Source organism: Lepisma saccharinum, chromosome 1 (genome assembly GCF_977018435.1).
Source record: "Lepisma saccharinum chromosome 1, izLepSacc3.1, whole genome shotgun sequence".
NCBI lineage: Eukaryota > Metazoa > Arthropoda > Insecta > Zygentoma > Lepismatidae > Lepisma > Lepisma saccharinum.
Genome location: NC_139229.1, coordinates 117,280,942 through 117,425,120, shown reverse-complemented (window position 1 = coordinate 117,425,120; position 144,179 = coordinate 117,280,942). Strand labels below are relative to the sequence as shown.

Below are 144,179 nucleotides of genomic sequence, written 5' to 3'. Positions count from 1 at the left end.
TTGTTTGCCGTAGCCTAAATGAAAAAAAAAAATTTTATTCCCTAAACTCTAAAATGAATAATACCCTTAATACTAACAAATTCGTATGTTTATACGATGTAAAAAACAATAATATATACTATTATAGGACTAGAAATCACAAAAGTTCATGTCGTTAAACGATAAAACTCTTAATGTAGCACATGTGCGTGTACGTAATGTATATTATGTATAATTGCTCATCAACCTGCTCCTAGTCAAGAGTCTGTGATGTCTCGCCACGCGGTAACGACTCTGTGTGTTCCGCGAGGCAAGCGGTTGGAGCGTCGTGCTAGATGGAACAGAATTCACAATGTTTATGTATATTTCCACTTGATATAGACTCTTCAAACAAATAGAAAAACCTTAAAAAGGTGCACAAGTAAGTACACGTAAGTAAGCATGTAAAACATTGTCACATCTCACTGTTTTGTCCGTGTGAAAACCTGATCATATCAAAGTGCGTATGTATTACGAACTACGTAGCTACTGCAAACATCGTTGAATATATGAACTTGCATGGCTGTGTTGCACATTCCAATGTATTATTATACAATATTCAATGCGTATAGTGAGTTACACTGAAAACTGTCGCTGGTAAAACTTAATTATAGCGTTCCATTTTCTTTTCTACGTTAATCTGTACACTGTATACATATATATGGCTTGGTGAATACCTTTGTATGTCTGCACACAAAAAAAAAATAATCTTGCAGTATTTTACCAACTGTCTACTCTGATTGAAAATATCAGAAAATGTGCAATATTGGTGAAACACAATTAACTGTTTGGAAAAAACATTTGCATAAAACTAAAGCATACTGTCTGCAATGTTTGAAAATACTGTAGCTATGCTTGTTATAGCTTGCATGTGCAATTGGATATCCATTGTAAAAACTTCTTCTTAAAACAAAAATATGCACTAATTGATGCACTGATCCTTGTCGCTTCCTTGCAGTATAATGTAAACTTAAATGCATATAAAACTGGTTCTCATGCATGACACAAAACTGAAAATGTATATAAGGACTATGGAAAAGTACTGTTTCCCATAATGCATGTCAAATGACCAAATAGATACACATGATAAAAGCTCACATGTGTATGTGTAGAAACACTGTAGCACAATTCTGTAATTATTGTTTGTGACCAGAACTGCTGGTTGTAGAATGTATGTTTTCTCTGCTTCCTCTTCTTTCTGGATTGCTTGTCGTCTTGACTGCATTGGGGCAATGTAAAAAATGTGGTAAATTACCCGTAGAACTTGGGAGATGGGGAAAAGTTGTTGTTTTAACTGCAAACAGTGTGGAGGGGAATTTTATTTAGCTCCATCACTAGGTGTTGTTGATAATGTATAGTCCGCTATACTGGGAAATGTATGGTTGTACATCCTTCCTGTAAAAGGTAGTCTCCGTGTAGTAGTTAGAAATGTCTGCATGTCTCCCTCAAATTGGTGGTGACGAGTCTCTTCTTGAAATAGTACTTAAAATATCTGCATGTCTCCCTCGTAGAATGATACTCAGTCTTTCTGCCTGGTAATAGTAGATTGCCTGCGGATGTCCGTCATGAAAAATGCCCATGGATGGTGTAGGCATTGCTTGTCCATGGCGTTCCGTATAGACAGGTTAGGTTGAATAAAGGGAAAATTATGACAAAGAAAGGAAATTGCAATAGGATGGGTATATATAATTCAAGTATGCATGTACACAAAACCAACTAATTTCCACTGCCTTTTCTTTTAAAATTACATTAAATTGTCTCATCAAAAATAAAACAAATTAAATAAATATATAAAGTAATTGCCATAACTCTTTGAAAATAAATAAGGAAAATTTAAATAAAATATCCAACCGTAATTAAAATATTAATGTCCATGATTAATGTGTTGCCTTAACCTATTAATTATTACTGCGCTGCTCTGAATTAATCTGATTCGCAAGCTGATAATGCTTATAAAAATAATATCCTAGGGTTGCGGTTAATAACACATTCCAAATAATAAAAACTAATATAGACATAGGCAAAGGGTTTAGAACTAATTCTTGAAATGAAATGTTCTTACTAATTGATTGATTAAGTTGTTTTAAAGCAAGTTCAAGTGGAGTCCATTGGGGAATAGTGAAATCAGATAAATTCTTGGGAATATTAGGTAGTAACTCAATTTCCTGCATTTTGACTTGTTCGAAAGCTAAAATTCTTGTGTGTAAAATTTGTTGATCCACAATAATTTGCGAAAAATCCTGATAATTAAAAAATAAAGATTCCCCTTCGTTAAGCTGAATTGATCTGTGCGTGTTCAAATTATTATTCAAATTCTGAATGACAATAAACTGACCTGAACCTGATATTAAAATACCATTGCATGTTCTAATAAACTGAAATAATTTATTGTCAGTAATAGATTTCACTTCAAAATTACAAATTGTAGAATTAATAAACAAAGATAAGTGTTGCAAGCATGTTCTAAATGCTACTTCTGAGTTTCGTTGAAACTCCAGGTGGTAACAAAATATAGCATTAGGGAATTAAAAAGGTGAAATTCAAATTTGAAACACAATAAAAATAATGAAAAACTTTCTCAATTTCAAATTTCCTTTAAACAAAAGAAATGTATCCACTCAAAACTTCTTGAGTCCGCCGTATACCTCAAATCACTTGGTCGTGGAAACAGACCCGCCGCGGAAAGGTATACTTGACCCATATAAGAATGGTGTGTCAATCCCTTAGGTATGTTTAAACAAAATAGATAGAGAATAGTTGTGCAATATATTAAAATATAAATAGAAATTAATAATTATTACCTACTGTACTAACATTAACATGAAGTTAATCAGTAAGAAGTAATGAATTTATTGCTGCATTGTCGAATAAGGTGCAAATTGGGTAAGTGAGCTAAATTTCCTAATAATAAATATTAATAATAATAATAAATTCTCAAGTTATAACATTTGTGGTAAACCACTCTGTTTAAATTTGGACAGGCTAACGATGCCGTGGCGACTTTTGCTGCACATGCCTGTGCTAATCACCGAGGCTTAGCCTGGGCATGTTGCTGACTATATCGATTACTCTAAGTGCATAAAATATTAAAATTGCCCTTTTGTAAAATCTCCCTGATTTTTTTAATCAAAATTTCGTTTGACTTTATCCTGATTTAAACCAAATGTACGTCGATTTCCCAAAAAACTTACTTACTATAAATATCTCTTATGAAAAACGGGAAAATTTTGCGAGAAAAACGCAAAAAAAAATTCGTCTTGTTGTTCCTTTGTAAAATTATTGGTCGTGATTAGTCTGAAGTGCATAAATGCGACGTTTTATGGCAAAAGTTATTTATGTAACAAAAATTATCCCTAACATAGTTTACATGAAGTTCTATCGTGAAAATCAAATTCTAATGGCTATATGTGTAACTAAACTGATCCCATAAAATTTTTAATGGACGACCGCCCCTGGCTGATGTAATCTCAATGCTAAGTGTTTTCTAAGCTTCTAGCGTGTTCAAAGTACTCGGAAGAGCGCTTGAGTGCAGAAAAGGAATTCGCTGATACCAGACATTCTAAATTGTGCAAGGTTGCATTTGTGGTCGCTGGACGTAACTGAAAATTTCTCTATGGCGACAACGAGAGCTCTGCAAGTTCGCTGCCGTGATCGGCGACTTCGGGGAAGTTCGGGTTCCGTTCGGGAGGTGGAAGGGAAAAGGTCGCTGCTTCGAGCAGCAAGCAAAGGAACGGAGAGAGAAAATGCAAGGCGATGGTTCGCTGATACATTGAATGACGCGTAACTGTTTACAAAACTTTAACTTACTACGAACAAAGTGTAGTAAGCGCTGCGGGAGTACGAAATAAAGTCAAGGTCTTTGAAATGACGTAATAAATGGGATGGAAAGAGAGAAAACTTCGTTGTGCTTGCGACAGCGTGTTTCTTGAACACTTCCGTGCTCGTAATAACAACAGTTGGGAAGCTGTTAGCAAACTAAATGACTAATAAACCTTGCATAAGGTACAATCAAACGTAAAAAATGAATTATACTTAAAATTTAAATCGTAATTAATATAAAAATTCTAGGCGAACGTGAAGTCGTAAAAAATAAGGTCTGTAAACAATACAACAGGTTCGGGAACCTGAAAATTTGGCTTACTTTCTGCTTTTAAAGTAACACTTGAACCTTTCTCGACTTTTACTGGTGACTGATTCACAAATAACTCTTTAACTTTTACAACTGGCTGAACACAGGGTGAAATAGGCAATTCACTTTCCATTTTGCGACTGTTTTGAACAAAATTAGGATCCTTGCTTACGGCAAATTTCTGAACTCTATCTTTAATGGATAAAATATTCTTCGGCAAATCTATACTGTCGTCTTTAGTGACTAAACTATTTCTGGATGCATCCTGAACTTCTTCTTGTACCCTAGGTTGAATAATAATGGACTGAGGCAATGGAGGTGGCAGTGGCGGATGACTCGTTTTTAATGGTACCACTTCAACAATCGGTGCAATATCGTCGTAAATCTGCTCAATGGGCGGTGAATCATGAAGTTTGCTTAACGGTAATTCGTTGGTACACTCATGGTCATAAATAATAGATTTCTTGCGTTGACATTGAAAATAACAGATTATGAAAATTATAAAAATACTAATAATAAATGTTATTAATAATAAAATTGTAATTATATTATAAGGATAGTCAAAGGACTTGTTCAACAGATAAATAAAATTAAAAGCTTTTACGTGTGGAAGTACTCCGTTTAAAATAACTAAAATCGCAATGATTTTCATGTTGCTTAGGCAATCAAAACAAACAGTTCTTCAAAACTAACACGTACTTTAAGCCTGCCTAGTCTAATTAGTAGATAGTTTAACTCAACTTTTAATTATTCCTGACTCTAGGCTCAAATTATCTGCGTAATTTATTTATTTAATATAATTTATTTATTCTCTAAAGTTATTAGCACTGTTTAACTTATCTTATTTTAAATTTTACTGCGAACTTATGTAATTTTCAGGTGTTAACTTTACGTTTAAATTCTTTGAAATCAATCGAACCATAAAAAATTGAGACTGATTTACTCCTGACTACCTGAAATAAAATAATAATTATTATTTATGCGATCTTTAAATGCATTAAAATACTAACATCACTAAAACTTGAAGAATCTTTAATTCTCTCTACTCATTCTAAAATATGCTTAGCATATTATTGTGGCAAAGCTTTAAACTAAAACCGTTGTGGTTTAATCATAATCATTCTGCGATGGCAGAATGGATTTCCAGGATTATCGGTTGCAATCCAATATCCGAAGGAAAATACTTGTTATAGGAGCGCAAAAAATCTTGACGTCGACGTCTACATATTCATATAATATAAATATTCTCATAACTGGCGCTAAAAATAAACTTTGCTTAATATAATCATATACCTTCTTCTGAAGAGTAACTATAAAATTCTAGTGATGTATTCGCTGAGCTAGTATTATTACATACTGCAAAAAAACTTTTGTGCCTAAAGCACATTATTAAATAATAAGTCTGCTTTTAATCTTTAATATTATTAGTGCTATTTTATTATAACTTATTATTATGTCACGCGAGTGGATTTAAAATATTAGACCTGTTTCACTTTAATAAATGCCGTAACTTGGAGCAAACTTGCAATATTTATATTTAAGATTTTAAAACAATCTGCATTTTAAAGTTTTTAACGTTCGAAGCTACAACGTGCTAAGGATAAATATTCAACTGTCAAACGAAACAATGTTTCGGACAGGAAAAAAAATATATAAATATATACTAACAAAAAAAAATCTCGTTAATATGTGAGAAACGTCCACGCCCTGTGATGCTCTCATAATTCTCTTCTAGTTATTCAAAATAAGTTGGCTGTGCCTAACTTTGCTTAAAGCATATAAGTATATGTATATCTGTGTACGGACTCATTCTCGTCACTACTGCTTACCTGTGTACGGACATCTCTCGTCACTGCAGCCTAATTATACATCTATTACTTCTCAACTAGAACTTTTAATTAATCGGGCGGTTTATACCCTAAATCACGGTACGAACATTGTACAGCGTGTCGAGGAATATAATTAGCGTTTCATTTCTTTACCTATTAACATGAATTAAAATTTTCAGGCAATGTATGCGTAAGTTAAGGTAACGTAAGGCAAGTGACTATCTCGTATAAACTTGACTATCTCCTTAATCTAAGCTCCCTTCATGAGGTGCTAGGAGACTTCAGTCATTAAGAATATAAATGAGTGGTCCTCGGGGCCTTATTCGTTCCCAAAACTATATATGTATAAAAATGTAATATCCTCGTTGCAAAAGTCTTAGCAGTCATAGTTCAAGCATTCTAAATCCTTTACAAGTTACGGTCAGTTTTAAACCAAATTTAAATTAAACTTTTAAGAAATTTCAATTAATAATAATAATAATAACAATATATTGACTGAAACAAGCATACTCTGTGCCATAACTCGTTAAAATGCACCATAGTGCCGATAGACTCTGACTCGGTGGCACTAATTTATTTTCCTCATTCATAAATAACTTTAAAATCCACTTTTAATCCACGTTGTTAATTAATTAAAATGTTAAAGATAAAATCGTTTACTGTTCACTGTAGCTTACTGCATCCTCATAACCAACGTTGTAATAATTTTCGTATTCAAGATTATGTAAAAAAATTCTAAAATCACTGTCAATGCAAGAAATCATCAAATCTAAATGCCTTATTCTTATTCCTTATTTAAAATTCTGGATGGTAAAAATTTCTCAGGTGGGAATTTGTCGTAACCATGGTACCGGGTTCGTGAGTGAACCACAGAGCTACCAGGAGCAGATTGATAGGGAATCGTCCACGGACGTCCCTGGGCCGGCCGCATTTTTGGCAAAATGTGGCTGCCTGAAATCCGACATGGAACCTTCCGCCACGCGGAATGCCGGACGCTCCTGATACCACAGCGCCAGTCCGACGCGGGTAACCGCGACGGAGCTAGGGCGCAGTTCCTCCGCATTCTACATTTCGCTGATTACCGACCCAAACTTGAAGTCGATAAATTTAATCAAATTCATCCTCATGTTAGACTAAACATCTATCATAGCATATATAAATTCTTCTCCCCCCATAAATGCAAAAGCTTTAAGCCCTATGTATTTTCAAAATGAAATATGGCAAGGACATACTAACAAAACTAAATAAATGAGCAAAATTTTGGGGTGGGATTGAATTTAAACTGGTTAAAAATTTCTTTTCATTTCTGAAAAAATGAAAAGACCCGCTAATCTCCACCACGTAACGAAAGTTGGGGTGGGGTTGAATTTTTAAACTGGCTAACAAACTCTTTTCTCATCGCATTTCCGAAAAAATGCATGAGAAGCCCCAGCAAATCCACCACGTAACGAACCTTAAAGTTCGTGGGATCTTAAAAGTATCTAGCAGGTTAACCAGTTAGCTGATGGGGTGATGTAAACTACTCATCATTCATCCTCTTGATGAGAGCACTCGTCATTGACATGACGAGTTATTGCTTGGCATGCGAAAGGTACAAATAACACAAAGGAATTAGACTACTGAAAAGACAATGGCAACTCGTTGGATTTTGTGAACCGTTGAACCTGTATCATGGCTGGGTGTAGGATAATTACCTGTCTAACTGAAGTCTCTGAGCTGAATCGAAAATAGCGAAGTCCTCTGTGAGCTTCTCTCTAAGTGTTGACCAAAGCGAGCTTCCACTATCGACCTCCTGTCTTGCTGACCTCCTCTCTCTACCAACTCAATTCCCAAAGTCCAGTCACTTCCCAGCTTGTCTCACCTCTATATTCCCTGGCCATCGAGCTCTTCCTCGATGCCGAATCGCCGAATCGTGTTTATTATAATTGCTACCATGCAAACCGCTGACACCAAACCCAGAAGTGTTACCTGTTTCCTGAATGCTCAGGAGGTTTGCATGGCACAACACAACGCATTGTAAACATGCCTAAGAGGCTTGAGACAGCTGAGAAAAACAAGTGAATGCCCTGGTCAACATGAAGCGTTCAGAGAGACTTAATAAAATAAACATACAATCCTATGGATTGATACGATTTGCAGTTAGAATTCTAATAATGCATACGCTCCCGGCACACACTGAATATTCCATGGAAAGTTAGAAACTACAGCGCCTTGAATAACGTAGTGTGGAAAACGACCCAAGAAACTGGTTCCCGAGACCGATGACAACATAGATGGCAGTACGATCAGCACAGCTGCTAATTTTCTTATGAAAGTAATGCGGATTAGTTAGTTTTTGGAATATATTGTGTAGATTTGTTTGTCTTGAAAGGCGCCACGTGAATTGATGGAAACCGTTATATTTGTGGAGTGATTTGCAGTCACGAAATGGCATAAATTTCGAAAGAAACGTAAAATAAAATTAATAAATAAATAGCATGCGTAACACAAGAAGAAACATCGCAATGTGATTCCGGACGTCAAGTGTTGGATTGTGTACTAGAGTTTGTTTCTATGTTATTAGAATATAAATAGTATCCTGAGAGATATTTCATACCGAGGCGACAAACCACAAGTGTCGCTTGGAAGCGAGCAGTTGGTAATCAATGCAGCCTTTCGAAACGTAGGGACACAAGCTCTGACTGCACCGTTTCCTCAAGGAGATTTTAGACCAAAGCGACATGCAAGAAGCTATACGGGGATTTCACACCAAAGCGACACAAGTCCTTCGGTCCAAGGCAACTTTCATACCGAAGCGACACGCGACACATGTCGCTTGGAAACGAGCCAATCAAGAGCAACATTTCACATCGTAGCAGCATGACGGGCAGCGTTCGGTTGGTGAAATCCTCAAGCGATAAGTGTCGCGTGCCGCTTGTCGATTTGGTGCGCAATCTCCCTAAAGCAAGACACGCATTGCATCGCGCATGCGCAAACAACAAACCACGGCAACTCGTTGCAAGCTATTGAGGAAAAGGGCCCAGTACGAGCGACAAGCAAACGACACGTGTGGCTTATCGTGTCGCCTAGATCTGCTGTTCGCATAATTAGCAGTAAACGCTTGCTAATAGGCTGAAGGCACCATGTCGCTTGTCACTTACGTTAGTTGGGAACTCCCCCTGTAGCGCGTCGCTTCGGTCTGAACACCCTTCCTTTAAGGAGCTTTCAGACCTAAGTAACAAGTAGCACGCGAATACGGCATATGAACGTGTCGTTTACTGTTTGAACTCTCATTCGCAATGAATGCTATTTTAGTCTGGAAGTGTCTGTGCCACTAGTCACATCAGCGTGAACATCCCGTGTCGCTTGTTCTATTGGTCTGAAAGTGTCCTTACACTCATGTCGATGAATACAAATGCTTCAGTGTGTATATCTTGAAAACAAATTATGATGATAATAATAATGAACCTAATTCATACACAAGAAATTAGTTACCAAAAGCATTTCACGCGTATATTTTGTCCCGTATATTAATGAAAGTAACGATAACAGGACGTGGTCGACTGTCTAGAATGTTCGTTAATATATTCGCAACCACTGTACCAAATATCATAGCAATTTTCACATTCGTGGAAATGCTTCACGTAAAAGAACCTGACGTTGCAGCAAAAACTGCATTTACGTCTCATTATAAGCAGACGAATACCATGCAGCTGTAACGACACCAGCGCCTCTAGCGGTATCATATTCGTGTGGAAGCAGCCAGAGCGCCCAGAACAGTGCCGTTTTCCACACTACGTTATTCAATGCGCTGTATTAGCAACGCTGCTTCAAGGTGCGTCCACTGCCTTCTTCGTCACGCGCTCGTATACATCGGCACTCTTCGCCGGACTCACCGTGTACGTTACAGGCGTATGCGCCCCTGAAATTATGTTTTCTCGCACGAATCACGTAGGTTGTTATGAGACCAGTTGAGGCACTCTCAGGCTGGCCTCGCTAAATGCGCAGATCGAGTTCCAAGCAGGGTTGGAAACTTGCAGTAATTATCGGAAGACCTAGGATTTAAGTTTTCTTTTATTAAGCGTCGTTTAATGAAATTATAAGTAATAAAATAATACGTAATAGACAAATTACGCGTATTAGGGTAGGCCCGACCTCCGGCCCTCATAGGACGCTTCGCCACTGATTGAATGTAGCTTATTTGCAACTCTTGAACTGGGTATTTTGGTTAGTAAACTAACTGCTGAAGATTATAATTTTATTTCAGAATAATTATGCATAAATACTGATCAGAATTGGACCAATAGTTTTAGATGTGATTCTCCGGCACAGAATCAAGGTTGGCCAATATGACGGCACTGCAGAAATTATTTTCTAACCTTACAAATTATAATTAATTAACGTGTAGGACTAGGACTGCGAGCAATAACATTGCCCAAGCGTACACCGTATTGCAACGATTAGTTCATTGGATTTGTATTAAAGTACACTATATACACAGAGGCTAATCGGAGTTTCTATCGGAATCTGAACCACTTAATGGAATATTGCCTCCACCGGGGATCGAACCCGCGAACCCTTGATATGAAAGCAGCAGTTTTATTGCTAGACATCGGTGCTGGGAGCCCTATTTTAATCTTTCCAATTCCTAGCATTTAAGAATTAGGTAGTTTGTGTACTCTTTGATTCTTGAACATCGTATTTCTCTCTCCACAATATTTGCAACGATAATGATAGATATAATTATGAAACCAATGAGAGAACATCATGTCATTGTCGGTACTCAATTGAGGAACAAACATACAGAAAAAATAAACATAACGCTTCTTTAGATTTTGAACGTCGTCCTACTTAGCTTATACCAATTCATTTACGACACCTGTTAGACCTATTCCGAAGTATAGTGATATAGAAGCTAATAATTGTACACATTTAACTCTAATGCCAACAATCAAAGAACAATGACAGTCATTGAATATATCCACCTACAAGACAGGCAGCAGATTTCGTAGAAAGATTGGCGACTCATGCTGATCAATTACAATTTGTACTTAGTATCAAATGATCAGTGACCACTGTTATCCAGGTATATATGCAGCTGCACCCCCCCCTTTCATTTTAGAAAACATCGTAATAAAATTGCCTTGCGATCTAACCGAATTAGAAAATGCAGTTAATGGAAGTTTTAGAATGGAAAACGTAAATTTCTAGTTTTCGGTCGAAATGCGTCTACCATCCTACAAAAATCTAGGCTACAGGGGGGGGGGGGGCTTCGTTAGTTGTATTTTTCCCCCGTATGTTGCACAAAGTATACATTTCAATGTAGCCAACTTCTCTTATTACTCGATTTGAGTGAGCATATAAGTGTCATACATTTAGTGGATACACAGCTTCCTGGAGGTGTTGGGAAGGAGGAGGGGAGGGCATTGTGTTGTGGCGGGTTGCTGCATGTACGATGTTAGCATATTCTTGGTGAAAAAAATCCCAAGAACTGTTTTTCCTAAACCGAAGAACTTGAGCGTGGTTCCCTTACTCTAGGCCATTTATATTTCGGTGTTTTACATGGCTTTTCCAGCTCTTGTATTAATCACGGCAGTAAGAATTAACTGGGTCGTGAGACAAAACGCAGTGATCCACCTTAGTATCACATTACGCCAAACGCTCCCTCACACTCCTAACTTTTTCAATACTAATAAAATCTCACGTGTATTGGACATAAGATTACTATCGATTCTATCCTTACCTATTTTTACAACGCCGAAAAAGGCTGCCAAGGAATTCCTTAGAGAGGGGTTTTTCGACAATCTCTGCATGTTACTATTGTGAATTTCGATATTACATTATTTTTTGCAGACGAATAAGGAAGGCGGTAGAGCCAAGGGGACCGCCGCGACGTGAAAAAAGTGAAAACCTCTGTTACTATTGTAGCGCTTCCGCTCCTTAATTCCTAAATAGCTTCTTAAATCATACACGCTGCACTAGTCATGTTTCATGTAATGAGCAAGATTTACAATAACAGCAATCATCATGTAATGACATCGACACATTTTATTAAAGTAGTCAATATTTTCAAGGCCAAGGGCGTATGTACATAAACCCAACGTTGTTTCCATGCAAGGAGCGCTTGTGCCTCGGATTTCAGTGGGGTGATATGATAACAGGGTAAGGTTCATTGCTTGCAATGAAGATAAGAAGGCATCCCATTTGGCAGTTGTGTCACGTATACACTCTTCAGAATAACACCAACGTTAGTGATATCATTAGGCCAGTACAGGGGCGGCGCCATCAAATTTTGACTGGGTGGGCAGGAGCCAAATATTGATATAAATTAGGATGGGCAAATATAAAATTGATAATTTTCACAAAAACTTATTCCCTCGCCCTAGTTTACTTTCTCTTGATAGGCAAGGCATATAGCATTAAGAGGCCACAGTGGGGGGTGGATGGGTGTTAGTAGATACACAGGTATTAATTGGATATATTATCTAACTTGATATCGTTGTCAAGTAAGAATACTGAGGGCGAGAACTGCTTAGGGCTTTCAAGTTATCGACGATCAATTTTGGAATGCATTACTTTTGTCACTGTAATTCTACGAAGAATGTGAATTCTCGGACGTTATGTTTTAATCCTGTCGACTCAAGTTGAATACTAATTCCGATTGTAGTTTTCTGGAGCAAGGAGATAATCAATCCTGCATTCAGTTGCTATTATAGCTCTTTTACTTCAGTGTTGCCAACCATTTTTAAGCGTGCTTAGAACATGTATAGAATTACAGTACACAAGACTTCATCCACCAAACACATTTTTAAACGTATATTCTACATGCAAGATTCAACATAAAACACACGCACACTCGCTCTCCCCAGTTGATGCCTCACTAGTTCTCTGTACAAATTGGATTTTTATCTTACAGGCTTTCGCAGGATCATTGTTGGGTGAATCTCGTTCCATGAATCACTTTCTAAAGCGATTGTTGGCATGGTAACTTGTGCTCGAATTGAAGGAATTGGCAGGGAAGTTGCTTGTATTTCAACCTGGGGACGGGATTCCTATGAAAACGTGTACTGTTAATTATTATTCATCAATAATTTTCAGTATTACAGTATAATTTTGGAAAGGCATGTCAGATTTTTGCAGGAAAAAATTGAAATCCTGGAACTGTAAGTTATATATAAAATAAATAAATAAATGGAATGCTGTTTTTAAATGTAATGGGCAATGACATTTGAATTCAAGGGGGGGGGGTTATAATACCCCAGAAATATCCAAATCTGCAAAGGCACTTCAAAAGTCCATTGGTAACACTGTTAAGCCTTGCTTCCATGTTAATAAAACATTAAGGCACTGACCAATTCTGCCTTGGTCAGTATTTTAATGTTTATCAAAAGTCCATCTGTTTGTTTTATGTAATCAAATTCGAATACTGCTGATAAGTCGAAACTCGCCTTACCAAAACTTTTCCGTCCTCTTGTTGACAAAATACGAACGGCAAGTAATTTATGTGTAGTAACATTTGCCATTGGTTTGGAACACTGTCTTGTAAAGCTTGGCGTCCTTCAACGATCTGTAATTGAGGCTGCTGTTATAAGGAAAAATTGGTGCGCGCTGCTCCACCGCCGTGTGCGCCCTTGGGTGATCTGGAATCTCCACGTGTGCTGCTGTCTCAGTCACGTATAATCAGGGACTGTTGATTGGTGTTGGAAGTGGAGTGAGTGGGTGATGTCATTTTTTCCTGCAGACAGATTGAGGGCTGGGTAGAAAAAAAGCAAGTGCGTTTATCAGCGTCGCTCTCCAGTGTTATCGTGTAGATTGTTTTTGAAATTAAAATTTAAGTCTACTTGGAGAAGCATTTTTTGTACATACATAATCACATACCATACGATACTTTATTATTTGTACACTCCTGTTCACATAAACTGGCACAATTTATAGGGTTTAACCGTTGAAATATGTAGTCACGGACATTTCTGGGTTGTAACAACTCCATTTACTTTACATAGGATCGTTACAACCCAGAAGTATCCGTGACTGTACCACTTTATCTGAACATGAGTGAACAATCAAACGCAATGAATGAATTGCTTGTAATCAAGCAGTGATGTGCACTGAGGAGTAGCTAGTCTACCAGAGATAGATAAATCAATCTTACATCTCTAATTATTTTCAAATCACAATATTTATTGTCTTGTTGAAGCCACAGTTCATATGCAACACTTTGTTTTCACGCGCTTCTCGTCCCTAGGTGCCAGATTGGAAGGAGCTACTCTAGCTGAGTTTTCCTCCGCCTCACTAGTTTCAGGTAGAAACGGCCGCCGGAAGAGAAAGGGAAGATATGTGCCTCTACCTCCCTTACCCCTCCCCCCGCGCCCCCTGCTGCAATGGTTGAAAGGTCCTGGTTTATGGTACCTCAGTCTATCTCCTATAGGAACAGATAGGGGATTGGTTTCCCTTCGATTCCTTTATAAATCTTCTGAAGAAGCACTCGGGGAAGAAATTTCTGCAGTATTTATGTTCTCTCTATTTACACCATAAATTTATACACGTTGTATGTATAATATGTATGTATAATGTGGGATGTAAAAATATAGTTTTATTGTTTATCAAATGAGAACTTATTATGTGCAGACAAAAATGATCGGAAATGTTATGCTTTATTTTTTTTTTTCAAATACGGAAGATATAACAAATATTTGCTCTCTCTCGCTCTCGTCTTACATTAGTAGTATTCATTTAAATTCTAATCTTTTTTCCTCCAATAAATAATAAAAACTGATTAGCTAAACTCATAAATACGGATGTACCTTGTATTTATTTGGGCAAGAGAACGCGCGTTCTTCTGCTTGTTATTTAATCAAATGTGGCAAAAAGCGACGCTAAGTAACAAAAATCAAATCATTGATTGTTTGGTTTGGTTTATTTTACTTCGCTTTTCTGTCACTTTTGGCTAATTGCGAACATGATACGATAAAATTGATGAAGGGACACAACGAACACCCGTGGACAGGCCGTGATTCGAACGCGGGATTTCTGGCTTAGTCAAATCAAATCATTTTTTATTTTCTTAGGAGGAATTACGTGTACCTCTTTTAGTAGCCATTCCTCAATTTGCAATGTTTTCCCGCTTTTGATGTGCCTTTTTTTTTTAGGAATACTGGACCTTAAAGGGAGGGGGTTGTTGACTCCCATCAACACCCCTACCCCTTGGTCACGTCACTGTAATCAAGGGATCCCGTGTTCGATACTAGGTGGAGGCACATGGCACAGTGGTTCGAATCCCACTTTAAATTGTAGGTCCAGTCCTAATTAGCCTATCTTTGCATAAAGTGGTCTTCAAATAACAATTCAATCAATGAATCTGGGAATTTCAATTGAATATTTAATGTTTCATTGTAGAGGTGCAAATATGGGATTGGTTTGAAAAAATGCCATTCAAGACACTTTTATGACGTTGAGGATTAATCATTAGGTAAATCGAATGGAAGAACTCAGACCTAGAACCTTCGGGATCGAGAAACGAACCCTCCGGCGCACTTAAGTATCGTTGCTATCGCATTGAAGAACGCATGCCTGAAAGATGGAATGTTAACAATAAATTCACTAAGGATTCACTAAGTACGTATGCTAGGCAGGCATTTCAAGACACGGAACTTTATACAACAGTGCTAAGGTGTTAGCCGCAGCACTGTCGACCATTCCACATGCCCATTTGAAGTTGAGGAAGAGAGGGGTGAGGCCAAGGGGCCAGTGAGCAAATGGTAACTATGATTTTGCTGTAGATATGAAAATGCAAACTTTTTTCAAGACAAGGTTGTCACTTACCTGTCAAAGTTTTCTGCACATTGGTGAAACAAATGGGAAAACATTTATTAGGTGCTATTGTACTTTGTAGCTCAGGGGTCCCGGATTCGAATCCCGGCCCGGGCATGGATGTTTGTGAGTGTCCATTCATCCATGTCATCACTCATCCCCATCTTCGCAAATTAGCCAAAAGTGGCACAAAAAGCGAATTAAAAGAAAGCAAATCAATCAATGTACTTTGTAGCTACCTTAACGTTTTAAATTGTTTCCTGTGTCATTTGCGCAGGGAAAAGAGAAGAAGAAATGGACGATACGACCGTGAAACGTAAAAATGAAGTTATGAAACTTCATAAAAAAATTAGTTTATAGCTTCAGTTAAAGCACTGGTAATTGCCACTCGGAGTTTGTATGCAACATACAAATTGTCGCGAAAATATTGGAGATATTTCACGGGTCATGTTGGTATGGATTTTCCTGGGTATTTCCACATTATGTGCGAGGGTTGTTTGACAAAGTAGATGACAGGCACTACAAAGTAAAGCATTCCACCGGCATTTTGTTCCATGCTTCATACAAGCTTTTGCCGGGTTTCAGTTCTATGTGCTCCATAAGTTTTGTTTGGCTGTTCAAAATAGATGATTTTCCAGAGGAAACTGCTCCAGATGAGAACTAGATACTGTTCTTGGCGAATATTCTTATTGAAACTGTTCAACTACGAAATTGTAACTAAGTCGAGCGAGTATTGAAGATGAACACCTCAGTGCATGGCAAAATGAGGTAACGGTGACAACTTCAGACATGATTGAAAAGACCGAAGATAGTTTTGAATGTTGAAATGTAAAGAAATTTCAGATATTGTGGAAGATATCTGCTGAACATTCACAACGCAGAACTATTATTTTGACAAAATCCTGTTTCCCTGCTGGCCGCTTCGAGGAGGAGGGGCAATGCCACTGCGGGAAGTGGGCCACTACCATAAAGGCGGGTCCCTGCCGGGAGTTCGCTTCGTTCGGCTCTAACGAACATTTGGCATGAGGAAACTTTGTTCTCAGTAGCACCATTTTCTCATTCATAAGGACAACGCAGACGTCGGCAGTATCCGTGGCTAAAATTCATGAGCTGAAGTTTAAATTGTTCAAGCATACTGCCTACTCGCTAGATTTAGCACACCGACTACGTCTATTCCCAATCTCAAGAATTGACTCTCGGGACAACATTTTCTTGTAACACTGACGTAGTATATATGCTGTGAAGGATTGTTTTGTAGATCTCTTCAAATTGTTTAATAGGTATAATAACATTAGAACATCGTCGGGCAAAATGTGCCGAGTTGAAAGATCATGTTGAAGAAATGCGAGTGAATCATTAATTTTCATTTCAGTTTACCTTTTCAAACCACCTTCGTATGTTCTGTCTTCTGGGTGCAAGTGGGAAATCCTATGAAGTCGCAAACAATATAATGAGTACAGTGCTGCATTTTGTGCTTGACTACATTGTGTTTTTCAAGTTGCATGTTAACTTCCAGATCTTTGTATCTGACAGGATTTGTTCTTGAAGGACAACAGGAACTGGTGCAGTTGTTTTCTTCGTTTAGGCAGAAAGCGAGACGGCTGTCTTTTCTGTTCTTTTGTCACGGACTTCCTTTCGCCTGCAAACACTTGCACTGCCAGCAGTTCCTGTTCACCCCTCCCCCTCTCCTTCTTCCCAGTCTTTCTATACCTATAGTTGGGGCAGGGATTGAAAGTCGTAGGATGTAGGTAATTTTTAAGAAAGAGAAAAATAAAACACCAAATCTAGAGTAGAGCTTTCATCTGTACAGAGGGCTTAACATGAAGTCTTTGGTTACTTGTTTAATGTTTAATTTTTATAGCTGTTTCTTTGCTTGTACTTGTGCAATCCAGTCCTGCAGTGACGAAACGTCATTGTCAATTTACATTGCTTCATATCTTGAAATGCTTACCTTTTTTACTGCATTCTTTATGTCATCACTTGTACACAGATCATGGTAACACGTCATGACAGGTCAGGCGAAGGTAGTTTCTTAGAAATCTTTCTTCATGGATATACTTCTGGGATGAAGTACTTTTTATATTTTACCTTTCTTTCAGGCCCCTTACCCAGGGGAGGGGCCATGGTCCCTCCCTCGAACCGTGAAATATTTAAATGTGAACCTATAATAAACTACGAAAATAACATCGTCGATTTTTCAAATTTGTAAAAATTTCAATTTTCTTCTTGCATAAATGAATAGAATAGAAGTCTCCAGTCTGCAATATTGGGTAGTTTTAGCTTTTGATGCAAGGCAACCAGACATCCGATTCACACATTTAGTCAGGACAGTGCGTTACTTTTAATCCCTGTCCCGACGTTTCCGAACTGCAGAGGGGATGCGAAAATGTATATTTTTTTTGTTAACTCACATTTAGACATGTTCTTTATTGTAATAATTGCTAATACGCAACATTTTATTTATAAATATATTATTTTCTAAACAGAATTATCATGACTTTTCAATGGCGCTCGCATAAGAAAATTGTAGGAAATGTGAAAAATGGTTAATTTGCGGAACAGAAATATTTGAACTATTTTGTAATATATGTATATATCTTTCTCTACAACCCCATATATATATAATATATATATATACACACACACATATACAATTTCGGGTCTGCCCTCTCCCTAAAAAGAATCCTGAACACGGGCCTGCATTCATTACAGAACATATTGATGGAATCCTAAGTTTAAAACAAAGATTGACGGTCGAAAATCGAATATCCTATCCAGAAAGGAACTTAATGCTCGCACTTTCAGACTGAAAGTTACAGATATGGACAAAATGTACAAAACGTTGTTTATTTAGGAACAGTTTGAATAAGTTAATACCTCCAGTTACTGTTTGAATCACGATTGTTCTTGAGACAATACAAAGACGGCAATAGAAATTCTAATGTTAACAAGTAACATATTTTAAAATTATTTTTTAAAAAATATATATATATATATACGAGGGTCACTATTTATATTTTGAGCCTAACAATGAAAAAACAGGAATTTGGCATTGAAAACTGCTATATTGTTTTTCGAAGTATTCTCCTTTATGGTCAATACACTTTTGCATTCGTTCGAACCATTTGTCATAGCAGTTTTTCCAATCTTCTTGAGACACCTCCATAATATGGTTTTTGAACGCATCAACGGCGTCTTCCACCGACGAAAGTCGTTGTCCACGCAATTTATTCTTGACATTCGGGAACAAGAAGAAGTCATTGGGTGCCAAATCAGGACTGTACGGCGGATGACCCATCAATTCGATTTTTTGACTGTTCATAAAGTCGGTTGTTAGACGAGATGTGTGACAGCTGGCATTGTCTTGATGAAGAATGATCCGACGCCGTTTGTTTGTTTTCCGTATTTGACCGAAGACCTCTGGCAAACAAATTGTTGTGTACCATTCAGAGTTGACTGTTCTACGTTCCTCTAAAGGCACAGTTGCCACATGATCAGTTTTTCCGAAAAAACAGGCGACCATTTGTTTCGATGTGCTTCGAGCGCGAACAACTTTTGTTGGATTGGGTTAATCTTGAAACACCCATACAGTCGACTGCTGTTTACGTTCCGGCTCATATGCATATATCCATGATTCGTCACCTGTTACAATCTTTTGAAGCACCATGATAGTATTTATTGAGCATTTGTTTGCACCAATTGACGCGAGCGTCTTTTTGTCAAATTGTGTGGGATCCAACGAGAACATACCTTTATCACAGCTAAATGATCATGTAATATTTTATATATGCTGGTGGAACTAATGCCTATGGTTGCCTCAATCTCACAGTATGTCACATGACGATCTTGCAGTATTAGGTTTTGCACAGCATCAATGTTTTCTTGAACAACAACTGATTTTGGACGACCTTCGCGAATCTCGTCGGTGAGCGAATGGCGGCCACGATTAAATTCGTTATACCAGTGTTTCACAGTGGCAAAGGATGGGACTTCATCGCCAAATGTGGAAGTAAGTTGATCGATGCACTCTTGTCTTGATAATCCACGTCGAAAATCATAACAAATCATCACACGAAAATGTTCATGAGTTAATTCCATTTTATTGTTGTCGCGCAATCTCCAAGGCAACATAAACAACACAAATCAAGCTATTGACAAAACATTTAAAACATTTGAAGTACGTTATGGTCAATAATGCCAGACGATTCCGTGCAAACGTCAAATCGCGCCTAACTTCAATCAGTGTTGCCAAGGCTCAAAATACAAATAGTGGCCCTCGTATATATAATGTAGTTACAGCAAGTATCCTTATCCTGCCCAAAATTCGGAATCAATGCTTGTATTTATTACATTCATTTGCATGCAAACTGTTTCTGCTGGATTATTTTATATTATGTTTATGTTGTGGCATTACTGGTAAATAACGTGGAACGTTAAATAAACAATGTCGAACTCATCCCTCCCTCTTTATTCCTAACGCACGTCCGTCCACATACAGTATGTAACATTGTTATTCGTACACATAGAATTTCCGAGGAAAAAATGTCATATACTAGTAAATATAATTATTTTCATATGTACCTGGAAATTAATGTTAATGAAGGTTTCACCAACAAATGTCAATAAAAATGTATGTTCAAAGTGTATAAACAGAGCATATAATTTGTGTGAAAAGAGAAAAACACGCTGTTTCATGCAATATTGTTATTCGTACAGGCAAGAGTTTCAATCTTCCTCGCATACAGCGCCACCGCTATTCGGGGGATTTCGTGCAGTTGTCAACTTCGTAACAAGTTTGAACATGCAGGTGCGCTCCCCGTCAAGCGGAATGCTGGCGTAGGTATTGTAAGCTTATCGTCTATCTATCAGTGTGTTCAAAATGAGCAATTTGAAGGAACTTAGTTCCGATCTGAATGATGTTACTATAAATTTGACCCTTGGAGGTTATTCGTTAAGAAAAATTGGACAAAGTCAATAAATCACACTCCACAGTTCAATACATAGTAAACAAATTTAGAGAGGAAGGTTCAACACAGAATGTGCAGAGAAAACCTAAAGAGAGACGGTTGAATAAACGTGATGAACGCTTTATTTTAAAAAGAGTGCGAGAAAACCCCCGACTAAGTGTTCCTCAGTTACGACCGTTAGTAGAAAATGTTGCTGGCAAGATAATGTCGATCAAACTGTCCGACGTGCCTGGTGGAAACATGGATATCATGGCAGAATACCACGAAAGAGGCCGTATGTAAATAAGGTGAATCGCAGGAATAGACTTTCATTCGCGAAAGAGCACATCCACAAGGACCAGGAATTTTACGACAGTGTCATATGGTCAGACGAGTCCAAGATTAATATATATACGGGTCAGATGGGATAAATAGGGTCTGGAGAAAATCAAATTAAGACAATGATCATATTAACACAGTTCCAACAGTTAAACATGGTGGTTGGTCATTAATGATTTGGGGCTGTATGTCGTCCAAAAGTGTTGGTACCATCCAGTTTATTGATGATAGCATGGATGGATATGTCTATTTGGACATATTGAAGAACAACGTAAAGCAGAGTGCCCAAAAAATGGACATACCGCCTATCTAAAGATTCTAACAAGACAATGACAATAAGCATAAGGCGCGAGTTAACATGAATTGGCTAATATGGAAAGTGCCCAAAGTGCTACAAACACCAGCTCAAGTCCAGACTTAAATCCCGTTAAGCATTTATGGTCAATTTTGAAGAGGCGAGTCCATAAAGCAGGCGTCAAGTCCAAACAAGAGTTGAAAACTGCTGTTCAAGCCGAGTGGAATAAAATAAGCTCTGAAACATGTCGGAAACTGGTTAATTCTATGAAGAACATGTGTCAAGCAGTAATTAAAGCCAAAGGATACGCATCAAAGTATTAGAACTGTCAGTCAATTTGCTCTGAATATACATTTTTCTTTTATATTATTAAGTGTATGAATAGAAAAGTTGTACAAAAAATGGCATGTTTCTCTTTCAGTTTCATTTAATTTATTATTGTCATTGGTTATACAGAATTTGGGTAAGATTTTATGTTCCTAATGATATTAGTTATTGAATTGTAAAGAAACAATTTCAAAAGAGTGCATTTCCTTTAAGATATTAAAGCATTTTCTTTGAAAATTCGTGTATACGAATAAGAATGTTACATACTGTACATCCATCTGGTAAGAGTAAGGTGAGTGATGCGTCCACTGTAAATGCCGTACAATCAGTAAAATATCTACAAATCTTACGGAAGTGGGGCATTTTTTAATTTTTTTATATAGATTATCTTACACCTGTTGGCGTATGGATCTTTTTTGTGAGAGACCTACCGGCAGGTGTAAAATAACCAACCTCTCCCACTGCGTGCAGCGATACCCAATTCAAATGTTACGCAGCAACAAGCTAAGATAAAGTGCAAGTGAATACAAAGTTAAACGTTTGTTTACAGTTACACCACGGAGTCTGTATTTTTACTCGTTTGTTTTGCTTGGGTGGCGCTAAACATTGCCAGGCTGGGTTCCCAATGGTATTTGCGATGTCGTCGTTGGAGCGGCTCGTGTGGAACAGTCCAATCTCTTCTCTTCCGTCCAATTATTTTAAGCTGTAAGACAGAATGGTGGACTTTAATTATTGCTAAACAAAATTAAATATTTCATATAAGTTATTAAAATATAAGAATCGGGCACACACAAGGTGGTATAATGCGCAACGCATGTTATCAATACGTGCTTGCTTGGCAGAAAGACGACACATTGTTGGCGTTGGCAATTTGTGTTACGTAACACCTGTCCAGGGGACAGCACGTGTAATGTTTGAGGAGACATGTACAGCATATTTATGGTCTATAAAAGGAGTTTTATTTGTATATAACAAATCGTAAATAGACGAAACTTGTTGAGTTTCCCGGTAGCTTAGTGGTTATCGCTGTCGCCTTGTAATGGTAGTGGGCGCCGGCGAGGAAACGACCCTACTTTAAACTGTGGGTACAGTCTCGAAGATGGTGGAAGACACTCAAATGTCATTCTCCCTTGTAGTAAGTACACCCTGGGCTGCATCCATAGCGAACACTTGCTTGTTTGAATCACGTCACTTGGAGAACTGCAATTCCTATTTATCTCTGCAGTGCACCCCTCCCCCTTTTCAGAACGTGCAGTGGTACAAAACTAACTCGTTGACCCTGGAAATTAGTGTAGCTGCGAACCTGCATTGTGAAATATATTTCCTATTAAATCCCGACACAATCTCCCCGCCACAACAAAGTAAAATGGTGGTGTGATCAGCACCATAAGCTTATTGGCCCGCTTTCTTTATCCCCACGATTTTCCAGCATGTTCAGTGGTATGCATAAATATTACTCGGCAAATTGGTCCTCTGCTATTTCATTGATTTTTCTCTTGTACATCGTATGTGTTTTATGGAGATGTTGTCAGCAGCTTGTTTTGTGTTTTGGTTCAATTCTTGAAGCTCTCATTGCGCAAAACAAACAAAATATACATGATGGCGGATAATTTGCTTGGGAAAACTTACGCATCCCACTGTACCTGTGAAAGACAGGTTGAGCCCTAGAGTAGTTAATTATGCAGGTATCCATGAAAATTCCGATCAGACATCACTCTTTCACAGACTTGGATTATCGTGACTGAAAAAAAAAGTTGTTGACATTTTTTTTGTGAAAAGTCAAAAAAGATACTTTTTGTCATTGACAGTTGTAAATGAAAGACAGCTTGAACTTCAGCAGGAGGAAAGGATCTGCTTTTTGCGCAGTTAAGTTGTGAAGGAATGCAGCGGGAAGTATGCCAGAGTAGTTACAGAAAGCGAAGGGGAGGAGGGGATCAGAGTTGGCCAGATTTCCAGCTGTCCCCTCGCAATGATGCTAGCTGGTGCTATTGATAGTCGCGAAGAAAGCGTATCTGGGACTACGTGTTGTATGATAACTGCAGAACGAGTTGTCTGCTAAGCAGTATAAGCCCGTTGTCTTTCTTGAGCGGGAGTGCTGGTCGCTTCTCTCTGAGACACAATAGCAGCAGATCACTATTTGAAGAAATTAATGACTTTTATTTTTTATGCTATAGGAAACATCGCATTGTGGTGGTTTTGGTGTGGAACTCAAGCTCCTAAGTTGTCAAGACTTAAAACTAGTTGAAAGATATCGCGGTGTGTTGTGTGTTTTGATTACGTCAGCTAATCTGAGGCGAGTGAATTGCGCTTCGTTGATCGAAGGGACCAAGAAGAAGCATTAAGTGATATTTACTGCGTCATATTTGACAACAATAGTGAAGTTGGTGTGTGGCTTGTAGAGTTCATGGCATTGAATGAGTTGTAGGTGGAAAGCTATTTTTATTAATTCTTTTAATATTGTTTTCTCCACTGTTCAACGCTTTGCATCTGGCGGCACTTTACAATCCAACAAAGCCAAACAGATTTCCAACGTGTTTTCAATTGTTTCTCATGTGAATTTAAGAGCATAGAATATTTTGCCTTCTGTGAATTCCGCTTTTCTTCGTAGTCAGTACCTGTTTGTTAATTCTGCGAAATATTGTGTACTGTTTACTTCGTTTCTGTCGTATTTATGCCATGTTTGGCTAATCGCGGCGATAGGAGTGATTAGATAAAATTGATGTATTAACCTCTAGGAAGTACAGTAATCCATGGTTTCCTCAATGTTGACATGTTTGTGATACAGTATCATTTCCTAATCATTTAAATTGTATAAATACTAACATATGAAACATTCTTGCAAGATAATTACATTTTTTAACAATACATGGTAACATTTCTTATCTTTTTTTTAACAATGACTTTTTGAGGCTATGTTGCCTGGATTTATGCACACACACAGACACTTATCCATATCTATAGATTGAAACAAACAGACCCTCGCATAACACCATGTCCAGGCTGGGACTTGAAGCTGGGAACTTTGGTGGTGAGTGGGAAAGTTGAAGTTGACTACTTAATGTCAAACTTAGAGGGTGACCTGGTAGTGGTAATGTCCTCGCCTTGTAATCAAGGTGTCCCAGGTTTGATACCCGGGGGAGGTATTGTTTTTATGAGAGAAGTGGGTGGATTTTCTTGAGCAACTGTACAAAAACACACATGCAATGGTTTCAAGAAACTATGTACATTTTATGAAGTATTCATATTAATCCCATTCATCATCTTCATTAAAAAGCATTTAACCAGGTTAATTTATTAGCAGATTCTTAAAGCTTCTAGCTCCCAATTTTGCTCAGCAATGGTCATTGTCAAAATCACGATGTCAGGTAAAAGCAAAATTTATTTCTTCATTATTATAATTATTATATATGCAAAATTTATTACTTTAATATTAAACTTATACTTCATGACACAAGAGCCCTTTGAGGGCCATTTGGTACATCCAAGCTAACCATGACTTGCACAGTAAAATGATTGTATCACTGCAATAGAATAATATATAGCTGATATTATTAATGATGATGTGACATGATATAATAAAAAAATATGAATGTAACAAAAATGTTCAATGTTGAAATGCTTCAAAAGTCTATATTAAGATAATTATGTTGGATTTGAAACTAATATCAAGGCAGGTCTGGACTGGCCCGCAGAGCACCTTCTTAGTAACCCTCTGATAACCCATGTTCAATGCCTTTTTTGCTTTTCCTGTCTCATATAGAACTGCTACATTGGGATGGGAGTTCACCCTGGTTGATAAAAAAAATGTCTTTATCACTTTGTTTGTAATCCAACCATTCTTATACATCACATCAAGTTTATAAGTACTTAATAATTAAAAACAGTTGTTACATGTATGATGTGATAAATAATTTATTAAGAAGTTGCTGTCTGTGGGGGTTTGTATGCAGGAGAGTTTTGAAAATTGGAAACACCTGTTTGGTGTTAATACTCTCTCTCACAATTATATTTTATTTTATTTTTGTTGTTTAGTGTTCTTTTTCTGCCACTCTTGGGTAACCGTAACAATGAGGATGAGCGATGATACGATCAAATTGATGAAGGGACACTCACATAGAACACGATGCCCAGGATTCAAACCTGGAACTATCCCAATTATAAAATAATTCTTTGTCATATTCTATTAAAGTCGCATGATTCATTATTACAATGTTGTTCTTAACTATATGGTCATGATTATAAATTACCCAGTAGAACAACAGAAGTAAGTAATGCCAATATTGCCATATTTATGCATTTTCAACTTTTTTATCACAGGATAATTTTACTTGCCTTTCTCAAGGTGGCACCTTATTTGTGAAAACTGCCACAACCCTCTTGGCAGTCCCAGTCTTGCCCTTAATGAAGGGGTGTATAAAGGAAAGTACAAGTTTTTGAGCTGATTAATGATGATGATATTGCCAGCTGATAAACTGAAATTCAACTCAATCCAAGTACAATGAACAAATACATTTGATGCCATATAATGTAATATGGTGTTCAAGTCGTGTTCTTTATCCTCAAGCTCACTGCCAAAGATTCTGGTTCCATGTTGTGACGAGGACAACGGTTCTTATCTGTTCTTTATTTAATTAATCATCAATCATCCTTATCATTGCGATGTATCTAAAGAAGTGATAAACTAACAAAGTGCACATAAACATTTTGCCAATTTAATTTTCAACTTTACAGTGGAACATGTCATACAGTATTTAGCTTTTTCAGTACTTGACATTCACTTACAGAAATAGGAAATTAAATTAATTTACATCAGATATTTGTCATATTACAAGGGATCTGATACATGCCACACGTACTTTTGTATTCCTATGACACACTGTAATAAATTATGCAAACCTCCATAGAATTGAAATTACTTTTCCATTTTAGGTAGATCGGAGTTGATTCCCAGTGTTGAAAGTGTGAAGTAAGTGAAGTGTGTGTGTGATACATAGACAGTTGCCTAAGGGTATTTTGCACAGTGGCAGTTTCACATTTTAAGGAGTTGACGTAATTTGTTGTGAACCATAATGCCTGTACTGGAGACACTAAGCAATCGTGGCAAGTACGTATTATGGAGTTGTTTTATTTTCAGTGCAGGTTTATTTTATGGTGCTTTGTTGTAGACATTTGTATAAAAGCAAAATCATTGAATGAAAAGTTAAGGAGAAGAAAATTGCATGTCAGATAACTAATATTTTTAAGAAACATATTATGGACAAAGCATAGAGAATTAGAAAAGGAGAGGAAGCATGCCAAATTTGATTTCAACAGAAGATATTTAATTTTCTCTTTTTGCAACTACATTTCTGGGAAAATCCAAACCATTGTGTATATTTATCCTTCAAGTGGAAAGTTAATTTGCTTTCGTTGGTGTTAATAGACTGCTTAAAAAACTGCAAATGTATGCACGTTTACTTCATGCTTGCCCTCAATACTTCATAGTTGAGATTTTCTTTATACAAATTTAGAAATAAAGTTTGCAATAAGTTGAAACAGTGTCCAGCATGGTTAAAGTCAACCCTTATCGTTTGGCTTTCTATCAGTATAATCTGATGTCCCATTGTTGCTGCAGGGAAAGTAAGCTATGTGGAAACATTAGACGCATTTGCTTATGTCTGGTATTCTTCTGTATATGTGCTTTGAGATTGGTAAACTTTGTATATAAGCACACTGGACAAAAACTTAACATCACCCTGGGCAAACTCATAATGGTTGAGTGTGCTCTACCAGAGGCTACTATGCATGGCACTCCCATCAAGCTGAAAATTGATTGTGGGGTGGGTGGTGCATTGTATCTGTGGCAGTCGTGTTTCCTGTTAAAGATGTTACAGACTGGCAAAAAAAGAAGTCCTTGCATTTGGATGATCAAAAAACACTTTGCATGCAAAGTATCAGAATTTGTTGGTGTGCAACACAGTACAGTGAAATGTTTTTAATCCGTAAGGGCAAATGCAGGCCACATCCAATTAGCAGTGGTAAAAAAAGTGTTCACAACACAAACTGGGACCACCAGCGAATGCCACGTCTCATGTCAACCAACCATTTCACAAGGCAAAAATTGCTCCAAACCATCAGTGACTGGTCACACACCTCCATTTCAGAATGTATGCTATCGATGTAACTCCATGCCATGAGCACCTGGAGTAGAATATCCCAAAAGAGGCCAATGATCACACATGTCCAAAAAAAAGTACAACTTCAGTGAGCTAAACTCTCAAGATCTGGAAACTGGTTGTAGAGACCCCCATTTCAGACTTTACAGTAATAGTGTACTGCCAGCTGCATGAGGATTGTGTACAAGCAGGAGATGGGTCTTCAATGTTCATTTGGCTTCTGGACAAACAGGTGTTACCCTTTGTCCAACATCTTGCTCATAATAAAACTGTGAACACCCAAGTTTCCAGGATAATAACAGTTGAATGCATCAGGTCAAAACTATCAGTGACTGGGAGGAAACTTTTCCATATTTCCTGACCAGCAAAGTCCCCAAATATGAATCCCATTGAAAATCTGTTTGGACCACATGGAACAACGGATCAAGTAGAGACTTGTAGCATAAATTTCCATGACTATCACCTTCCATGCTTGAGTTAATATTCTCCTTTTGCGAGATGCTCACCTCTTATTACTGGCATCTGACACAGACATTGATATCACTATGGCTTTTAAAGTACGATAGTATATACAACTGTGACCTCGCTTGTATGATGTTTTCATATAATGTGTCCAGTGAACAAGTGAGCTGTGAAATGTCCATACCTCATCCGTGTGGAGTACATTCATCAACAAAATACAATGGTGTTACCGCACTACTGAGAGGTTCAGATCAAAGGTCACAGTCTGGAGTTCCTAGAGAAAGGGAACCTGACGGGTAGTGAGGTGCTCTCACCTAGTGGAAATTAGTCAACCTTCTGTATGGGCTTCCTGCCTTTCCTACTATTGCTCTCAAACTTTTCCATTGTATGGATTAGTGCTTTAGTTGCTTCCACTGAACCAATTTAGGACATGTGGTACATAATCTAGTTAGTTGTTTTTTGTAACATTATGATTATCTTAGTGTAATTCAAAATTTACATAGGAAGTGAACTTGAAATTTTGATTCAGTTGCAAGGTTTGTTCCATGTTTGCACGTTGCAACTCTGTAATATGGATTACAAGTTATGAATTCTTGTAGTGCATTTTTGTGTATTAACAGTTCGTTGTTTGTTTGTACAAATTGTCACTGAAATAGACTAAGGTCAGGATGCTGTGAAAACGGTTCCGAGACAGGATGTCTAAAAGCAATCTTGTGTTTAATTTTTTTTAAATGTTCTGGCTAGTTGGCGGTTTGCTGTAAAATTTGTAGTCGATAGTATGTCTTTAAGTGCAGTCTGTGGTATATCAACATTGTCAGTATCATCATTGTCACAAGGTGCCAACTTGGGGAGGTGGGGGTGTTCATTCGTCATCATGTACTATGTCTAGTCAGATAAGGGGAAATACAAGCATTGTCTTCTAATCCATTCATGGCTGGATCCACTGGAAAAGGTGTTATATCAGCCCTGTTGAACGTAAGAAATTGATGTCATGTTTGTGTACAAATAAGTTTGAGACTGTGTAGATATTACCAAACTCTATGGCAAAGTCGTTAGTATAATATGCTATGAAGCCAGAGGTTCTAAGTGTGAAACGAGGTTGTCATGAATGTATTGTACCATTCATCTTCATTGTCTCAATTAACGCAAGAGGTAGAAAAGCAATATGAAATAACTGAAATGGAGAGACAGGGTAGATGTCAACAGAGAAGCTGGATGGTGCTTCCAAGGTTTAGCAATTCCCACCTGTTTTTAGGGAAATCATAGGTGGGGAAAGTTGATTATGCTCAAATATGTAGTTAAAGGAAATATTTATGTACAATTGTTTCTTGTAAGTAATCAGTGCATGTCAATTCATATTGAGAGAGATTCATTTTAACCACTTCAAGTTTTTATTCTTCGGAGACATAATCAGTCTTCAGGTGCTTGATCACTTTGTTACCCCATCGCGCTGTGATGCCAAGGGTCCCGGGTTCGAATCCCGGTCGGGCTTGGTTGTTTGTGAATGTCCATTCATCAATTTCATCATTTCATCACTCATCCCCATCTTCGCAAATTAGCCAAGAGGCACAAAACGCGAAGTAAAATAAACTAAATCAATCAATCAATCAACTTTGTTACCCATTTTGAACCATTCTCAATCTGGAGAAGTTCAGTATGCGCAGTTCAAAAATCGTGACCTGCTTGCCTCAATTTTTGCTTAATTATTTTCTTAGATATGTAGAATGTACTGAAACTTGTGTTGCTTCTAACATTAACTGATGATGACCTTTCTCTACTTGCAGTATTCCCCAGCCCACCCAGTACTCCATAACGCTGGGTGTGGGGCCTCGGTGGTGGTCCTGATGCCCCCCATGCCGCCTACGTGTCGTCCTGCAACACAGAGGGCAGCGGTGTGGGGATTACAAAAGAGCTCTCTGTGAGCCAAAAAAGCATCCCAGTAAGTATTATCTTTACTTTCATATTAAGGCTTCTATTTTATCAGCAGCTCTTAGCCCTCTTTCCCACATGGTGCCTTAATTATTATGTGTTGTTGCAACTTCGTGGCTTTCGCACTAATCAACTAATTTTCTGAGTTGGTGTTCATGAGAGCAACTTATTTAACTTATTTCTGCAACTCAAGGTGGAACATTGTTTGAAATAGAACTTGTGTAAGTAATACTTCTAGGTGTCACATCAGTCACCTCACTTGAGAGAGAGGATGTAGATGTTTGAAAGATATACTACACCAGGTTTCTCAACCTTTGCGAGACCATGCTTGCCAATAATTTTTTTTTAAATGCCCTAATCACAATAACTTTACTCGTAAATACCTGTGTTTTAAAATGTTGTGCTTTATTAATTTGTATCTTCAAATTAAATTATAAGAAAATTATGGCATAATCCTAATGGCTAATACTTCGTGTAGGTTTTTTGACAAACATAAAGTTAGGTTGAAATTAGTTGTCAACCGCAAAATATAATGAACATTTCACGGTTCAGTATAATTGATGCTAGGTCCTGGTGGTACACCCAACTGCAAAAGAACCAGTAGGAAATTGTCCATCACCATTTTCATTCAATCATTTACAACATGGTGATAACGACTTGAAATAAAAACTTCAACAAGCAGAGGACAATGTCTGCTTTGAATCAACAGAATTCCATTCTTTAAAACAATATTGGATGTAGAATAAAAAATTATGAAAATAGAATGGGCAATTTTCCTACTATTATCTTTGCCATTACCTGTACCAGACCATGGCCTGCCGGTTGAGAAGTAATACACTGTCCTATAGCTAATTTCCATTAATTTTCCTTTGAAAAGACATGTTAGATGCCAGTAATGGACATTAGTTTCATACAAACTGATTTTCAAAGGACAGTTAGTTTCCTGGAATTATATATGTACATATTGCTGCCTAAATGCTGTTTTGTTGTATTTCCACTTTTCAGCGGAAATGAGTTCATGACATTATTCTGAGACGTATCTGGATGTCAAACTAGTGTGAATTATTAACAGTAATAAAATGTTTAGTACAAATCTTGTGGTGTAGTGAATTCAAAATCCGCATATGTCAAACTTCAATCAGCTATTCAAAAAATTGTGCAGATGGACTATCGACAACATAGTATTCAGCTGGCAATATGCTAATCATTTGAATCATTTTTAAGTACAAGAGAAATACAAGTGCTATGAGTTTAAAATAGATTCAAGGAAGTGCTTATAAGTGTTACAATAACATGCTTGTGATTTTAACCCTACAGGAGAATGAGTTGTTGAAAGCTTGCCAAGAACAAAGCCTTCGACTTACATTTATCTTGCACCTGACCGAGAACACAGAGGTCTGCTGGGAGACGGTGCTCTGGCAGGGGCGCCTTTACATCCAGGTTCCATCATGCCTGCCTCCCGAAGGATCCAAGGAAGGGTGAGTACATTCACTGATCAAGTAAACAGCAGGGCATATGTTGGAAAGTGGGGGATTTGTATTTAAAATGAAATGACTCTTGAGAATGGAATAAAATGTGTTTTGGAGCTTATCAATTTCATATAATCATCACTTATCCCCATTGTAAAGATTAGTCAAAAGGAAGAAAAGTGACAGAAAATTAACAAATATACAAATCAGGCATAACTTACATGCCCTCATTTCAATAAGTAACTGAAGTCAATTTTTGGCATGTACTTACTTATTTTACTCAAGCTTTCGCCACATTATGTGGCTTCTTTAGGACTTACGACAAGAATAGTTAAAGTTTAAAGCATTGGAAGGAAGGTAAGTTGAGTTAAAAAGGTTAAAATTGAAGCTAAAAGACACTGACATACTGATTGGGATCCCTGCTACATCTATGGCTGTCTTAACTTTGAGTCACATGATGTGGAGAAAGCTTGAGTGAAATAAGTACATTCCAAAACTGGACTTCAGTTACTCAGAAAAATACAAATACTTGAACACCTTACTTGAAAGCAGTAAGGGCAGTGTGCTAGTTTGAGAAAATTACACATGTTGGACAGAGGAAGAAGACAATTGGTTTTGGCTGCACCTCTAGCGACTCAAAAACAATGGTATCAGCTAGTATCAACCGATACTGATACTCCTGGTATCGGCTCAGCCCTAATAATCATATTAATATATATATGGCAAAAAATCTGTTGTGCCCGTACATTCAACCACAAGGCTGCTTTGATAATGCTATTATTCTAAACACTAAGTATGACATTAACTTTTTTCTTCTCACATTCAGTGTTCTACTTTTTATTCCTTATGTCTTAGAAGGGAGGGTATCTAAGTGTCCCCCTCAGATTTCCGTGAAACTTGGCAGGTGTGCAGAGGAACCCAAAGGAAGAAATGTTTCTTTTTTGTTTCAGCTAAAAAACTGTTTTAGATGTTAAGATGAGAAATTGAAGTGGGGATCTGACCCCCTGTGTCCCCCTCAGATTTCCATGGAACTTGGCAGGTGTATAGAGGGCCCCAAAGGAAGAAGTACATGTTTTTTTTTTGTTTCAGCTAATAAACTGTTTTAGGGGGCAACCCCCCCCCCCTCAAGTGTCAAGGTGAGAAGAAATTGAAGTGGGTATCTTCCTGAAAGGCCACCTCCATTTGAGAATCCAGTGGCATTCTGTTTTGGTGGTGACAGTAATCCAATATGTGATGTTTGTGGTGCAGTGGCAGTAATCAGATGTGCATGGTGGTGAGGAGTACCATTACTGTGACGAGTATGTACGAGCGTGGTTTGAAAAGTTCTCAGAATGGAATAGAAAGAAACGACTTACAACAGTGATTTTTATTTTATTTTTCAATGTAGTCTCCCTGTACACTAATGCACTTGGTCCAGCGATGTTCCAATGCCTTGATCCCATCTCGAAAATTAGATTCCTCCAGGCCTGTTAAAAAAAAAAATACATGTCAACTTCAGCTATTAGTTCTTCCTTTGAAGAGAATCTCCGTCCACCGAGGAAACTTTTGAGTTTGGGGAAAAGATGGAAGTCTGAGGGAGCCAAATCAGGCGAATAAGGTGGATGTGGCAACAATTCGTAACCAAGTTCATGAATTTTTGCCATGGCAACGACACTTGTGTGAGGGTGCACATTGTCCTGATGCAAGATGATTTTCTTTCTTGCCAAACCTGGCCTCTTTTCCCGTATCTTATGCTTTAGTTGGTTGAGGAGATTAGCGTAGTATTGTCCCGTAATTGTTTGACCAGTGGGAAGATAATCGATCAACAGAATCCCTTTCGCATCCCAAAACACTGACGCCATTACCTTTCCGGCCGACTGTATTGCCTTTGCTTTCTTTGGTGGTGGTGAAGCAACATGTTTCCACTGCTTTGACTGTTGTTTTGTCTCTTAGGTATAGTAGTGGACCCACGTTTCATCTGTCGTCACAAACCGGCGCAAAAAATCTGTTTGGTTTCTCTTAAAACGAGTCAAACATTGTTCGGAAATGTCCACTCTGATGCGTTCATGGTCCTGTGTTAAAAGTCACGGCACCCATCTTGCAGATAATTTTCTCATATCCAATTCAACTGTTAAAATGTGATACGCCCGTTCGGATGACATTCCTATAGCTTCAGCAATTTCACTCACTTTCAGTCTGCGATCCTCCATGACCAATTTATGCACTTTTTCAATAATTTCTGGGGTAGTAGCACATTTTGGGAGACCACTACGTGGATCATCTTCTAAGCTGTCCCGACCAAATTTAAACTCGTTTGTCCACTTTGCAACAGTTGAATATGAAGGAGCAGAGTCCCCCAGTGTGTTCCGAAAATCGTCATGAATTTCCTTTGCTTTCATACCTTTCTTTACGAAGTACTTAATCACCGCTCGAATCTCGATTTTTTCCATCTTCACAAAGCACTGCACAGGAACAACTACAAAGTGATGTCCGCACCACAGATCTCTACCCAGAACACTGACGCGCCACGTGTTTATTAATAAAGGATGGCCTATTACTATGTGGGAACCTCGTTGTCCTAGCACTGACATCTGGTGGTGATTCCGAGAACTTTTCAAACCACCCTCGTACATTGACACTGTGGAAGCAACAATGGGGCGGTTTGAAATGTGATGCATGGGTGCTTGTCTTAACTTTGTGTTGGCAGATCTATTGCTATAACGTTTCGTGTTACTTTCTGGTGGTAATAAATGTTTTATACATGCTGTGTATTCATCTATGGAACTATCCTCTTGTGCCCTTGGCTATATATATCACCTATATGATATGAAGGTCATGCTTGATAGGGTTATGGTTCCCGTGTGCTGCTCTTTTGACGCTCATTTACCCTGCTCTGGTCAGTCTATTGTTATGCCCATGCCTATTCGGGAACAAAAGTGTCTAGGAATTCGGCATCTCTTTACAATTGCAATGCGTTTGGTACTGACAATCCTACAGTTCTGTGCTGTGCGTGTTCTTCCTATGCCATATTTATGTGGTTTCGGGGTCAGATCCCCACTTCAATTTCTCCTCATCTTGACATTTGGGGGGGGGGGGGTGGTTGCCCCCTAAAAGAGTTTTTTAGTTGAAACACAAACATATATTTCTTCCTTTTGGCCCCTCTATACACCTGCCAAGTTTCATGGAAATCGGAGGGGGACACTTAGATAACCTCCCTTGTTAGTTAAACTAGTGGTAGAAATAAAGATCATCTTATGATGAAATGGTATGTTCATTATTGACCTAATATTGTGCTGCATATTTTTTAATACTTAAAAGACTAATTTTGTTTTTTTTACATACAACAGGTTTGTGTCACTATTGGAATATGCTGAAGAGGTCCTGAAGTGCACTCATATCATTGTTTGCCTGAAGAAGGATCGTAATGACAGGGGTGAGTTAATTGTTTTTACAGTCTATAAGTAGGATGGAGTAGCATGATGTTTAATACGTACAAAGTGCCTGTCAATGTAGATTATTGCTATAGTTAGGGTTGAAAAATCTGGATATCAGTACCAAAAAGAGTAACTCTAAATCATTATATTCAATTTGACATAAGGAGAATAATATTTTGTATGAATGGTTAGATAATTGCCTGCAAACAGTTTTTTTATAATAATAGTGATGATATTAATTTTTCTACTCCAGCATTTTCCACTATGCAGGGGTTTTCAATGTTTATGCTGTCATGGCTCCCCTCAGCTGCCAAAATCTGCACTCAATAAGAATAAATTCATGTGACCATGAAAGCACTACACAGAATCTCTTACTGTTGGTACACATGCAAGTAATGAATATATGTGTGATTAATACAGGTGATTTACAATACTTTGATGTTGGTAAGCTGATGTCAATTTGCTCAGCGATACGATATTCATGAGAGAAGAAAGGATAAATACAGGCAGTAAGAAAACCTGGATAATAAGATTTGAATAATGGGCATATTTCAATGTTCAGCAAAGTCAATGGGATGTATGAGCTTGCTTGGCATCACACCGTTGATTGGTGGATCTGGGTACATATTTGGAGGAAAATGTAAGGTGCATCTCATTCCAGAGATTTACTCTTGATATCTACTTGGACTTGATCACCACCATCGTTGAAGATCCAGTCTCACTTAGTGCTTAACTCTGGTTACTTTCCCCGTACTAGATTAATAATATTTTTTCTTGAATGTACACATTGCTTGCATTGTAGAATTATTTCTCTTTGTTATTACAAGCATAAAAACACAGTTTTTTGTTGTGATGTTTAGAAGAACACACACTCCCTTCATCAGACATTTATTTTTAGTTTGATGCAGTTATAACTGGTTAAAAATTGTTTGACAAAAAGGAATCTGTTATAAAATGTATGTTGTCAATACATTGTTGTAATATGGCAACCTATCTGTCAAACAGTCTGTTTTATTTTTATTTCAGTTTTAAAGATGGTGGCATACTCCAGTTGTGACCCAGTATGCAATTCAATATATTTGATAGGGGTTCAATTACTGTTTAGTTTTATTTTAAATTAGAATTGTGTATGAAAAGGAATTTTATATTTTTTGGTTGTATATTTTATTCAAGATAAATTTGTTTGTGATAGATTATTAGTACAGTATTGGAGTGGAGTAAGCCACCATTTTTAAAATTTAATGTAACTGAAAACATCAAGAAATGATGATTTTGAATTGCCTGATGAAATTTGGGATTCATAATTTAAAAAAAAAAAATGTGATCAAAATTTTTTATCTGGAATGAAAATAAGACTGCTTGTTTCACAGTATTAGTACAATGTAACATTGACAACATCCATTGTATAACTGTTGTTGTTTTTTTTGGTCAACTCATTGTTATAACTAACTATCTTTAATCAAACTAAAAATAAACGTCTGATGAAGGGAGCGTGTGTTCTCCTGTTCTGCTTATAATAACTAGACTACAAGAAAAATAATTCCGGTTACTCATTTTCATGGTGCTCCAAAGGTCAAAGAAGCCTGGTCTTCACTGTGCTGATCAATGTGCTGCTGCTTTTCTGCTGTGGTAAAATTTGTTGGAGGGGGTCTGTTGAATGGATTCCCGATCCAGTTGTGCTGTGTGTCTTCCACAAACACAGATTTGATTTCTTCATTTAATTGTAATCCTTTTTCTTCAAACAACATGCTCAATGTGAGAAAGCAATCACTATTGCTTTCATCTTCAATTTCTCTCTTCCAAAGCAGTAACTTCTTTTCAAAAGCTAACAACTTTATCTGATAGGTGCAGAATGCAAGTATTGTTCCCTGGTAGAGATACATTCAAAACATTTTAGTTTATTTAAGCTACCAGAAAGGTACCAACTTGAATACAAAAGCACTATCAATGGAGTTATCAGCATTTGCATGGTTTCTTCTACAATGTGCAACTACAGTTCCCATCTCACTTCAAGAAATATGGGAAATGATATTGACAAAGGATACCCAACATGAGTTGTGATAATACAGAAGAAGGTATTGATATGTGTTGTACTAGTACATTTTAAACTTTGTCTACAAACTAAAGATTTTCATGTGTGTAAACTGGTACAAACCCACTGTAATAATTTAATGAAAATTATTTATCCCTAATAGAATTTTTGGATAGAATACTTCTATCACAAAGTAGGTAGATACAGGTTATTGTGATGAGAAACTGCCCTCATACAGTTCATATTCAAATGCTTGCTTTATTTTCCTGAAATACGAAAACACTTTTAAGTCAATGTACACGTTGCATTAATCGAAAAAAACATTGAACAATTATGTTATGCATGTTGCCTTAATAGCAGAACTTGCCAATAGTGTTTATCATAATTATTATTCTTTGTTGAATCCAACTGGAATTAATTTCTGGTTAACTTCATTTTTAAAATGACTAGAAATGCCAGTTCAATGTAAATTCAGGTGTCTGATACTCACAACTTGATCCAAAAGAAGCAGACTTGCCACATTTACACAATGTTTAGTTCAAACTTAATAACGATGACCTGGAAGTTGTAGAACCACTAGTCTAGCCACTTAAGATACTGACAAAATACCTTACCCACTTCTTTTATATAAAATTAACACTATATAATATGAATTGTTATTTTACAGCCCTTCTTGTGCGCACCTTCATGTTTCTGGGTTTCCAGACACTCCCGCCAGGGCACAATCTAGTTCCTGGAAATGTGGACAGCAACCTCTATATGGTGTATATGATTGAGTAAAAACTTAAGAACTCCTGCCACCAATAAATGCAAATTTTCAAATTCAATTTTTTTATGGGTTTTTGGAAGAAAGATAAAAACATAGTTTCATAACATGTAGTATCATATTTGGAGAATTATTAAAATTAGTTATTCAACAAAAGTATATATATATATATACATATTTTCGAATTTGTAAGTGGCAGATCTTATATAATGAGTGGTGAAGGCTTTTCGGCATCTCATTCTCATGAGTGTGTTTTCCCTACATTGAGAGTTCCAAGGAGTGATGATGAGATAGTTTCGTGGCAGTTGAAGGACAAATCTAGCAAGTACCATCCAATAATATGCATTATTCATATTTAACTGTTTTCGTTATTTGATTTGTGCAGGTATATTCCAAAGTTTGAAATCACAGTAGTGTGTTGTGAAAATTGGATGGTGTTGCTAACCTGATCTTCATCAAATAATCTTTTCGCCACTCACTGAGAACCTCTGCCCTTCGTTTTGAAGGATTTGACACTTAATATAATGTTCATATAAAATACAAAAAAAATGTAAAATGGTGAAAAAGTACAAAAAAATACACATATAGCTTGTGACATTGTGAAAATAATATCCTTATTTCCATTCCATATTTGGTGATTAAAATAGCACAGAAAGTTTGAATTGGGTATAGGTTATATATTTTATGTCTGATCTTGGTAGCCTTTGTAGGTAAAAAAGACACTGGATGATTCAGATTGTGAACATACTAATTTTATTATATTCCAGGAAAGAAGTGGTTCAGTTTTCTTAGATTACAAAATAGGTCTGGTGATTGAATATAATGTGTGTTACTGATTTAAAAGGAAAAAAGGATTTCATGTGTATGCACTTACATATATATAATCTAATTTTAGCTGTAAGGTACATTTTATGATCGTTACTATATTTTCTGTCAATTTGTAATGATTTGAAATTCATAATAAAACATATTTACATAATGTGCAATGTTCTTTGTTTCTAATAACCCTGTTTAACAATAATTTTGTTTCCTGTCAAAGTAGGTGTTTCTTCCAAAGGGTTGTTTCCTGTCAAAGTAAGTGTTTCTTCCAGAGTTTTGCATCCTGAATCTGGATTGCAGTCCACTTTGTCCTATCACTTGAGTAACAGTGAATACTGCATTTTTGCTATTTGTGCAATTGTTTTTGAATGCTCACAAAGGAGGAGCAGTCTTCATGCTGTATATGCTCACTGTTATCGTCACAGCATACCATGAGTCATTGTGTTTTTTTTCTTTTGGGCATCATATGCCATTTATCATAACTGATGGGTGGAGAGAACAGAAAGATCACAACAGATTGTTCTTTTTGTTTAACAGAAGTAGGTAGGTTTTCTTTGAAAAATGAATGTTGAATTGTTTCTCATAGTGTTCCTCATATGATCACACAAGGAGAATTTAATGATCTGGCAAGATATCTTAGGACCCTGTCCAAATGTTAGACTACAAAGATTCTCCATGAATGAAGGTGAGGAGCTATGTTACTGTGACAACATCCAAGGTTGGTTTGACGATCTTGGTTTTGTGGAAAATTTTGAACAGGCTAGTAGCCAAGGTTGGGGGGGGGGGCATTCTTAAATTTCCAAGGCTAATTTAATTTCTAGGACCAACAGAATTGAATTTAGTAGAAAATTATACAGGCTGTCCCCAACCTGGAAAGTCAGGGGAAAGCCTAAAGAAGAGATAAAATATCGTGGAAAATTAGTGGTCTCATTAAAAACTCAAGGAAATTTAAATCAAACTTAAGTAAGAGTGGCACACTCATTGCCCAGTGCACTTGATGTTGCAATAACCTCCTCCCCCTAATGAAACTTGACTTATAGCACATTAACCTGTATAGTTGTATTTTGCAAGAGGAAAGCCAAAATGGAAGCAGCAGTGGTGAGAGCAGGCAGATTGACAGCTACTTTTTCCCTTCAGTAGTAGGGACCTAAGAATAAACTTAATTTTCGCATTCTGTTTATAATTACTTATTCATAATTCTTAATTGGAGTTAAATATCTTCACAGATGCTCATATGTACACTCCTGTTTTATCTGAACAGGAGTATACACACGTGTGCACACACATTTTTTCGAAGCTTGTTCATGCATCATATAAATAACACTGCAACTTCTAGCCACAGAAATGCAGTATTAAGTAGCACCCACATGTTTACAGGTCATTGCCTTACGGGGTTCCAGGGCTGATACCTGGTGGAGTGTGTTTTTTTTGGATTCCTGCTTTTAAAGTGAGTTGAATTGTTTGTTTGATTGGATTAAAATTGCACCCAACAATTTTAATTGAAACAATGCAACCCACTTTAAACTGTAGATCCAGTCCTGATTAGCCTTTCTGTCCATAAAGTGCACTTAACAAAACTCAAACATTTTTATGATTAAATAAAAGTGGCATATTTCAAAACGGTATATTTGCAACTTCTACTTACTCTTCTGAAGGTAATGGTTCTTTTATCATGAATTCTTTCATGATATCTCTAGTGTCAGTATTATCCAGTTTTTACTTTATGCACTTGACAGTGCTACAGGGTTAAGATACTTTTCTGGTTGTCATACTTCATAAATAGTTCTTGGTGTACAGAATGCGTTCATCCTCAAGAAGCACCAGGCAGCATCAAAAACAAGTGCACTAGCAGGGGTGGCCGCTCATAAGGACGATATGGACGCCGCACTGCTGTGTGTAACCACAAGTGAACAAACATTACATTAACATTTATATATTAGCTTTTACATTGTCTGAATTGCAAATATTCCGTTGCTTATAGATCGTTGGTTAGTCAGTTATGTATTCATTCTTCCATGACAATTGCGAAGTTTGCACGCCACTGTGCGGGGGAATACGGAACTTAGAGAGAAATCTGGTGGGGCGGCGTCCTCCCACTTTACGAGACGTAGAGCATTCTCAGGTGCGGTCATGAGGGGTAAGAGGTGAGGGAACTGGGGTAATAGCATGCGTGGGATCTATTCATGGGATGACAGAGGTTTTGTCGTCCGAAACTGGCCCTCTCTCTGGAGTACGGTGAACAATGAAGAGTTGCCAGAAGCAATGAAGTTAACATAAGAAAGAAAATTACCAAGCGTTGAAAAAAATCATTTTGTATTCGATAATCTAATTCACTTCTGACATAAGAGTAGAGCAATAAATAACGAAATTTCCAATGAGGAAAGAAAATATCGGTAACTGAAAAATTATGGACTCTTGCTTAATTTTTGTTATTTACAGTCACTTTTTGCTACTTTTCGGTAATCACGACAATGAGGATGATGAGTGATGATATAATGAAATTGATGGACGGGCAATGACAAAGAACACACATACCCCATGGCAGGATTCGAACCCAGTAGCCCTGGCTTTGTAATGCGGTATGCTAGCCACGGAAGTCAGCTATATATTCTTGTTACTCGCAAAATTATTGCATATGTGCATTGTATTTTTTCTGTGTTTAGTGGAAAGTACATTTGGATTACAATAATGTGGAGTACTTCATGTAGATTTAATTACATGTTTTGATCAGCACGTTTGAAAAAAAATCCTGATAATGTGACAAGTTGCCCAATTTCTTTTCAAGCCGGCTGTTAAATAAATTAGAAACTCAAGTCATCTAAACTCACCAAGAGCCGCTACAGGAACCTGTGAACTACAAATTTCTGAAAATTTGGCAAAATTGTCTGGCAACCCCGAAGCAATAATGGGAAGACGATAGTATTGACACTTGTTGTCTCTTAGTTTTCCATGGAAAAGTGAAGCTTTTTTGGTAGTTGTACATTTGTCGTGATGAACAGTGTGGAGAAATTGTTGGTGCGAAGTTTTTCTGTCTGAAGTCTGGATGAAAAAATAAACATATAAAAACCTAGGCCGAATTAACAGGTGTCCAAGAAGGGAGGTATTGAGTTCCCTCGCAAATTTCGCATTGAAGGGCAGAAGGATGAATTTCAGTTACAAGCATGTCTGAATAAGATTTCTGGTAAGTTTGAAGTTTTTACTGTAGAGTTTCTGGTAACGCAGTATATTGTTTTTTCTTTGCTTTTATTAGTGCAATTTTTATTCTGCTGTCGAACAACGTCAATAACACAAAAGGAGACCTGCAGTGAATTTTTATATTTAAGTATTTATATACAAAAAATACTGTATTAATATTTATTAAAGTCCAGACACCTGACTTCTGCAGTTTACAAACGATTCCGGAATACACAGATTAGTCAGCTTCCGGTGTGAATTTGTTGAGATATTAGACCCAAAATACTACTTAGAAGTTATTTCACAGAGTACTTACGTCTGTGATGTAACTACTTAGGTATTTACTTCGTGGTGATAAACACGCTGAAAAACACTAACGATGAAGACTTAGGGGGAGTTGGGGGGAAAGCACAAAACTTGCAGATAAGTTGGACGTCTTCAATCTTCTAATCCTCCTGTCGTTGGTTCATAATAAACATGTAGAGTCTGTTCTTTAGTATCCTTTTCTCAGGTTGTGGTAGAGATACTGCACAGACAGAGAGTTCACTCACAGTTTATTCTATAGACACCATTTCTCTTTCCGGCAGAGATCATGACCGTTAGTTCACTTAGTTTGTTCTTTAGACACTATCTCTCTCTCGGGCTGAGATCATGACCATTAGTTCAGTTTTTTTACGGCTCGCGAAACCAATAACAAACGTAACACGGATCCTAACCGTATCAATGCTTGACTCTGTCTTCTCTGCAACGCACATCAATCGTTCCCTAGGAAAAAAAAGTTAACTTCTCTTGCTTCCCTTTTTTCCACTGCTAGGGCAGGTCAACTTTATAAGGGGTGCATCAAGATCGGTTACAACAGCCCCCTCCTCCAAAAAGTTATTAGATGGACATTTATGAGAGAGAATAACTTAACTATTAAAATTCTAAAAGACACCTTCAATTATTAGACGAGCCTCGTACATACAAATTTTTACCATTATTATTGTTATTACTTAAACTATTAAATATTATAAATGATTAACAATCAAAGAGAGTTACAAAATATATTTTTTTTCTTGAAAGTACAAACCATATTTACTTTTATAATACATCTTTAGAGATTAAATTGTTTCTCTTGTTTCTTTACTCATTCAATACGCAAGTTGGCATTATGGCACCAATCTAGATAACAGCGAAACTTACAAATCAAACATTTTTCCACTCCCAACTTAAACATCTTGCATATTAATCCAATTATTCAATCAAGTACAGATCATATATACTCCACATACAATATAATTACATAGACTCTAGTATGCTTACACAAATTTAGAAAACATTCTCAAACAATATTTATCAAAAGCAGCTTTTCTTTAGTATCAGGATATTACTTAATGAATTATTACTGTAGATTGCTATTACATAAAATTAATAATTTTGAGTGCTTTTTAAAATACACCACCTTTGTGTGAACCAGTTTGCTTTCATAAATTATTCAAATAATATTTTTCTTTTCATATATTTAACATTCTAGTATTTTCTTTTATTTCATTTACATAAACCTTACAACAATTTTCAGACTGTTCATCAACCCTTCATCGGTTGTTCTATTTATTTTACATATAACTCTCTTTCAATTCTATTTTAATTTTACTGCATCTTCATAACCCTTACTTTATCACTAGAGCCCGGAAGTTCAGGCATTTATTTCCGTTAAAATAGGCAGGCAAAAATAATAATGTGGGAAATAGGCACTAAAAATGAAAAAAAGGCAAAATAAACCAAAAAAATGGCACATTTGGAAGTCGCTTACTTTTATATATAATTTCTGGCAACATGTTAAAATCTACATTGGGAAGAGCATTTCAATTTTCTCCGTCTTGATTGCACATAACTACAAGGTGTTTTTTTAAGTTCTCAACATTCATTGATAGTCGTCTGTCAGAGAGAATGTTTTTCATAATAGAAAATTATCTTTCTATTTCGACAGAAGTTATTGGAGCATACATAGAACAAGCTAATGTAGCTGGACTCATTTTGGTAACAGCATTTTCATCTTTCAGAATATCACAAATTGTTTTCAATTGTTTCAAGTCCTTATTTGCACTCACTACCCGTTTGCACTTTTCCGCAACAGCTGACCCCTTTTCTCCTGGCACTTCCATCATCTGCTGCATAGATTCCTCAAAGATTTTCAAGGATGCTACAAGAGTCTCACCTCTTTTTTCTAGCTTTGTAATTGTCTCTGGCAATGCACCATAATGTGCAAAAATAAACGACAGTTCATTCTTCAGTTCTGAATAGCACAGGAGTTTTTCACTTCACGAATTGAAGCTGCTTCATTTTCTGGATGAGCATCGATCACCTCACTGATTTTTTCAAGGTTGTTAGCATAATATATAGCTGCTGATATCCAGGTTTCCCATCTTGTCAAGACTGGTTGCGGAGGAAAACTAAGCTCAGGCGTAACTTCCTGAAATTTTCAGGTTCGAGAGGGAGGTTTCAGAAATATCTTCTTTGTGTTCGAAATCAACCTCTCCACTTCAGCAGTCAATCATGCACAAGGAAATGTTAACTGAAAGGCAATATCCTGACTCAGCATGAAATACTTTTTTCTCACACTTTTCTCCTTCAGCAATGTTGAAACATGCATGAGTTCAATATTACTTAAATAAGGCAAAAATTATTCACGTAATAAACGGAAGAAAAATAAATGCCAACATTCTTTTTTAAAAAAAATGGTCAAATTTAATTGAAAAAGGCATTATAATTAAAAATAGGCAGTGGGGTCCCAAATAGGCAAAATAGGCAAAATGAAAAGGCTTCTAAAACATTCAAAACAACATAAAAAACGTATATCCGGAAAAATTTTATCAATATATGCAGTAAATAAAAAGAGGCATTTTGCCAAACTTCCGGGCTCTATTTATCACATTAACATCCTCTTTTACTTTTTGTAACTTTGTTAAATATACCAACTTTTCTTTTTTCTAACGCTCATAACTTGAAATAAACACTTGAGCGAGCTTCGATAGAATTGTTCCAAAAATAACTTTATTGCTTTTATCTTTAAAAAATATCACCTTACTTGATCAAAATAATCTTAACAGTAAACCTTCTTGCTTTTGCCATAACTTCTACTTATCTATCTCTTATACAAAGTATCATCAAGCCCAAATCACTAATTTTGGTAAATTTCCAATTTCTTTATGAATCACTGCTTAATAGCATATATCTTATATGACTAGTAACACAATCTTGAACATATTTACTTCACATCAGCATGTACTGTAATAAACAACTATAATAATTTCTGGTCCATCTTCGACCTTATTTTAAACAACTATTTTCCGGTTCGCCTTCGACCTTATTTTCAACTTTTGTGCATCTCTCGCACTTTCGTTTGCTCTTCACACTGACTTTTTATCATCTGTATGTCAAAGAACTCTTTTCACTTCTTTCTTCTATTAATGCTATTTATCATTCCATTAACACTATATCATCTTTCATTCTGGATAACTTCCCAAGTGTATCTCCTTTGACCGTAAATGTTCGATCTTTCTCATTCGTTCTTCACTCTATCTGTGCGTAATCATAGATAACTTAGAGGTTTACTTACATTTTTAAATCTTACTATTCGCATTTTTTTTTAATGAAATATTAAATCTCAAAACTACTTTAACAATTTCATAATATACTCACTCGTTCAAATGTATATTGAGATTAATAGCAACCAGTGCTTCTACCAAAAGTATGAGTAACAGAACAATTTCTCATTGAACCATAACTAGTTCAAACAACTATCAAAGAATATATATATATATTACTGTTTACATTATACTTGACTCTTGATAACATTTACACATTTTTAGTAGCTTATTTCCATTAACAGCTTTTCATACACATAATATAACATAATCACAAATTTATGTTAGAAATTTAGAGCTTGTTGTTCTTTCAACTTACTCAAAATTCCTCTGTCCTTTCTTCTTCCTCTTCTTCCAACTTTCTTCAAGTAGAGAAACTAATTTCTTCATTCTCTTCTTCCAGTCTAGTTTCTGTCGGGGCTTCGCATCATGCTCAACATCTTCATAAAATACATACACTCCTTGCTTTTTCTGTTTCACCTTCTTACTTTTCTCCGGCAACGTAGTGTCTGAATCTGATTCATCTGTGTTGGCATTCTTAGACCTTTCACGAACTTTCTCCATTACTTTCTTCGACGTTTCTTCAGTTTTTCTATAAAACCATATCTAAGTCTTGCTCTATTTTTCTTCCTCGTATTGATCATAATTATTTCCTGAAATGTTCTGTCTGAAGTTACACATCCTTTCAAGTTGGAGAACAGATCATCATTTTTCGCATTCGGTTCTCTAGGAATACCTTCATTTCCATTTTTTATCAGCTCATTATTTCGCTCATCTCATTGGGTTGAGGTCGGGTCAACTTTATAAGGGGTGCGTCAAGATCGGTTACAACAGATATCACCTTTCCAGTGAGATATTTATTTTTGGGCCCTATTTCACATATCAATTAGCCATGTTAGACAGGAAACTTTTTTCTGTGTAACTTTTTTACTAGAAATTTTCACGATCAATGCACGTAAATATTAGTCATTGTGCTTATCAAGTTGTGTAAAAATTAATATCCTATTGGCTGTTCATAATTTAAACTCTCATTACTAGTAGAGCAAATTTGTGAGCTATCGCCCCTCCACTTTGGTTCACCACGAGCTGCCACTGTGCACTAGTGCATGTACTTACCTAAATATTTCTTACCTAAGGACAGGAATATTGCAAACAAACTATAAAACTCCATAGGAAACTAAAGTAAGCCTCAATATGACTATTGATAAAGATGGTGGATTAATAGAGAAAGTTATACCCTTCCTGGAATATTGGAATCCATAAAGACTAGGCATTTCAATTGAAGCCTAGTAGACAGAAAACTGAATTGCCGGTGAAATAGGAAATTTAAATCAATATGAAAAAATTATAAATATTAGCCTATATACAGGGTTTATCCAGATTTAGGGTAGATGCCTTATGTTATTCCCTAACATTTCAATTATTAGGCTTTGCATGTGATATAATGGACAAATTGCAATCTTAATACTTTTCACCCAGAAATGAGAATTATAATGTTGAAGTTAAATAAGCTTTTTTCTTTTATAGCATAATATATATAAATACCAAACTATGCTATAGTATATGTAAAGCAACCTTGATGACAGAGTGCATCGAGTGAATGACTCACGTTCTTGCCTTGGAGTGTTCTGGATTCCCATCCTGGCCTAGGCATGAGTTTTCCTTTCATCAGCGTTTCCTCATCACCATGATTAATAGAAAGATTGTTACTTGTTTCCCCAGTCAGGGACATAGCTTTAGTATCAAGGTATCTTTATTACTGTTTACTTCCTGCTAAACCACCTTTTCATGTCATATCAACAATGTCCCCAATCTTACATTTTTGTAATCATACTTTTGTATCTCTAACTTCTAAAAATTGGATCTTGAATTGTAACATTTAGGGAGGTTAGGTAATGCATGATGACCTATTTTGATAGATTCTTGTATTTCAAAAGTAGCAAATTAAAATTAACAACACAATATTCTTGAATTTAATTTATGTGAAGCGGGTACTGTATTTACATTCACAGTTCTTAGAAATATAGGGCCGCAGTACGCAGTAAAATTGTAATATTTTTGGCCAACTGAAAATTTAACCCCTGCTATAATATACCTATACACAAATTTAATGCAGACAATGCTTGCTTCAATAGTAAAATAAAAAGAATTCCAAATCATGGGCTGTTCTGCACCTCAAGACATAGCCAAATTACAGATTATTAGCACCCCAATATACATACAATTTCAAATAAAAATATATAAATAACTTACGTGAATGAGTAGGAATGTTTCAGAAGGACGTTTCTGAAGTCTGGACTACTTCCTTCATCAGGTAATAAAATAAAAAACTTTATCGTCGTCGTTCTGAAACATTCCTACTCACTCACTTAAGTTATTTATATATATTTTATTTGAATTGATAGTGAGTAAAATGCACCATTATAATATATACATACCATAATACGTATTGTTCTGGCTGAATACACATTTTCTTAAAAAAAAAATCCATGGTACAACAGCCCGTGAGGGCCAGGGCCTATTGACTGCCAGCCATGGGAGATCATCGAACCAGTTATGGGGCGACGTGTGATCAACGCAACAAACCCCCAGTCGTTGTAGGTTTCCATGACTGAATTACACTACTACTCATTCATAGTTCCCCAATTTCCTCACGATGGTAGGTGACCACCGGTCCTATACGCAGGCCAAAATCTCAGGAGAAAAGTTGTTACGCTTGGTCTGATAACAAGGCCATGCTGGTCTATCATTACTGCACAGGAAAGTTTTAACTCTCTTCATTGTTGAAAATTGTCTTTCCAGTTTCACTGTTCACACTGGCAATGTTTGTTGCTCTTGGGCAGTGCTTGCACTATTAAAATGTTATTTAATGTTGATTGCCTTATTTAGTTTCTATCGCACTCGATTACGCAAAATTTTATGGACGCAAGCTACCTCGGCGGCCCATTGGCAAGCACCACATTCTCTACCCTAGACACTAAACCAACGTTCGCGGAGAGTCATATGGCGAAGGTTGAAGTCCCCAACCCACCAAGTAAGGCTCTGCTTTTTGGAGCTTTTCGGCTTCTCTCGAAAATAGCCTAGCCTAGCCGAGCAGAAAGCAGACACTACTAGCAGAGAACATATGTGTTCACACGATCTCGGAAGTTGAATATTTGCTTTATAAGAAACACAGAATTGTTGATATAAATTATTATAGGTCTTCCAAATTTCATGTAGACAAACTTTAAAGCAGTACTGTAAGTTTTACGATATGTAAGGCATGTCAATAATATTGACGTTCAGGGGGTAAGACAAACACAGTGGTCCTCGGCACTGGGAAGCATTGGAATTTGTTGTCCGCTTCACTCATCTCAAATTACAAAGCTAGTGTTAATAACAACAAAATAATTTACATGATTTTTATCGTGAGTTTCTATACAAAAAAAAATCAATAAACTGATGGTTTTTGGATAAAACTTGGATGTGAAAAAAGCAATGAAATTCTCTTCCGAGACCTGCAAATAGCAAAAACGTTGGATCCTTAATGCTATCTAATTCGAAATACTATTTTCATTAACATGATACATTTATTAAAAAACGAACAGGTGTATTTCTTCCTGTTGAAATGACCATGATTCCAAAGCTTAGTTTAATTTTTAAGTTCAAGTCAGTTCTTTCACTCTCCCGTGAACTATACTATTTACAGAGAGGTTGGTATCACTCTTCTGTTTGTTTCGGAGCGTCTGGGAAAATCTTCCATTTTCGTGGGAAGAACGCTTTGAAGCGAGTGTTCTCTTTGTTTGGTGTGTTGAGAATTAACCAAAACAAACATAGATAATTCAAATTGTATACGGTAAGCTTTAAGTAATAGCAAGTATTTTATTATATCAATAACCTGACCAAGAATTTTGAAAAAGCATGGTCGTTGAGAGAGGATTTGAGGGATATCATAATAATAATAATAAGGGCCTCCCAGTGGCACGGTTGTTGTGTCGTTGCCTTGTAATCAAGGTGTTCTGGGTTCAATACCTGGTGGAGGCACATAGTGGTTTGTATCCCACTTTAAACTGTAGGTCCAGTCCCGATTAGCCTATCTGTGCATAAAGTGGACTTAAAACTCAACTCAAACTTTGAAAATTATAGTGGATATGATGATCGCCAGAATTTCATTTTTTGCTCATCCAGAAACTTTGATGCCCATCGTTTTGACAGATGATAGAAGTGAAATCAGAGAAATGGCAGTGAGAAGGAATTTAGATGATCGAGCAAGAAAAATATCTGGTGAAGTGCCGATACATATGTTCAAAGTGAAAGACGAAGTTCATAGTAGAGGACTATAATCAGCGGCGTAGTGCCCACGTAAGGCTTGTAAGTCCACCTTACAAGTTGAAATTATTGAAGAAAACGTATTTCATTTCCGTATTTATCGCTTGAACACACTTAGCAATATCAGACTGCAAGTAGAACTTTTAACGAAACAATTGAGGACTTGCTTTGATTCGAGTTGTTTCTCTGTAAGGCTTCTTGAGAGGACTTACGTGCGGGTGAATGGAAGAAATGATTTGGACTCGCCCATGGCGGGTGTGTTTGCTTACGTAGTATCTTCTCAACCAATGACAGGGCGCCCCGATTCTCAAGCACTGTAAGGCGCACTACGAGTGGGTGCTAGCTAACTGGCGAGAATTTCTGTCCCCGCTGCGTCGCCACGGTCGGAAGAGATCCAAGAAAATCGACTCCCGTGTTTCAACAATGCTTTAAGGGGGGTGTAGCTAACAAAACGGGTGTCATTTTAAATGTGTAAACTAACTATTACGTTCACAAAGAGATGGTTTAATGTTGGATATTACCTTCATTAGAAGCAGCGAATTAAAGATAAAAGATGAATGTCTGGTAATCCTAGATCCGGCAGCGCCCGCAAAGTTAGGCGCGTGCATCCCAGTTGCCCGTAATGTTAAAAGCATACGCGTAATACTTAGCGTTATATTTACAGATTATTTTTACCTTTTCCTTTCACTAAGTTGCTTGATATGCTTTTCAAAATGTGCGCAATTATCGTAACCATGATAATGAGTAATATTCTCGAATGCATTTGCATTTGCAAATTGTATCCTACGAATTTCCCACAAATGGTTTTTTAGTGAAAGAAAGGGAATAATAAGAATAAAAATATGACATGACCTGTCCAGAAGAAGAGTTTGTGTACTTAACTAAGCTGTACGCGAAATTTGTCAATTGCTACCAGTCGAAAGTTGAGCTACAGGTAATTTATTCTGAAGCCGAATATCGAGTAAAGTTTGAACTTCATGAGTACTTGCGTACTACCCATTTGAATGAAGCTGTTGAACAAGTGTACAAACTGACAGAATTGTTCCTCACTGTTCCTGCCTCAAACTCGTCGGTGGAAAGGTCGTTTTCTGCACTGAAGAGGATTCATACATTTCAACGCAGCACACAGACTCAGGGAAGGAAATCTGACTTGGGAAAAGGAGCTGCCAAAGATATTGACCAGAAACTCCCGATTCTGCGACGACGTGATTGAAGAGTTACAGTATAAATGAGAATTTTCATTAAGTAATACATACGCTATTATTGTTAACATAGAGTGTGTTTTGTGTTTGAAATTGAGTATGCCCATACATCACTTAGATTCAAATAGATTCTATTTAGTTAAAATATCTTTGGGTTTTCTTTATCCAATATTCAGATCAGGTTTATCTAAGGAAGTCTTACACCTTTCATACAATCACGCTACGCCATGGCCGTAGGCAGGAAAAGATTTCGGGGGGGTTCACTCATAATTGTTCCCATGCGCATTGCAAGAAATTTGAATAATAGAAATAATAACAATAATTATTATTAATTAATAATAATTAAAATTTCATTATAAATAACTAATTGATACAAACGTATTATTATTATTATTATTATTATTACTGTCCTTATATCCTTGAGGAGACTTTTCTACTATCCATCAGAAGTGTGAATATGCAGCACAAATGTTTTTATTATTAGTTTTACGTTTCATGCAGTGTGTACTGAGATGCACAGTTATTATATTTTGTTATTAAGTTTTAGGTACCTCAAGAAAAAGCTTTAAAAGTAAGAGAAATTTTAGTCATAAAGTTTATGTTGTTTGACCATTCACATAAAACTTAATTTTTGGATTTTTGAAAACTGTGGAACCAGTTATTCTTCGGATTAAATGGTAAAACATAACATGGTGCCTGTATTGTAACCTCAATTTTTCGATCTAACGTCATTTTTCTTTGGTTATTCTGTTCGAATACTAACTGGACATTATTTTCGTTATTAACAATAAAACTAACAAACGTTCTGCTATTTTGTAACTTGCAATAAACGATGTCAATTCGGGGCGAGGGGGTTCTATGGACCAGTTCGATCTCACTTTCCGACGCTCATATTGTTCCTATATTTACCAAACAACATTATATACAACCACTACACTATACAAGTATGTCCTTTATAGGACCGCATATAGGTTAAATGTATGTACTATATCGACCGCTGGGTGAAGAGTAGTGAATGTATTGCGCTACGAAGCTGGATATCCTAGGTTTGAACTCTTATAAAGGGGTTTTTAAACCCTTATCGAACAGGGAATTTAAAAGTTGGAACGGGAATTTTGGGACAATCACAAGGGAACTTTCAGTCTGATATAGGAACAGCACTGGAAAGAGGACAACAGAAGTGAAAATGAAGGGGTCGCGGGTGGGCTGCGATTCTGATAATTAAACCCGTTTCGCTCAAATTGAAGAATTCAAAATGTTTGAAAATTCTAGCTCGATCATTTCAGAATTGTCTCGCTGTTGTATTTTTGTGAAACTGCAAATAATTTTTTGAAAATGTGTCAAATTTTGGTTTCTAAACTTCCATTAATCCAATATGCCAGAAGTTTCGGGGGGGGGGGGGTTGAACCCTAAAAAAAAAGTCTCTAAATACGGCCATGCACTACGCCACTGACTATAATGACAATAAAATATTTTTATTATTATTATATGAACGTGAGACTTGTATGAGTGCATTGTAACAGAAACAGAGTCTCCTATAGTAACCCATTTGAATTCAGATGGCATTGAGAAGATGGTGGATAATGAAAATATTGCTGAAAGGGCAATTGATCATCTCTCACGCCACACCAATCAGTTGATAGACTGGTTAGAATAGTTTGCGATGCTTCAGCTTCTGTTTGTAGTGAAAGAGAAAAAGATGTTAATGTCAGATTTAAACTTGACCAAATTAACCAATTACAATCCTATGAGAAGCAATTTCATTATTTTACACAAAGAAGGAAGTAGAATAACGGGGAGGTGGGGATACAAGTGGATGGTGGGTGGGAAAGATCTCACTGGCAGCCACGTGGAGAGTTCTTGTTGCAAATTGTCCATGACTATTTTCATTAATTTTTCTCTTGCATCCTGTGTTTTTAATCGATGGATTTTTATGTATGCTGGTGCAGAACTTATAAACAGTTTGTTTTAAATTTTCATTTAATTCTTGAAGCTCTTATTGGGTCAAATAAAGTGCTCGAACATGGTGGTGGACAATTTGCACGGTAATACACCTGGATCCCACTGTACAATCTGCAGCATTACACCACACACATGCACGGACGTCTCGTTTCTCATTGTATTATTTTGCATTTGACCAAAAAAAGTTGCAATTTCGATCAAATCAAGAGCTACACTTCCTTTCTTTTGATACAAGATAAAGATCCCTCTTGAGGGGCTGTGAGAAATCATTCCAAGGGTTTATAAAATTTTTTGTAAGATGTTTTTCAATTAAAAAAAGGGGGGGTTTTCTATGCACCCTATCCTAGTGGTTCCCAAAGTGTGAGGTGCTGTGGCTGGCCCTGGTTTACAGGGGCGCCGAGAAATGTTCCAATATATTCACTGAAATGACACTTACTTGTTAGTCTACACATGGTTTTAGTACTTTTTACATATATGTTTCTGAATTTGATTTTTTTTTTTTAATTAAGGCAAGCAACCTAACCACACTAACTCAGCCTTGCAAGTGTTGGATAGGCCGACATTCTGACTTGGGCGTCGCGAAATAATCTTGAAACAGTAAGGGCGCCGTGAAACGAAAAAGTTTGGGTACCACTGCCCTAACCTACATACAATCAACGTTCTCAGGATGGTAACACTGCTCACATTTTCCAAAACATTAATACAAAGAGAAAGATGCGCCCAAGTCTGAACTGTGACTAGATTCCAAGGTGTTTAGGTTCTTTTGTATCCTCAAAATTTGAAGTACTTACAGAGTTAAAATTCCTCCTCCTACCAGCATTATACAGGGTGTCATTTTAATGGCGCCCACGGGCCACAGATTCGTATAAAGGACATCAAAACAAACAACATTTTCCAGTAACATTTTTCTCGTTGGTGCGTCGATTCGACGCTACAGCCGTTCAAAAAAGACCGTTTTGCCGCCTGGATGCTGGCAACCACACACAACATTTGATCGTACCTGTGACCTCATATCCTGCGGCGAAACAGCGCACGGCAGGGTTGCAAGGAACACACACATTTTGTGAAAAATGACAAACTACCAACCACATTATTAGCTGTAAAACGAAGCGGGAAACGCGTCCAGCAGACCGAAGACCATAGCCTACCAGCCAAAAGATCAGCAGTCATCTCAGGGGAAGGGCGAAGTGAACGAACGATATGAGAAATGGTAAAAAAACGTATTCAAAATGAAATGTCAATGTCGGATTTTGTCTCAGTCTACATCTAAAATATAAACAACAATACATTTGATTGGACTTACAGCTTACACGTGGCTGTTTACGCCCAACTACATGTCAAATATTTGTAAATCTCGTAGCAAGTAGTGTTGCCCACGGGACGAGACAGGCTTTTAAAAATTCGAGACGAGACGAGATTGATCATGTGTCCCGAGACAAACGAATATTTTCGAGACGAGACGAGACAGGCCAAAGTCTCGTCTCGTGGGCAACACTAGTTGCAAAGGTTGATATCTACCGGTTTGTGTCCAGATGCCATGCGGTACTTTTGTGTTGATAACGGAAGTATCCGAGGTTCACGTTGTTACATTACGGCTAAAACAAGTACAACCACAATCTAATGATGAATCAGTACCGAATATACTGCCCTGTTCACATTTGCAAACTATTACATATGTATCCGGTGCATAGATAAACACATAGTCGTCTTGGAGCTTGTATTACTACTACTTATATCCCTGTATTTTCAATCATTTTTGACACTTGCCTCATAATGCTCTGAATATACATTATATTATCTGTTGCTTACCTTTGGAATTTTGAATTATTTCATTTCTATTTTGTCATCTGTTCAGTGTGTCACAGACAACTAGCATCAGAAGAACGAAGTGGATAGACTAAATTGTAGATGCCAACTTGGTAACTAGATTTGCAAATATTTGACATGTAAGCTGAGACAAAATTCGATATGACCACTTCCACTTGAATTCTATTTTCTTTCTACTATTTTTCGTATCGTTTGTTTACTTCCTGTTAGGTTACAGAACGTGTTTTCTCGTTTTGTGTTACGGTACATAATGTGGCTGATTGTAGCTATGTCATTTTTCACAGATTATGTGTGTTCCTGGCAACCCTAGAACGAATCGCTTCACGACGGGATATGACGTCACAAATGCAATAAAATGTTGTGTGTGGTTGCCAGCATTCAAGCGGCAAAACGGGCTTTTTTGAACGACTGTAGCGCCGAAACGACGCACCAACGAGAAAAATGTTACTGAGAAACGATGTTTGTTTTGATGTCCTCTATACGTTTCCGTGGTCCGTGGGCGCCATTAAAATGACACCCTGTATAATAGTGTACGTTCAACTTACGTAATTTAAAAATATATAATCGCAACATTATCCTTGAAATCGTTGAGCAAAATACACCCATAATGAAAGGCACCTTGGAACTTCTTTTTTGCGGACGTTTAAAAACAGTGAAACCTGGCAGCAGCCACGCAATCAGAAGGAAAGAGAATGTGCTTTGACGTCATCAGAAGCTCACAGCTGGAGGTACTGAATCACCTAAGATAACAGCTCCCCATCTAGTGAAATAGACCGCGTGACGTCTGTAGAAATGCCTCCCCAGTGTGTGTGCAGTCGACAGTTGCCAGAGAAAACAATTAGCGGTAGATTTTTAGGAATGGCGAGTTATGTAAGCTGTAGAACTACGCTTCAGTTTCGTGTCACCCTCATCAAAGGGCGGTAGCGAGCCAAATAAGAAAGAAAAAGGTGGGATTTTCTGGTGAAGCTATTATTTTAAATGCCAAAAAAAATTGTATATTCCGATCTGTATAGCATTTATTTTTCTTTTCTTTTTCCTTGCCATGCTACCGCCGCTGCCCAGGCAGTAGCGAGGCGTAACTAGTTTTCCGCGACGATGTAAGAGTAAGTCGAAGAAGTAAACTTTTGATTCCAGAGAATTTCTTTTTCTTCATTCGTCCCTTTCTCTTTTCTATCACTTTCTCTATTTCTCTCTCTCTCTCTCTCTCTCTTCTGCTGTTCCTCTCCTCTTTTCTTTGTTACTCTCGTTCTTCTACTATTCCTCTTCTTTTTTCTTTCTTCATTCCTCTAAATCTCTATCTCCTCTGTCTATTTTGTTTCCCTTTCTCTCTCTCTCTCTCTGTGTTTATTCTTCCTTTTTCTATCACTTTCTCTCTATTTCTGTCTATTCTTCCTCTTTATTTCCTTCTACGTGTTTCTACCTCTGTGTATGTGGGTTTGGCGAGTACTAACTGCAAAAAAAAGAATGTCTTGGCCATGCCACTGGAGACTACATACTCATGTTCTTTAAATGTGATTCATGGATGGAATAAATCTAAATCTAAACACCTTCATCTTCAGACTCGTCCTTGCCTTTCTTGACGTCTTGAGGTCTTCTTCTCCTCATATCAGCCCTGAAACGCATTATGGCGTCCATCTTGACCTGCTCTGACTTCACTGAGGTGAGGACCTCCTTCCAGCTAGCTTTCGTGTCATAAGTCACCTTTCTGTCCCACATTTTCTCCTCTTTCCTCAAGTTCTCCAACATGCGTTTGGAATCCCTGTAGTCGGATATACGAGGCACCTTGAAAGAGAAAAACCGTTGAAATTAAGACCTTAAAATTGAAATTGTGTTCCAGACTTGGTTTGGGACAATCTCATGTACTCGTAATATAGTGCAAGGAAACAATTTACCACCAAACTTGCTTATTTAATTGTAAGAGAATGGCCAGGGTACTATATACTATAGTCGCACTAACAGGAAAAGGGGGGGAGGGAGATTCCGGGATCATCTTGAAATCCAATTTCGAGTAAGGCCTATTCCTCTTTTGTAGATGTAATGGCGGGTACTGGGGTGTGGGTCAACGAATATGTTTTTGGTTGGGGCGGTGAAATAAAGAAATCTCGATGTTCTCCACAGGAAATTTACGCCATTTCTCGACAAATCGGGAAACTTTGGGACGGGAAATGTTCAGAATTTCCTACTCTATGTAATCATACTATATAATATTTGTCCCTGAAGCAGTGGCGGCGATTGGAGGGGGTAGTTACCCCCCCCACTTTTTGTCACTTTTGCTCCCACACTATGCTGAACCTTATGTATCAAGGGAAAGTAAACTGTCATTGCCGCCCCCTCAGGTTTGGAACCCAATCGCCGCCACTGCCCTGAAGTGGTTGTTTTCGAAATTTCTGGAAAGAAAACTGCCGTTTCCGACAATTATCTGAATATTAGTGCTAATACAAATTTCCGACATTTATACCACATAAATTGAATTTATCCATTCATCGGGATTCATAAGAATCGAAAAATTAAGATTTGATTTTACGACGCCGCGTACATGAAAAAATATATTTACGTTCTTCCGGTTCAGTACAAGGCATAGGCGTAACTTGGTGGAGTCAGGGGGCACTTGCCACTCCAAATTTTCAGATTTATGAAAATTTACAAGTTAATCGGACTTTTGGTATTCCTCTTGGAATGTGAGGAGCAAAGTAACGAGTAGCTAATTTTTATGATTTTGCAAATCAAATGTAACAGTTATTTATCAAAATAGTGCTGGATGATAATTTTATAGGCTTCAAAACTCTTTATTCTGCCCCTCCCCCCAGTTTGGTCCCAAGTTACGCCTGTGATACAAGTTATTCATATTCCCCATACACACCAAAGAAAATGCCCGGTGAAGGCAAATAGTGGTTGAGATCCCCCGCAGTAGTTCCAGTTCCGATTAGCCTTCCTGTGCATAAAGTGGACCACCAAAGACGGCAAAGATAACAGTAGGCAAATTGACCATCATCATTTTCATTCTTTTCTGTGCTGCACCCTGTGTTGTTTTAAAGAATGGAATTCTGTTGATGCGAAACAGATGTTTTCCTCTGCTTATTGGCGTTTTTATTTCAATTCATGATCATCATATTGTGGAAAGCAGACTGAACGAAAATGATGATAGACAATTCGCTTACCATTTATTTTGCCGTTGGGTGTACTGTACAAAGTTATTTCTGATATAAAATAAAGCCTTTGTGCTATACACTAGGCAACTACAAGTTTCATCGATCGACGCGTCAAATTATCTGGCGCTGCACACACACATTGTGCTGCCATCTGCAGAGTAAATAGTCAAATAAATGCTCACGGAGGGTTAAGGTGGCTGCCGGCCTGAGTTTGAGGGACAAACTTACTTTGAACATTGCCTTACCAGGAGCGGCGTTTCCCATTTTTCCGAAGGCCGTCGCGTTTATGAGTCGACCGAGCTTCATGCAGAAAACTTCGAGTCGCTAAAAGGGCAATAAAAGAGATAGTTTCGTTTCCTAAAGAGAGAAAGAGACAGAGAGAGAGAGAGTTCCATGTGTTGAAGTAAGTGCATGTCCAGTACAGGTGTAAATATTTTTGTGCTCAGTTAATTGGCGCTATGGAGCAATGACGTACGCAGGATTTTGTTCTGGAGGGGTCTGGAATTGTAAAGGTAGATAATTTTATAGCATCGTTCTAGAGAGGGGGAGAAAGTCAAATAAAATCTTTGTCACTTGCCATATTTTTACCATAGTTTTAAAAGACAAATAGGGTCATAGGGATCACCTTATAAGAGGAGGGATTACCACTTTAGTTATCCCCGAGTTCTTTACTGCTCTCATTTGAAAATTTTAATTTTCTCCAAATTTCAGGAGGAGTTGTAGCCCCATAACCCCCCTCCCTCCGTTATACGCCAGTACAATGGAGTTCCTTTAAAAAAAGGTTACACATGTTTACATGAAATTTTAAATTAATTTTCTCTCTATTAAAATGGTGCGTTTCATGCTAGGATTGCAACACTTCTTGATCTGATTTACACTTTTATTAGAGTACTTACTGAAATCAGTGTGGTATTGTAAGAACTTTCCAGAGAACGGAAAAATATCATTAATATGTTTCGAAGAATCGGAATATTATTTCTAAGGCTAGAAATAGAAACTGGAGATGGGGAAGCAGTATCCAGGGGTAACTGTCTCATCCTCCCTGTAAAATACCACTCTACTTATTATAGCTCATATTATTATATTTTACAGAAACATTAAATATTGTTATCACGAGCCGCCAATTACAAGAGTGGTATGTTCCTGCAATTTACAGAATTCCATGCTACGAAAAACTAATTAAATGGAGGTGTTTTCTCTCAGGGCTCGTTTATGCATATGTCGACCTCTGTGGTGGAGTGGTTAGCACAGCGCGTTACAACTTCAGGGGTACCCCCTTCGAATCCCAGCCTGAGCATGGGTGTTCTTTGTGAGTGCCCCTCCATCAATTTCATCATATCATCACTCATCCTCATCGTCACGATTAGCCAAAAGTGACAAAAAAAAGCTAAGCAAAATAAACCATATCAAATCGTGTATACTTTGCATATTTGGCCATTTCTACTGACTGAGCATATTTTAACCATTTTCGGTAATGTTCAGCCATCACTGAAGTTGTTGAATTTGCCTTGAAATCAAAGGGTCCTGGGTTCGATATCAAATGGAGGCACATAGCGGTTCGGATCACAATTTAAATTGCGCTTCCAGACCCGATTAGCCTATTGGGACTTGAAACAAAAAGTGTTGTTGAATTTCATACACTGTTAGAAGTTACCGTAACATTCTACCGCTATAATTTAAGAATCAGCCTGTTAATTTACAAATACGCAACCGTTTTTTTTTAAAAAAAAAATGAATTTGGATGTTTAATTATAAATAGTAGTAGCGTACGTTAAGTGTGTTGACTGTGTGATGACCGTTATTGCTTTTAAAACAGTCATGGTCACTTTTTTTACATCAGTTAGATTCGTAAAAATGTGCACTCCCAAAATAATGATAGCCCCACCCCAAGGGCTGTGAATGAAAACATAAATACGCCACTGGTGTCTCAGGATCGTGAACGTTGAACCGCACAAGCATTTTCAATTTATCCGGGCACTGGACATTCAAGAGTCTTGCTTTGTGTAAACAAGAAAGTGGACAAAGTAAAATGATAATGAGCGATGAAAAAAAATTGCAAAACAAATATAGAAGGCTACTTACCTCGCAGGTTTCGAGGAATTTCTTGACACTTTGTTTTCTTTGGATTTCCTTTTCAAGCGCTTCCTTCAACTCCTTGCACGTGGCTTGCAATTTAAAAGACTCCCTTTGTCTCAAGGCCACGCGTTCGTTAATCTCCGAAATTCTCTTTTCTTCACATTTCATTTTCTTCTTTGCTACGTTTAGTCTGTTCGTGTAACGACCTAAAAGTAATGATTAGTGTATAGGATTAATTTATCATTCTTCTTACAACTTATTTGGCATGTTGTTGAGAAAGCATATTTTCATAATTATCGTACTACAACAAGTTGTACATGAATTTATATTTACACCCAGTGCCGTGCCCAAGGGAGAGGCCAAGCGAGCCATGTCCCCCTCCTCGAAATATGTAATATTGTAGCTAACATTTGCGTATAAAAATCTACGAAAGTAACATGGGCGATTTTTCAGATTATTTTCAAGAATTTCGATTTTTTTTCATGCGTAAATAAATGGGTTGTTTATGGAGAGAGGCAAGCTCCAGAAGTCTGCATCCTGCAATATTTGGTAATTTTATAACCGCACATTCTGACATGTTCTTCATTATAAGAATCATTGCTAATACGTATCATTTCATGTATAAACATATTATTTTATAAACATACAATTATCATGGCTGTTCAATGGTGTTGGTATAATATTGTTAATTTGCGGAATACAGTACTATTCGAATACTTCTGAGAGGTTTAAGGTCAAGGTATGAACCTATATGTAAACAACCAAATGTCAACCTCACTGAACTATATTTGGCAGACCATCGAGGCTCTGGCATCTGGACTCATTGCCAGTATAATCCGCTGAGGGACTTGTGTTGGGTCGTCCATGATTCTCCTTTCATCAATTTAATATTTTAATGTACCACCATTGCCGGCGATTAGGGGTGCGTGGGGACAGTTGCCCCCCCCCCCACCAATTTTTGCCACTGTTGCCCCCCGCACTATCGCTCTTAATGCTAAACTTTGTCTACCAAGAGCAAAGTAAACTGTCCTTGTCCTCCCCCCCCCCTTAGTTTTGGCACCCAATCACCGCTACCGTCTATAACCATTCACTCTCACCTCCACGATTGGCCAAAAGTGACAGAAAAATGAATCAACCAATCGACTATTTCTAACTAAATGTAAACAATAAGCACCAAACTGTACGTCATTTGAGATTTGATAGCCTGTCTGTAAGTGTCGGGTCAGAGGTATCTATCGTTGAGTTGAATTTGTTCTGTTACTTTGGACCATAATATTCCAACTCTACAATTGTACATCTAGCTGCAATATTACTACCATAGTGTTGGTGGTTACATCTAATACTCCCAACAGAATTTCGGATCTTCTCTTATTTTTCCACATTATCGGATCTGCCCCCCTCCCTAAAGGAAATTCTGGGCTCGAGCCTGTTTACACCTGAGTTTCCCAAAGGTGAAAAACTTAATTTTCACCTGGTCCGTAAGTTATACCTACCAGCTGTAAGTTTCATCAACATCAACTTTCTATTCCGTTCCTGAAGCAGTCCACTGTACTCATCGTTCTGTATCCGAAGCACTTCCATGTCTATGGCGGCCATCGGGTCCTCCTCCTTGGACTTGAGCAACCTGTTGGTGCTATTGAGTGAAGCTTTCAACACATTTATCTGCATGTGGAGTTTCCCCGCCAACGAATCCAGCTCGTTATTCTTCCCCTGCAGGTGTCTGCAAGCGAGACAGTAAAGCAATCAGCAGAGCCGCTCTAGGGAGGAGCAACTCGGGCACTCGCCTGAGGCCCCGAGCTAGATTAAAATAATTGTTTGTGTGCGGTTTATTACGAGTTCATAGGGAGCTGGTGATTCCAATCAAACAACTAGTTTGATTCTTCCTGACTTTAATATACAAAATTTCGTAAATCATATTCTGAATAAAGCACTAATTACATAATAATCATGTTCAAATATTTCAATCAAAAATAGTTAATATGCACTATTCGTTTAACTATGAATGAAATTATGAAGTAAAAATATTATTTTATGTGAGACAATGTAAATTCACTACATCAAAATTCAATGAGAAGTAAACAAAAGAGAATTATGATAGAGAATGCTACTTTGATAAGTAATACTTTGAGGGCCTCTCCAATGGTGTTGTGATAACGCATGAAATCAAGGGGTTTCCGCACATTGCACAGTGGTTAGAATCCCAGTTTAAACTGTAGGTCCAGTCCCGATTAGCCTATCTGTGCATAAAATGGACTTAAAAGAACAATTCAATCAATCACTCAATTAATAGTTAGACATTAAACAGATCCAGTTTTTTAATTAAATATAATTAACGTCGCACCTGTGGCACATCGGAAATGAAAAGATAACATAGTTTAGAAAATCTTATTAGCCTCTTATAATTCTTGGTTGTAACCTTCAACATGTTCTTCTTATTTCTCTTCGGTAATAATACGATATATGTAAATTGTTTATTAATTGCAATAATGCTTATGTTGTGATTATATTGGACATCTGTACTTTAGAGTTTAGACTAAGCAACAAAACATTATCTTCTTTATAGGCCCCGCGTATATTGTATGCTGCAGACCTCGCACCCATCTAGGCGATCAGATTTCATTTTCAATGCAATGTATTCCTGAGTGGAAATGGACATCTTGAGCTCATTGAAATTCAAGGAACATTCTCGATTTGAAGTATAGAGGGCAATACAGTTCCGGGTCATTTTGACCTCTAGCGGTAATATTGTTAGTTACTGCACTCCACTCCATCAACTGTTACTGAAAAAAATACTTACAACAGACTTTTGTAGTAAGGCCCTAATGTAACGTAGATGAACTCACCGAATAAATTCTTCCCCAGATATTTTTCTCAGTTTCCTTCTTTTACTCCGTGGTAGGAACTTCTCGAGATCGACTTGACTTTCCTTAACCTCCTCAAGCTGAAGCTGAAGGGTCTCCAACTCGGCTCCCAGTTTGGTTCTTGTTTTCTTGGAATTAATGGCAGACTTTTTCATTCCGTTCATTAACTTCTCTGTTTCAGATTTTACGATACCCGCCTTCTGCTGTGCTGGTAACCTGCACGTTGAAAATCCAGTCAGCTTTTCAAAGTACAAAACAACATTCGCTATAGTATCGTTTACTCGAACTACTTGCCCAGTAATTGTATACTTGTACAATTTCATTTTAAAAATATGTGCTAATATATGCTTATAACAAAACAGCTTCTAACGTTCTGTAAAACTTACCCTTAACAATGAAAAATTTAAAAGAATGAAAACTGTTGAAGCTTTTTCTAAACCAAGATATTTTTACTCCAACTAATATTCAGTGTTTCAAAAAGTCGCGCAAAACAAACTTTGATGGCTTATAACATGAAAATCGTAAGATATATTTATACCTGGTTTTCTGCATTATAAAGCCTCATCCACTGAGGTATTTTCCTATGTTTAACATTATCAGTTTACTCCATACAGAAAATTCTATAAATTAATAAATGGCGGAAGCCAGCTTAAAAATATTTCCAGAATGCCACTTTTGGTCGAGACAAATATGTAAGAAATAATCGAAGAGTGAGACGTCCGCTGACTGATGCCGTGTTAATCGGTTATTTGCGACCAATATTGATCATATGCATCATTTGATGAATTTGCGACTGGAGAATAAATGGGTTAAGTGAAAAAGTGTTATTTTAGGGGCATATCATCTTAACTGGCAACACTATCATGTCAAAATTTTATCAACAGACGCAAATATTGGCCATAGGAAAATCATAAATCTTCATTTTCCAAAAAAAATATCCAGTTTTGTGCCGGATTAAATAAGGAATGGAGGATTGCAATGCAGATAAGGTGTTTTACCAGTAACTTCTCTTCTTTTCCCGAAGACTAGCTGGGGGCATTCTAGCTATGCTCCTTGGTGAGTGGCCCCTGGCAGAGAACGCGGGGGACGCCGCTCGGCTGCCGACAGACGATGGAACGAAACTTCCTTCGGGAATGCCTCTGCTGGTAGTCGAACTGCTTCCCTCTTCCACCGAAGACAGGTCCAATCTGCTTGAGTACGCCTCCATGACTTCGATTTCATCTCGAAGTGTCCTGTTAATGTTCCTGAGTTCGTTCACAGCCTTCCATAGGTCTGAGTCGCTCATGTCTGCAATATATACGAAGTGAGTAAAAACATTAGTTTCAACAAATTGGATAGGAGATGAACAAATTATAATCATTAAACATGGGAAGAGAGAGGCCTGTGTATGTTTGTGTGTGTGTATATGTGTGTGCGCGCGCGCCGGTGTGTGTCTGGGAGGATTCAGGTGTAAATAGAAAGCTCTCCTCTCATACACACACACAAGCACGCACGCACGCATGTTGTGGTCGTGAAATAATACTGATCCTGAATAACGTAAAAGAAAACTAGCCGACCTACATGGCGGATTGGTTATCATAGCGTGCTGCGACGGCAGAGGTCCCGGGTTCGAGTTCGGGATAAGACATGGATGTTTGTGTTTGTCGTCAATGAGAAAATAAAGAATTGAGTAGAACTGATACATGTGCAAACAGAGATAAGAATGGCTGGGGAAACCCCTGCTTATTAGTTTTCCTTTTTTAAGAAAGTAGTTAGCACAGCACGCTACGAGCGAGGGTTCCCGTGTTCGAATCGCGGCCTAGACAAGGGTGTTCTTCGTGAGTGTCGTTGTAACATATCATCGTTCATCCTCATCTTCGCTGTTAGCAAAAAGTAACAGAAGAGTAACGCTAAATAAGAAAAATTAAATTAAAGAAATCTGTGCAGAGTAGGTAAAAGAATTTACCTTCTTATCGATTAATTACAAGTAGAGAATATTTGCTTTGACAAAGGCGAAAAAAATAAATGGGAATGGCATATTTGAAATGTGTTACAGTACAGAAAGTATTAAAAACAATAACTAAGTATCTGAGATAAGTTGGTGTAACAGTTATAACAAAAATTGGGTATGTATCAGCTGTCTGAGATGGTGGTGAGTAACATTGAGGGTTCACAAATACGATATAAAATCAGCACTGCGTGGCCGGCATAAAGTTAACTTCGTCGAATACATATAAAAATATCTCAAAATACGAAAAAATAACTTTACTCAAGTCATCGCTAGCATCTGCATTTTCCAAGACGAAATCTAAAAGTGCTGAGAGTATGTGAAAGTTATGCTAGAAATTTATAAAAATTGCTGGTGTAAAGATTGGTGCATAGTTTTATTGATATATATTCATACCTTCCACATTTTTATCTCCACTTGATTCATACAACAGTACAGAGAGAGTACTTAAACTGACTGTCGACTCTCTATAACATGCCATGTTCGTCTCACATGTGTTTCCTACCTCGGCGGCAAGGTGTTTATCCATTGTTTCCTTCTCCATAGAAACAAGTAGACGGAGACCCAGTGCGGTCGGTGGTCTCGTGCCAACTGAAACCGTCACTTCGTATCGATCAAACTTCAGTCATCGCTGGAACAAGAAGGCAAAAGTAAAAATGGCTTACGATCTGGAGGGATATCGAACCTCAACGCGTGTTGGTCACGAGTACAGGCATCCTAGGTTAATACATTTTGAGGTAAGAAGTACTGTCGTGCTAGCTTTAGATTTGGACATATATTTGGATATTTTCTTGCAAACAAATTTCACATAATCAATGATGAATAATTGTAATAAAATAAATATATCAAGACTTGCACGTGCAGAGACGATTTCACACAGGTAAAACAGCACCAGCGAAAATGCAGGGGAAGTCAGGCCGGCTCGGTAGCTCAGTGGTAGAGCAATGGCACGGATTGCCAGAGACCCGGGTTCGAGTCCTGGTCGAGCCTGCATTTTTCGCTGAAAATCTACATATTGCATGTTTTTGTTTTAACAACAAAATATAAGTATTAGTCTTGAATTCAAAATATACTTTTACGTTAGGATATTATCGAAAACATACACAAAAAACGAAGTGTGTCTGTGTGTTTGTGAGTGTTGCATGCTTTCTCTCTCTCTCTCTCTCTCTTTCTCTCTCTCTCTCTTTCTTTCTCTCTCTCTCTCTCTCTCTCTCTCTCTCTAACACTAACATTACATATACACAATAAAAGTAATATAAGAATGCAAAACGAATATAAGTATGATATCTAATTGATTTATATCAGTAGAAACAAAATCTAAATAAAAACGTATACACAAAAGGCTAAAACCATTTCATATATTTTGTAACTTGTGACATTTCTAGCCAGTTGATAAAGGAATAAGTTCGCTACTTTATAAATATCTGATATCATATATATATATATATATATATATATATATATATATATTTATATATATATATATATATATAAATTCCCTCATATATTTACTAATATATTTTTAATATTTAGTAATATGTACAAAACATAATATAAATATGTATGTCATATAATAATACACACACACACACACACACACAGACACACGCACACAGACAGACACATTTGTGTGAATATAAAAGACTTCAATGATTTCGCACCCTAACAAACGCTCGACTTATTCTTCCTGCAGGAGAGAAATCTTCAGATACCGGAGGCTTTCCAGCCGACGGACGAAGTAGCTAAGGTGGACAGGCTAAGAAGCACAACAGGCACTCTTCACGACTGGAAGAACCGCGGCGTTTATGACAAAACCTACCCTCAAGCACCGCCGCTCTTTAGGCTGCATTTTCAACACACGTTGGCTGATAAGGTAATCCACCTACAGTTTTTAATTGCCTACATTGCATTAACCTATTCTGTAATATCTACGTGCAGTGATTTATCCTTACACCCCCCAAAACCGCCCTAACACTCCCCGCAAAAATTTCCTCAACATCCCCTAATTTTTTTCACAAATTTCCAATTTACTCTACTCATTCGTATAATAATAAAAGTAATAATAAAATCACGACAAATTTTAAGGCTCGGGCTTCACGGGCCCATATAAGTAGGCGCCACTGTGTTTTACTTCGCTTTCCCGCCTCTTTAGGCCTCGCGACGTTGATGATAAAGAGACTCGAACCTCATGGCGAGATCGTGAGTCGAACTCCCAATGCATTCGACCACCCAGGCGACTATTGTGTTGTTAAATTATTTGATCTTGTTTTACTTTGCAGTTTCTGCAGGATCCTCCGAAGCCAATGCCTTTTAAGAAATCTGAGTACATGGAAAATTACACCATGAAGCAAGTGGACAAGCCCCGAGCGAATATCGTGGGACCTGATCCAGAGTACATTTGTAAGGTGAGTTTGGTGCAACTAACTTAAATTTCGTTTTAATATATTCTAATACGTTGCACGCAGCAGCGCTGACGTCACTTAACGTCCTCCTTCAGGAATTTTGGGGAGAGGCATCCATGGTGGCCCGTCATCTGAAAGATTAGAAAGTACTACTTAAAGGTGATCTTCCACTGTGGTTTCATACTAAAAGCTCTAAACTTCTCGGGCTAAAAGCTCTAAACTTTTCGAGCTAAAAGGGCAAGCGCAACATTTTTGAGAATGTTATTGAGGGACTTTCGGAAGTCCATTTCTGCCCTTCCACTTTCTAATTTCTAGTGCACGATTTAAAGTTTTAGATAGCATAGTGGCTAACGCTGTCGCCTTGTAATGAATCTTTCCCGGGTTCCATTTGCGGTGAAACAATATTGCACAGATCCCACTTTAAACTATAGGCTCGGCCCAATTATCCTACCCGGGCAGGGGATAGTTGGAGCTGCATTTCTTACGTAATCGCGATATGCTCCGTGAATTCTGATCAGTACAGATTTTTTTAAGGAGCTACTAATGCGGATAATTTATCCTGTTATGAATTACCATTCGAATTATATTTCATTACACCAAATTTTCTCTTCGTAGCATTTGTAGTTTCCTAAATTGGCAAAAGGAGATAATTAATGTTTGTTTTTACAATAATTATCTTGTGAGCATTTTTTCACATTTGTATTTGTATTTTGTTAAGGGCGAACTCGCTACAGTGCCGGTTGTCAAATTTTTGGCACTCGTTGACAGACAGAAGAGCAGGTGGATTGCAATATTCTGGATTAATTTGTTTTAATTTACTTCGCATTTCTGCCACTTTTGGCTAATTCCGAAGATGAGGATGAGTGATGATATGATGAAATTTATGAAGCGACACTCACAAAATAACACCCATGCCCAGGGCGGAATTCGAACCTGGGACCCCTGGCGACGTAGCGCGCGCTGTGATAACCACGCTGCCACGGAGACCGGCGAATTACAATATGAAATAACCCGTTACACCATCACCTGGTATTTCTTTGGGTTCACGTAAGTTGTATCTGTAGTGAATCGGAACGTTTCGTTACCAAAAATCCGTCTAATGCATTACACTGCAACAACAATCATGTGACTTTAATGTTAACTACTTTTTATGATTACTCCAGGCTGCAGCCACAGGACGTGACTATCGGCCTCCCGTTCTTCCAAACGAACCAGGCATTTTGAAGCATTTGGATCCATATTGCACCACGACTCAGATGGCACACTACCCAATTCTTCCAGAGGCAAGTGTTTTCATTTATAAGTTTAAATTTGAATGTGTCATTTGTATTTGTATTTTTGTTATTTAGCGTCGATTTTCTCCAGTTTTCAGCTAATCGCGACCATGAGGATGATTGGAATAGTTATTGGACTAAATTGATGAAGGTACATCCACCGAGTCGTCTACATTTCATTGTGGACAGCGTGCCGACCCAGGCGCTGGAGTTTATGAATTATGTAAGAAAGGGTTCAAATTATGGATACACAACAATCTCTTGCTACATGACATTCTAATGTTGTTATTTAAGAAGACAGGAAATAGCATTGTAGAAAATATTGTGAAGTTCCGAATTTTTTTAATGGCTACTGAGCTTGATTCCTTCGGAATGTTTTGGTCCTGAAATCGTAATATATTTCTCTATTTTCTATTTTTGTTAATTTGCATCGCTTTTCTATCGATTCGATTACTCACGACAATGTCAAAGGTCTCTCCCATGGCGTAGTGGTAACGACTTCGCCTTGTAATCAACAGAGGTGTTCATTTTGAGTCAACCTCCCCTCACCCTCACCCTCCGAGATCGCTGTCGCCCTCGCCCTCCACCGCCCTCACCCTCCGAGATCGCAGTCGCCCTCGCACTCCACCGCCCTCACCCTCCGAGATCGCTCTCGCCCTCGTCCTCCACCGCCCTCACCCTCCGAGATCGCTCTCGCCCTCCGCCCTCCACCGCCCTCACCCTCCGAGATCGCTCTCGCCCTCGCCCTCCACCGCCCTCACCCTCCGAGATCGCTCTCGCCCTCGCCCTCCAACGCCCTCACCCACCGAGATCGCTCTCGCCCTCTCCCTCCAACGCCCTCACCCTCCGAGATCGCTCTCGCCCTCGCCCTCCACCGCCCTCACCCTCCGAGATCGCAGTCGCCCTCGCCCTCCACCGCCCTCACCCTCCGAGATCACAGTCGCCCTCGCCCTCCACCGCCCTCACCCTCCGAGATCGCTCTCGCCCTCGCCCTCCAACGCCCACACCCTCCGAGATCGCTCTCGCCCTCTCCCTCCACCGCCCTCACCCTCACAAGTCTTCCGGAGGGTGAGGGTGAGGGTGAGGTCTGCCCTCACGAGGGTCGCCCTCCGGAGGGTGAACATCTCTGGTAATCAAGAGGGACATAGTGGTTCGTATCCCACTTTAAACTGATGGTCCACTCCCGATTATCCTATCTGTGCGTAACAGCAACTTAGAAACCCAAAACTCGAAGAACGATATTGATGAATAATGAATGTATGAAATTGTGATAGGGCATTCATGTTCGACCGTAGTTCGAACCTGGGACATCCGGTTTAGAAGTGTGTTACTACTTTTCCAATAAGATCGGCTTCATCTTGAAATATCAGTCATTATACATATTTCTTGCTAGCTGTAAACCGTTTCTAAAAAAACTTAGAAATTCTAACTTAGAGAAACATAAATCTACCTTATTTTACTAATATCCGATGCATTATTGACTATGTCCGTTGCTAATATCTGCAAGTTGTTGAGTAATTATTTATGCAAAAAATATTATATGTGAGGAATTCGAGACTTTAAAGTGGCAAAGTATACAGAATTCCGTGGGTATGAATTCGATTAGTTTTGTGTTACAGTCTACTGATAGTAGATTGCATGCCACTTTCTTACATGCAACGATCTCATAAACAAATTATTTCCGGACATGATGCAATTCTATCGCCATTTCCTGGCATTTATTGAACTCTGAACCTGAAGTCACTCAATTTAAAGTAAGGATCTGTGCCAATACACTTACTTACTTATTTCTAGTGGATCTATCGGAAACACTAGCGTCATAAGTGGGACGCCCCAATAATCAAGAAAATTGCACTTCACAGACACGCACGGGAACAAATATAGATTGCCTGTCACCTTACAGCACCTACTAACTTTCACAGTGTAGTAGAGGACATCATGATTAATCACTTTTCTAGGAAACGTTCTCGTTAAGGTCTCGTATAGAGGCTACGATTTGATACGATTCGATGTTTGTTATTTAGCGTCGCTATTCTGCCTCTTTTGGCTAATCGCGGCGACGAAGATGATGGATGATTTGATTAAATTGATGGAGGGTCAGACACCCCTGGCGTCGTAGAACAACTCCGCCACGGAGGTTGGCTTTTAGACACCCGCGCGCGCATGTGAGAAGGGGTTCGGGTGTCCTTTTTAAGTCAATTTGGTATGGTGATGCAAACGATATTGAAGAAAAAGTTAAGCGTAAGAGCTACTGAAAAATTTGCTTCTACATATGTACAGTCAACTGCAATAAAAATGGGACACCTAGATCCTGATATAAGCTTCCCTGCAAAGTGTTGTGTGTCGCCTAACTCTAGGCGTTTACAAAACTTACCATCGAAAATTTGGTATTAAAATTCGTTCATCGCCGAACACATAACGTATTGCAGTGAAACAGATATTGCAGGATCTAGGTGTCCCATTTTTATTTCTTTATCAGTCCCCCAAAACCTGCTGCATAAAGTCTTTGAGCTGCTGCTGTCCCAGCACCTCACGTTCAACATCTTCATCATCCGCGAAACGTTTTCAGCCACCGAGAGCACACACTTTTCGGATATTCAAACGATCATCAATCTGAATTGTGCTGCCACCTAATGATACCTTTTGCCACTACTATTTTCAGCTATCCCACATACGTTTGTGACCTATTTACTGACTTTCCCTCGTATATAACGTAATCCCATCTTTTCAGAGTGAACGTCCTGGCTTTATCCCTGTGGCAATGGATTCGGCAATACCTCCGTTGGGAAAAAGCATGGTTGATACACGGGTCTTTAAAGAGAAGAAAATGGTTTGTGTACACAAACCACCGGGTCGAGTTCCAAACAAGTAAGTATTCGTTATAAGTAGAGCATTGCACAAAACATGAATCACATCCATTTGGAGACATTTTCGTAACAGAAATCCTCATTTAATTAGAAAGTACTAAAGAAGAGGGGTTATATGGGGGGCAATGACACGCTACCCATGCTAGTTTAGAACAACTATGTACTGAGTCACAGCGAACTCTACCTGTCGCTGTTACCCAGCGGCAGGGTATTTGTAGTAATTTTGATTGCATGACGGCTGTAAGGCTTGTCCCGGATACTCCTAGCTGTGTTAAAATCTCGGTTTGTCTCAATTTTTGTACATACTGAACTTAATCGCATCTGTTCACAGTTATTTCAGTGCGATTTCCCTCTTGTTCCCAATAGTGAACGAAATCTATCGCTGTGAACTATGCTTCTGCCATAGCTGCTGGGATTTTTTCTACTTCAACCTCTCCCTTTCTCTCTCTCTCTCTTTCTCTCCCCCCCTCTCTCTCTCTCTTTTTCTCTTTCTCTCTCCCTCTCTCTCTCCCTCCCCTCTCTCTTTCTTTCTCTCCATGTCTGTCTCTTTCGTTGTCTCTATTTCTTTTCATATCTTTTTTCTTTCATTCTCTCTCTAATCATGGCTGCCCCCTTTCTATCTCCCTTTCTCTTTCCTTCTTCCTGTCTTTTTCTCTTTCTTTCTTCCTCTTTCATTATCTCTTTCTTTCTCTCTTTCTTTATTTATTCTCACCATATCTCTCTTTCATTTCCATTCCCTTTTATCTTTTTTCTTTCATCCCATCGCTCCATTCCTCTGTGTGATTCGTGCTCTAATACAAATATTTTTTAAAATTTCTTATGTAATCTATATGGGTGGGCAGTTGGGCGCGCTGAAAATTTTCTGTGGTGAGATAAATCCATCCCTAAACAGCCATTAGTGACTATGTCACCTAAGGGAATTCAATTAATAAAATGGCACAAAGAAGGATTCCATTTGACGGCGCCGAAGCGCGATAGTGCCAAGCGTCAAGCCACACACTTGGAAGGCAGTTACATACATTATCAAGACAGATTTGTTTTCGAACTAAGTACAAGTTACAGAAGAAATTTCGAGTGTAAATGCAGATTTGTTGATTATTTCAAACTTTAAAGTCTGTGTTTCTCACAAGTACGGAAATGTGGCTTGACTGGAACTACTATCTCGCTATCCTTCATTTAGTGAGGCAAAAGTACGTATATTGCAAGTAGATACTCCTTATGTTCTGTTGCATTCAATTATTTTCTCTACAGTCCTGGAGTTATTATGTCCGATTTTAGAATCAGCACAATATAAATCATAACAAATTTGTCTAGCCTATTTCAATTTTTATACTAACAAGTTGCAAATTCATCATTGACACTTATGAACTATAATGCCTACCACTCATTATTTACGTTATAAAGAAGTTAATTATCCCATTTGTTGCTGCAGGGGCATGTTGACAGAGAAGCAAGAAAATTACAGGTGGGTATTACAGCCGTCTGACTCCAGTTCTGTTGGCGCATGCGCAGTCTACAACCAATCATCTCCTCACGAGACGTTTTCCATCCCTGGCATGTACTCAACCGACAACTTCCACATTGGTACGGGCTGGCCCGTTAGGTCAGTTGTGGACCCTGGATCAAGTCTAAAAAAGTATTAATTCACCTTGAAAATACTTAATCCCTTATGCTTTCAGTGAAGTGTGGGACTTACTCTTTTTTTTTTTACGTAACTTGCTATCAGGCTGACAAAAATGCAATGGTAAAGAACTTTTAAGACAATCATAATATGTGCTAATAAATAATTAATTATCTTTTGTCAGTTTCTAAATAATATGTATCATATTTAAAGTTGTCAAAATAAATAAGGAACTTGTAATTTTAGAAAATTTCTTATTAAAAACTTGATTTATTGTTTGCGCCAAAAAATGAAAAACTTATTTAATGTTTTATATTTTGACTACAGTGAAAAAATAACCAAGCCACTCAAATAAAACGGAGGAAAAAAACTGTACGAAATGTTACACAGGGATATATTCACATTTTATTTGGCTTATAACGGTCTCGAACTCCTTTCCACCTCACATAAAGAGAAAATAGGTAGCGAAAATGAAAAACATAAAATAAGTTCATAGCCGCCTGGCTGGTCTTATCGTCGCGATCAGCTAAAAGAGGCAGATAGGCATTAGGCAATATAAATGAAGAAAGATACAAAGATAGCACGGTTATCTTGCGAAATGTATAAAGTGCACACGTACCATATAACGTGCTACTATACTCTGTCCCGGCTATTTCTGGAGCAAGGCCGCGCATAGCCGCAGAGAAGGGGGAAAACCAGTGGGCAGAGCGAAGCAGTACACGCTGCTGCGAAAGGCAGGTGATTGCAGTTGTTTTCCCCACCACGCAATCTTGTTCCCTCTCACGTGTTCATTGGTGGAGCCGTATCGCGTGACTACTTGCGCACTTCGTTCGCCTGCTCTGGAGATAATTGGGACAGGGTATAGTAGCACATTTTGTTTTGACTACTGAGATTGAAGGAATGTTTTACATTTTTACTGTATGCTTCGTGTGTGTGTGTGTGTGTGTGTGTGTGTGTGTGTGTGTGTGTGTGTGTTGCGGTGTCACTGTTCGATACATTTAAAATTTTAATTACTCGTGACGAAAGTGAATTTCACTGTATAGCTTATACACACTTTTTCATTTTCACAACATAGGCTGATTTCAACGGCGAAACTTATCTTCTTTCACAATATGACCACAAAAAGAAGTTGTGTCGAATCACGTTTGGGGTTAACGTAGGATAGAAATTCCTACATTTGGGAGCCCTGGGAAACGATGCCTAAGCGATGTCTGTCGACATTTCCAATGAGCAGTGACAGCGTGCGCACAATGTGATTGATGTGTGACACAGTCACTTTTGAAATGTGTCAATCATTCATGTGATACCCTCAATATGTGCTGTTAAAGTTTCTAAACTAAGAATATAACATCCACTATTTTTTCTACTTTCTTTTGGTCTTATTGGCCCTCATAGTCTTGTCCGCGTCAATTTTCTAATTGTTTAAAGCCTCTTATCTATAATCTCACCAATTGCATGTAGTGAAAGTTGGGGAAATTGTGCGCACCTAAGGATAAATTACTCATAGCTGAGCATGTAATAGAGAGAAACTAATTATAAAGACACATGTTCACTTTTAATCTGCAGTACTTTATCTTTTAAGAAAACATAAGTTTTGAAACATTTCATTCTTAAAGAAGGTTCCAAAATCACAATCATCTACATAGGAGGTCGTATAGAATTGAGCAATGGTGTGCAATATCAAGACATTGGGTAGATGTTTATCAAAAGTCTGAATGCAAGATGATTATTTTTACAGCACGTCATGTTTGCATAAAAGCAATAAAAAGCGGGACAATATACGTGCATTGTAAATAAACTCATAGGAAATGTTGCCACTGTCAGCATGAGAAACATCTAAATTACGCTTTATTATTTTGGCCAGTTAACCACAAAATGGTACAGCTTTCATTTTCAGTGTTCAACGTATCCAATGAGGAGACAAAATTGAAGTCAATATCTTGGAGAAGTCATCACTGTTCATAGAGCCTTTATATCCCGATGCCACAGACATCACGTGAACCTTGGAACTCTACTATATGTTGACTTCTTAATGCTCCAACTTTATAAGTAGAGCTTTACTATTATACTTTTCGCTTCTTCTGCTTCATCGCCAAATCTATCGGGGCTCGAAAACAAGACAAACAATGAGACAATATTGTTGATTATGTTGAAATAATTCCGTGAAGGGACTTACGAACATTGTTGCAAATCGCGCACCATTACCCTGCAGTCATCTTCGAAATATAAAGGTAATAAAAACGTACGAGAGAAGAGTAAATTAATAATTGTTGTCACGAGCCGGAACTGAGGTGCTAAATCAGCAAACACGGTTAACTGCAGTTCGCCGGCTTAGCGGCTTGGCTGCGAGAGGGTTTTAAATGTGAGGAGGCACATTATTATAATGTGTCGATAGTTTACTTTTCATAGTTTGTTAATATAGCTAATACAGGAGGACCTCTACGATGGCGCAGTGGTAGCGTCGCCGCCTTGTAATCAGGGTCCCGGGTTCGATAGCCGCTAGAGGCACATAGTGGTTCGGATCCCACTTTAAACTGTAGGTTCAGTCCCAGTTAGCCTTACTGTGCATAAAGTGGACTTAAAACACCAATTCAACCAACCAGCTAATACAGGAGCACGCAATGATATATTCAGTATCTCTGGTTTCTATTATGATGCACATAATTGTAGAAGGAACAAAAAAAAATATGAAAAAAAGTGAAGAGATTCATCTGGATATCTTCACAACAAGATATCGCCAATGAACTACATTGTCACTTCTCAAGGAAGGAGACAGTACCCATCATGGTCAAATATTTTCCATGAGACATTTAGATTTTTGGGAGTGCACTATTAACCTCCGTTCACAATTTCCCAATCTTCCACTATATACAAATTTGTATTGTGCCATGTGAGAAAAACATGCATGTTTATATCAATGCATTCTCTATTCTCATTTCACTCCGCTACTGTCCTTGGTAATTCCACACTTTTCCTTAACAGGTGTGAGGATGATTCAGAAACTGTAGTGTCAAGGACATCATTATTCTTAAGAGATCTCAGGCGTTCATTGGTGCCAACTATATGGGAAATTAGCAGCGTAGCGAGTGCCCGTCATCATCAACGAACAGAAGACGCCACTAAATGGTGTGCAAGTTGCTGGACCCCAGGGATCGGTGGATGCACCCCATCAATACTGCATATTCTACGAACTGTTCATCCTTCTGTTACTAGTAATCCTTTTCTTACGCCGTAGTGGTCACTAAAGGTTTTCAATGCTACTAGCGCCAAAAAGTTATGGCCTTCATTAAAGGTACCATCAGAGTATTTACAGAGAATGAAGGCATAAAGAAAACTTAGATCTGCTTAAAATGAGTTCAAGATTTATTACAGGGTGTCCCACATAAAACCGGTACGCTTGTAATGAGCAATACATATGATGCGTAACAGTTTTATGCGGGACAGCCTGTACTGTATAACAAGAATACAGAAAATGATAAAAATACGGAATGTAACGAAAGAATAATGTATATTAATAAAAGGATAATGTAAAAAATGTAATGTATATATAATTTATACAGTCAGTTGTAAATGGTTTGAAAAAAATAACAGCATCTGTATAGCTGCTAATTTGGACCGGACCAACAGCTTCGACACACAAGACTCAAAAATGAGATACTTTTCTTCTGAATAATCACTGGACATTCATTGGTTATCCTGTGAAACTATTGAAACATAAAGTAACACGTTTGACGTTTTATACATTTTTGTGTTCTGAGTAAGTAGTTTCAAATATTCCTACTACAGGGTGGCTCAATAAGTCACTTAACACCCTCAGTACAAGGCCACTGCGGCATGGAATTTGAAATTGGCGATGACCAATCGTTATCTGACCAAGGGGGAACCGCATTGACGCTACCCCCACGGTCGGCGGCCATCTTGATGTCCGCCATCTTGAATTCAACTTCAGAATTTTAAATGGGAAGGGGGTCGTGCGACATATCAAAATGGGCTAGAATTTCACGAGAAATGCAATGGTGAAGGTTTTTTCGACGTATCTTTAACCAGTAAAAAGTTATGACTGAATTCTTGTACCAATTTGCTCCTTTTCGAGGTGCTAGAAAAATGCCTTAAAATTTGTTTAGCGCTTCGGTAATGCATCGAGATCAAAGTGATGTCTAGGGAGAGAGGTTCACATGCCATTGCACACGATTTCAATCAGATACATCCACGCATTATGAATGGTTGTCGCGAACAATTTACAGTGTGACGCTTCCATTGAATTAAAAGTCTTTCACAATATAACATTTAATTTTGTTTTTGTCAGGGAATTTGTCATTACCAATTCTGTATATCGGAGACACATTAAAATCGGATATTTTGTGTTTCGCTTTGTTCGTACTTAGCAATTGTGTATTCGGGAACATAGTTCAAGGTGCCATTATGCTTTTTACACGAAAACAAAAACACTTTTTCTACTAAAATTACGCATTTTTCTAAGTGTTTTACGCATTTTTCTAAGTGTTTTCTAAGTGCTACCGAACGCACGTAACAGTGCGATATCGCTTGCTTTGCGAATGATATTGCGGCTTTTGTTTTAGAATATCAGTGTTTCCAACTACATTATGCAAGAAAATTGCTATGTTCCATGAATTATTGTGTTTTTTAAATTATACTTTCAAGTCACGAAACATGCACAGTTCGGCAGATTAGGTTAGGTTATGTTACGTTAGGTTAGGTTAGGTTAACATAGTAAAAAACAGTTCGGCATTTTAGGTTAGGTTAGGTTAACATAGTAAAAATTGAGAGATTAACTTCTCGTTACGTTAAGTTAGGTTAGGTAAAAAAAAGGGCGCGTTTGGAAACCCTTCTTCCACTGGCGACTCCGCATGACTAACGACGCTCGCGCCATCTGCAGGTACAGTGACGGACACTTCTGGGTTGTAACACTCACATTAGCATTCAATGGAATAGTTACAACCCAGAAGTATCCATGACATAATGGAAACAACGACATAATGTTGTCGCTTCACACAAAAGGCAAATTAATTAAATGAAAAGTGATTATTTCTTGTTCTGTAGCATTCTACGGTGTAGTTTTCAGTTTCCGAAGCATTTCGTACTCTGCTGAAACGAGTTTTCGTAAATACTTTCCTTAGTAAAAATGAAGAAATGTGTCTGATATATGGAACCGTTACCAATTTGTCTATTACATTTTAGCAGGGTGGGATAGTCTGATTTTGGAGGGCTACCGGTACCGCCTACCCATGGCGGTTTCTACCGGGGATTGATTGCAATTTGAACGTGTTACTACTCGTACTACGCCATCAGGGAGTTCCTACGTGTGCAAGAATTTAGTAGGAAAATAACGTCCTATACATTAACATTACTTTTTTTTAGGCCCAACGGTAACAAATAGTTTAAAATATTGTTAAGTATGAAGGGAAGGGACAATCATAAACATGTAGGGACTACACAACACGAGTCCCACAGAGGATTGGACTGGATATGAGTCCAGACGCCAGAGCCTCGCGTCTGCAAAATGCAGTCCATGATGTAGCCTACTACGTGGAAGGGAGGTTGACATTTGAGTGTCTTCGGAAAGGGTCACTCCTTACACCCCAGATATGTTATCGACTGCTTTAATGACGTCTGAAAGCATGAGACAATACTTGTATCATGAATAAGTTAACATTTCCACATTCCATGGGTGTTCTTTGTGGGTGTCCCGAGTGGCATGTCCAGGATTTTCGAAAAGGGGGGGGGGGGTGTACTTATACTTTTTTAGAAGTCAGCCCTCATTTTGCGATCTTTTCTTGCTTTTGGCGTAATTTTTTAGGAATACTGGACCAAATGATGGGGGTGCGTTATTACCCCACCTCATCGCCTTAGGCACTTCATCAATTTCATCAAATCATCACTCCATTCTCATCTTCGCGATTAGCCATATTTTGCAGAAAAGCGAAGTCAAATAAACCAAACCAATCAACCATTTCAACATTTTTAATGGGATATTTGGTTGTAGATAAGAACCATCGCTGGAAGGTATGAACATTGATAGTCCACCTGTTTACTTCGTTAACGTCGAAGAACAAAGGGAATGGCCGCCACAAACAAACGGGGGTGGGGATAAATAGCGAACGAGTTGTTTTCGTCCAATGACACTCAACCTTCAGCCAATTGGCGCAGCTGTCATTGTGCTCGTCTACTCCACGTGGAGTCCTTAAACCAATGGGCGCAGCTGTCATTGTGCTCGTCTACTCCACGTGGAGTCTCAGTCACATTGTTGGAGCTGGTGGGCTCGCTCCGTCGACTTCAAAGTCAGCCGGTCGTTAATGTAGCTAGAGCGTCGACTATACGTATGTTGCTGAGATGCTTTGGATTTTGTGGGGACGAGGAGGAGTGGGTGTACAGTAATTCTACAGACAAATGTATTAAGCAGACATTGAGTTCAGGCAGCAAACCTCTTGCGGTTTCTGCAAGAAGTTCAGAGGATCCACCGCTTGGAGGCGCCCGCTTTCATTTCCGCGGAGTGCCTCCCGTGACGTCACGTTTGCCAGTTGCTTGAAATTTACCAGCGCCGTCTCCTGATTGATAATTTGATCGAGAAGGGAAGCAGGCGCCTCCTAGCTGAAGATATACGAACTTCTTGCAGGCGGTCTTTTAAAAACGCACCAGTTTGCTGTCTGAGATCAATGTCTGCCTAATTCCTTGTCTGTTCATTTGCATCCCGACTGTAAACTCATGAGTTTGAAACACATTTAACGGTTTTCTATTATAATAAATTGCCATTACTTGACAGCATGTTTTATGATGATCCCGAAGTACAGAACGTGGCTCATGTGACACCATAAAATCAATACAAGTAGATTGCTACTTTTTGCAATTAAGAAACTCTCTATTCAACTACGAGGAAGTCGTTCTCACTCACGCACTGATTAACTGATTAACTGGTGTGTGTGTGTGGGGGGGGGGGTGTATGTATGTATGTATGTATGTATGTATATATATATATATATATGTGTGTGTGTGTGTGTGTGTGTGTGTGTGTGTGTGTGTGTGTGTGTGTGTGTGTTAAAATAATATAAATGCAGTTGCAAGTCTCTACATCAAACTCTGATTGGCATTACAAGTTTCAACCAACATAGACAAACGCCTTGCAGATATGCAACCCAAATAACGTTGTGCGGCGTAGTCTGACTTGAAGGATCAATTTGTAACTTTCCTTTTACCCTGACTGTACATTTGCATATGTTCGCATGTCCCGACTAGCACAATTATTCGATAAATGCATACATAAATCTCTTTTGTTTATGCAGGCTTCATTTACGCTGTTGTGTTATGGAGATAGGAGCAAAGATATGACAGCAAAAACTGTGTCAATTGCCAGAACTCTGCTCTTGACTTTTGACCGGTCGAAATTGAAGTAGTTCTCAGATTTTCCAACAGATGGAACGATAGGGCATGTTTGCTTTTTAAAAAGTAGGCTTGAGAGAGAGTATATCAGGTAACAAAAGTGCTGAGGGTCACCGAACCGCACACATCTCGTCATTCACAAGGTGTCGTCACTCCTAGATAAAATCTTGATCAAAAGCCAGCCGGCGCTCGGCGGTGAGAAGCAGAGAACTTCCACGATAAAAAAAAAGAAGAAAAAGTTCGCAAGGGTAACGTTGCACAGGCCTGGCCTAACAGAAGACAGCGACCTTGAGCCTATCGGAAGATTCGTCAACTCCGTCTCAATGTTGCCAGTAGCAGCGAAAAAAAGGGTCTCCCTTCTCGCACAACAGTTTTGCTACCTTGTGTTCTGACGTCAGACGAGGAATGCCTACGAGGATAGCTTAGGTCTGATTGATTTGGTGTTTTAAGTCCACTTTATACACAGTAGGGCTAATCGGGACTGGACCTACAGTTTTAAAGTGTGATCCGAGCCACTATGTGCCTTCACTGGGTATCGAACCCGGGACCCCTTGATTACAAGGCGACGATGCTACCACTGTGCCATCAGGGACGCCAGGTTAGGTCTGTTAGGTTTGGTTCTATTAGCATAAATACAATGAAAAATTATTATTTAGCCTAAGAGAACTAAACCTACCTAGCCTAACAACCTAGGGATTTAGCCTAAATTTGAAAAGCTTTCTCCCGTGACGTCAGAACACAAGGTTGCTAAAGTGTTGTGCCAGAAGTGAGACCAAAAACCTTTTGTTAGTTTCTGCGACGGACGTGTCCTTTCGTTGCCAACTATCGATATCACAAAATCTACTGGCGCAGAAAGTTAAAATAGAGGCACCTGAGAAAAATCTATTCTCCCTATCTCGATCGCCCCATTTGTCTGCTAGTGCGATTTGACATGCACATATATAAATCGATATCATGCACCTTCATGAGCCTAAGTGAAAAATTGAACAAACTTAGAATAAAAACGAGAAGGAGAACATTATTAGAATTATTTTCTTTCTTGAAGAGTATTCGAATGACTTCACCGGGAATGGACTCACCGCACCCGAACCTATCCCGAAATTTTATCAAATGTTTTCAAATTACAATAGTCTCTCGACAATCCGAAACTCGTATAATCTAACGCAAAGAACACAAGCAAAAAAATACAAAAAAACAACAACAAAAAAACAACTATATTTCGCGGATATGGAGGCAACGCGCTACGCAGACCAACAGCCAGAGACACTGGTGTACGAGAGAGTGAACTCTTGAGGCTACAGCCCTCCCGATTTTTTTAGAAATTACAAATTTCCACATGAACGCAATAAATTACTCGGGGGGGAGGGGCAATGTGGTACATGCAAACTCCTCTTAAAATGACTCCCGATTACCATTTTTGTCTCTGGAATATTTTTGTAATGTATTACGCCCCTGCCGGGAACGCAGCTTTGTGATATCCACTTTTACAATTCCAGTCAAAATGATAATAATAATAACCTACCGACAAGCTGTTATTCAGGTGATGGCGTGACATTGCTGCTCGAATACGATTTTGATTTAGCGTCGCTTTTGGCTAATCGCGACGATGAGGATGAGTGGTGATATGATGAAATTGATGAGTAAACACTCAGAAAGAACATCCATGCCCACTCTGCGATTCCAACCCGGGACCCTTGGCATTGTAGAGCTCCGTGCTAACTACTCCGCCACGGAGGTCGGTTGCTCGGAAACTATGCAACGTCCTGAAGCAAAAGACTCTTAACCATTTCTTGAAAGTGTAAGTTCAATATTCTGTAACAATTTTTTTTCCCTGACATCATAGTTACAGCTGTACCGAACAATGCAACAATAACAATACTGCATATCCTCTTTTGCACATTCTGTAGTTTTTTTATATTGTTTAAATAAAGGAATTATTATTGTTATTATTTCGCCTCCTCCTGTCTTTCATTCTTTATTCCGTTTAACCCGAGTTCCTTGCAACACGAGGTGCTCTCGAATTATCGGGACTCTACTGCATCTTGTAACACACATTGTACTGGTCATAGGAAATCATGATTTTAACATGATTCAGGATGGTGGAAGAACATTCCGGGCAAACTATAACTCCATCGCCTACCTTAAACGCACCACTGCATATTGGAATGCTATACTTCTTGAAAATGTGTGCCTACATGTGACTCTTGGTAAATAACCGAAAGTGAATCGGTAAGAGAGTAGTAAAATGCAATAGTAACTAGAGAGTGGTGGCACTCGTACTACTTCCTCTTTTTTATTTTAATTTTTAATTTGGGTCCCTTATACCCTTCTACAATTCTTTGGATTAATTGCAACGTCGAGCATGAATGTAAATCGAAAATGGAAAAACACAATGAGAGTATGCTTGTCTAAGGATTCGAACGCAGGCCACTGGCTTCGTATCTGGTGTCAAGACTCTTCAAATAATTCAATTAAGTAGCTGTACTAAAAACATAGCGGTAGCACGTCCATTCGAGGAAATTTCGTTTATCCGCCATTATGCTTACCTGGAGTAAATTTGGGATTGTTTCCTTTCCAAGAACAACATTCTTAACTCACACTGTAATACATGAATGTCATTGGTTAAAATAAATTGTATAGCTTTAGACTGCCACTTTTAAAATAGCATTTGTAATTCTACAGAAGTTTATACATAGCCTATGTATATCGTTCAGTGAAGGTTCTACCCGGTGGAATCACATGGCACAGTCAGTGATTCGGATCCCACTTTAAACTGTAGGTCTAGTCCCGATTAGCCCTTCTGTGCATAAAGTGGACTTAAAACAACAATTCAATCAATCAATCCGTGCGGGTTCTGTATTGGTTAAAGGAGAAATATTGTAGCCTTAAGTTGTAATTGAAAAGGTGAAGAGTGACGAATTTTGTGGTTAATGTAACAAAGTCAACGATCCTCACAATTTCCACGCTGTATGACTCTTTGCTGGATTTTTCATAAGAGTTCTAGCCCAAATTATCAGTTTCGCGATAGTTGTGTTGTCGCCTGGCAACACTGAGTGTAAGATGTTGCGGCACAGGAGGCAACAGATCAACTCAAGACGGAAAAGCAGAGTTGAGAGATACGGGGTCGTTCACTTGTATCCAAGTCTTGCCATAATCTCCCAGAACAGAGCGCGATGACGCAGAATTCAGATATCAACAAACGAAAACAGGAAGGGTTTGCTAGGCTTTCCCAGCCGTCTCTGTTCCGCTACATAGTTCTACGGGGAGAGAAAGAGTGTGCGAGATATAGAGGGGGGGAGGGAAAAATATACAAAAAGAAAGCAGCAAAGAGTAAGAGGAAAAGGTTGACAAATAGGGTAAAAGGGAGAAATAAACATAAAGAGAATGAGGAAGGTATGATAATAGTTGGGAAAAAGAAAGAAAGAAAAAGACAGAAAAGTGAGAGGAGGATGAACAGAAAGAAAGAAATAACAAGAGACAGACAGCTGAAGAATAAAGCAACAACGTGGGAAAGAATAGAGGAAACAGTAAGAGAGAGAAAGGTGGGAAGGAAGAGACAAAGAAAGAAAAAAAGACCAAGCAGTGTGAAAAAGAGAGCGACAAAGAAAATACAGAAAAGAGTGTGTTTGAGAGAGAGGGAAAGAATGGGTTTCAGTAGGATAAGGTGTCACGGTATCTAGTGACATGTGAAACGCAGTTCGATATAAATTATTTTTTGTTTATTGATTCATTTTATGCACAAACATGAAAGTGTGAGGTTTGATTTATTTTGTGAATAAACTTGTATCCGAGCCAGACGTCGGGAGTTGGGGACGAGTTTTTCTTGAGTGACAGCGGAACTGCCTTTTTCGGCCTAGAACATGACATATTTGCACCAACACGGAGATAAGGAAAGATTATTTTCGCCGCTACCGGGCTCGAGTCGCAGCAGGCGTTCGAACCCACGTTCACGGATGACCAGGAAAATCAACTGGAGCCCAAGCCTGCAAGGATCGAAGACGCCTCGGTGACCGAGTTTCAAGACAATGGACACAGGTCATTCGCATCCCCTCCGAAACCAAAGCGAAGCCACCTTAGCGTGGGTTTTCAACGGACGAATTTGATTTTCTTATAAATATACGGTGCTACCATCCCAGACACAGTTTTTACCCGGATTTCATAGAGAGAGCATCTCCGCGCTACACTCTCGCGTGATCATTGTTTTGCGTCCGTGGACTTCGTTTTCTTACGTACCGTGAACGACTTGCAGATAGAGAGTTACCAGTGTGCGCCTTATTTTGGTGAAGATTACGCGGTGATTTGTTTTTTGCCAAGTGTTGACTACATAAGGATGGAGGGCTAAAGAAGATAGAGAAGGGAGTCCGTCGACTCCCCTGACGCCTGCAACGACGCCGAAGCCAGTCGGACGACGCCGAAACCAAACACTGCCCAAAGCCCGAAGGACGCTTTCAGATCGACGTCCCAACCAAAGCCCGAAGGACGTTTCCAGAGAGAGATGATTGCAGATCGACGTCCAATTGATGCCCGACACTGGAGAGATTCCTGACCGGCGCGTGACCACGTACATCCGACGCTAGTGGCAAGAGGAACGCCCGAAGTACTAAGGAGGTGCAAGTACACCAGATCGTCGCAATTATTCTTCGTCGCGATCGACCTCGGAGGACAATTTCGCCACAAAGGAACCGTGTACAAGTCCCGCGTCCAGGAGAGATGAATGACCACGCCATGTAGCAGAGTCTGGTACAGTATACTTCAGAGGGTCTCATGTCCATGTAAACGTGCCTCGTTAGTATCAACACCGTACAGTTAACGCCGAAGTCTCACTTATTCGCAAAGTTACTCAGGAAACCCCGAACCTAACCCCCGCGTCTGATAATTTTTGGTATTGTTATAAAAAAGGGTAATTTCATGTTCAGATGTTCTAATTTAATTGTCTGCATTCATGGTTAGAAGCTCCATTTCATTTCTTTAATATTTAGTATAAATGGTCAAAGTGTGCTCCATTTCTTGTGTAACCGACCACCCCGTCGCGCCATTTAATTTGTCAATAGTTGACTGATGAGTCCTTTTTAATTGTGGAAAGCGTAGTTGTTTTTATTGCAAGGTCGTGTGCATGAAATAGTATTATATGTTGCATAGTGGTTTTTAAGGTAATTTTTGCTCGCGCCGACGATTGATTAGTGTATTCCGGCAGCTGGAGCCAATTGAGTTTTTGCATCCTTATGTAATTGTGTAGTTGTTCTCATTGGACGAGAGAGGCTTGTCTGTAATACCCCCGTCCGAGAAACTTGTATAATGTCGTGCTTGCGACTCGATGCATACGTTCATTCGAACGAAATATTTAACCACGCCGACCCAATTGTCTTAGTTAACCGCTTTCCGAGGGCTGGCACTTAAGTCAATTTAAAAGAGCACAGGAGCTAGCAGACAAATGCCCTAAATTCACATAAAGGTTTAGAAATTAAAAGGAATGATATGTTAATGAGATCCATGACTTGTATCCATACTTCACATGTAAAAATACCTCATGTGTGTGAAAGAGAGATAGCGTGAATGTTGTGAGAGTGAGGAGGCTTTGTAAACAGTTGTTGATTGCAATATTTTTTTGTTGTTACAATATATATTCACTTTTTTTACCGTTCGTCAGTGTTGTTATTTGACGTTTTTCAGGTACCAGATATTATGCTATTAGTGTTTTATGATTGTTCGAATCTACATATCAAAGGTAAACAAAAGAGTGTAACTTTTCAAGGTATTAATCTCCGCCTCGCAATAGTATGACAATAAACGACCGTCTCAGTACCGAACTTGATAACTGGACCGTGAGTCACGACCGGTTTCCCGTACACATAACGACGTTTGGCCACGTGCCGGGGTATGATTGACACGTCATTTCGGGGACCGTGAGTGCACTCGTTACATTTGGCGCCGCGAACATGGGACGGCAACTTGTCTTTCCAGGAAAGCCAGGTTGCGAGAACGGTAGAAATTTCATTGTTGTATACGCCACGCATAAAATTCTTGTGTTAGGTTCCTGGTTATTTGTGTGTTTTTCGTTTTGTATTTCGAGGGTTATTTTGATGTATTTGTCGTAGGTTCACGTGTAAGGACACGTTATTGGGCGTAATTGGTAACACTAGGGCAGATATTTTTTTCGGCGAAAGCAGCAAGGGCAGCTGCATAGGGCATTTTTTATGTACTTTTTGTGTACTTTTTTTGGTTGTTGGCATAATTTATGGCATCAGGCTGAGTTGCGGGATAAGGGATTCCCGACGGACCTCCTTTTTCTTTTTATGTATCGATTTGTAATTCACATTTTGTGTGAGCTCGCGTAAGTTTGCGTAACTGTTCCAAAGTGCGACAGAAAATCGAGCAGATATTTAGCGAAAGGCCTTCATGAGATTAAGAAATCGTCGTATAGACTGTTTGAACAAGAGTGACGTCATGATGGTTTGCGAGGCTTGTGGAAAGGAATTTGCTGATTTCGAAATCGACAGCGAGGGGGCCAGACCGGTTTGTCTTCAGTGCAAGGGCCCGTTGGAAATGGAAAGGGAGATACCAAGTGCCCAAGGGGGTACATCGTCACGTGCGGACAGCGACCACAGCAAGGAAGAAGATGACGTAGGAAGTAGCAGTGGTGCCAACCAATTTCAGCTGGTTCTCCAGATGCTCCAGGGAATGCAGACCGAGATGCGGACCAACATCCAGGGATTGCAGGCTGAAATGCAAGGAGTGCAAACCAACATCCAGGGGTTGGAGACCAGGATGCAGACCGACGTACGAGGGATGGAAGAACGTCTCCAAGGGACGGTTCGCGCCTCCGGAGAAGAAGTGACGCAACAGCTCCTTCAGACGATCCAAGATTCCGAGGCTCGAATCGAATCCAGGATCGCCAGGACCGACGCTCGCATCAATGAACAAGAAGCCAAGGTGGCAACACTGGCGCAGAGCGTGAGTGAGCAGGAAGGAGCTTTGCAACACATCGGCCAACAATGTGCACAGCTGGAGTCAGCCTGTAATCGGAGCAACGATGCCCTCGAGCGACAGGTACGGCGAGCAACGAGTCTAGCGGAAGGGAATTCCGAAAAAATAAAGGAAATAGAGGACAAACTGGAACGACTAAACGTAGCCGACGTTCCGGGATCATCGCGAGAGCCGGCGGCCATGACGTCAGCGCAGCCAGCTGCGGCCCCCTCGTCTTCAAGGCGCACGAGTGACGCAAGACCGACTACGCTTGTCAACGGGGGAAGCGAAGTGGAACCTGGACTACATTATCCATCGCCGCGACCGTTCGAAGCCCAAACTTCAAACCGGGAAGATATACGGTCTGAACCAGCACCGACGAGAAGGGCTTTGTTCCCGCCGGAATATAAGAAACATTTCAAGAAGTTCTCCGGGGCCGACAGGATTTTGCCGTCTGCCTTCATCGAGGAATTCGAAGCAACAGCGCGGGAGTTAGGACTTGCGGATGGGGAGCGATTACTCGTGCTGAAAGGCCTAATGCAAGATCGGGCAAAGAACTGGCTGGATCGGAATGAAAGACACTTTCATTCATACTCGGCGTTTAGGGAAGCGTTCCTGACACACTTTCAGCGCCCTATGCAAGTGGAAAGGATGCTCATCCAGCTGAGGAACGAGAGGTACGACAGGAACGGGGGACTTACCTTTTCGCAATATTTCTGGCGTAAGTTCAATGAGTTCCAAGCTCTCCAGCCACAGATGACCACGTCGGAGATAATTGCGGCCCTAATTTATCATTACCCGCAAGAGATAAGACGGCATCTCAACGGGGCGTGCGTTTTCGATGCAGAGGCCATGTCGCTCACGCTCGAGAACCTAAACCAGTGCGAAGAGGAACGCGAGAGGACGCGGAGTGACAGATGGAACAAAAGGAGACGACCGGAGGATGAAGGAAGCCGAGGAAATAAGCATCCACGCGTTCATCTGGTCCAGCAAAGATACGGTGGGCAGCAACACGCTCCAGGAGCCGAAGTAAACCGTTTTCTAGACAATCCGCCTTCACCGCGACGCAGACGCCAGTGCCGAGGAAGGAGACGTCGAGGTGGACCGAGCCGTAGGTCGCCGGGTCACCATGGCAACAGCGACAACAACAACTTCTTCAACGGGCGGGTAAGCAACGGCTATTACCAACGTCATCCGGACAGTAGACCGGGGAGCCCGCGTTCTGACAACGAGAACACAAGGCGCGGCCAGATGGGGGTCCAGAGGAGCCCGACTAGGAATGCGAACGGCCCGGGTTCGAGACATGGATCACCGCAGCCGGGGCCGTCAAATTACCACCACACGGGAAACCGTTAGGAGTCTCGCGTCAGGGATCAGATGCGGGACAGACTGCACCCAACCCACCTAAATTCAAGCCAAACCACCCAGGAGAAAAAACCACGCCAATCCGGATTCGAGCTGCCTGGTTGGGCGAATATATGCACGGCGATGAGGATGCGGAAGAGAAACGCAAGGACCATTGGCCTACGAGATCACCGTTAGTGGAGCTGCGAGTTGGAAACGAGGTGGTAACTGGACTTCTGGATACGGGATGCGAGGCAAGCCTTTGTTCCGAGGCAACATGGCGGCGAGTAACAGAAGGGGTACGCCGGCCACAACTTCGCCACCTACGAGATTTCAGACTCGTAGATTTCTCCGGGAAAGCGAGAGAGAAGCCCCTTGGACACACAGTTCTGCATGCGTCCATGAACGATCACCCAGTAGAAGTTGAAGTTTTGGTGGTCCAGTCTTTGTCTGTCGACTTGTTAATCGGGATGGATTTCCTCAGTCGATATGCCTCGGTCCTGAATATCGGCAAGCATTTCGTAACTCTGGCTAATCGCGACGAAGAGTTTGACGTCGAGTTCATGAAGCCCGGGGAAGGAGAAGAAAGCGGGTTCCAGCCAAACGTCGCATTGTGCACCGAGGTCAACCACCACGAGAAGCTTAAAGAGAAAGTGGATTCAACGGTAGCCTCCTGCGGAAGCCTCACCATAGGGGAGAAGAGAGTCTTCGCCGAACTATTGGAGGAAAATGCCGTCGTTCTTGCCGAGATACCAGGGAGGTGTAACAAATACGTGCACGAAATCGTCGTTGAGGGAGAAAAACCGGTAGTCAGCAAACCTTACCCCATCGCTTTTACGCACCGCCCGGAAGTGCGTCGCCAGCTGCAGTAGATGCTGGAATGGGGCGTCATAAGAAAGTCACGTGCGATACATGTCAATCCCCTCCTAGTTGTGAAAAAAAGTGACGGTAGCCTTAGAATTTGTGGCGACTTCCGCGGATTAAACCAAAGGTGCAAGTTAGAGCGCGTCCGGACATTAAAGTTACAAGACACCCTGCAGTTGTTCCACGACAAAAAGGTATTCTCTAAGATAGACATGCTGTCTGGATTTTGGCAAATTTCTCTAACGGAAAAAAGCATGCCATACACCGCCTTCGGGTTTGAGGATAACCTGTATGAATTTACTGTTGTTCCTTTTGGCATATCAAACGGGGTACAGGCCTTCACGCACGCCATGGCGGAGGTACTAGGGGACGAAGTCAAAGATTTTTGCCTGTGGTACGTGGACGATATATTGTGCTTTTCGAGGGACGTGGCGGAACATTTTGAACATCTGAGCATCATCTTCACCAAGTTGCGAGAAGCGGGAATGACGATCAAGCTCGAAAAGTCGGCCTTTTTCCAATCAGAGGTGAAGTTTTTGGGACACGTGATAGATGAAAAAGGTGTGAGGCAAGATCCAGCGAAGTTCGAGACGATCCGGAAACTAGAAGCCCCCACGACCAGAAAAGGAGTGCAGCGCCTGCTGGGAATATTCACGTGGCACCGCCGCTTCGTTCCGAACTTCAGTGACATTGCGAGCCCACTCTTCGAACTTCTGAAGCAAGGGAAAAAATGGAAGTGGACAGCCGAACACCAAGGAGCCTTGGATAAGCTGAAGGACGCCGTCTGTGAGCAGCTTTACCTTTATCACGCCGACCTCTCGGACACGTTTTATGTGCAGAGCGACGCCTCGATTTCGGCTCTAGGGGCGGTCTTGTATCAGGAAAAAGAGGGGGAAAAACGGATCATCCAGTACGCCAGCCGCTCCCTGAGAGGGGCGGAAAGGAACTACTCCGTCGGCGAGCTCGAGTGTCTGGCGGTAGTTTGGGCACTAGAAATTTTTCATGTTTACCTGGCCGGAGGGCACTTCGTCGTAAGGACAGACCACCGTAACCTACAGTGGCTGCACCGCGCGAAGAACTGGAGCGGACGCCTCACGAGATGGAGTCATCACTTGCAGAAATATTCTTTTGATGTAGAATATGTGAAGGGGCGCGACAACGTAGTTCCAGACGCCTTGTCCAGATACGTCGAAGGAAAGGGACTAACCAAGGTGCGCGTGAATCTCATGCAATTTGATTCCCCGTACTTAACCATCTTCAGCCGTGAGCGATTCGCCGAAATGCAGCGAGAAGATGCCGAGACCGGGGAGTACTTCCGTATCCTGGAGGGTCAGCAACCCGCCGAAGCCCGCCGCCAGCGACGCGTAAAGGAACATTTCGTTATCTCGAACGGGATCCTATGCAAGGTAGACGTTCACAACCCCGAACGCCTGAGGCTGTGTGTTCCAACTGAGGCGAGGGAGAAAATCTTAGAAGAGGCGCACGACAAGTCGGGGCATTTCGGCGGGAAGAAGATGTGGAGGCATCTCGATCACCTCTATTTCTGGAGAGGGATGCGCAAGGATGCGAAGAGATGGGCGCGAGACTGCGTAATCTGCATGCAGACGAAACCTAACCGTGCGAAGGCGGCCAAGAACCCGACGTCGCTAGTGGCGGAAAAGCCGCGGGAGATTGTCTTCGCAGACTGCGTGGGACCGCTGCCGAAGAGCAGTGACGGAATGAGGTACATTTTCACCGTTATGGATGTATGCAGCCGTTTCCTCATGGCGTACCCAGTCCGGACAACCACGACGAAAGTACTACTTCAGAAATTGACCGGCACCTACTTCGCACACATGGGGACCCCACGCTACGTGCTCACCGACCGAGGAGGCCAGTTTACGAGTAGCCTATGGAAGAAGACGTTGGAAGAGTATGCTGTCAAGCCCATATGGACACCGAGCTACCGACCGCAGGCGAATAAAGTAGAGCGCATGCATTGCGAGATGAATCGTCTGTTGCGAGTATTTTGTCACAAGCAGCATAACGAATGGAGCAAGCATATTCCATCTATTGTGCTCCTTCTCAATAACACGGAGTCAGACACCCTAGGTTTCGCGCCCGCAGAGCTTCAGTGGGGCAGCACGCAGCGAAGAGACGTAATCCGCCACTTCGGTCTCGAGGAGGGCGACCACGACCTAACGGCCAACCAAAAGGTCTTAATGGCCGTTGAAAGGACGAGGAAGGCAAGACAAACAGCAAACGAGAAGAGGGCACGAGACGGCGCAGGGGTTAAAGCAGGTGACCTCGTGTTCGTGAAAAATTACGGACTCAGCTCGCAAATTGAGGGAAAGATAAAGAAGCTGTTTTTTATGTACGACGGGCCGTATTTTTCTAAGAGCAAGCTAGCCACCAACATACTTGAACTGGTAGATTGCACTACCGGAAAAACGCTAGCGCCGCAACATGCTGAGAACTGCAAAAGGTGGAACTGCTCCGACGAAAAGCGCCAAGAGTGGTTAACGCGATATAAAAGCACGAGCGAGTCTTTGGTTTGAATTCTGATCAGGATGTGAGGTACATTTATCCTATTTTTGTGTAAATTATTGAGAGTGTATAATATGTATATTTATTATATAAATTGGAGGCATCATTTATATCATGTGTTTTGTGTTATCGAACTGGTTAACTTTTCTTGTACAGGGTGTTAAAAAAATTTGTAGTCAAAATTTCATGCCCCTGAGTAGTGAAAAATTTTATTCGCCTACAGAATTTTTTGATCGGAAGGAGGGCGAGATGTCACGGTATCTAGTGACATGTGAAACGCAGTTCGATATAAATTATTTTTTGTTTATTGATTTATTTTATGCACAAACATGAAAGTGTGAGGTTTGATTTATTTTGTGAATAAACTTGTATCCGAGCCAGACGTCGGGAGTTGGGGACGAGTTTTTCTTGAGTGACAGCGGAACTGCCTTTTTCGGCCTAGAACATGACATATTTGCACCAACACGGAGATAAGGAAAGATTATTTTCGCCGCTACCGGGCTCGAGTCGCAGCAGGCGTTCGAACCCACGTTCACGGATGACCAGGAAAATCAGCTGGAGCCCAAGCCTGCAAGGATCGAAGACGCCTCGGTGACCGAGTTTCAAGACAATGGACACAGGTCATTCGCATCCCCTCCGAAACCAAAGCGAAGCCACCTTAGCGTGGGTTTTCAACGGACGAATTTGATTTTCTTATAAATATACGGTGCTACCATCCCAGACACAGTTTTTACCCGGATTTCATAGAGAGAGCATCTCCGCGCTACACTCTCGCGTGATCATTGTTTTGCGTCCGTGGACTTCGTTTTCTTACGTACCGTGAACGACTTGCAGATAGAGAGTTACCAGTGTGCGCCTTATTTTGGTGAAGATTACGCGGTGATTTGTTTTTTGCCAAGTGTTGACTACATAAGGATGGAGGGCTAAAGAAGATAGAGAAGGGAGTCCGTCGACTCCCCTGACGCCTGCAACGACGCCGAAGCCAGTCGGACGACGCCGAAACCAAACACTGCCCAAAGCCCGAAGGACGCTTTCAGATCGACGTCCCAACCAAAGCCCGAAGGACGTTTCCAGAGAGAGATGATTGCAGATCGACGTCCAATTGATGCCCGACACTGGAGAGATTCCTGACCGGCGCGTGACCACGTACATCCGACGCTAGTGGCAAGAGGAACGCCCGAAGTACTAAGGAGGTGCAAGTACACCAGATCGTCGCAATTATTCTTCGTCGCGATCGACCTCGGAGGACAATTTCGCCACAAAGGAACCGTGTACAAGTCCCGCGTCCAGGAGAGATGAATGACCACGCCATGTAGCAGAGTCTGGTACAGTATACTTCAGAGGGTCTCATGTCCATGTAAACGTGCCTCGTTAGTATCAACACCGTACAGTTAACGCCGAAGTCTCACTTATTCGCAAAGTTACTCAGGAAACCCCGAACCTAACCCCCGCGTCTGATAATTTTTGGTATTGTTATAAAAAAGGGTAATTTCATGTTCAGATGTTCTAATTTAATTGTCTGCATTCATGGTTAGAAGCTCCATTTCATTTCTTTAATATTTAGTATAAATGGTCAAAGTGTGCTCCATTTCTTGTGTAACCGACCACCCCGTCGCGCCATTTAATTTGTCAATAGTTGACTGATGAGTCCTTTTTAATTGTGGAAAGCGTAGTTGTTTTTATTGCAAGGTCGTGTGCGTGAAATAGTATTATATGTTGCATAGTGGTTTTTAAGGTAATTTTTGCTCGCGCCGACGATTGATTAGTGTATTCCGGCAGCTGGAGCCAATTAAGTTTTTGCATCCTTATGTAATTGTGTAGTTGTTCTCATTGGACGAGAGAGGCTTGTCTGTAATACCCCCGTCCGAGAAACTTGTATAATGTCGTGCTTGCGACTCGATGCATACGTTCATTCGAACGAAATATTTAACCACGCCGACCCAATTGTCTTAGTTAACCGCTTTCCGAGGGCTGGCACTTTAGTCAATTTAAAAGAGCACAGGAGCTAGCAGACAAATGCCCTAAATTCACATAAAGGTTTAGAAATTAAAAGGAATGATATGTTAATGAGATCCATGACTTGTATCCATACTTCACATGTAAAAATACCTCATGTGTGTGAAAGAGAGATAGCGTGAATGTTGTGAGAGTGAGGAGGCTTTGTAAACAGTTGTTGATTGCAATATTTTTTTGTTGTTACAATATATATTCACTTTTTTTACCGTTCGTCAGTGTTGTTATTTGACGTTTTTCAGGTACCAGATATTATGCTATTAGTGTTTTATGATTGTTCGAATCTACATATCAAAGGTAAACAAAAGAGTGTAACTTTTCAAGGTATTAATCTCCGCCTCGCAATAGTATGACAATAAACGACCGTCTCAGTACCGAACTTGATAACTGGACCGTGAGTCACGACCGGTTTCCCGTACACATAACGACGTTTGGCCCCGTGCCGGGGTATGATTGACACGTCATTTCTGGGACCGTGAGTGCACTCGTTACAAAGGCTGAAAGCCGGATCTAGATGGAACCTTTTAGTTTAGCATTTAAATGTCTTATTTCGTAACGAGCCTTCGCAAAGCTAGGATTACTGTGTTGTCGCAGCCGAAAATATCCTGAATGCTTGAAGCGATCTCCCACTGCCGAATTTCGCAAGCTTAACTTTGACGATTTAGGAAAAATACATTAGCAGGGACTAATAATAATTCAGTGAATAAGATACTTCCGAAATAAACCATTTAGAAATTAGGACGGGCATCAGACGGAGATACGTTGAAGAGGACCTTGCAATTGTGAAGTTTGTTAAATGTATATGGATGTGTAGAGAGATAAAACACAGGGTGAGAATTAACGATGGGTACCAGCATACCCTCCTCGCACATGGTCATGTAAGGGATGGTTTTATCTCTTCGCCAAGCCAATATAATGTATTTCTTATTACACATATTTTCATTAGATTTTAAGATATAACGTTGACCATGAAGCATGTATTGTTTTATTCTTTGAAATGTCGCTATTGCCAGTTGTTGATAACAGTATTGAAAAAATGACCGCACGTAATACTACTTTAAAGTATTTGTTATGCAAGAAGCCTATGGGACGGAATATCTGCACCATTACGGGAAGAATATGGATTTTTGAAGGTATGTATGAATGTAATGGCCCAAACAATGTTAAAATTTCAATATCAATTCTGTACAACCCGCGAGAATCGTTGTAAATCAAGGAAATGCGTTAAACAAAAATATCAGTAGAGCCACTTGTGAAACAGTAAATTTTGGAAAATATAGTTGTGTGAGGAACTGAATAATCCATTATGTATAGCTTGTGCATTATTTTAGTGTTTTTCTAATTATTGTTAATAATAATAATAATGCACATTCATTTCCTCACTCCAAAAAACATTGAATTTCTTTGTAAACTTTGACATTTGCTTTTTACAGATAACGTTAAGTCCTCGCCAAGTGATCAAGGGATCCATGTTCGATACTTAAAAGAAGCACATAATGGTTCGGACCCCACTTTAAACAGTAGGTCCAATTCCGATTAGTTTATCTGTGCATGAGCTTAAGATGAAAGCAGCAATGCACGCGCCCCCCTCCCCCCAAACTTACGCCACGAGCAACTGGAAGCTCGCGATCCATGGTTTGGCGATCCTCAGGGTTAGAGTAACAACTTCCCCATGTATTTCCAGAAAATGAAACCTGCTTGTGAAGTTAATAGGAGCAGTTGAAACCCCCAGCTCCTAGTCCTGTGCCTAATCATATTCTCTTCCCGTAGGTGCAATCCGACCAATGAATTGTGTTTGTGTGCGTAGTTTGATGAATGTGGAAATTGCAATGAGCATTCGTTGTAACTATGTGAACATTGCTGCGTTGCAAAGACAATGGTGGGACGACCTCCGTGCATAACAATGAGGTATCAAAGAATAGCGATGAACTGGCAATGAAGGATGAGAAACAGTGGAATTCCCTTGAGTTCCTGTGCATATGAATTTTTTTTTTTTGGTACTGATATACGTGCGTAATCTTTTTTCTGTGTTAAAAAGAGAGAATGACATAATATGGAGAACATTTATTCAAAACTGACTTTGTTATCGAAACAATAGTTTATTTAACATGGTTTTAAAAATAAATGTCATCAGTGGCGTATTGAATGGAGAGCTGCCTTGAGCACCTCAGAAATGTCTTCCCTATGTATGCTTATCTGTACTAGGCGGATTTATGTGCGATAGAAATGATAAAACATGAATATAATTTCAAAATGTGGATCAAAAGTTTCGATTAATGTTTAATGATCCTGTCATGTCTCATAGATTGTCACAACGATTAGCCTGTTTGTGCATAAAGTGGACGTAAAACACCAACTCAAACAAATAAACAAAATATCTTGTTAACGGGAAACGAAGGCGTTTTTGAACATACACCTCACTGTTTCAGAACACCAAAAGTGATGATGTGAAACGCATCAGTAATTTTCTTCCCAAAAATGGCTTTAATTTACATATATACATTTCTAATGCTGCTTAAAGTCAGCAAAATTTTATTTCGAAATTGCGATTAGAGCAGGCGACAAACTTACCTATAATCCGTCGACCTTTAAGTACTTAATCCGTGAGAAGAAATTTTTACTCGAGTCACGAGAGAGAATATAGAGTGCACGCCATCTACTGTACATTGTGGAAACAGTCGCCATTCACAGTGTTGCCAACTACAAGTACATACTCCTATGTATAAAGATATTTGAATTTATTTGGCAAGCGTAAAACTCTGTAAATGATCGCATAGTATTTTTTTCTAAAATAACTTTTTTTTTCATTCATTGTTTTCTGCCTAATTGGCAGGTTTTTCACTGCAATCTCCAGCTTTCCCTGTTCTCTGCCTTACGCTTCGTAATAGCATACGACCCAGTTAATTTAATATCATCCATAAGCTGATATCTCTTTCTTCCACGGACTTTTCTTCCTTCAACCATTCCCTCCAAGGCATCTCTTAGCAGGCAGTTTCTTCTTAGACAGTGTCCTAACCAGTTTCTTTTCCTCTTCTTGATGGTCTCCAGTATAGATCTTTTTTCACCAACTCTTTTCAGTACGGCTTCGTTTCTTACCTTGTCCGTCCATTTTACACGCTCCATTTTTCGCCATGTCCACATTTCAAAAGCTTCGAGTCGTGTCTCTTCATTTCTTAATATGTTATAATTATGCACTTTCAACCACCATTAATTTACAGATAGAATGTTGAAAATGTTTCAATTTTCATATTTGGAAACGCCGTGGTGTAGTCGGTATACTGCCACGCGGAAAATCCGGGTTCGAATCCCGGAGTGGGTGATATAAGGTCGGAATTTTTCCGACATGAAGCTGTTGCGGGCACACCTAGTCTCAAATAAAATGGCGGTGGTGGTAAATGTGGCCGGAGCGTGGTGCTGATCACGCCATCTCCAAGACAGCTGATCTCGAAGAATGTGTGGGGCCATACCCCCACATCTTCCATATATGCCTCATGCCATGGTGCAAATCCAGCTACTGATTGAGGACATAGTGTTTAATATACAACTTGACATAATCCATATTATACGTATATTGGGGCCTACAAGAAGAGAACACCCATGTCGTGGCCTGTATTTTAAACCAGAACCCTCAACAAAACATGTGAACAAATAGTAACAATTTATTCCCTATAAACGTGAAATAAAGAATTGAGAATAACGTCTGTGCCATGTGTACGATTTTAATAAGGAGCAGTGGTGGCGATACCGGGCCTGGTTCCCCCCTCCTGAAAATTGAAGAGGCTCCCCTTATATAAATAGAGTTTCATAATTTTATCTGTAGTTTCCAGTACTTGATTTTGTTCATAACAAAATATAACGAGAATATAACGATCAGAACCATTAATGTGCAAGAAATGGAATAAATGGTTATACATTATGAATGATGAATACTGCAGAAGTGGTAAGGTACAGGTAATCTAAAAATATCTCATTGATTTTTTCAACATTGTGAAGCAAAACGGTAAAATTTCTGCATGTCGTTCATTTGGAAAAATATTGTTTGTATTTGGTTAATTTTTGTTAGTCACAAGAATCTATTTAGCACTCGACAAATGAATTGGAACCCCTTGATTTTATTTCTTCGATTATAATTTCAATGATGATTCATATCAATATTTATTATTTGCAAACTAAAGGTTCATTATTTACAATTGTCTAATGTAATGCATTGTTATATCCTTCACAATCTCTGAAGGTTCATTCGTCGAAGTATTGCTCGATTGTAGTTGGTAACACTGCGTTCACAGGCAAATGGCGGAGAAGTATGAAACCATCTTCATGTATCAAATGCGCCTTCGTGATTAGTTCCGACTGCCAAGACCAACGTATCATGCTAGAAACCTTTACTTCCCAATGTGAAGAAAGTTAAATAAATTCTTACAGCAACAGTTTCTTCCTGGTTGGCCAAGTGCCAGTTCCTGCAAAATCTGAATCCAGAGTTAACGTAAGGGCTAATAAAACTGAAATTACGACGAGTTTAAATTCATTTGAACTGAAGCAGCATTAAAGTATTTTAGGATCATGTATAACTGAAGTATTGTCACTCAAGAACAACTTTGAATGGGATCATTTCTTTTACAAATCAAAAACTAAATAAGCCTTAACAGTCGGACACAGTGCTTTCTTTCGTCAGTGTGTGTACAACAAATTACAGTTTATCGGCGATAGTTTGTCACGTGATTTGTAATCTCTAATGTTTCTTATTTAGCGCAATAGACAAGTATATCCGCTTTTTACCAACGGTATTGTACAGTCAGAAATTCTGCGTCGTTATGGAATCGCTGAAACAAACGCTGTAAATGTATACTGCTTACTGAAATAGTATATTCTTCTCGATTTTTTTGTTATTTGGGTTGTCTACCTGTAAGGGGTACAAGCGTAGGAATAATAAGGTGTGTTAATGATTCAATGACAACACTAAATTTCTCCTGATTGATTGTAACTACAAAGCATTGGGCAAAAGTATTTTAAAGTAAGTGTTATTAATTTGGAATTATTGGGAACAGGGGCGTTCCCGGGGAGGGAGTTTGTGACGGTCATAATCCCCTCCCCCTATTTGACCAGGCATTCCAAAAAAAAAAAAATGCACGAAAAGATGGCAAAATGTAGGACTGTATACCGAAAAGAGAGGTATAATCAATCCTTCCTTACTGCGATATCCCCTTTTACGAAAATCCAGCCACGCTAATGATTGAGGGTATCCCCGATGGCACAGTGGTAGCGTCGTCGCCTTGTAATTAAGGGGTCCCGGGCTCGATACCCGGTGCAGACACATAGTGGTTCGTATCCCACTTCAAAATGTAGGTCCAGTCCCGATTAGCCATACTGTGCATAAAGTGGACTTGAAAAACACAAACTCAAATCCAGCTACTGATTGAGGACGTAGTGTTTAATATACAATATAATGCATACAGATATATTGTGTGTGTTTGTGTGTACGTGAACATGTTTGTGGAAACTTCTTTCTTGAGGGAGTCTTATGTTCAAGGTCTTAAGGATGTCCATTGCACTCAGTATTACACAGTGTGTGTATTCATTTCTAAAAGGGGGAATAATGCCTAATTTTCAGTAATCAACGTTACATTTTACACTTTTCACCATGCATCTAACGCATTTTATGAAAAACCTAGCTGATTGGAGGTGTAACTCTCTTTGACAAGCCATTTCTCTAGTTGGTTGGTTAAAACAATTAAAGTCGCTTATTTGAGTCATAATGTTGAGGGCAGGGGTGTGCAGAAGGTACGGATTTTTCCTTTAAATAATACAAAATTCAGCATGTACATATTTTCTCTAAAATATTTGAACAAACCCTTGGTGAGATGGGCACCACTAGTTGATGGAGTGCAACGACTGAGAAAACTACTGCTACACGTTGTGTCAGCAAAGTTGCCTCTATTCTGTCCACATCGATGGAATCTGCACTTTCGAGTCACCCTGTGTCAGCCTCTTTTTTACAATCGGATAGTCTGTCTTGGCTTCGGAGATCGGTGAACTTCTCATTTCTGCCACGCAACAGGGTCGTCTGCATCAGACCTCAGCATTAGCGATTCCTCGCGTGACCTCGTTTATGTAAAGCGTGTTGGCTGCTCAACCTAGATAACGACAAGATCTGTCGTCGATCCCGAGAATATAACATAATGCATCAATAACCTAGCATTCGCCATTTAATTCCTCGCGGAATAGGGCGGGGCTTCCCACTACTTACTTACTTACTTACAGATATAACCACGACCTTATATATACACACACAAGTATCAAAGTCAAAAGTTTGTTTTAAGTCTGTTTTGTGCTCATATAAGCTAATCGGGACTGGATCTACAGCTCGAACCCGGCTTTGGCATGGGCGTTCTTTGTGAGTGTCCATTTATCAATTTAATCATATCATCACTCTTCTTCATCGTCACGATTAGCCAAAAACGGAAGAAAAGCGACATTATATACAAAAAATAACAACAAATGTAACCTCTCTACAGACTAACAGATAATAGCCTAAACTGCACGAGTTTAAAACGTCGATTCACGAAAACGGATGATAGCTGCTGTCGATTTTGAAAGTTGTAAATGGTTGGGGAGGTAAGTTCGAAAATTTTTGTTGTAAATGGGATCGAGCAACAAATTGTTTGATGTCTCTCTTAATTTCCAATAACTTTTTTTGTGGTAAATTTATTTACATTTGGTCTACACAGTAGTGCCCCACAACTACTTATTGTAATAATTGCATAGCCAGGGAATTAAAAGAACTGATATTTTATACATTCTCATTTTCGGATCCTCAGTAGAAAGTTGTTAGGTATTTAGGTAGTCAACATCCTTTAGCAATTAGAATGTTCGAGCTGTCCTTCGGAAACGCGCCTGAGAGATTTATTATTGTTGATAAATAAGAAATATTACCATAATAATGAAAATATCATAGTATTTGACGTTTTTTTTGGGGGGGGGAAGCATACCATTGCTTCTCCTCGCTCTGATGCCCCTGACCACGACGACGGACGAAAGAACATAGGGCAAGACGTGTAATTGTTCATTGCTTTTTCTCTTACATCCTACGTGTTTTTGAGGAATGGATTTTTGCTGATACTGGTGCCCTGCACGGATTGTCAATTACTTCATTGTACCTAGGTAGCTTTGTTTCAATTCTTGAACTTGGCATTTCATAAAACAAAATGTACCGAAAGTAACGATAGATGAATCGCCTGGTAACTGTAACTTCAAATTACAATTCATTAACTGTAACTTCAAATTACAATTCATTTCAACAGTAGCTCTTAACATTTTTTTTTAAATGCGTGCTCTTCTTAATATTCATGCTAATGTTTATGAGTACGGTCACGACAGGCTCAGCACAAATCCACGAGGATCAAGCGATCACTTGTGACAGAAAAAAATCCACATATGTCCTCCCGAGAGAAGGTAGTTATTATTGCGTTACAAACCACTTCAAGAATCAAAGTATGGAGTATTATAATATTGACATGAAGCTTTTTATATGTTAAATAGCGGGCTAGTCGCGGCGATACAGAGTTTGAAACTACCCTGCAGAACTAAATAAAATTTCCTCTATATATCGAGTTCCATATTTTTTAACTCCATTGTCTGAGAAAATTCTAATCATTTAACTATACAAAATTATCAATGGACAACGTTTCTTAATAACTGTGGTATGAAACAGCCGTTTGAGGCGTGCCTTTTAACTGGAAGCATATGCGCCGACTTTGGGGGGCAAAACACTTTGTGCCCCCCAAAATTCACGTATGAATTTTTACATATATAAAGTATTCTTTATACCGATCTTGCCCCCAAAAATTTACCTTATGTTGGCGCCTCTGACTGGAAGCCTTATCACCGCCACTGTATAAGATAGAGTAAGGTCAAAGTGAAATACTGTGACGGATTAGCTTCAACATTAGCGTATGAACGATGAACTTCAATTTTCAACCTGACGAATATCTCGAGCGTGGATTAAAAAATACTTAATTATATATCCCAGTTGATCATTAAAGGTAATTAGGAATAATCAAAATACTTACTCGATGATAAGTGATTGACAGTATTAAATAATAAAGAAAGAAGAATATAAGGCTATCAGTGCGCTTATCACATTGCATTTTGTATACAATGTCCTGTGCGAATGACGTCATCAAAACATTGGAGAACACTTGTTTTCGTTTGAGTTCACTAGAGACGTCAACTGTGATTGGCTCACGCTGTTCTTCGTGGTTGCTCTCGAAGAGCAAGGAGGTTTTCCTCGATGATTCAGTGTGTGTCAGTTAACGCTGTCTTAGTGATTAAAATTTGTGTTATAAAATAAACTCATAACCACAATAGTGAAGTTCCACAGCTGGAGAAATACATTTAGAAATAGTGTGTTGTTTTGTTTCCTTCGTCCAACCAGAAGCACTGTTAGTTTAGGCCTCGGATTTTTCCCATAAGCAGTATTTTGTTTTCTATCACTTCGATATTTGGGATTATTAGCGATTAAAAACAGTATAGCGGAAAAGCAGAATGATACATACAAATAGAAGCAAACTAGAGGTAAGCTGTACATGTGATTTAATAGATTAAGTTGCGATGTGCTAAGGTTTTAGTTAATGTTTCTTTACTGCATTCCGCGTGATCCCGTCAGCCATTGCATAGAGCCTCGAAACAGCTGATTCGGGAAGAGTTCTCATTAGAGTCAATAGCCACGGCCAAGGTTGGAAGGAAGACGTGCGTAGTCCTTTGTTGTAGTGGGCCACTTATTGTCTAATAATGAAAATGTGTATAGTGTAATAGAATGAACATGGTTATAACAAACGTGTTTATTGATAGCTATACGTAATGGTGAAAAGTTATTCGCTGCTGGAGGTGTAGTGTTGGGAACGTTATTCGGACGAGTTAGAACCTCACAATCCTTTGTTTTGGAAGTTGTTCTAAAAAGGAAAGTGAATAATGAAAGAAAGAAGCAAACAGGACGGATTGGCAGTGATGGAATGGAATAGGATGGAATATATAGTAAGTAAATGAATTGTAGCGCGTAAATATACTTCACGAGAAAATGCATTGGAACGCAGTTAAAGCAGAACAGCAACAAAGATGGTAAGCCTAGTGAAGTGAATTTGTTAACATGGGTGACTTGGGTTCGATTAAATTCTTGATTAGGCCAGTCGTTCACTTGTTGTAGGCTGTTGAGAACATTCCACAAAATACACCGTAAATTATAACGTCTACCTATACTTGTAGGACCACAAGGTGCCATGGTTCTTCACTTATGTTGTCACATGTATTATTTTAAAATTCACAGAGTAACATAATGTTCAGTGCGACGTGTGCTTGTTGAAAGTATTCTGGTTACATACGTGGGCTTAAATATACCACATTGCCCAGGAATTATTAATTACAATTGCATATCAAAAGGCCAGGGAAGAGATGTTGGTGAGAGGCATCACGAGACTGCTTAATACAGTCGTAAGAAACACATTAATAGTGCAATGGCTATAAAAGACGTGTCACATTAAGTGTCTCGTATATCTTGACTCATAAATAAAAATATTGAAAATTTTAAAACTTTATTGTATTGGTTTTGTGCAAAATGTCAGATCTACTTCATCCATTTTTATTTTTTAAAAATTGCATTATGACGTGAATGATTCAATTGAAGTGTAACACTGTAGAACACCATACCCAATTTAGATTAAATATTGTTTGCATTCCAAGTTCTTGATGGGCAGCTTTTGAATGCTGCTACATTCATATTACACCATTAGGAAAAAGTATTTAGAGAATTAATTGTTGATTATGGTGCATGCAGTTTTGTTCTTTTCCTGCAAGATTGCAAATAAAAGAATGATATGAATACTATTCCAATCTCCTTCCACGGTAAATCAAAATGAGATCCTTGCCCCCAACTGTTTTTCCTCAAGAATGTGAAGTATTTTGCATGATTTATGCCTATGTTGTTTATGAATCCTTTCAGTTGTTTTTGGCTCACAGAGATGTGTTATTGTGAAATAAAGTATGCCTGTTATCTTACCGTGAAACAATAGCCTAAAGGCTTCATGCAAGTGCACCCTGCACAACATTCCACAACAGCAGCTATAATTTTATGTCTTTACGTTTGGAGTTGATAGCAATTTCCTATATACCCTATTCTTTTGCTATTCTAGTGTGCATACAAACTGTTTTCACTAATAGATAGCAGCAAACTTGAACATAATTCTTAACAGAGAGTTAATGGCCCCGGACAATGACATAAGATTAAAATTTATTATTTCTGCAACGGACTAAGCATTTTTACAAATGTTGGTTTCCTCTTGCTCCATGGTTTTCAATTCAGATTGTGAGAACATGCTTTGTGGATAAAGCTAAGTTTTTACTCTTCTCAGAATATCTACATTAAAATAAATGGATTAGTAATTTAAAAAAAAAAAAAAAACTTTGCTATTGCACCAGTAAGACTAAATGGGATTGTGGGTAATCTACAGGAAATGAATTGGAAATAATCATATTTTGGACACATGTAGGATTGTTACAATATATGATATGAGATATTGCGATTGTTCTATTAAGTTGTTAGACATGTTAACAATTTCATTTACAAGCCCGTGAGAGTGTGAAAAATGTGCCAAAATTTATTTTTAAAATGAAAGATTTTGTACCATCTATTGTGCGCATCATTATGTTGCTGAACATACCCAAATACATTATTACACATTTCCCCTGCTCTTAACTAATGGCATTGCCTCAAAATACAAAATATCTATGTGATGAAAATAATTATATATTAAAAAAGATTGTGCAGTTGTATTCCAAAACTTCCTCCTTCATAATTATATACAAGTCTTGCAGATAGAACAATTGATGCACAGGCAATAGAACAATTGATGCACAGGCAGAAAACAACAAACTTCGAAGAGAGAGTTTTATAATAAATGTGAGAGGTTCTTTCTCTAGTTCTTTCTTTTATTTAATCTAATCAGCATTCATACTAATTGTCTCGATCAACCTAGGAGAGGTAGAAAGTAGTTGTAAATAAACCAAAGTTCATTGCCATTAGTTGGCTCTGTTATATTCTGCAACATTAATTGATGAAACAAAATTGAAGTCTATTATGTGATTGAGGGTAATAGTAATGAAGTCAGCTGGGTAAGTTATAATTTCAAATGGATTGGAGTCACCATTGTGATCCTTTTTATGTTGCCGTACTTTTATCACATTATAAACATGTGTACAGGTAGGAACAAACCTATATAGATATGTATTGGGCATGCCGTGTTACTCTTGTTACTATGAGAAATAGTTTTTCAGTTATTTCATATTTGGAATAAATTCAATGGCCCAAGTTCCGGATCAATTACAGAATGCCAGGAGTATCAACGATTGCTTTCAAAGTCGGCATACTCCTAATCACGAATCTGCAGTTAAAAATTGGCGGTCACATCTAGAAAATGCGAAATAAGTAGAAATAAGGGGGTCCGTGAAGGAAGTAAACACCGGTGATTTATGAAAAACAATTTTTTGCAATGATTAGCGTTCAAAAACTATGTTTATGAATACCCTGAATTTTAACTATGCTTGTCTAACCTAACCTTATGTGAATGTTCGTGGGGGCTATGTGAATGGTTTGTGCGTCAAGTATGTTTTCCACATTTACTGAAGATGCCATATTGTCACATGTAAAGTAACACTCCATGGAACGGATAGCGAACTTCACTTGTTCACATCATCAAACATGGCAACCATTAGTATCGACAATCATAGCAGTAATGTATGCACAGTATTTCACATTTTCTAGGTGTGACTGCCAATTTTTTAACTGCAGATTCGTGATTTTGAGGTCAAAAGTTGTGAGTATATCAAATTTAAAAGCAATCGGAGATACTCTCGGTATTCTGTAATTATACCCAAGTTCCTTTTGTTTTATTGCGATTTCATGATGCTACGAATGCAATTTTAACATATTTCGATTTACTTCTGTTAACACATACTGCAGAGTTTTAAAGGTTCCTAAAGATTTTGTTCAATATATGCTTTCATAGTTAAGTTAGGCGGGCCAGGTTTGGTTCTCTTAGCATTAAAATAATGTCCCTAAATGCATTCTACTAAGGTTCCAATTTACTTCTACATTAATTCCCACTAGTCTACTATACAGTCGCTTGTCAATGGAAAATACATTGTCCATGGGAAGCTCGCATGCTTGTGTAAAGTATTTTTTAAGTTGTTTTGCAACATAAATAACTTTTTCCTTTAAATCCAAGTAGTGCTCATTACTTTAAGGAATGTTCAAATTTTGTGTGACAATGATTGCCGAAATTCTACAGTAATTAGTCTTCATACTAGGAGAATTTGAAAAATCATAAAACAATTGGAACTGTTATCGAAATTACGGTCAGTTCATTGTTTATAACTTCACTAACAATTGTTTCCCACCCTTTTTGTATGAACAATTGTGTCTGTGTTCTATTGATTGATTTGTCCAAATTTTTGGCAATATTTTTGTATCCTAGATTTGCATATCCTCCATGGTAATCTAATCTAACTTTTTTTGCAGCATGTTTCAACAGGCTTATTGTAATTGTGTTACATTTCCAATGTTTTTGTAAACTTTTATATTAGATTAAACATTGAAGTACTGTAAACTTTAATCCCTATTGTGTTCTAATATAAATAGAATAGAAAGTAATGTTGACCGGTTTGTAGAGAAATAGATATACTTTTCATTATGATCAACTGGGGGATCTGTTGAAGTGCACAATTTTTCTTTAAAAAAAAATGTGATCCTAGTTTAAGCAAACTGAAAGACGTTGTAGTTGTCCATCTTTCATAACATGAATCATTATCCTAACAGAGTTTGGAAGATAGAAGAATATAGAACTATACAGTAGAACCTCATTAAATTCTGATAATTTCTTAAAGTATTTATTTATATATTTGTGCGCTTTGATTTTTCATCCTAAGTTTGCTTAGTTTATTTCAGAATAAGTTACTTTAATTTGTTACAACTTTTTTTAAAAAAATATTATTTGTTTGTACATGTATATTTAATGAGGTCCTGCTGTGTTTTATATTTACCGTAGGTCAGACCATGGTGGGTGCCTTCTCTTGGCAGAAGAAAAGATCCAAAATTTTCAGTGTGTACAATGAAGCAAAGCTACATGCAGGTACAAACACCCATCCTATGAAAATAAGGCAGCTATGGACATTTTGTATTGATTCTTCTAGTATACCAATCAGTAATAGCTTTATTTGCCCAAGTAATAGTAAAACTTTATTTTGATGCATGCGTTACATGCTTAACTCTGATAGCTGGAAGAAGCAGTAGTTTGCCAGTACAAAACAGTAGAGCATTATTTAAAATTTGGTAGATAGCAATGCCTATTTTGAAATTCCAGACTTATTTAAAAATTGAGAATTCACTCAAACATAATTGTAGAGGGAGAGTCTAATATTGGAAGTAGAGATTTTATATTTATATGGGAATAAGTTTAGATTTTGTGCACTGTATGATCAATGTTTCTCAACTTGGGTACGTTATGTCCAGCAGTAAATGATAAAACTCTTCATGAATGTAAAATTTATTTAATTGTACTCTCTGGTTTTCATATATTCACAGTTAAGGGCAGAACTTGATGAGTCTGTGTGGCAATTTACAGTAATATATGCAGTGATATTTGCTATTGTAATGAGGGCTGAGTGATTTTGTTATCTGCTTTCTATATAATTCTAGAGTATGTGGTTCTCCACTGGAATGTGTAAAATGAAATAATAATGATAAATTTGATGGCAAAAGTTGATATTTTGGTGGTTATAATGAATGAAATGACATTATTTTTAGGGCTGAGCTGATACCGAAGCCAATGCGTTGGTATCTGAAAGTATTGGTTGGAATTTATGTACAGATACCGGCAGATACTTTTCTGGCATTTTGGTCTTTTATGGGCTCGCAAGAATGCAGCACTACACTTTCATGAAATATAATTATCCTGGAAGTTACGGGAAATTTGAAGTTTCTTTTTATTTTACACCAGTTTTGTGTGTGATAACATGTAATTCTAATGTAATTATAAATATTTTAAAGCAAAAATCTCATTAAGTTGATGCATATAATTTTAGTGGAATACTAACACACTAATTATTAATAAATATTTTGAACAACTTTTAATTATTACAATGTTCAGGTATCAGTGTGAATCGTTAAGAGTATTGACATCAGTTGAAAGTGGTATCGGATCAGCCCTAATTATTATGTATTTTAAATATGTAATTTTTGCTTGACATACACTTTTAAGAAGGGTAGAGGTTCCCTTGCATATTTGCAAAACCTTTGTGAAAATCCCAAATGTCTACTACAAGTCCAATGGCAAGATATAATAGTAGCATGTTTCTTACATGTATTGGCGTCCCTGCTAATTCCTTAATCCATGCAACATGTCAGAGCACAGTGAGAGAAAAGTGTTTTGCAGTGCAGTAGGCTAAAGCTTCTCTGAAACGTACTTTTCCTGCTTCAACAACCTTGGTTCATATGATCGAATCTTAAGTCACATAACCTAATACAGTGTAAATTGGAATCGGAACCTTATGCATTGTTAGTAGGTTAGGTTTGATGCTGTTAGTAATTTTAGTTTTTAACATTTATTTAATCGTTAACTTTTTATGGCAAGAGTTAAAGGTAAAGTAGGTATTGTTCTCTGTTCTGGCTTCTTCACTGCCTAGGGTTGCTCCCAGTTACCCCATGTATTTGAGGCTCTGTGAACCCCAAAGCTGCTTTATGCAGGGATATAGGTGGAAAAATTCTGACCTTGGATCATCCACACCAGGGTGAATTTGGACCTTTTCATAGCTGTCAGATATCCTACTGATCATACCACAGTGGGTCCATGGCAGAGTTAAAGTATATGCTTAGCCTACATGTTGCTTTTTCAGCTGGTTGCTTTTAGTGACTGCGAAAATTTGAACTTAGGTTAGGCATGTTAAGTTTGAGGCAGTTGGTAATTTGTTATTAGGTTAGGTTTGGTGTTATTTTCCCATCGCATGTGCAATTATTCAGGAGTAAACATGGTTTAACTTCCTTCATGACATGTAACAGCAGCTGTAGTTGATATATGGTTTCATCATAGAAGAAACATGCTAATAGCCATTCCCACAGTTGGAATTTCCACAAAGGTTTTGTAAATAAGCCCCCCCCCCCTTTCCACGCACACACACTTTCCACATGGTGTGAGGGATTAATGGTATTGGCTCAGACCTAGATGAACTAGAGGTTAGTTGTATTTATATATAAACATACAAACTGTATGAGCTATTCAGTTTGACAGAAAATATTTTAATCAAAAGTTTATGATGCAATAAATTGATTTTATTATGTACGCAAGTGGCGTATTCTGAAAATTTGACATGGTTTAACGCAACGATTCTAATTTCTTAGATATGATAGAAATAAAACACCACTGCAGGCATGCAAGTAAAACAAAAACAGAAGTCTGACAACTTCAAATTTTATGGTAATTTATATATATTTGGAAGAAGCTGGTTTACAGGTAGTTAACCAGATAACGTGGGAGAATACGCCACTGGTGTGTACATAGTTTTTCACTAAAAAATGTATGCTCTGCTGGCACATTTTTTTTTCCTCCAAATGAAATTTTGACTGTCAAATCATTTGTTGACTAGAGAAAGATGGTGTCACAGGTTACAAATTGTATTTTTGGTAACAGTAGTATAAGCCGGAGACACATTAAACTCGGTTGTTTTCAAATAAAAATCATTGCTACTTACCTCATATGCATAGCGGAAGATTTTTCAAGCTGGCGATAACTTTTTTCCATGAAAAACACGTTACTTTTAACATTATAATCATTTATTGGTCGTTGCTAATTCGGCGGGCAAATCTTGACTCATGTTGTCTATCGTCAGCTGATATGCAGTATCGTCAGCTGATGTGCAGTGTTTCCAAACTTATGAACCGGTAAATGCCGCACAAACTATTCACAAAAGGTTTTTAAGCGAAAATTGAGGCTAAACTGTACTTTACGTCCTTATCTGCATGGTGATTGCTTCTTTGCGTTCGCGGTGTGCCGATAAATGCCGCACAAAATATTCACAAAAGGTTTTTAAGCGAAAATTGAGGCTAAACTCTACTTTACGTCCTTATCTGCATGGTGATTGCTTCTTTACGTTCGCGGTGCGCCAATAAATGCCACACAAACTATTCACAAAAGGTTTTTAAGCGAAAATCGAGGCTAAACTCTACTTTACGTCCTTATCTGCATGGTGATTGCTTCTTTGCGCTCGCGGTGCGCGATGGTGGTGCGGCACCCGGCATCTCTTCGTGTAAGTACCTTTTTCTTTTTACACTTTATTTTCACGATAGCCCCACTATCCATTCACGGGGTCGAGGTATGCCTACGAGGTTAGGTTAGGCCTGTTAGGTTCCATTAGCACTCATTTCACCCCTAAATATGTGCTTCATTATCTAAAAAATTCCTTAGTATGTTCATTTACGCATATCCGGACAACATCGGTTTTTCTCGATTTACTCTTTCAGGAAATTTTTCCTACCTTTGGAATTTACGTTGTTCAATTCCTTATAAAATAAGCTTTCCAACGATACATGACACGTATTCCTTAGGAAATGGACGTAAACTAGAGTGTTACCTTAAATTGGAACAAAGAACCCGCTCACACGTCATCTTGTAAAACTACCGTGTGGTTGCTACACTGTGAGGGGTTACATAACCGAACGCACGGAACATTTGATTCACGTAGTCGACGGTAATGGCGGCACGAGCTATCGCACAACAGAGATGCATGATTGACGAAAAATACCTTATTTATAGGCAAAATACGTAGCACGATTCTAAAAAACAATATCTCTGGCTTCAGAAAGTCCTCAAGAACACAATTCTGTAAGTACTTTCTCGTCTTTTCTCCTGTAAATTTTAAGAAATCCGTCTCGGACTTATACTACTGTTACCGTATTTTTCTTTTCCTTTTGTTTCCTTTGTTGTTTATTACGTTGGAAAGTTGGCATGTTTTGATTAGAATATTAGGAATTTCTGCGTACAAGAAAATAAATAACGTTATAGTTTGTGACCAAACTTGTAATATGTGACTGCATCTTCCTTAATCATGTGATAGTATGTAACTGATGCAGTTGAAATACCAGGAATATGGGAGGGGGAGATAAAGTGACTTCATTTATGTATGCAAATCGAAGATTTAATGGTAGTATACAATCTTATCTTGCAACATTTTTAATATAGTCCAACAAAAATGCTTCAGTGCTGTCAACCACTGGAAGATAATAGTATCGCTGTCAAGAAGCTTGGGCACATTCAAGTAGAATAATTTAAATCTATCTGTAATCTCCAGTATTTCATACCACCTCCACCTCTAGATGTTTTTGAAACTTGGCAAACTTAATTTGTCTGTTATAATGTGATAGTTAGTTTTAATTAATTGTTTTACAGTTAGTAATAGGTTATTAGCACATGTGTAAAGTGGTATTTTAGATTGTGTGAAATATGAACATAAGCATATTTAGACTGTTGTACAATTAGTAATCAGTTATTAGCACATGCGTAAAGTGGTATTTTAGGATGTGGGTCTGAACATAAGCAGAAACATTGTTGGGAGTGAATTTGTTCCATCTGTTGCATAATTCATATTAGCAGTGCTTTTTTTCTGATAGAATGTCATACCGGCACCTTTTTCCCCTGTGAATTCCCTGTTCCCACACACACATATATATGAGAGGGGGAAGGATTTGTGTACACACTCTCACTCATGAATGAAACACACCACTGTATTATCAGAAAACAAATTCAGTTAAATATTCTTGCTTGTCAAAGTTTGTTTTATTGAAGTCCACCTTATGCTCAGAACAAAGTTGTTTTTTTTACCAGAGTAAAAACACTGCTAGTATTAATTTCATGTCTTCAATTACTAATAACATTGTGTTCTTTTTAATGGTGTTCATTTGGAATAATATTACTTAAAAGAGTACTCTTCACATGGCTTTGAACTTTCTCTAGTACCTTGCAGTGTGATAGGATTCAAACATATGGTATTACCAGAATGTTTTTGTTTTTTGAACCAAAGGTTTTTGTGTTTGTGTATTAAGAAGTTGCAAGTATCAAAGTGGAATATATTGTTTCCCTAAAAGTTTGCATAACCACTCTATAATATAATATAGTAAATATTACTATTAAAGTGGTATTTATTATTGTGACAATATTTTGTCCCAGATCCTCAGAATTCTTCAAGCTTATATTACCAAGAGAAAGAGACCTCATATAGTATAAAGAGTGACGAGCCATATAATGCTGTGTGTGTAGTGTACGCTTGAAAAAGTTCTTGGTAACCAGGGTGAAATGTCACCACAAGAATGAAATCATTTTAAATAACATTTGCTATTTACTGTATTATTTTCTAGTACTTGCTCACGTGAGTCTCGATGCCTGTACATGCAATATTGGATATTTGAATATAAGGACAAATGTAATGAGTTCATACAGGACTGCACTGTTAGTGGATAGGTAAACATAGTGTGAAACCTGGAATCGTAGATTCAAATGCAGGGTAAAGACTGGGAATTTGATCAGTCATCTGTTTGCTCTTTTCACTCATCCTTGTATTTAATCATAAATGCTAGAAAGGACTCACGCTTTCTGTAAGAAATTTAATGATATTGTGTGTGGAAGTTACAGTGTGTTATGTACTATGATACATTTCTTGTTATAAAATTACCTTCCTGTCCTTAATTCTTTGTTAAATTCATGGGTAGCGTTTACAATGATGTGACATACTGCAGAAATGACGTGTTCCAATGCAGACATGTGTAGCACATTATGGTATTCCAGTGTAAAGGTTACATTTGTTTGTGGTGTTTTTCATGAGACTTCCCAAGGGATTCATTGAGTGGAGCATGCCACATTGGTGCGTAAGCTCCCATAGAGTATATGCATACACCCAATATATGTCATGTTATAGATGTTATAATTATCTGAGCCAAGTTTTCAAAATATGGTCATCTGATTCTTTTTCAAAAGAATGTGGTAATTTTATTTCAGTTTCACTCTGAATATATTCCCACATAAGTTACTCCAACCAATCTCCTGGATGTGGCAAACTCCCATCACACAGATCAAAATTTTAGTAATTTCTTTCTAAAAAAAATGTGTCTTTTTGTATTAATTAGCACAGTTCGGTAACCCCCTTTTTTTTAATGAGCCATGACACGTTTTCTGTTATTATGGGAGTAATTTTTTGAATGCATCTGCATACCAATTACAGTAGCAAATTATATAAAACTGGCGAATCATCTCTCCCAGCCAAACTTAAAAGCTGATCATTCAACAGTGACATAAAGCAGTGTTGATTATTTACATTTTTCTTTTTGTGAATCACTCTTCGTACCATTGTTAATTTTACCACTTTCATATTTATATGAATAGTTTGTAAGAGGGAGTACACACTTATGCCATCTGTATGCTTGAATAGGAAGCATAATTCATATTCTGTATGAAAATAAGTCCAGTTTGTTTCTCCTCAGTCCAAACCCTACCAGCATCCTTGCCACATGCCCTACCTTTATGAATAGGCCTTGTAAATGACATAATAATTCGACAGAGCTGGATGTTTTGTCAGTTTAAATTACTGAAACTAAAGGGGAGGGGGAAGAGTAGTCCAGTGTTATTTACTAATTTGTTGTTGCCTTCAATGTTATTTCTTCCACTCGTTGATGCTATAACTATATCAGCAATAATTTCTAACTGGTACACCCTTAGCCCCTATATATTTTAAATATAATATTCCTGTAATGGTTCTATTTGAAGAATATTAACAAACTAGTGAATAAATTGGTGAAGTTTCATTAGTTTTTGTAATATAAAATAAGTGTTTTTAAGACTTGACATTTTTATTTGTAAATATTATTCTTGGAAAAATGGTTTGCTCTTTGTTAATAGTCATGTTAAAGTTCAGAGGGGAAAAAAATGGAGCAAAATAAATTGTTTTGTGAAAAATTACACTTCTTTGTTGTGTTTAGATTTATGATTATGCTTTCCTGTAACCAAAGGAGTTTTTGAAAATTTACTTTTTTCTATTGCAGTTGACACGAGTATTTTCGGATGATGAAGCTTTAATAAATAAGAAATTGCCTAAGGAATTGTTACTGAGGTAGGTAATATTCAAGAGTATCAATACACAGCACATTAATGTTTTCTTTGTGTATTTTTCATTCTCCATGTGTGTATTTCAGGCTATATAGTAGTTTTCGATTAAAATAGAGAAATAAATAGGTGGTGTTTATTAATTTGACATCATTAAAAGTTGTGATGCAAGAGTTCTCTGTGAGAAGCTGTTGGGAAATGTGTTAGAATGTTCAGGTTCGAAAAAAGCATCAACTTCCCTACCTGCTGAGAAATTTAGGTTTCCTGTATTGCTAGCACACATAATATGCTCTTAAAATTTCATTGCACATGGTTTTGGTATTATCAAAGTTCTACACAATTGTTGTAAGTTACAAATCATAGTTCAGATGGAAAGAATCATAAAATTGTCAATGGTGGTTTTACCATTTTAGTTTAGATATTTTATTGACATACTTTTGAAATTAATGAGGCATTGAGTATAAAGATATTATTTTGAAAGTATTTGTACTTATTTGAAGACCTTCTTCTTTGTAATTATGATTTCCTCTTTCTACTCATTTAGTTTGATGATGGTGGCAATGGGACATCTTGAAAAAGGGGGGGGGGGCAAGGTTACGAGGGAGTAATGCTATTTTTGGGAGATATGCCTGCTTTCCACTTGGAAAAATCCTTGTGGAGATCCATGACTGAGATGAGAAGTTTGTGAAACATCCCCTTGTAGCAAAGAAATGTGCTATTTGAGGTATTAAAAAGTTGTATTTCTAATCATAACTCTTCAGAACCCGTTATACCTGGTTTGTTATGCAACAATTTAATTTTTCTATAGTAGTGGCAGAACTATGGAAGATCATTCACTGAAAACCATCCCTTTGGATCATGTCCGGGAAATGTGGTATTTAAAATTCCATTAAGAAAATTGTTTTTGCAAACATTTCAATATCATTTTTATACCTGTTTTCAGATAGAAAGTGCTGTTAATTACACATTCTGTTGTTCCCAGAATCTTCTCGTATTTGGATGTGGTGTCCCTATGTAGGTGTGCTCAAGTTTCCAAAGCGTGGAATGTTCTCGCTCTAGATGGAAGTAACTGGCAGAGGATAGACTTATTTGATTTCCAAACAGATATTGAGGTAATTTAAGCTAGTTGTAACGTTTTCTTGGCCTTTTTTTGAAATTAATGTTATGTGGCACTTTTGTGCAAAAGTGCCTGAATTGAGTTCATCTGCCTTTTAAGTGTAGTGTGAACTGGATTCATAAGTGTGCATTATATTTAACTATTACTTGTAGCTGAATTTACTAAACATTAGAAACTTCTATTACATGGATGATTTTTTTTGATGGTTTGCTTCCTTTATGCGCTTCATCCTTTTTGAATGATTAGATTTATTTCAACATATTTATATTCTTCTTAAAGGTTCACATAACCAGAAGTGTACAGTGACTAGCCATGTGAGGTTGTGTTGTTGTATGTATATCTTGGTGTAGCTCGAGACAGTTGTGGAAAACCAGAATGAAACATTGCAGATAAAATAAAAAATAAAAAGCATTAAAAATAACTAGAATATTTTGCATTTTCAACATATTGTTGCAGTGAAACACGGACTCTGTTAGCAATGTTATTGATTATTCCTTCAATTGATGAAATAATTTGTTGACCATATGTACGAGGAGGTATCAAAAAGTTTGTTTGTTTGTTTAATAATGGGAAGATTGAAACAATGAACATAGGCTACATATAGTTTGCCTGTACTGTCCTCTACTCAGAGTTACCTTTCGACCAAGTTCGATGCATTTCTGCCAGCATTTTATCCAGCCCTCAAAACCAGCTTGGAAAAATTCCACAGAACACTCCCTGCCCCACTCTTCAGAACTGTTTTAACCTCCTGTAGCTCATCGAACCTCATGCCACGAAGCACAGACTTAGCTCAGACTTTATGGTATCCCAAACTTTCAATCATTGCATGTGCTGGGGTGTAAGTGGTGACCTTCCACGTAGTACACCCAAATGTCAACCTCACTTCCACGTCAGTACACCCTGGACTGAAGACTAACGAGGCTCTGGCGACTGGCCCCACGGCCAGTATAATTTTGTTTGTATTGTCCTGTTCTTTTGTCCTTATGTGTGCTGAGAGCCCTTTTACAGCCTCAGCTTTTAACAAGTCAGAACATTTTAAGATTTTTAATGCAAAGTTAGAGTTGTTATATGTAATGGTAAGGGGCTGGCCCCCGTATAATGTGAAGGGAGCAAAATAGCCTAAGTGCTGACGCTCCCAAAATTTTAAATTCAAATTCAAATTCATTGCATGTGCTGATCCATAGGACATGTGCACTGCATCAGAAATTTCCTGAATGGTGATGCGTCTATCCTCTCGAATGAGCTCATCATCCCTGTGGCGGTTTTCGTAGGTCAGAGACGTTGATGGCCTGCCACTCCTTGTCATGTCCACACTTTCGGTTTCTCCCACTTTGAACTTAACTACTTAAGTGTGAGCTAAGTCTGTGCTTCGTGTCATGAGATTCGATGCCCTACAGGAGATTAAAACAGCTCTGAGCATTGGGGCAGGGAGTGTTCGGTGGAATTTTTCCAAACTGGTTTTGAGGGCTGGATAAACTGCTCGCACAAATGCATCGAATGTGATGGCAACTGTGCGGAAGGGTAACTCTGAGTAGAGGATGCTACAGGCAAACTATATGTATGTTCATTGTTTCAATCTTTCCATTATTAATTAAATTATACCTCAACAGGCAAAACTTTTTGATACCTCCTCATGTTTGTCATGCTAATTACTGGTTCATGCTGTGATGCAGATTTCCACGTTTGTTTTTGTTGGAGCACTGCCTTTATTAACACAGATTGGCCATCTACGGTGGAGATGGTAGTGCATCAGTTTACTCTTGTTTAGTGGCAGTTTGGATTTCCTCCAGTGGAGGATGTGGAGTGAAGGTTGAGTCATCTGCTGGTCTGTGCCTTTTTTTTCCCCACATGTTGGTGCAAAATTAATGAAAATTGTGCAATTTTTCATGACATTCAGATTTTTCTAAGGTGTTGCATTGCAGACCACACAAGATACCCAAACCATAGAAAGGTATTGGCCAGTATCTGTGAGTAAGTTGCAATTGATAGTTTCTGATACCAATAGCACTTCTTGTTGTCACTGTGTAATCGAGATGTACAGTGTTCGATACCTGGTGTAGGTACACTTGTTCAGATCCCACTTTAAATTGTAGGTCCAGTCTTAATTAGCCTTACTGTGCATAAAATACTTTCTTTTTTTCCAATGGGCAAAACTTTTCTCAAATTCAAACGTATGTATACCTCCGTGGCAGAGTGTTTATCATGCAACGTTGTCAGATGTCCCGGCTTGAATCCCAGCCTCTGCATGGGTGTCCTTTGTGGATGCCCCTTCATCATATCACTCCTCTTTGCGATTAGCCACAAGTGGCAGAAATGCAAAGTAAAATAAACCAAACCAAATCAATCAAATGTATGATGTTATGTATTAGTGTGTACTGATTACCTTGTTTCTTCTTATTCTTTGAGTTTTCAGCCCAGGTGAAAATTTTGTCAAAATATAATATCCTCGCACCATAACGCGTGTATCAGCCTCTTAGGGGCCAAGGGCTGCCAAGGAACGATTTTGTTCTTAGTTGCATGGTCAACTGGACAACTTCTCAATGCTGTGAACTGGCTTTCTAGTTTTGTTATGTAGTTGTCCTCATGATGCAGGGCCAATACAGAATTTTCTTGAGCTCTTCAAGCCGACATCTGTGGCAGAGTTGTTACACAGTGTGCTACGAATCCAAGGATGCTGGGTTCAAATCCTGTCCTGGGCATGGGTACCCTTTGTGGATGTCCCCTCATCGTATCATCACTCACCTTTGTGATTAGCCAAAAGTGACAGAAGCGAAGTAAAATAAACGTAATCAATCAATCAAATCATGTTCCCACAAATGATTGAACCATGCTACCAATCGTATATAGTGTCGGAGTCTGAGAGGAAATCAAGTGGGCAGAGCGAAGCAGTACACGCTGCTGCAAGGGCTGGTGGCTGCAGTCTATTTCCTCCCCTCCACACAATCCTGTTCCCTATCACATGTTCACTGATGGCCGTCCCGCATCACTACTTGTGCAGAGACGTGCTTTTGTTTGCCTGCTCCAGAGATACTGGGACAGGGTATATGTAGGAGTCATTTTTATTTGCTCACATTGACAGGCAATTGAATACAGCATGTATTTCTCACACGTGGCCGCGGTGGCTCAGTCGGTAACGTGTCTGTTTACCATGCTAAAGGTCCCAGGTTCGTTCCCCGGCCGGTTCAAATCCAGGAACTTTTCTAACGATTGAAGCGGCCCCGGCGCCTACCCTGCGTCGAATAACATGGGTACCTGGGGGAAACCCTGGGGGGTAAAGGTGGTCAGGGGCGTGATGCTGATCACATCACCCCCACTCACGACCGGATCAAGAAAGTGTGGGGTGTTACCCCCACACCCCCTATAAGCTTTCATGGCATGGTGCTATGCACAGGGGAGCACTTTACCTTTTTTTTTAATGTATTTCTCATGATAGTCATGACATTTGGCCATTTTACCAACTCTCTTATGGTGGCCTAATACTGGTGTGGAAATTAGGAACCACAAAATAATAGATGCTTTTAATTTTGTAACCACTTAAGGTATGAAAGAAACTGCAAATATTACAAAATTACTTGATTTTTTAAAATTTCAGGGGCCTGTGGTGGAAAATATTTCCAAAAGATGTGGTGGCTTCCTAAAGCAACTGAGTCTTCGAGGCTGTCAGTCTGTAGCAGACTCTTCCATGAAAACGTTTGCACAACAATGCAACAACATCGAGGATTTGAATTTAAATGGTTGCAAAAAGATAACAGATAGGTACAAATAATTATTTGTTTATTTAATTGTTGAAATGGGCTCGGTAAGAGAATGTAGTAGGTATAATATATATGTGTGTGTGTGCATGCTGCATGCAAGCCAAGGACCCTGCAATCGAATCAGTCGCATATGCGAAATGTAATAATAATTTCTAATTTTTCTCAAAGTATTGTCAGTCAGAAAGTGATAACAATGATACATTTCTAAAGATAAAGACATTTAAGAAAGGCTTCAATCCTGTTTGACCTCTGCTAATACACTGTCATTGGGACTTTAATTAAAAAGAAAAAAACAATTGAAAGCATTGTTCCCGGAACATACCAACGGCTTCAGAGGAGGAGAAAGGCAGTGGAATTTATACTCACTTTCTTCTTTGCCAAGTTTGATACATCTGGTTTCAGCTCAGTAGTAATTCATGCATGTGAAGTCTACTGGAAAGTGTAAAATGTATTAAAGAAAGGTTTTTTGTTATTTCAGTACTTCCCAGTCTCTGAGTAAATATTGCAGTAAACTTCAGCGTTTAGACTTAGGCTCCTGTTCTGCTATCGCGGACTCGTCTCTGAAAGCGTTGGCCGATGGCTGTCCTCAACTTACACACATCAATATCTCCTGGTGTGACCAAATTACTGAAGATGGTAAGTATGTCAAGGAAAATTGTGTGTGGTAGAGCTGGTCTGATGTGCAGTTTTTACTGAGACTAATGAGGGACGGAGTGGAGCATGCTTCCTTATTGCCCGAGTTGAATGGAAGAAAGAGAAGTTGTACAGAGACTTTTCGCCAAAGGTTCTTTTCCTTGTGGTTGCTCTATAATCCAATGCAAGATGGCAAAAATTGAAGTTCCTTAAAGATATATGTAATCACATAATTGCATTTTTTTTACTGAAAGAATTTCTACATATGTAGTTCTTTTCCTTGGTCTTATGGTTCATAAAATTGGAAGGTAAAAGGAATACAGCACATGAACTATCAGTATAAAACTTTAAAGTATGAGTGAAATGTGATTCATCTCAACAGGCTTGGTAAGTTTTGCGGTGTTGAATCAAGTTGAGCCGCAAGGGGTGTCCTGTGCATTGGGCTCCCTCAAATCCGGCACCCGACAGTGCTCGACCTAGAGTCGATTGGAAGAGCCAATGTGCCCAAGGTAGGCAGGTGTGTTTTGATCTGAGGAAGTGGAGGGACCAAGGATGGACACGTTACCCTGCTTTCCGAATATACACTGCTCAAACCATGAAAGGAGTCAGTTGCTCAAGACAGTGGGGCAGTGACCATGAAATTCGGTATCCATTAAGGAGTGCAGGCTCTTTCGAATGTCTAGATTCAGCCTGCTGCCAGAGAAATCTAGGTAACGTGTTAAGGTGTTGGTTCCACGGTTCTCTTAGCTTTCCTCAATGTCCGCTTCTCCTTCTGTTGATAACCGGAAGTCAGTTCTTGGCTGGGTGAACTCTGTGTCAATATAAAGAGCTTGTCAAAATTAATTTTTGGAATTACGTGATTGTGGTAATCTTCTCCTTAGTTTTTCTCTAATTTTTATACTTAATGACTTTTGCATTTCTTTATATGGATTTCATTTTTTACATATGTTTCAGGTGTGGAAGCATTAGCCAGGATGTGTGTGAAGCTCAAGTCATTCATTTCCAAAGGATGTCCCCAAGTGAATGACAAAGCTGTCAGCAACTTAGCAAGATTCTGTCCAGACTTAGAAGTTATCAATCTACATGGCTGCACAGTAAGTGGTGATTCTAGGACCTTCCTTCCCCAAACTTCTGTCTTCTCTTTATAACAAGGATAGGTTTGTTCTTAATCTGTCTAGCAATTATATGGGATAGAGTAAATATAAATTAACTTGCATGTAAATAAAAAAGAAAATTTGTCTTCAAGTATTAACTTTGTATCATCAGAATGAATTACAGGGAGAAACTTCAGCCATTTTTATTTACACACAATTCAGTTTTTTTAAAATAAATTAAGTAAACTTGATTTCTTGATGAATGCTACTAATGGCAGAGTGAAATTACTAATTTTCGTTTACTTGCCTATTATTTTTTGACTTGATTTCAGTTTGTATGGGGAAAGGGAAAAGTTTCTGAAAGGCACTAAGTACACAAATAATGGAAATAGCATGCACACTTGCCAGAAAGGTTAGAAGTGATAAATGTTTCTATGGCCTGTTTGTATGATCACAGTACAAAGATAGCACTGAATTCCAGAGGAACTACATTGAAAGTGTAGAAAATGGATGCTGGATGTAGTTTATGTTCCAAGGGTTGGGATGGATGATATTTGAGAGGAGTATCCGAAGTCTATTGTGGGTGAAAAATACACAGCCTTCATAGCTCAAAGAGCTGGGTTAAGTCTTCAGACATTTTAGAATCTGTTTTATAATTAATATAATTTGAAATAAGTTATGGCATAGCCCAGGTCCGATCTCTGCTTGAGCCACAATTTTTACATTACTTTTCAGTAAGTTATAATTTTATTGTACTTGTGTGCTGATTGCATCACTTTGAAATGTGTACTATTTTGTGTGTGTAATATGAAAACAAAGTTACTCTTCATCCAGCATTCCCACTCTTTGGAAATCCAGTATAAGTTTCTAAATAGAAAATATTTTGTATAAAAATGGTTCTATGGTTTATTTTTGTTATGTTCACTTATTATGAACATTGTTGAATAAACGTGGTTCTCTTGAATAGGAAGTGCAGTTTGTTTAGTGGACACCGGTCTGTGTATGTTCCATTGTGAACAGATGAGGATACATATGAGTATTGATACTGCAGGGTGTTAAAGAAAATAAAAAATAAATGAAAACACTCAAACCATGCTATGTTACCTTTTTTAAAACACCCTGTACATGGCTGCAATTAACACGTCGTTTCTCTAACTACAGATTATAAATATAGAGGTATGACATATCAAATTACATCACAATATGAGTATTGTTTGTTTGTGAAAAGTATTTTTATTTTTTCATAGAGTTAAACTTTAACTTTGAAACTATGGGCTTTCAAGTTTATGGATATGTTTTCAAAAATAGTAGAATAACTTATTATTGTAAAGAATTTATTTTCTATTTTGGATGGAATGTCGGGGCTTTCAGAGGAAGTAAAGAAAAGTCTATATTGCATCACATTACATCTTGATGCAAGTGCAATTAGAAGAAGAAAAGAGTAATTTACTAAATAAATTTATTTTCAGGGAACCCCTGCAGCCCCCACAATAACCCATAGTGAGTAGAAAAATTCTAAAATGTAGCACCTCTCTGTAACTGCAGTTGTGCTAAATATAGTTCAAAACCATCCCTTACTTTTCAGAAAAAAATAAGTAAAATATATTGCATGCTACCATAGTGTTTCCTAGGGAAACTGCTTCTTCTGAAAAGAGAGTTATATAACCTAGGTATATGAATTTACTTACCACAAAAAAAAAAGTATTATTACTTTCTTTGTAATTTTTCAGGAAAAAGTGCGAAAACTAGAATAAAAAGTTTGAAATTTCTCCTGAAATATATTTTTTGTTAATTTTTCATCCACCCCTGCTTAATCCTTACTTAAGACATGCCAAAAGAACAGTGTGAGTCTTGGATATGTAGGGTACTTACAACCCAACAATATTTACGAAGTGTACTCCTAACTAAAGTTATTACTGGCATGAATCATGCCTTAGTTTTGAATAATGCATTTTTTTATGGTGAATGATTGAATAGTTTTCAACACAATTTTGTACAGTTGTAGGGTAACAGCACTATACTTTAGATTTTTTTTACTCAGTGTGGTTTATAATGGGGACCACAGAGGCTCTCCCAATTGCAATTCTTGTGTAAAATGTAAATTTTATTCTAATTGTATTGGTTGGGAAGGGGATACTAAAATTTCCCTTCACACAAGCGTTGGATTTTTTTAAAAGGAAGAGGACATTAGTTTTCCTCCTACAATTATTTTTGCTCATTGGAAAAGCACAGTTGAAAATTTCCCCATCACAGAGTGGTCTGACCCAGGCTCTTAATTTATTTCATACAAAAAATCCCTAATCAAAATAGAACTGGTTGTCATTATCAAAGGATTTCTATATTAATAAAACATATTTTGTTTCTTTTACAGAATATCGCAGATGAAGCAGTGCACAATCTTGCAGAAAACTGTCCAAGAATCCATTATTTATGTTTATCTGGCTGTTCACATCTCACAGATACCTCTCTCATCGTTCTTGCTCAACACTGTCACCGGTTGAGTACGCTGGAAGTAGCTGGCTGCTCCCAGTTCACAGATACAGGCTTCCAGGCTTTAGCCAGGGTGAGTTTTTATTTCATTTTGACATACAAGGTCAGACAATAAAGTAATGAAAATGATTTTATATTGTGAAAAGGAAACAAAATAATTGAACATTGTTTGTTTATTACTAAAACTACATCCCTTCTGTATCAATACAGCAATTGGCACGGTTGGCCAACGATCGATACAACATCTGCAAGTCTTCATGTGGTATGACTTGAAGATTGGACGTAATTTCAGCAGCAGCTTCACTTTCGGGAACGGGAAATAATCACAGGGGGATAAATCTGGGGAGTAAAGATGATGATTCAACACATTCACCTGTTTTTGGACTTGGAATGTATAGACAACCACTGGTCTGTGGGACCGTGCATTATCGTGGAGCAGGAACCAACTGCCTGGTTCAGGATACTGAGGTCTGATACGGTCAGTTCTCTTCCATAATCAATCCGAGCACTACGATAGTAAGAACCAATTACACTTTAACCCTCTGGAACAATTTCATGATGAATAATGTCTTTGCTATCATTAAAAAAACAACAACATTGTCTTCACCCTTGGCTTTGAGAGCTGCATTTTCTTGCCTCTTGGTAAATTTAGTGACTTCCATTCAGCGATTTGTTAGTTCGTACAAGGACCGTAGCAAAATGCTCTGTTTTGTCCTCCACAACAATAGAATTCAAGAAATGTTTATTCCAGCAAGCAGTTTTCAGAACGTCCTTCATGAAACTTGATGTTCACTCCCTGCTCCATAGCTATTACGTGACGACACCCTTGCACCTCCTTCACGACATGGCGGCATAATTCCCAGCATGCCTATCACAAGTTCATGAGGTGTTGCCAGGTTGTGGATTATGGACCACACTACATCAGGAACGCGTTACTTCAGAGATAACATGTGGGACAATATAAAATCATTCTCATTACTTAATTGTTGGTCCTCGTATTTTGTAGGGTGCTTACCAGAGGTGCAACCACAAATTGGGGAGGGCAAGTACCAGGATAAATGTACCAATAATAATAATTTAATAATAATAATGTTAATAATAATTGATTATTTTAATAATCATAAAGCTAATAATAATAGTGTTATTATTATAACATTGTTTTTAATATTGATTTGCTTTATTTTACTTCGCTTCTTGTGCCACTCTTAGCTAATTTGCGAAGATGTGGATGAGTGATGATGTGGTGAAATTGATGAATGAACATTCGCAAACATCCATGTCCAAGCTTGGATTCGAACCTGGGACCAACATTATTATTATTAGTAGTATTAGTAGAAATAGTATCATAGACGTTATTACCTTTGTAAATTATGCAAAAAAGGGGTAGAAGTTGGTGCTAAAGCATTTGTGTTCGAACAAACGATTTGAATTATTTTTTCAACACGTTCAATTTCATATTAATAATGGAAAACAAGCACACAAACTATTTGTGAAAGATGAAGTGCTTGATTAATCATTCCAAATATATATTTTTTTTACATTAACATACGTATAACTTTAATGCATGATATGTTTCACATATATGCAACATGGAGCAATGTTTCTTTAATACATATTATATACAACATATATTATTTAAATACATTATACAACCTATTCATCCTTCTCACAACATTCAACAGCAAAAATTACATAAATTGTCAGCCGGTCCCCGTGGCGGAGAGGTTAGCACATCGCGCTACGACACCAGGGGTCCCGGGTTCAGATCCTGGCCTGAGCATGGATGTTTGCGAGTGTCCATTAATCAATTTCATCACTCATCCTCATCTTCGCAAATTAGCTAAACGTAGCACAAGATGCAAAGTATAACAAAGCAAATCAATCAATCAATACATAAATTGTCTCAAATGTGCACACTTCCTATCCTCGAAACAATTGTTCATGCTTTTAGAAAATTTAGAACAAACATTTATTTCTCTGTCTGGTAATTTAGAATGCATTACAGAGAACAATGATAATTGCGAGCGAAGCGAGCAAGAAAATTTTTGGATCCAATTTTTTTGCAGGCTGAAATCAATATTGATTTAATAGGGATCAAATAATTTCACGGGATGGCAGTCCATTCTCTCTTTTACAACTTTTGTGCCTCCCCGATGGTGTAGTGGTAACATTGTTGCCATGTGATCAAGGGGTCACGTATTTGATACCCGGTGGAGGAACAGTGGTTTGGATCCAAATTTAAACTAAGTCAAGTCCCAATTAGCCTTTCTGTGCGAAAAGTGGACTTACAACCACAAATCAATCAATCTTACAACTTATTTTCATTTAGATCATTCGGTGCCCAGGATAGACTCCCGCTGCTACCTAGCTATGGTTCTGAACTTGATAAGGCTAAGAAAAGCAGGTATTGCGAGGAAGAAAATTTTTATTTGCATAAAATTTCAAGTTGTGGGTGGTAATTTCCCCCTGCAGGTATACTTGACTGTAAATGTTTGCCCCCCTTGCACCTATCCCTAGAACTCATATCGGTCCAGGGTGGGGAAGTCAATGCCCCTCCTCCTTGTGGTTGTGCCACTGGTGCTTACCTTATTGGATCGATTTTGGTATAAAACTTTACTTTGGTTGCGAGAACATCCATTTAGGAATTTTCCCTTCTGTATGTTGTTTTTAATGCATTCATAAATATCTATGTATCGGAGATTACCAAGTAGTATATGTGAAGCATGTCATAATCGGGTAGTTTGATTTTTCAGTTATGACAATAGCATTTTATTTTATTTATTTGTGTTTTTTTTTTTTACAGAGCTGCCGTCTGCTAGAGAAAATGGACTTAGAAGAGTGTGTGTTGATAACAGATACAACGCTTATTCATCTTGCAATGGGTTGCCCTAGACTGGAGAAACTTGTAAGTATTGTTTTTTAATTTAGCTTCATACATTAAAATAACTAATATTTTATTGATGATTATCATGATCTAAGTTATCCCTTTTTGATTCTAAAATTAAGTCAGTGGCCTCTGACATCTAAAAACTTAACAGATATCTGCATTGTGTTGCAAAGTAATGACTGCTTTGAAGAATTTTATATACCGTATGTACTCATGTATAATGCGCACTTTTTTCCCAAATTTTTGCACCCAAAAACTTTGATGTGTATTATGCATGGGATATTTTTTTCATGTTTACGGAACCCTGTCATGTTATATATCGTTGTAAAGCTCGAATTCTGTAGTTTGTGAATATGGCAACAGTATTCCATTCAAGATTGCGACACTAATGTGAAAATTATCAGTACAATATAAGAAAGATTTTATAAAATACTTAAAAGTACTTACGTTGGTGAGTATGTGATTTACGTGAAACTACATTTTGGGATATAACTAATCCCTTCCTCAGATAGACATGCTATGCCAATTTAATTATGACATTGGCTGCATCAGACAAGGCGTGCATCAAGAGGTATGGAAAGGTAGAAAGGTTAAAAAATGACTTAAGGTTGCTGAACGCGTAATAGTGCCTTATTCCTATTACGTTAAAATCCTGATGGGTGTATCCATGAAAACAATTATATTCGGAACATGTTAAAAACCATGCAATGCACCGCACAACTTCCGACATTCCATGAGAGGTCTCCTCAGTCTAGTGTACAGCATCTTATCGAGCCACTCCTGAAAAAGTGGTTTTTAGTGAATGCTAAACACAGTGGAGGGATAGGGGGGAGGTGCCTTGGGTTGGTGACTTACTGTTTACACAAAAGGATATTCTCCTCTTTGTCCACATAGCAACAGGTGACTGAATAGGTATGATGTCACTAGCTCTTGATTGGCATAGCAACAGTTTTACGACTTACAACTAAGAAAGCCATTTCTTGAACCTGGATTATCTGCGCATTATACACGAAATCAATTTTTTTGTCACTTTTCCCCCATCAAAAACCAGGATGTGCATTATACATGCGTAAATATGGCAGTCGTTTGTCGAATGCTTTGCACAGTGGTAAAATAATGAGACCAGAAATGTCAGATTACATATTTTAATGTTTATTTTAGTGGTCTCAAAAGAAAGAATGTGAATTTTCTTCCTGTGTTTTGTTGTGAAATTATGCAAATTACACTTAAAAATGAAATTTGCAGTATCTTTTCTGACACTTTAATTTTCTTCATCTAAATTATCCTGGGAGTTATGAAAAATCCCAGAACATTGATTATTTCGATGGTAAAATGTAGGATTCAAGATAGACAGCTTTAAAAATGGAATATACTTTACAATGTCCCCTGCCTTTCTCATAGACAATACATAAAGGTTATAAATATGCCTATTAGGATGAACATTTTTCTTTTGTGTAGTAACTGTAAAGTTTCCAATCAAGTCATTTTATTTATCTTGTTCAACCTGAAATTTGTGACTTTTTATTTATCACTAATGTGTCTGGTGATATGTAATTCCCATTCTGATACTATAAATGTTAGCATTGCACTATAATTCAATTCTTTGTGAGTGTCCCTGCATCAATTTCATCCCATTACCATACATCCTCATTGTTGGGATTAGCCAAAAGATAGCAGAATGTGTGAATAATTTATATTGTTCATAAATGTCGAGGAGTACTTCTGATATACACATCTGTTTGTGTTACAAGTGACCAAATTCCAATGTAGGTGGTGGAAGAGGTCACCAAAATTAACAGAACATAAATCAAAAGAAACATGTTGATAATGTAAGAATGGGTTTCGCAATGATATTTTATATTGTCTCGAAACTTTAATTTATGTTGTGTTGTAAAGAGTGCACTTGTTTTCTTTCACAGAGCTTATCCCATTGCGAGTTGATAACAGACGAAGGTATTCGGCAACTGGGCATGTCTCCCTGTTCAGCTGAGAATCTGACCGTTTTGGAGCTGGATAATTGCCCTTTGATTACAGATGCTTCTCTCGAGCATTTAGTGTCTTGTCATAACCTTCAACGTATCGAACTGTATGACTGCCAGTTGATTACTAGAGCTGGCATACGTAGACTGAGGGTAAGTGCCTAGGGAACACAATTTGTGTGAAATGGAATCATAAGTTTATTATTTATGCTGTGTTTGGTACAGTCAACTCAGACAGTTTTCTGTTACATGTGGTAGATGACAAAACCAAAGTTTTTGATGATATTGCCCATTTTGTGTTCTCATAAGCTGATCAAGACAAAGGCCTACAGTTGAAAGTGGGATCTAAACCATTGTCCATTGTACCTCCATGACTAATTGAACCCACGACCTGTTGATTACAAGGCAATATCATCGTCCACTGCGCTATCAGGGAAGCCTTGATGGGTGGGAGAAAAGGAAAGAGTTTTGAGAACCTTTTTCATCCAGTTGTGGTAGAAAAAGGAAAACATACACTGAACAAGACAAGGTTTAAATATTTTATGACACTGTCATTATCCTTTGCCGTTTCCTGCCTCTGGCTGGGTTGGCATAGAAGTCAAGCCTCTCCATTTTTTCCTGGTCTTCCAACAAAGGGGACGAGAACACGGCCGTGCACACAAGCCACCACCAGTATGCAGGCGAAACTTTGATGAATGGCCATTCAAGAGAATCCACCGACCCAAAGACAGATGGCGAATCATCTAACTATGTCTTTGGAAACTGTTAACCGCACCTTGCACCTACATACTGGTGGTGGCTTGTGTTCACGGCTGTGTTCTCGTCCCCTTTGTTGGAGAACCGGACGCTGGGGCCATGCAATCCTTATACTTACCGATCACATTCTTGAATAAAGTCAAACTAACGTCACAATCCTTGCTCTTACACTACTTCCTGATCATTGACACACTGAACTTTGCGTCATAAAGGGCTACAACATAACCTTCCCAAAAGCGACTCAGTTTTGGCAGCATTTTCGGCCAAGCGAGAAAATGCAAACACTTGGAAAAGTTATACAACGCACTCCTCCCAAAAGTGGCTCAGTTTGGGCAGGATTTTTGGCCCAGCGAGAAAACACAACCACTCTTTTTACAGCTCACCCACTACCCTGACAAACATGCCTGACCAAGGTTGGGCGAGTTCATTCTGAGTGCAGGGGGGAAGGAATCGCGTTTGGTCAAATATACGCTGAACAGCCTCTGTACCTTCTTGCATTTCACAGGCACATCCCTGTTCCATATTAATCTTCGAACGCTTTGATATAGTCCACCCCCATTTGTCCTCTTCTGTTTACCTCTTCATCTATTCTTCCACTTCTCTCAATTATGCTTCCTAGATATGACTGTACCACTTCTCTCAATTATGCTTCCTAGATATGACTGTAATACGGTAAAATATGGCATCCAGGACTAGAGTAGTCAGATAAAGAACAAAGACAGAGAAACAAAACAGAAGTTTTTGACAATGTTGTCAATTTTGTGCTCAGAGGGTAAGGCCTACCGTCGAAAGTGGTTGGACCCAAACCATTGTCCAATGTACCTCCAGGAGTTACAAAATGTTAGAAGTTGGGGTTGGGGAAAAAATAAATAGACGCTAGAATTGTTACTGAATGGTCATTTTCTGTACATATGTTCTCTCCCAATGCTTTCTAATGGAGATATTGGATAATCATCCTTGTCTGCAAAGCGTCATTAAATGTGGTGTGAGGGTTCACTAATAAAATATTGGTTTTTGGGTTTACGAAGGAGCAATTGTTGACCCAGGGACCAGTGTAGATATTTCAACTAGGTAAAACTTACTTAATATTGTACAGTGTGTGTAGGAGAGATGGTCTCTTGGTTAATCAGGGTGGCTACTCACCGGGAATTACTTGAATTCTGGGAATTATACTTGAATTTTTGGCTCCAGGAATTATGCATGAATCCTGTGTGAATTTTTCTCCATAGATGTGAAAAATTGCAACTTTTATTAATCCAAATCAAATTGAACTTATTCGTATTTATAAATGCTCTGAGGCAGGTATTTCACAGTTTAGCTTTTATTTTTATCAAGGAAGAGAAAGAAAGCTACATGGAAAATAACAGAATTCTCTCAATTCATTTATTTTGTTGGGAGGGGGGCAGGCGGTGGTGAGAAGCGGTACGTTCGCCTTTAAAACCGGGAATTATACTTTAATTTTATCGTTGTACTAAAGTGGCCACCCTGTTAATGGAGGATGAAGATACCTCCAACTGTAGAAATGTCAAGCAAAAACCAATCTGTGCTGGGATGATTGTGTAGAATGGGGATGTATGGAATGTATCTGATTGTAAACCGATGGGATGGTATTGGTTGGGTATTTTGTACTGTGTAGTGTTTTCCTTAACAGGGTGTCGACCGAAATAACAAATCCAAAATTCTTGACTTTTCTTTCCTTTTTCCTTGACCTTTTCCCCTTTTTCATAACATTTATCGCCCCCTACTTAGGTATAGTTGGAAATTAAGAACATAATTTATTTCATGAAAATACCCTATCACAAGGCCGGTTAAGATGAAAACTGAAGCTGTACTTTAACAAGAGATTTAGTCTTGTTTTAAGTAAAAATTAATGCTTCAGACTTCATCCTGGATGTAGAATGATCACATTACTTTATTTAATATTTTTGCACTACTTCACACATAGAAGAATGTAATTCTTAAGAAAAAAGTGAGCAAATCTTAACCACAACCCAATACAATTTTAGATTTCCAAATATTCAATTTTATCAAATCCCAGTACAGGTATATAACAATGTAAATTCACTGTACTGTAAAAAAAAAAAAAAAAAAATAGCAAAAGTTCTTGACTTTCTTGACCTACCCATTGATTTCTTGACTGGTAGACACCCTGCTTAAGACATTGAAAATAAATATATATATATATATATATATATATATATATATATATTATATATATATATATATATATATATATATATATTTATATAAAAATCAAATAAGGTAAAAGGAAACACTCACCGGACAGTAGGAAAATTCAAAATTTTCGCTAATTTATAGCATCATCGGTGGGTGCCCTCCTACCTCCGTGACACCAACCACTTCCTCCAGAAAATCAGCACCCTCCCACCATTGCCCCCAAATACCATCCTTGCCACCATTGATGTCACTTCCCTCTACACCAACATACCTCACTCCCATGGCCTCCGCTCCATAGAATTCTATCTCAATAGCAGACCCAAACCTCACAACCCCAGCACCAACTTCCTGACCCACCTTGTCCTCACTTGTAACAACTTCACCTTTGAAAACCAAAATTTCCTACAGATCCGAGGTACAGCCATGGGTACCAGAATGGCCCCATCCTATGCAAACCTCTTCATGGGCCAACTTGAGCAAGAGTTTTTGGCTACCCAACCCCTCCAACCCCTCCTCTGGCTCCGCTTCATCGACGACATCTTCATGCTCTGGACACATGGAGAACCATCCTTGTCAGCCTTCCTGGACCAACTTAACCACTTCCGTTCCCTAAAATTCACCTGGACACACTCCCCCAACCAGATCACCTTCCTGGATGTGGACGTGCACATCGAGGGAGGACACCTGACTACCTCCATCCACATAAAACCCACCAACCACATGCAATACCTACACTTCTCCAGCTCCCACCCGTTCCACACCAAAAAAGCAATTCCATTCTCTCTGGCCCTCAGGGGACAGCGCCTGAACACTTCACCCACCTCCCGCCAGAATTATAACCTCCGCCTACACCAGGCCCTGGTTAACCGTGGATATCCCTCCATCCTGGTCACCAAGCAAATATCACGAGCTGCCTCACATACCACTACCACCAAGAAACCTGCTGCCACCAACCCACCTGCACTCATCACCCAATATCATCCCCACCTCAACAAAATCAGGCACACACTGCACTCTCTTCTCCCAATCCTCCACAGTGATCCCAAAACCAAAAACATATTTCCCGACAAACCCAGGGTGGTTTTCAAACGCCCCCCTAACCTCCAAAACATCCTGGTCTACAACACTCCTTCACCACACATCCAACACCCCCCTGCCCATAAATGCAACCGACCCAGGTGCAAGACCTGCCCCATCCTCATCACTTCTCACACCCTCCAGGTGCACACGGCCACTGGCAAATTTACCCTCCATCCCAAAGGGACCTGCCATGCCTCAAACCTTATCTACATCCTCACCTGCAACATCTGTGGTGATTTTTACCTGGGGGAAACATCAACGGCCCTCAACCTCCGCATCAATAACCACCGCTCCTCCACCCACAACCTGGACTTCACTGTCGCCGTCCACACCAACCACCACAACATCAGTTTCAACGACTGCTTCCGGGTAGCGATCATCCACCTCCTACCCCAACCAGCCAACACCTCTGTTTGCAAAAGATGGGAGAGGGCCTATATATCGGCCTTGAGTGCAACCACTCCACCTGGCCTGAACAAGGCCACCCAGTAATGCCCAACCCTCACCCACCCTCCTGCCCTCCCTCCCAACTTACCCTACACACTCACAGTTTACGACGAGCCTGGTGACGAAACAGTGTTTTTTTCGTTCTACGCACCGCTTCTTCTTCAATGGGGACCTGGCAACTCTGCAGGACCCCAACTTCCGGTTCCGTCTTCTGTTTCTTCTCACACCGATGATGCTATAAATTAGCGAAAATTTTGAATTTTCCTACTGTCCGGTGAGTGTTTCCTTTTACCTTATTTGATTTTTACTTAGCCCTTTTGGCCCTCCTTGCTTTTATCCATTATTATCCACTTTTGGTATGAATCCTTTCACGTATAACTCCTATCAACTGAACCGCCTGCGATCTCTTATTGTTTCCTACACCAAAGCTACGTCCCATGCACGCTTCCTGCACTCATGTTTGATATTCGGCCTAACACCCAAAAGCCTCACACCCAAACTGCCGTTTTCCGCCATGCCCCCAAGCATAAAACCCACGATTTTCCCACTAGCGAGAAATTTCGCTATTGAACTGACCCACGCCATGTACCGATCCCAGCTAAATCGCGCCCGAGAACTGTCCATTTCTATTCAATCCCTTACCAAAATCCTGTTGCTGACCCCAGGTAACCACCATCACAAAATAGACTCCTTCTGGCACACCGCCCATTCCATTGCCAGTGATCTTAACACTAAACACCTCCAAAAACTCTCCAATCTCTGCCGTCAAGCTTTTCAGACTGGCTGCACCCTTCCCCTTCCACTGCCGCCCAATTTCAGTCCCACACCAACATGCCCGCTATTACCCAACCCCCCTCTACCATTGCCCACACCACCACAGACCCCCCCTGAAAACCAAAACTGCACTCCCATACATCGCACCTTGGGAAACAACCAGTCCACGGACAAACCCACCCCTACCAGATCCATGACCACCAATGACCCTAACCCACTCAAAAACAACCAGACTGTACTCAATTTATCCAGCCATAAACTGAACACTGATGAAATAGCTGTTTTATCCAAAGGCCTCACCTTCTCCCCCACAACTCCCCCCAACCAATTCCGCCTACTTTTTGACATACACACATTTGCTCGCAGCCTCCGATGGCAACATTTCTGGGCCAAAAATCCCTCATTCCAAACTACTACCAGTGAAACCCACCCGAGCCTCCTTCAATTTAGCCCCCCCCTCCTCCCAAGATCCACCCCCCTGCCCACCAACCACCCCTTGGAAAGATACATCACTGCCGTCATTTCCACCACCTCTGACAGCTCATTCTTAAATAACTTTCACAACCAACCTAACCTCAATCCCCCCCAACAGAAAGCTCTCAGAGACCTCCGCAACAACCACAACATCAAAATCCTCCCAGCTGACAAGGTGTCCACCACGGTGGTCTTGAACTCTCAAGACTACCTGGCGGAAGCCAACCGCCAGCTGGCTGACCCCTCCACCTACAAACCCACCACAGTTGACCTATCCGCCGAACACCTCACCAAAATCCGCGACTTCACATCCACACCCGCGGCCCACCTGAAGGCCTAACAGCTCTTACCACCGCCATGTTAATAACCGACAATCCCCGCACCCCCACCTTCTATCTATTGCCCAAAATCCACAAACCTGGCAACCCTGGCAGACCCATTGTGTCCAGCTATAACTCACCTACAGAACGAATCTCAGCCTTTGTTGACTCCCATCTCCAGCCTCTTGTGAAAGCTCTGCCCTCCTACCTCCGTGACACCAACCACTTCCTCCAGAAAATCAGCACCCTCCCACCATTGCCCCCAAATACCATCCTTGCCACCATTGATGTCACTTCCCTCTACACCAACATACCTCACTCCCATGGCCTCCGCTCCATAGAATTCTATCTCAATAGCAGACCCAAACCTCACAACCCCAGCACCAACTTCCTGACCCACCTTGTCCTCACTTGTAACAACTTCACCTTTAAAAACCAAAATTTCCTACAGATCCGAGGTACAGCCATGGGTACCAGAATGGCCCCATCCTATGCAAACCTCTTCATGGGCCAACTTGAGCAATAGTTTTTGGCTACCCAACCCCTCTAACCCCTCCTCTGGCTCCGCTTCATCGACGACATCTTCATGCTCTGGACACATGGAGAACCATCCTTGTCAGCCTTCCTGGACCAACTTAACCACTTCCGTTCCCTAAAATTCACCTGGACACACTCCCCCAACCAGATCACCTTCCTGGATGTGGACGTGCACATCGAGGGAGGACACCTGACTACCTCCATCCACATAAAACCCACCAACCACATGCAATACCTACACTTCTCCAGCTCCCACCCGTTCCACACCAAAAAAGCAATTCCATTCTCTCTGGCCCTCAGGGGACAGCGCCTGAACACTTCACCCACCTCCCGCCAGAATTATAACCTCCGCCTACACCAGGCCCTGGTTAACCGTGGATATCCCTCCATCCTGGTCACCAAGCAAATATCACGAGCTGCCTCACATACCACTACCACCAAGAAACCTGCTGCCACCAACCCACCTGCACTCATCACCCAATATCATCCCCACCTCAACAAAATCAGGCACACACTGCACTCTCTTCTCCCAATCCTCCACAGTGATCCCAAAACCAAAAACATATTTCCCGACAAACCCAGGGTGGTTTTCAAACGCCCCCCTAACCTCCAAAACATCCTGGTCTACAACACTCCTTCACCACACATCCAACACCCCCCTGCCCATAAATGCAACCGACCCAGGTGCAAGACCTGCCCCATCCTCATCACTTCTCACACCCTCCAGGTGCACACGGCCACTGGCAAATTTACCCTCCATCCCAAAGGGACCTGCCATGCCTCAAACCTTATCTACATCCTCACCTGCAACATCTGTGGTGATTTTTACCTGGGGGAAACATCAACGGCCCTCAACCTCCGCATCAATAACCACCGCTCCTCCACCCACAACCTGGACTTCACTGTCGCCGTCCACACCAACCACCACAACATCAGTTTCAACGACTGCTTCCGGGTAGCGATCATCCACCTCCTACCCCAACCAGCCAACACCTCTGTTTGCAAAAGATGGGAGAGGGCCTATATATCGGCCTTGAGTGCAACCACTCCACCTGGCCTGAACAAGGCCACCCAGTAATGCCCAACCCTCACCCACCCTCTTGCCCTCCCTCCCAACTCACCCTACACACTCACAGTTTACGACGAGCCTGGTGACGAAACAGTGTTTTTTTCGTTCTACGCACCGCTTCTTCTTCAATGGGGACCTGGCAACTCTGCAGGACCCCAACTTCCGGTTCAGTCTTCTGTTTCTTCTCACACTGATGATGCTATAAATTAGCGAAAATTTTGAATTTTCCTACTGTCCGGTGAGTGTTTCCTTTTACCTTATTTGATTTTTACTTAGCCCTTTTGGCCCTCCTTGCTTTTATCCATTATATATATAAAAAACACAGCGACCTTCTGTACCTAGCAGTTCTCATTTTCCAGTCGATGTGTTGCGTAATTCAATTGATGCGTGGCCACAAAGACTTACGGAATGTGTGCTTGCTAAGGGCGGCCATTATGAATATTGACTTGTGATGTTGATTTGTCATGCATCCATTTCAGTAATGTTATTAGGATATTAAAATATCTCTCAGCATTTTGTGTCAATTTACTTAAAACTTTGTGACAGTATTTAGGTATTTGTTAAAAGTCATGTCAAACTTATTATTCACATTATCAGACCAAGATCTAATTAAACACAACATATAAATTCATCTTACTTTTTTTTCAAACTCAGTTGGGTGCAATGATATGAACAGAAAGTTGGTAAAATGTCACCACTTTGTAACAGGAAAAAATTTGATGTTTACAATAAAAAAATAATATAAATAAAACAAATATTTTTGGTAATAAACTTGAAAAGAAATGTGTAGAAATTATAGCTCATCACACAAAATTTTGAGCTGTTCCTGACAAGCACTTGGTCGGTTTGTAATATTCTAAATTGTTGTGAATGTTAGGATAGAAATTGCAACTTTATCATGGCTAAACTTTGATTTACATTTTCTTTGTGATATTTATTCATTTATTGTTTTAAAAAAATGAAAATTTTATAGAAGTCAATTCTTATGTGGTATTGCAATGATCTTCACCAAAGATTTGGAACATAGGATTTCTGGGCTCTGAAAAGGTATGGTTTGCGTGTTATTAGTGATTAATTTTGAACCAATACCACTTATATCAGTATGTACCATCATGGACACTTCTGGGTTGTAACAATCGCATTGAGAGCTAATGACAGTGTTGCAACCCAGAACTGTCCATGACTGAACATCAATACATGTATAATATGTATTGTCTCAATCCTAGAAATTCCTTTTGATGAACTGGTAACAACTGTATCACATCACATAATTTTATTGAAGTATTTTATAAATTATTCTTAGATACCACTTTTCTCTTTTCTTTCCATGTGACAGAATCACCTTCCAAACATAAAAGTGCATGCTTATTTTGCTCCCGTGACTCCACCACCATCTGTGGGTGGTTCAAGGCAACGATATTGCCGCTGTTGTGTGATTTTATGAAGACTGATGAAGTGGATTGGACAGAAAATTATGAAAGGGGTGGAACGAGTTTTCTTTGTGATTTTGGTAACACTTGCACGATGTTGTGGAACTTCTGTGATTTAAACGAGGCAACATTTTGACTTGACTGCCCATCAAAGGAAGTGAACGCAGAGTCACAACGAGCATTTTTTGTGGATTGTCTTGGCAGTGGAGTGGGGAACATGAAAAGCATCTACAAAGTATAAACTTCAGTCTTATTTGGTGATAGACAGGACATATCTGAAATTGGCCATCAAGTGAGACGTGATAACCTGGCCAAAGCGAGTTAGTGCGAGTGCGACATTGTTGGAAGGAAACTCTAAAGCTGTTGCCTGGAAGGCAACAATCAGCATACTCTTACTTCATTGATCTACACAGCATAAGATTATGTTTTTCTTTTGTGGAAAAAATATCAAACGTGTCAATGCAGCAGTATTGATGTATGTATGTAAGAAGTGTATGATGATTTGTTAATGTTACTTACTGTGTTTGAACATTCATAATGTCTTTTGTTGTTTTATAATGATTGGTAGGGTGTCGATCTGTGGATTGGCAGTGTGCAAGTGTATTTATTTATTCATTTTCATTTCACCGTGGACTAATGAGTGGAAGTAATACCGATCGAGTGGTCTTAATTGGTTCTGTTCGGTGATTTACCATACTTTTCTTTTGTATTACAAAAAACCGCAACCACTGAAGAATAAGTGGAAGGTTGTTTTTACATGACCTGATGTTCCTGAATGATGGTCCATTTTCAGATTTCTCTTTTTGATATTTCTGACGAGCACTTGGTGTTGAATCAGGTAGAAAGGCAGGTTTTGAAACAATAATGAAACTTCGCATGTATGTACTTGCTCTTTTTAATTTCAGTATTGTCCTTATGCTGTCTTAAATGTTCTTGTGCATTTGTCATGATTCTTTATCCATTTTTGGAAAGTCCATGCAGTATAAAGTTCAAATGGAAGTACAGTATATAATTTGCCTGCGGAATGGAAATTACATATTTATATATGTAATGCCTTTCAAGTTGTTTTAAGTTCACTTTATGCAGAGAGTTTCATAGGGATGCGATCAACATTTAAAATGGAATCTGGACCACTTATATTTTACCATTGGAGGTGAGACTCAGGGTATGTTTACAAGACTATAGCTGCTAGTCTTGCCATGGAGTCCGCAAGCCAGTAAGAAGAAAATGTCATATAGAAATCAGCATCATTTGATTCAAGAGGACAAGGAACTCAAGGAGTGAAATTTTTTTTGACTTGTTGTTTTATTGGAACCAGGGGAAATGTAAACTCAGACTTCTACATTTCATACTTTATAAAAAGGAATGCTGCTTTATTACATATCTAGTTATTTTCAAAAATAAATTCAGATTTCTTTTACTGTCATCTGGGAAACCATGGAGCTTATTTCTCAGCAAGTATAATCATTTCAGCATTCATATTTTTAGTCTTATTTTGAATCATCTGTTTCAAGAAGTTTCACCAATCAAAATGTAGTCTAGTGCTTTGCATTGCTCAGTGTTCTTCAAACTTATTTTCATCAAAGACCTGATCACATTGGTATATTTGTCATTCCCCCAAGTCACATGGTTCACAAATGTTTGCAAACTATGATTGTGAGTGGAATCTCAAACCATGAATGGAAGACAACTTGAAAGTTAAGCTGTACTTTCTAGATAATCAAAACTGGCGATTTAATGTCCATAAAAATTTTACTGAATATAATGGTAACGACTTGATGCATAAAGGGGACCTAAATTAAGCCACACACAGTTCCTTTAAAATTATGCGAAATTACTCAATGCAAAGTGTGTCGAGAAAAGTTACATGTAGAAATAGGAATTTACATGTTGCACATGAGCTTGTCAATGTACAGTACTAATTTTCATTTTCACAATTGTTATGTACACAGCACACACAAACATTTATGTCTCATCTCAAAAAGGTTCTTTTCATCATTCATGCACAATTCATTCAATCTTTACATTTCAATGTGTATCAGTTAAATTCATATCTGAATTTAAACATACACAATATTTTACTAAATTGTTCTTCAACATATCTCTTCATAGACTGTCTTCTTTTCTCATATCATACATGACTTGCCAATAGATACAAATATGTAACATTTCAATTGTACCGATAGTTTGCTGTCAGGTCAAGTTTATAAATTGTAGAGGGACTGGCAAGTAGGAAGGTGGTTAGCATAGATGTTACTGTGAAGAAGAGCCAAAATTATATGAATAGCAGCAAGAGCCCTGTTGTCAATTCTTCGGCAATGTTTATTGAAAGTCTGGGAGAAAGAGTAGAAGAAATGTCACAAAATCGAGCGGTTCTGCCACCCATTCCCCGAATTGTCATGATACAGAATGTAGAAAATGTCAGAATTTGGCATTTCCTGTGATGCTCAGTTTATTGCCAGCATGCTAGTTCTCCAATCATACGACAGAACCGTCAACCACCTTCTGTTTTGACATGTTCAAACCATCTTTACAATGCTGCTGAACCATTTGTAGCACAGATGACGAAATAGAACAAAAATATACAATATTTGCTGATTCTGTTGAATTTGCAGTTGTATTTGTCCAGGTGATTTAATTACAATTCCTGCTTTTGTGCCGACATAACTACTCCTGAAAAGTTGCAACATTAGGAAGATAGTCGTCAATTCAAACTGTGGCTTTGCTCTCATTTGATGGGCAGAAGCGGTATATTGATGAATTAGAATGGACATGTAGAAAGTATACAAGCATTTGGAAGTAACAGTTACTTTAAGAAATTCTGACAGTAACTAGCTACTTTTTAAAATAAGCAGCTGTAACTGTTACTTTTTTGCAGAAGTAATGTTATCAACAAATACTTTACGACCTATGTTGTTCTTATAGTAGTGAAAAAATTAATTTGCTTCCTTGTGCTTTTTACGTTGGAAAGTAAAATAAATGTTTTTCCTTTTCAAATAATCAAACTAAAGCTTTGCAAAAAAATGTGATAAGTATAGATTTCTTGCCCTGGGAAAATGTTGTTTGCTCCTCCCCCCCCTCTTTCCTGTAGAAAAAGTCTGGGTTCATCCAAATTTTTAATTATTTTATTACAATTAATGATCGTTGACTGTGTAATGTGCCAGAACATTTTCCGAACATCGATACATACGTACAGTGCAATGCCAATTTTATATTATTCCTGAATTTTTTACTTTTACCTGTATTATACATTTAATCTTCATGTTCCCAATAGTCCAAAGTGAAAAAGTTTTTGTAGATTTCACACTTTTGTTATTTTGTATAATCATCAGCATCAAGACACAGTTGCAACTGAGACGACAATGGTTCTAGTGTATTGCAGGGTTTTAATTAGTCATTATTGCTGCAGTCCATATGATTATGCTTTATGGTAGAGTTGCATTTATGAAAGCTAAGAAATCTAATTACATGAGTTGGTCATACTAATGCAAAAGAAGGAATTGTGATTAGATAAACGTTATTTTCCATTATTTTTTTTAATTGTAACCCTGGAAATTAACATCCTCTATTTTTTTTTTTATGTAATAGGCACCTTACGGGCAAGATACCTTTATCTTCCCTATAAAACATGTTAGAAGGCAAACTGAAATTCCTTAATGTTTAATAACATTATGAATATCTTCTTGGCATGTACTTTTTTTTCCGTTCCTTAATGTGTGTGTGTGTGTGTGTGTATATGTATGTGGTTGCAAGACACACATGTCGAGAGAAGATAATGGTCTGTAAAACAAACAGAAAAACTGTGTGCTTGAAATTGCTTAGGCTTTCTACGTTATGTTTGTGTTGATACAAGTGTGTGCAAGTACATTGGTTCGAACCCATACCACAGGCTTCAATGAAGAATCGTGTTTCCACAAATACGACACTTTTTCGTTGTCAGTATTGATACTGAAGTGACATTTTTTTAAAAAGAAAATTAAAGAAATTGAGGTCTTGTTTGGTTCCTTTGTGCAACTGTGAACTCTTTGCAGATCAACTGCTGCTTAACTTCAAAAAAATGGAGATAGTGGACTTAAATGTTGACCAAGAATAGAGAGGGAGGAGTGAAAATAAATATTTCTGATAGTTCTATTTGGTAGATGTACTAATTTTTTTACAGTTAAGATGAAATATATATATATATATTGCAAAGAAATTCGCCTGTGCCTGTGATAATTTTAAGGTCAGATTGATTACAATTTATAGAGGTGGCACCAATTGTTTTTTTTCCCCCTAATTAAAAACTGGTACTTAAGCACTGTTCCATATCCTAATCAGGGTATGCTTGGAATAAAGTTAGAGTAACTATGCAGAAAACAATATGAAATTATACTTATATAAAGTACCAAAAAAGATTGTGGCATTGGTGAGCCTCTATAAAATAAAATCATTAAATGATTCATCCCTTAAAAACAATAGAGAATTGTACTTTTTAAAATTTGCAATGTAATGGCAATAAATCAGAACCACATGTCATTTATAGCCTTCTCGTTTGTTGTTTTCACAGTGGTTTAATAGTTTAACTTTACAAAGTGATGTAATTGCTGTCCCACTTTTTCTTTACCTCCTGTTGAGTCATGCTTCATTAATGTATGCATAAATGTCACTTTGTAAAGTTGAGATCCATGCAAAATGCAGCAGAGAAAGGAAACTACATGTGAAAAAGTATTTTTATCGGTCTGTGTACAAGCACATGAATGTGAGCTGCTTGTGGAAAATACACTTTTATTGTAGAGCAAAATAAAAATAAAAAGATGTGCTGACTGCTTGTCAAATGCTAAGGCCAGCAAATTATTTTTGTTCCTTTTTATATGCTGTGTATACATTAATCTCAACATGGTCTCATAGATGATATTTTTTCATTAATATTTATTTATATGAAGCTGTATTTATGTCCCACTTTTTCAACTAATTGAAAAACAAAAGTATGATATGTAATAGCATGTCAATGTAATTTCCTGTTTGTATGATTATGTTACCAGATTGTTTCACAAAGCCTAACTGGGATGATGTGTTTATATTGACTTCTATAGTCTCAAATAAATCCAGTGATAAACAAATGTCTGTTTCTGTTGCATATTTTATACTTTGGAAGGTTTGTCCTGATACCGCTCCTACCACTTACTGTCTGTCATTTACAGGAAGACTTCGGCAGCCATCACGAGTATTTCCACCCTCTAAGAGCATTGCAGAAGCACGTGGATGCTGAGAAGAAAAGAATTTCCCTGTAGGGCTTTAATAGCTCATTGATATTATTTGCTTATCCTTTTCAAAGTACCAGTTGCCATGTTTGCACAAAAACATACGTTTGGCAACAGCAGCCTACAGACAAATCACTCCTTGGTGGGAGCTCCACCAGGACAATCCCTAGGACCTATAGTAATGTTGTACACCATGTAGATATAAAATTGTCATTACATTCTTACATCATACGAGGTCTGTTAGAAAAGTAATGAGACTAGCAACATTGTGCAATAACCGGCAACACTGCTGCCTCCACCTTCACATGGCAGTTAGGTTAACGCTGGCCGTTGACTCAGTACAAGTTTCAACTTGCTACAGTTGCTACACGATTGTTGAGTGTCTGAAGTGAAGTTGTGTTTGTGAGGTGCGTTACGAAAATGGACTGGCAAAAGTATGAGCAACGTTGTGTCACCAAATTTTGTGTAAAGCTTGGTGAATCCACTACTATGACTTATGAAAAGTTACAAAGTCCTTTTTAGAAGGACTGATGACACTATGTAAAGAGTGAAGTCTCGTGTGAGGTCAGATCGTCGATTGACTGTGAGAATGATCAGTAGAGAGTTAAATTTGAACACAAGATTTGGACATGAGAAAAGTGTGCGCCAAGATTGTTCCAATGGACCATGTCACACTGCAATCTCCGTCAATGAATTTTTGGCCAAAAATTGGCCCCTTGCTCAAAAACCACTTTAAAGGGTGCAATTTTGATACTTTGGATAATATCCAGAAGAGCGTAACCGACGAGCTGAAAGGTATTCCAGCAGAAGCCTACCAGCACTGCTACAAACAATGGAAACAACACCTTCATCGCTGTGTAGTTGCCCAAGGGAACTGTTTTGAAGGGAGATAACCTTGATTTGTAAAAATAATAAAATTCATTTACAGAAAATCAGTCATTAATTTTCTAACAAACCTCGTATATACACAGTTGTTTTGTAAGGTGTGTTAGGCAATAACATAAAACTAATAGCTGTGCAGTATAGTTCATCACCACCTTTTGTGGATATTCAATCGAAGCTTTAAATTTTTGAGTTTTCAACCATCAAGAGTTATCTTTAGAGGGGGCAAGCTGTACAAATTGAGTTAGGAATCTACACAAATTTACCTTGGATGCTTTTGCAACTTGTTACCCTGCAGTTGCAAGGCGTTAATTTGCCATGTTGCCAAACTATGAAAAATCTGTGAAAATTGCTTTATGGCCAACAATTTTTAACCTTACAGATATTGTGATTATCAGTGCACTTCCGTTTTAACCAAGGGGCGGTGCTCTGGGACAACATTGGTGTCTTGGATAACCAGCTGTGGAGTAAAGTTGGATAATGGTCCAGTGGTGGCAGTATGCATTGTTTTACACACGCACACAAAAGAAGCCAGAATAGCTTCCCTTCTGAAATTGAGGAGACTTGGCCACACAACCTCATGTTACAGAAACTGATACCTTACTCTACATGTCAATGCTTATGACCATCAATGAGATGACTAAGTGTCCCACCGTGAGTGATTGTGATTACGTCGTCTGGCCACAAAACAAC

At 38.7% G+C, this 144,179-nt stretch overlaps 4 protein-coding genes and 1 non-coding gene across 11 annotated transcripts; 4 read left to right on the top strand and 1 right to left on the bottom strand.

Moving 5' to 3' along the window:
• The first annotated feature begins 24,663 nt into the window (after positions 1 to 24,663).
• On the top strand, positions 24,664 to 38,877 carry Oda (Ornithine decarboxylase antizyme). The gene is given in 7 exon segments (XM_083119119.1): positions 24,664 to 24,700; positions 26,602 to 26,638; positions 30,074 to 30,131; positions 30,133 to 30,228; positions 31,536 to 31,696; positions 35,014 to 35,099; positions 37,800 to 38,877. Coding segments are annotated over 7 exon segments (588 nt in total). The 3' UTR covers positions 37,913 to 38,877.
• A 17,380-nt stretch (positions 38,878 to 56,257) lies between these two features.
• Positions 56,258 to 65,468, bottom strand: LOC145987030 (cilia- and flagella-associated protein 263). Its single transcript, XM_083121493.1, has 6 exons — positions 65,286 to 65,468; positions 63,901 to 64,189; positions 62,885 to 63,118; positions 61,535 to 61,761; positions 60,048 to 60,247; positions 56,258 to 56,598 (listed from the first exon to the last, which is right to left on the bottom strand). Exons 1-6 carry the CDS (start codon positions 65,431 to 65,433, stop codon positions 56,356 to 56,358), a joined length of 1,341 nt encoding a protein of 446 aa, XP_082977619.1. The 5' UTR covers positions 65,434 to 65,468; the 3' UTR covers positions 56,258 to 56,355.
• On the top strand, positions 65,453 to 76,288 carry LOC145985282 (uncharacterized). The gene is made up of 7 exons (XM_083119105.1): positions 65,453 to 65,626; positions 66,583 to 66,762; positions 67,169 to 67,294; positions 68,455 to 68,574; positions 71,297 to 71,433; positions 72,865 to 73,035; positions 76,036 to 76,288. Exons 1-7 carry the CDS (start codon positions 65,546 to 65,548, stop codon positions 76,286 to 76,288), a joined length of 1,068 nt encoding a protein of 355 aa, XP_082975231.1. The 5' UTR covers positions 65,453 to 65,545.
• Positions 65,809 to 65,879, top strand: TRNAS-GGA (transfer RNA serine (anticodon GGA)). The gene has a single exon. It is a non-coding gene; the product is annotated as a tRNA-Ser (tRNA).
• A 26,117-nt stretch (positions 76,289 to 102,405) lies between the features above and the next one.
• Positions 102,406 to 142,454, top strand: LOC145999962 (F-box/LRR-repeat protein 20). 7 transcript variants are annotated; one of them, XM_083137264.1, is made up of 11 exons: positions 102,406 to 102,729; positions 107,250 to 107,333; positions 114,284 to 114,351; positions 115,327 to 115,456; positions 119,054 to 119,217; positions 119,695 to 119,852; positions 120,804 to 120,943; positions 123,315 to 123,506; positions 126,237 to 126,338; positions 128,240 to 128,452; positions 137,271 to 142,454. In XM_083137264.1, the coding sequence occupies exons 1-11, from the start codon at positions 102,700 to 102,702 to the stop codon at positions 137,376 to 137,378; spliced, it is 1,389 nt and encodes a 462-aa protein (XP_082993390.1). In that variant the 5' UTR covers positions 102,406 to 102,699; the 3' UTR covers positions 137,379 to 142,454. The 7 variants fall into 7 exon arrangements, with proteins under 7 accessions (XP_082993390.1, XP_082993412.1, XP_082993417.1 ...); XM_083137291.1 differs by lacking the exon at positions 102,406 to 102,729 and adding an exon at positions 102,860 to 102,903; XM_083137256.1 differs by lacking the exon at positions 102,406 to 102,729 and adding an exon at positions 102,867 to 103,188.
• The last annotated feature ends 1,725 nt before the right edge of the window (positions 142,455 to 144,179 follow it).

Bases quoted from the DNA above. Each gene is read 5' to 3' on its own strand.
- LOC145999962 (XM_083137256.1), top strand. From the start codon at position 103,126: ATGAAAGAAAGAAGCAAACAGGACGGATTGGCAGTGATGGAATGGAAT. The intron at 114,352-115,326 runs GTAGGTAATATT...TGTTGTTCCCAG, and splicing joins CCTAAGGAATTGTTACTGAG to AATCTTCTCGTATTTGGATG. The intron at 119,218-119,694 runs GTACAAATAATT...TTGTTATTTCAG, and splicing joins TGCAAAAAGATAACAGATAG to TACTTCCCAGTCTCTGAGTA.
- LOC145987030 (XM_083121493.1), bottom strand. From the start codon at position 65,433: ATGGAGAAGGAAACAATGGATAAACACCTTGCCGCCGAGGTAGGAAAC. The intron at 64,190-65,285 runs GTATGAATATAT...TATATATTGCAG, and splicing joins TGGAGATAAAAATGTGGAAG to ACATGAGCGACTCAGACCTA. The intron at 61,762-62,884 runs GTGAGTTCATCT...TCTCGCTTGCAG, and splicing joins TCTGGGGAAGAATTTATTCG to ACACCTGCAGGGGAAGAATA.
- LOC145985282 (XM_083119105.1), top strand. From the start codon at position 65,546: ATGGCTTACGATCTGGAGGGATATCGAACCTCAACGCGTGTTGGTCAC. The intron at 65,627-66,582 runs GTAAGAAGTACT...TTCTTCCTGCAG, and splicing joins CTAGGTTAATACATTTTGAG to GAGAGAAATCTTCAGATACC. The intron at 71,434-72,864 runs GTAAGTATTCGT...TTGTTGCTGCAG, and splicing joins CCGGGTCGAGTTCCAAACAA to GGGCATGTTGACAGAGAAGC.